The following is a 123,579-nucleotide window of genomic DNA, read 5'->3' on the forward strand; positions in this document are numbered from 1 at the left end:
AAAGATAGCCTGTGCCAAAACTTTAAGTGTGATCTACTGGTTTATTTAATACTCTATATTTCTCCAACTTTTCCCATAGACTCAATTGGAAAGTATATAAAGTTTATGCCTTTTATGACCTCAAAGCCACATCTATGTTCTTTAACTAATGGCTTCAAGGGTAGAAATTCACTTTATTTCATATCTTACCCTTTCATATCTCACTCTTACCTAAAAGAAGCTTTCCTTTCACACATTCACACTCATGCAAACACACATACACACACACACACACACACACAGGAAAATACATGCTCATAATCCTTTATTCAATGAAGAACAGGTTTTCTCACATGTATGTGAGGAAATCAGTTTCTACAAAGTATCAAATATATCCTATAACAGTGGGGTAAACCGAGGTCCAGAAAGGCTAGACTTGTCCTCAATCCAAGACCTTTTAGAGTTAACTATAGGACTTCACCACACCACATCTTTTCATGGATACTGAGATATGTGTAGGCAGAGGGCTGACCTGTACATAACTATTTTGTTGCTTAAGACCCCTCTCCCAAAGCAACCTATGGAACAATAACTAAAACCAACATTTACAATTCATTTTTATTACTCAAGGCCCATATTTTAGTTGTCTTATAGATCTTTGTAGAGGAATGGTTTAAAGAGCATGTAGTTTTCATTGCTCATTCTAAAACATATGAGGAAGAAATAAGAGCAGAAGCAAAAACGGAATATTTTGTACACACACAAAAAAAAACCCAAACTCTTCCTACCTCAAAAATTCTATTGCCCTCAGTGTAAAGTGCTCAGGTATAAATCATAGACATATCAAATGCCATCTTCTTGATTTTTTTCCCAATGGGTAATAAGTTATTGGATATGTGATAGGGCTGAGGAACTGATTTCTTCATGCATGCTAATTTCAGTCTGCTGGTGATGATTGCTTAGAGTATTATGTTAAGAAGAACTCAGAAGGCCCACAAGTAAAGAGTGCTGTCCTCAATTAGAAAAGTCTCCATGAGCAGGAAAGGGAGTGGAGATACATCTGCTATAAATTTGAAAACCTTGAAATAGATTCTGTATGAGGCTCTTTCCAGAGTTAACGTTCTATGGTTCCTACAAAATCAGAACAAAATTATCTGGCATTCAATCACTTCATCCAAGGTGGAATGTACAGTACAGTAATCCAACAGACACTCATGAAAATGACCCAAAATAGCAAGGGAGAATTCCCATGTGGGGAGAGAGAGGGAGAACTCAGTTGGACCACCATCCCAGAAGCTGGCATTACAGCACTTTCTAACTTTCTGGAAGTAAGGAGCCAGCTTCATTCAGATGATCCTCCCTTTCTACTTCCTCATTATTCCACTAGACTTTGCTACCAACACAGAAATAAATTATTCTGGAAAGTAAGAGCACTTGTTTGTCAGACAGTGAAATATTTTAAGTATCTGAAGAAAACCACTTAGTATCTTCCCTGAGAAGTACACTCATAAAAATATTCATATAATTTCTTAATTTTTATCATTGTGGTTGTTCATATAAACTGTACCATGTACTGTTCCTGTCTTTGAGTAAATCTGTGATATTATAAAGTCTTAGGATTTTATAAATAAACCAGAAGTTTTAACTTTTTTGCCAGTCCTTGGGCTTGAATTTAGGGCCTAGGCACTGTCCCTGAGTTTCTTTTGCTCAAGGCTACCCCTCTACCACTTGAACCACACTGCCACTTCTGGCTTTTACTGTTTATGTGGTATGGAGGAACTGAACACAGGACTTATGCATGCTAGGCAAGCACTCTACCACTAAGCCACATTCCCAGCCCCACACCAGAAGTTTAAAAAAGTCTCTTAGAGTTTTATTTGAACTTGAAAGATATTGTCATGGTTGTTATTATTTTATTAAAACAGCAAAAACAAAGCAGTTAATGTTTTGAAGAAGTTAAAGTTATTAGTAGTCCAAGTGCTAAGAATTGAGTTATTTCTTTTAATTCCAATGATAAATTATAAGGGGAATTTCATGTTTAAAAGTTAGGCTTGTCACTTGCCTTGATATGACAAAATTCCTAAGAAAATAGAATATTAATTAAATCATATATCTTTAAAGAAATATTTATTTGGTTACACTTTTACAGATTATAGTGCGTGGTCATCTGGCTCCATCAGTTATGGCCCAATGGTGAGTCAGAATATCATAGCCAACTGGGCATGGTAGAGCAGAGCAGCTCACTTCAAGACCACAAAACAGAGAGGGGGGTGGGGCAGATAGACCAACAGACAGGCCTCAACACACAGAGACAGACAGAAGAAGATATATTCCCCATGAGCATGTCACCAGGATGGGCAGGATTCTATCTCCTTAATTTTCACCACCTTCCAATAGCTCATCAAATTATGAATCAAATAATAGAGATTAATTCATTTATGAATGAAGCCAAAGCCCAACTGCTTCCCAAGTGCTACCTTTGAATATTCCTTAACATGGTCTTTAAAAAGCATTTGCTATCCAAGCCATAACAGGAAGTAATATGTTGTATGAAAAGAATAAAACATTCAAATTGCTTAGAACCATATTTGAGACAGAATTAATTCTGTGTTCATTGTTATTTTTACTGATCTAATTATTACTATTGTTTTTATAAAAGAGTCATAGGAATCCTAGGTACTTTCCCACGAGTCAAGCCATGCGATTTAATCATTTGTACAGTTCATTAGGCAACCACTTTTCTTTCACAATTATCTGAAGAAATACATACTTAATAAATGAGTACTGTGAAAGTTTCACTGAAGCCTCTAATATGATTCCTACATCTGGCACCGAATCACTCCATTCAAGGCTAAATGAACAGCCAGTAATCTCACAAAATCTCATGGAAATGACCCAAGACAGCAAGTGGGAATTTCTAGATGGAAAGAGGGAGAGAAGAGGGAACTATCATGTACCACCACTCCACACATCATTCTAGATTTGCAGTTCAGATACCTACTATCTTCTGACAGCCAGAGATGGGTAACTGCTCTATACATAGAACTGTTTAATGCCACATTCTGCAGGATGCATTGCTCAGTACTGCAAATTCTCACCACATTGGCCATGTGAATAGATAGTATCAGATACCTATTTTGAAGGATTTCATACATATCTTTATATCTGTGGTCTTTTGAAGAAAGATATTAGGGCTATTTTAGATTCTAAAATGTTCATACCATGCCCATAGAACTTGTCAGAAGCCATCAGAAGCTAGCAGGTGTGTTATGCATGACAGCACCAAGAGGCTATCCAACAGTTTTCATGCTTTGCATTGCACTGTAAACTTTTGTTTTCCACCCTAATAAAGAAACAAGCTCAAAACATTTAACAGAAGGCTTGAAACTTATGGATTATGAACAAGCTTAATTAACAAGTTACAAATGTGGCCTTTAAAATCACTAACATGGAATTATCCTAAAGGACAATGTGGCCAAATTTCACTCCAACATTTTTTTTTTTTTGGCCAGTCCTGGGCCTTGGACTCAGGGCCTGAGCACTGTCCCTGGCTTCTTCCCGCTCAAGGCTAGCACTCTGCCTCTTGAGACACAGCGCCGCTTCTGGCCGTTTTCTGTATATGTGGTGCTGGGGAATCGAACCTAGGGCTTCATGTATCCGAGGCAGGCACTCTTGCCACTAGGCTATATCCCCAGCCCCCACTCCAACATTTTTAAAAGGCTTATTATCATCAAAATCAATATCACTTGGGTAGTGACAGAAATGCTAAATGTGTGTTGCAAGTGTTTTAACACAAAAACCAAAACAATTAAAGGCATAACAGGTCTTGGTTACAAATAGGAAACAGAAATGTTTAACAATGATTTGTCAATATAGAAAATTGAATTCTGGAGCTGGGCACCATGCCTGTAATCCCAGCTATTCAGGAGGCTGAGATCTGAGAATTGTTTGAAGACAGCCCAGGCAGGAAAGTCTGTGGGACTCTTACTTCCAAACCAGAAAACTGGAAGTGTTTCTGTGGCTCCAAGTGGTAGAGTGCTAGGACTTGAGTGCAGAGACAGAGGCTAGGCTGTGAGTTCAGCACCCCCACTCCCAAAAAAGAAAGAAAATTTGATTCTGTAAATTATTTTAGCAATCTTAAAATTGAGCTGATATTAAGAGAATATTATTTCAAAAGTCAAGATTCTGATCAATGTTGTCCTTCACCCCTTAATCACTATGCTATCAAATAGAGAAAGGTTTATAGGGCAGTAATGCAGGGGATTGGAGATGGAAGAGTCGAAGTTAGAATTATCTGAAAATGTAAAGGGATGTGCATAAAATAAGGACATGGTATACTCAAACATCCCAAGGGTTTCACCCCTGCTCTTAGTGTCACTGTTTCATCATTGTAACATATTTCTGTGTACAGAAGTTATAGCTGCTGAATGTTAATAATATGCAAAACATAATAAGCACAGAGAAGACAGAATCCTTCATACTCTCAAACTTCACCTGCTATACATCCATTTCCTTCCTTCTTCCTCACCTGGATTCCACATTACTACATTCTTCATCTGATTCTAGACCACCTCCCCTTACCCAGGACATGGCCTCAGGTGAACCCACTACATGTAAGCTCCAATTCTGGACCACCAATCCAAGCGCTGTGTACTTTATTTGATGAGCTAGAATATTGATAGTACTGTGAATGTAGAAAAGTGTCTTCAATTATGGGTAAGCCTCATATGTTTGACTGTTACAGAAAACTAATAACAATTGCACTCCCTTTTTAGATAGCTGACCTGTGTCAACCAACTCAAGCATCATCACTCTGTATCAACTTTTCATTTTCTTCACAAGACCTATATTTAAATAGAAAAATAATCACCTGGTGGATTTCCAGTGACTTTAGTTTTTGTGTTCTCTTGGATTCAGTATAGCCAGAGAACAGGCCATTTTGACTCTAATTAGCATTTACTTTGGTGGCTTACATATTTTACCAACATCTTTTTTTTCCTTGCTCTTCTATGAAAAACAGAAGGTATTTTGTATGTCAGCAACTTGCTGTTTATGGAACAGAACCTGACAGCTATGATTAACGAGGTAAGGATCCCGAATTTTCAGTAACAGTTTGCATTTTCCAGCTGTGAACAGTTTCTGCTGCAGGTAGTGAAGGAAGTATGTTTCATGAATGTCTTGTCTCTCTTTGATCTTTGCCTAATTCTCTTCCAAAGATCAATGGAACAGGAGTATTCCACTTAACTTTCAAAAATGGATGGTTTTCTTGGAAGCCACACTGGGTCAACCATATTTTCCACAAGAATCTACAACAGATTAAATCATGAGGAACAGAAAACCTAATGGGATTGCTTTGCTCTGAATTGTAGTTTTGTGTAGCTAGCTATCAAGTGTCACACTTTTACTGTGTCCTAGTTCCCTTCTCCCCTTTGCCTCTGAGAAGTGCCCATGCCCTCCTCATTCTCTTCTCTCTTTACAGTCTACATTCGCCCCAAGGGGTGTGAAAAGTAGAGAGCTCAATTCACCTTGTGCTTCTCCATCATATTTAGTGAGAAGTCCAAGAAAATTGTACAGTCTTGATTTTATGAACCTTGATTTCCTCCACCACAGAGTGCATATGTATGCACCAAAAATGTTTGGTAGAGTTCATGTGAAGATTAAATAAACCAGATTATGGAAAGATTTTACAATAATGCTGGGGAAAAATATGACCACTATCATACAATATGAAATGTGTCACTCATCAAGAAACTCATCTTCATAAAGGGGATGTAGGTTTTGTATTAAGAACATAATGTTGGATGGAAATTTAAGATATATTTAAATAAATAAAATACACTTAAATGCAGAAATAAAGTTGAGTTGGCCAAGTTGAAAAAAAAAGAAACTCATCTTCTTGTCAGAAGAAGGGGATACTTCATGAGTTCTTCAACTGCAAAGAAAAAGTGTTTACAACAAACTGTAGACAATCTATATATTTTCTATGAAAAGTCTTACACTTGTGTTTATACTGTAAATATTCTTTCCTCTTGGGGCCAGGAGACTGAATGCTGCAGCAGGAAATAAGAGTGAAGAAATTTTGCTTGTACTCACTCCATTTCAAAATGTTAACAGTGCCTTTGCAGTATGCCTTGAGCACATGAAAGAAACTTAATTATTTCAGCATATATACAATCTTACAGGGAGAGAACACCTCCAACTTGATAATAAAGCTATCAAAAAACAGAGAATAAGAATATCTATACACTTCTAATATTTATCATACATTGGCTACATACTAGGTAGGTCTTGTTCATCATGGAGATGTCCAGTTTTAGGCCCATAAAACTAAAGACCCAACCTCATTTCTGGTGACAGTTATTAAGTGGGGAAAGCTATAAGGTAAGCTCAGCCTGTCACTGTGCCTGATTCTGTATTCTTCAGGTATGAGTTTGCCAGGGTTGATTGAACCCAAACAGTCTGTGCTTCATTCGGATGTAAATAGTTTTCACTGAAGTATCTGAGTCTATTTGCATGTAACTTTGAAGACTTCTTGCAATCAGGAAGCAGCTTGATAATTCTCCAACTTGTCTGCTTATTATCCTATACCCTTCTCTGGATATCAAAGGCAGAAGGCATGTCTCAGTTGAATGAAGACTGAGTTTAGAGTATATTGCCTCTCTGACATAGATAGCTACGCCCAGGAAACATTTGAATCTGCACCTCCTTAGTGCAAAAGCAGATATTCTGGCCCTAAAGTGTGCATACAACTATTATTGTTATTATTAACCAAGAGTCATGTCTCTTCTCGCTTTGGTTATTTGAAAAACTTCTAAAATATAACAATTTTTAACTATTGGCTCAAACAAAATCCCATTCAGGTTTAGAAATTGGCAAGGGCCATATTAATGATAAATGCTTATCCCACCATCATATTTTCCACAAACCATCTAATTTCCAAGGGTTTCACCACAAAGAATAATTGCAGTGAAAACTCTGAACAGACAGTCCACACTAATGACATAATGTGATCTGGATGTCAGGGTCTGTAAGCCTTTGCCACTTCCTCTGAAAAACCTGGCATTAACAAAATAGGCAGCCACCATTGTAGATTTTACTTCATTGCTAAAAGACCATTTTTTTTCATAGTAGATACTAACTGATTTCTTTTGAGTTAACATTCACTGAGTTCCTAACATGTTCAGTTTCTATACTAGACTGGAAGGATAATATTTTCAGAACAATAAAAGGTAACATTGTATGCTATATATGTTGAAGGAGCACCATAAGTATTTCACTCATATAAAACACAGGTATTCTGTGAGACATTTTTTCAAAAGTTTCTCACAATGTACTCACCTACCTACCTACATTGTCACCAGGTATCTAAGCAAATCCCCTTCGTTGTCCCTGATCTGCAACTGGGCCACATTCACACCTCTAGCTGACAGCCTCTGCTGATCTGGTCTACCCTGCTTAGTACAAACATAAAGCTGGAAGGACCCAAGCATCTGCCAATCATAACTTCAGGAGCATGGAAAGTTTTTTCTTCAGTGTTCCCAAAGGCTAATTAAAACAAACTTTGAATTAAACTGAAGAAGAGATAAGAGTAAATTCCCAAGTAGCTCTAATTTCCTGAATTGAGCAAACCAACCTGATATTGAAAGTTAAAATTTCAACATTATGTTAACCTCTGACATACTGAGACAGTAATAAAACCATCCTTGAGATTGTTTTCCTTGAGATTGTACTGACTTTGGCTGTGATAACTACTTACCCTATGAACATGAGAGCTGGAAACAACCTCAACAAACATAGATGCTGAGACCTAAATAAGTGAAGAAATTTACTCTAGCTCAAGTAAATTTCTAATGTTATGGAATCAAGAGCCAGAGAATGGATAAAGCTCATTCTCCCTCTGACGTGAGAGCCCATCAAGAAACTACGAGCTCATGATCAAACTGATCAAACGGTGAGACAGTTTCTCTTAGGCAAGTACATCCAGCAAGGAATTTAAACAATAAGAAGTTATTTTACATTTTATTATAAATTTAATTAACACGAAAGTTGCATGTATTCATGGGATACTGCATGATATTTGATACATGGACATGTACTCATTGCATAATGCTCAAATCAGGTTACATACACTTATATATCTACAAGTAGTTACCGTTTTATGGCAAAAAGCAATTTCACATTTCTTAAAGTTTCCTACAGCCAGAACTTCTAACTCCTGTGTACCTCTGACATAGCCCCCATGGCCCAACCTTTTCCTTTCTTTTCTCTCTTCTACTCTCTCAGTCAGGTAAGCCCCAATCTAGTCTCCACTTTCATATCAGTCATTTAGATTCTACCTATAAGCAAGATCACATGGGACATCTTTCTGTCCCTATTTTTACTTTAAAGATCACCAATTCACTCTTTTTTTCCTGAAGCTGGTGAAATTTATTGGGGGGTTGAGAAAGAAAAATTTGGATTAAAGAAAATTTGTAAAAAGACACTTTAGGCACAGGGCATAGCTGACTTTGGTGCATGGAAAAGAAAGGAGACTTCAATTCAGATAGTTGTGTAACCGTTAAAACAATTATCTCCTTTCTGTATGAAGTAAGTTAAGATGAATTGGAAAGCATATTTAGCAATACATCATATCTATTCCTCACTTCTGCTCCTACTTATTATAAACCCAGGGCTGGGAATATGGCCCAGTGGCAAGAGAGCTCGTCTCGTATACAGGAAGCCCTAGGTTCTATTCCCCAGTACCACATATATAGAAAATGGCCAGAGGTGGCGCCATGTCTCAAGTGGTAGAGTGCTAGCCTTGAGCAAAAAGAAGCCAGGGACAGTGCTCAGGCCCTGAGTCCAAGGCCCAGAACTGGCAAAAAAATAAAAATAAAATAAATCCCTGATACATTTTGATATCACTTGATATATAGAACTTTATATCAAGATTAGTCCTCAAATATAGTAATGCTGATTCTTTACTTATTTTTTCTCCTACATTTTCTGTGATCAGTCATTTTTCATCTAATTAATTCATTTATATAATTTTTGGCCTTGTTCCTATATATTTCATTAAAGAATTGTTAACTAAATGACTCCCTAACTCTCATCTGCTTTCATCAATTCACTCTTGGTTGTGGGAGATGATAGGATCTCATTATCTTCTATGGCTGAATAGTATTCTATGGTATATGTGTATCACATGTTCTTCAGTCATTCATTCATTGATGGATACTAGGATTTCTTTTCAACTTCTTGGCTATTGTGAATACTGGCATATTGGCAGTCCAATGTCTATCTGACATATTTATTTCTTTTCCTTTGGATATATACCCAGTAATGAGACTGTTGGATCATAGTGCATTATGCTTCAGTTTTTATGAGAAGCCTCCATACTGTTTTACACAATGCCTGAAACAATTTTCAATCACACCAACAATGTGCAAAAGTTCTATTTTCTCTACATACTAACCTTGTTTCTTTATTTTTTTAATATTTTTTCAAATTAATCAATGTACTGTCAAAGTGATGTACAGAGGGGTTACAGTTTCATGTGTTACCTCCTCTTTTCTCCCATCTTCCCCCCTCCCTCTCCTCCACCGAGTTGTACAGTTGGTTTACAGTACATAATTTTGTAAGTATTGTTGTTGCATTGGTTCACCTTTTACCCATTGTCTCTCCATTTTGATGTTCCTTTTCCCTTCCCTAGTTCTGATAAACATATACACAATACCCAGGGTGCCAAAATCAGTTACAATGACATCAGGGGTACAACCATGTGGAAGAAAGAGAAAAGAAAAAGACATAATTTCATATCGTACATTGAAAATAACAACAATGATGATAAACCACTTGTTTCCATTACTTGGAGTTCATTTTGCTTAGCATCATCTTATATGTTGAGATATACATAGCTATTTAGCTATTGTGATCACCTGCTAGAACTACCCTAGACATGTACTAATTATTACCAATGATGGGAACCATTCAGTTTATGCTTCTTTGGGTCAGCTTCACTTCACTTAGTATGATTTTTTTTTCCAAGTCTTTCCATTTCCTTAAAAGTGGGGCATTGTCATTCTTTCTGACAAAAGCATAGAATTCCATTGTGTATATGGACCACATTTTCTTAATCCATTCATCTAGTGAGGGGTACATGGGTTGGTTCCATATTTTAGAGACAGTAAATTGTGCTGCGATGAACATAGTGGTGAAGGTAACTTTAGTGTGTTCTTGCTTACAAGCAATTTACCTTTGGATAAATGCCCAAAAGTGTGGTTGCTGGGTCATAGAGGGGGCTCTATGATTAGCCTTGTGAGGAACTTCAACACTGCTTTCCAGAGTGGTTGAATAAGTTTACACTCCCATCAACAGTGTAGTAGAGTTCCCTTTTGGCCACATCCCCACCAGCATCTGTGGTTATTAGTTTTCTTGACAATGGGGTGAGGTGGAATCTCAATGTTGTTTTGATTAGCATTTCTTTTATGGAAAGTGATGTTGAGCACTTCTTCATGTGCCTCTTGGCTGTTCTCATTTCCTCTTCAGAGAAGTCTCTCTTTATAACTTTAGTCTTTTTTATAATAATCATTCTTGTGACTATATTATCACTGGAGTAAGGTGATATTAATATCTGATTGAGGTTTTGATGAGCTTTTCCTTGATATTGTTGGTACTGAGTATTGTTTTCATATATTGGTCTTTCATTTGTAGGTCTTGTCTTGAGAAATGTTTTTAAATTGATGGCCCATTATTTTATCAGGCTGTTTGGATTTCTATTATTCCGTTTTTAAATTCTTATATTTTCAATGTTAATTCCTTTTCAAATGAATAGTTTGCAAATATTTTCTCACATTCTATGTGTTGCCTCTTAACATTTTTGGTGCCTGTCCTGAGCAAAAGCTTTTCAGTTTAATATATCACTTGTTGATTTTTGCTCATTTCCTGTGCATTGCATGGGGGGGGGGGGGCGGTGAATTTACTCATTCTAATTTCCTATAACTATTTTCCTAGGTTCTCATATCTTCACAGTTTCAGGTCTTAACATTTAAATTTTAACCCTTTCTAAGCTGATTTCTTGTAACTGATGGGAGACAAAAGACTACTATCATTCTTCTGCAAAAAGCATCCAGTTCTCCGACCATGTGTGGAAAAGACTATCCTTTCTTCCAATTCATATTGAATGTCCTTTTCACCTTTGTAAAAAGAAAATTGGCCATAAATGTGCAGGTTCACATCTAGACTGTATCCTGTTCCATGGTTCTATGCATCTATCCTTATACCAGTATTGTACTATTTTGTTTATGGCAACTTTGTAGTATATTTCAAAGTCAAGCAGCTCAATGCTTCCAGCTTTAGTCTTTTTTTCCCTCAAGATTGCTTTGGCTATTTGGGGTAGGAGGATTCTAAATTTTAGGGTATTTTCTTTACTTCTAAGAATGCCGTAAGTATAGTTCACAGGCAATGAATATGATTGCTTTGACATTGTAAATATGGGTCTTTACATTGCACAATCTTAAGATGTCTTTCCAATTTTCTCTGCTTGTGACATTTTTTTTCTCTGTTTTGTTCCTTTAATTGTGAACTAAAATCCATTTTCATGTAACCTTTACCACTCAAAAGCCTACAGCCCTTACTTTTCCCTTTCCCATATCAACCTCATCAAATGTCTGATTTCTCTCTTGGCCATGCTCCATACCTTTCATTCTTCCAAGCTTTGCACACATACAGAAACAATAACCCACCAGAAGTGGTGCTGTGGCTCAAGTGAAAGAGTGCTAGCCTTGAGCAAAAAGAAGCCAGGGACAGTGCTCAGGCCCTGAGTTCAAGCCCCAGGACTGGCAAAAACAAAAACAAAGCAAAACAGAAACAATAACCCACATCTCCTAGCTCTGGTGAATTGCCAGAAAGAGAATATGTGTTGTCTTTAAAAGCACGAGCTTTGCAGATAGGCAAACCCCTGGGATAAAGGGCAAAAATAATTCACTTAATATGAGCATGTGTTTGGATTCTCCCTGTGAAGTTCTTGTGATGGATGAATAAATGAACGCCGTGCTTGTGTGGTTTGTCTAAATTCCACACCAAGTTTCCTAAAGTGAAGAGCAAGCCCAATCAAGATCATGTGGGGAAGAGAGAGAAAGATACAAACAAGAACCCAGAGCTGTCATGCTGAAGAGTTTTCGTGTAGGATATCCTTAGCCTGGGTCCCAGACTTATTGGTCACCTAGTAAGTATGTGCCTCAGCTCACTCCACCTAGGTATGTATAGAAGAGGGCAAAGATGAAAGAATCTCTCTCTCTCTCTCTCTCTCTCTCTCTCTCACACACACACACACATATACACATCCTTTTCAACTTACTCTGGACATTCTCATAAAGGACTGACTCCATGCAAACTTGAAAGTGCAAACTCATAAGTTATTTTTGGGAATGGGAGAAAATGTATTTTATATCTCTTTTTTCCCTTTTTCTCTGCAAAAACAGATGAACAGACTTTCCTAACACATTCCCAAACATTTCATGTTTGAGCTGAGCTCAGCCCTGGAAGTTCTCGCTCTCCAGAGGGTGGCCTGAGAAAGTCATTAAAGCCAAATGAAAACCCAGGAATGGAAGTACAGAACAGAGATGGAAAATCAATTAGCTTTTCCTCCTAGGTAATCCATCTTTCAATAACAGGAAGATGAAACCAAGAAAGTCATCTCAAGGATAACACCTTTTAAATCGTTTCAAACTTATACTTAGTTTAAAATAAAGGCTTTGGTTACTGTCTTGCCTTTAATCAGGGCTTCTCTATTATCTTGACTGTACCAAATAACTGCATTGTTCTTGGCTTCAGTTCCCTCATCTGTAAAATATACCTAATGGTCCTAATTTTATAGAATTTTAAAGAGAACAAAAATGAGAAAAAATCCAGCTTGTTATAGTCCTGACAAATATATTAAAAATTAAGCCTTTGGTTGTGAATCTATGTATAACATTGGGTATTTGCCCTGTGAACATATTGTAATTAAATGATGAAACATCTGGAATCTTGACTCTTCTCTCTTCCTTCCTGGTTTAGCTTCTATTCCTCTTCCCCTCGCTCTCCTCTTCTCCTGATAGAAAGGGAGAAAAATGACACTAACAAATTATCTATCCATTACTTTTCAGCAAAACTTTATCAAAGAGTATAAGCCATACATACTAGTAATTGAGCATGATATAAAAAGGGGTAGTAATTGGGGTTCCTACTGTGCATCCTTTAGTAATTATAAGCCAACTGCCGACCATAGAGAATTACCTAGCCCCATAGTGCTCAGGCTGAGAAACTACTAAAATACACACCATGTTAGAAAGTAACATCACCAGGTGGAAAAAGATGGTGGAGGAGCAGCAGAGCCCTATCTAAGCTCTCTTCAAGAACCCAGTTTTTCTCCTACAGGGAAACTTCTAACTCTAGAGACATAGCCCAAGCAAGGTATAACAGTACAGTGCTTCAAGTTAGGAAGTTACAAAACGAGAGAGCAGATCTAAGAATCCAGATTTCAGCCACAGGTGGCAGCACTGCCTACCCACCACTTACCTGGTGGAACCAAATCCACACCCACCTCCAGCATGCACCAGCAGCTAGGAGAGAAATCCGCCAGAAGGCAGCAGACAGACACAGTCTGCAAGCAGAGCGGGAAAGCTCCGGAGAACCAGAGGAAGTATGAGTACTCCACAAAAGACAGTCTCACTCATGTCTGCACCCACAGAATACCATCCGGAAAGTAGCCCTTCCCCCCACCCACCATAGTGAATCTCCATCTTTGTCCCTGGCAATGACGACCAGAGCAGACAGGAAATAAAGCACACCAGGGAAAAGTAAGGTCAAACGGGCCATCTTTGAAAAGGACAAAGGTGTCACCTGAGTAGCAAGCCCCAGCTCCGCCCAGGGGAAAGAGTCCCCACCCAGATGGGAGGAACCTCCCAGAGGCGAGCGGCCCTCTGAGCAGCCCTGCAATACCAGTAAACACAATTAGAGGCCCACCTTCAGGCCGCCATCACTGCTGCTACCACTGAGACAGCAACAGACTGGTTTCCCAGGCCAAACATTGTCCACCAGTGTATGGGGGCACCCAACCTCTTCCCACAAACCACGGCAAATGACACAGCCAGCCCCACCCAGGAGGGAGGAACTTCCCTTCAGGCAGATCCATCATTCCAGCCAGAGCCTGCTGCGTGGACATCAGCAGGCCCTAGGTCCCACCAAGGACCAGCCACAGGCAGTTTGGGACTCACAGCACAGCTTGGCTAGCAATTCGGAAGTCACAGCCTGGGTGCCACAGGAAGTTCAGGAGTCACAGCCTGGGTGCCACTGGCAGTTCGGGAATTGCAGCCCGGCCATGGCAGGAAATTCAGTAGTGACAGCCTGGATGCCACAGGCAATTTGGGAGTTGCAGCCCAGGCACTGCAGGCAATTCAGGAGTCAAACTAAGGGCCCTGCAGGCCATCTGCGGGCCTGAACCAGGGCTCGAGAGGCAATTCATGAATCTGAGCCAGGGCTCCGCATATTCGGGGGTCCTACCCAGAGCTGCACAGGCAGTTTGGGGGTCCCAGTCAGGGTTCCATGGGCAGGTCAAGAGTCCCACCCAGGGCTCTGTTCCCAGTTTGGGGGTCCCACCCCGGGCTCTGCCCACAGTTCAGGGGTCCCACCCAGGGCGCTGCAGGCAACTCAGTGGTCTTAGCTGGAGTCCACCACCCATGGTCACCAGCCCAGAGATCCCAGCCAGGACCCACTGCAGGCAGCTCAGGAGGCCCAGCCAGAACCCACCGCCTGCCCTCCGCAGCCCAGACTTCCCAACCAAGCACCACAGGCCCCACTGCCTCCGAGGTAGAATACTGCTGCTGGCAATGCCATGAGAGCAACAGACTGGTTCCCCAGGCCGCCCACAGTCCCCCAATTACTGAGGGCACCCAACTTCTACCCACAATCCTCAGAGAGCCACAGACCCAGGCCCAGAACCTCCAGATTCCATTGAGCCCAGGTTAATGGTAGGCAAGATAATAGGCATCTGGGGTCAATCTGAGTGAATCAAAGGGGTTCCTAGAGCAATTGTATCAACCCAAAAAGAAATATCAACAAGATTGTAATGGTATACAACATAGCTACTGTATACGGGGCTCAGGGTTCGTTTTTACTCTAATAGTGTAATTTGTGGGGACACCAAATCTGCTGCCATACCCAAAAAAAGAGAGGGAACTTACCTGTCTAGATGTGTGTACCTATAAGAATAGCACAACAGGACCTGATAAGTTCTGGTTCAGGTCCTAAACAGTGCCAAAGGGGGCTAGCAGACTAGCATTCCAAATCCAAATGGGCAGAAGAAACATAAAAAGTATGGCAAGACAGGGAAACTCATCACCCACTCAAAACAAACAGGAAACAGAGCATTCCATTGAAATCCCAGAGGAGAGCCCTCAAAATGCTCTACCAACTATGCTGATAAAAATGATAAATGAAAAATTTGAGTTTCTCCAGACAAGTATCCTAAAGCATGAGGAGGCAAACCAAAAAATAATTTGTGAATGTGATGAATCCAATCGTAAGTTAATAGAGGACTTCATGGCCTCCTCAAACAGAATGGTACACGAACTCCAACAGAAAGAAAAAGAGTCCTATGAAAAGATAACTACTCAACTGAAAGGAATTAGAGACAGCTCCCAGAACCAAATTAATGAAGTAAGGTAGTCCATACAGGACCTAAGAGAGAGTTACAGCAGAGATATGGAAGCCATCATGAAAGATCAATCAGAAGGTACAGAGATAAGAAACCAAGTTGTAAGTTTAGGGAGCAGACTGGACGATGCAGAAGATCAAATCTCAGGAATTGAGGACAGCTTAGACATTATGGAGAAAGAACAAGAAGCAATACAAAATCAATCCAAAAAGCAAGAGAGATCACTTCAAGAGCTTCAAGACACAAAATCAAGAAACCCAATATACGGATAATAGGTACTGAAGAAAACCTAGAGAAAGAAGTCAATGGAATAGGAAGTTATTTAACAGAATATTAGCTGAGAACTTCCCAAATATCCAGAAGGACAGGCCCATCCAGATACAAGAAGCATTTAAGACCCCAAACAGACCAGACCAGAACAGGACTTCCCACTGACACATTGTAATCAAAGCAGGATCAACAGAGGCCAAAGAAAGAATCCTTAAAGCCACTAGGGAAAAAGAACAATCACATATAAAGGAAAACCAATCAGAATTACTCCAGATTTCTCAGCGGAAACCATGAAAGCAAGGAAGGCCTGGAATGACATTTGCTACATTCTAAAGAAAAATAACTTCCAACTAAGGATTCTGTATCCACCTAAACTCTTACTCATAGCCAAAGGTCAAATAAAAGTCTTCCATAGCAAGGAAAACTTTAACCAATATATCTCTACCAAACCAACATTACAGAATATCCTCAAAGATTTCCTCCACATCGAAAACCACCAAGACCACAATCCAGATAGGGAAAGCTTCCTTAAATAAAATTACAGATTAGTAAAGCAAAAAGGGAACACACAGCCCCTACAAAGATAGATATGATGAAAGGAACAAGTAATCACCTCTCAATCTAAACTTTCAATATTAATGGACTTATCTCCAATTGACTCACATAGATTGACAAGTTGGATCAAAAAACAAGATCTGTCTTTCTGTTGCCTCCAAGAGACTCACCTTGCCAACAAAAGCAAACATATTCTAAAAATGAAAGGCTGGGCTAAAATCTATCAAAATCAATGGCTCCCATAAGCAAGCTGGCGTTGCAATCTTAGTATCAGATAAAATTGACTTCAACCTAAAAGCAGTAAAAAGATACAAAGAAGGTTATGACATACTAATAAAGGGATCTCTCCTATAGGAGGACATAACCATCCTAAACATCTACACACCCAAAAGAGAAGCTCCCAACTTCATCAAACAAACACTACTGACTCTAAAAACTCTCATAGACCCAAACACATTAATTGTTGGAGACTTTAACACACCACTCTTCCCTCTGGACAGATCAACATGCCAAAAACTGGGTAAAGAAACCTCAGAACTAAACAACTACATAGACCATCTAGACTTAGCCAACATCTATATTCCATCCAACAACACCAGAATATACATTCTTCTCAGCAGCACATGGAACATTCTTCAAAATACATCACATGTTAGGGCACAAAGCAAACCCGTACAAACTCAGAAACAATGAAATCATCCCTTGCATTCTCTCAGACCAGAACAGAATAAAACTAAAGCTCAATGGCAAAGGCCACCAAAGAAAACTCCACAACTCATGGAAACTCAACAGTACATTGCTGAACCACCAATGGATCATCAAGGAAGTCAGAACAAAATTTCAAATGTTTATGGAACTAAACCAAGATGAACACACAAATTACCAGCTCCTCTGGGACACAGCAAAGGCAGTACTCAGGAAAAGTTATATCCTTGAGTGCCCACATCAACAAATTGGAGAAATCTCAATTCAACAACTTAAAGCAACTCAAACTCCTTGAAAGAGAGCAACAAGCCAAACCCCAAGCCAATAGATGGAAGCAAATAGTTAAAATCAGAGCAGAATTAAATGACTTGGAATCCAGAAAAACCATAGAAAGAATCAACAAAACAAAGAGTGGGCTCTTTGAAAAAAATTAACAAGATAGACAGACCCCTAGCAAACCTGACCAAAAAACATAGACAGCACACCCAAATAAACAAGATCAGAGAAGAAACAGGTAACATCACCACAGAAACAACCAAAATTCAGAACACAATAAGGGACTACTTTGCAATCCTTTATGACAACAAATTTGAGAACCTGGAAGAAATGGATGATTTCCTAGCAAAAATTGATATCCCCAAACTCAACCATGAAGATTTAAACCTTCTAAACAGACCCATATCCAACATTGAATTTAAAACAGCAATAAGAAATTTCCAATCCAAGAAAAGCCTAGGTCCAGATGGATTCACAGCGGAATTCTACAAGGCTTTCAAAACAGATCTTACACCAACACTCTCAAACTCTTCAATGAAATAGAGTAAAAGCTCACTACCAAACACATTCTATGATGCTAGCATAACACTAATCCCAAAACCAGATAGGGACACATTAAGGAAAGAGAACTAGAGATGCATCTCCTTGATGAACATTGATGCAATCCTCCTCAAGAAAATTCTGGCCAACCAACTTAAACAAGTCATCAAAAAAAATCATACACCTCCGTGGGGGGAGGGAAGGGAAAGGGGGAGGAGGGAGGGGGGTATGAGGGACAAGGTAACAAACTGTACAAGAAATGTATCCAGTGCCTAACGTATGAAACAGTAACTTTTCTTTACATCAGTTTGATAATAAAAATTTGAAAAAAAAATCATACACCATGATCAAACTGGATTCATCCCAGGTATGCAAAGTTGGTTCAATATACACAAGTCAATTAATGTAATCCACCTCATCAACCGGAGCAGGGTAAAGAATCACATGGTTATATCCCCAGATGCAGAAAAGAAGTTTGATAAAATCCAGTACCCATTTATGATAAAAGCCCTGGAAAAACTGGGATTCCAGGGCACATTCCTGAATATATTAAAGGCAGTCTATGACAAACCAACAAGCATAATTCTAAATGGTGATAAGCTAAAGTCATCCCCTTTAAAATCAGGAGCAAAACAGGGATGTCCGCTCTCTCCTCTCCTCTTCAACATAGTACTAGAATCACTAGCCAAAGCAATTAAGCAAGAAGAAAACATAAAGGGGATCCAAATAGGAAAAGATGAAGTTAAACTTTCTCTCTTCGCAAATGACATGATCCTATACCTAAAGAACCCCATAGACTCTACTCCCAAGCTACTAGAGCTGATCCAAAACTTTGGCAAAGTAGCAGGATATAAAATAAATCCTCAGGGGCTGGGGATATAGCCTAGTGGCAAGAGTGCCTGCCTCGGATACACGAGGCCCTAGGTTCGATTCCCCAGCACCACATATACAGAAAACAGCCAGAAGTGGCGCTGTGGCTCAAGTGGCAGAGTGCTAGCCTTGAGCGGGAAGAAGCCAGGGACAGTGCTCAGGCCCTGAGTCCAAGGCCCAGGACTGGCCAAAAAAAAAATTTTTTTTTAAATAAATCCTCAAAACTCAATGGCTTTTATATACGTTAACAACCTGAAGAGTAAGGCTGAAATCAGAAAAGTAACACCTTTTGCAATAGCCTCAAATAACATAAAATACCTAGGAATAAACTTAACCAAAGAAGTGAAAGAACTCTATGTTGAGAACTTTAAAAACCTAAAAAAGGAAATTAAGGCAGAACTAAGGAAATGGTAAAACCTCCCATGCTCCTGGATTGGGAGGATTAATATAATCAAAATGGCAATATTGCCAAAGGCTATCTACAAATTCAATGCAATACCCATTACTATCCCAACACAATTTTTTAATGAAATAGAGGAAGCAATCCAGAAAGTTATATGGAACAATAAAAGATCCAAGTAGCAAAAACAATCCTAAGTAGAAAGTACAGTGCAGGAGAAATAACAATGCCAAACTTTAAATTGTAATACAAAGCTATATTAATAAAAACAGCTTGGTACTGGCACAAGAACAGGTCTGAGGACCAATGGAACAGAACTGAAGATCCAGAAATTAACCCACAGACCTACGGCTACCTAATCTTTGACAAAGAAGCTAAAAATATACAGCCTCTTCAACAAATGGTGCTGGCAAAACTGGGTCAACATCTGTAACAAACTAAAACTAGACCCCTATCTATCACCCTGCACCAATATCAACTCCAAGTGGATCAAAAGACCTGAAAATAAAATCAGACACCCTGAAAACTCTACAGGAAAAAATAGGAGAAACTCTAGGACTCCTTGGCACTGGAAGAAACTTCTTCAACAAAGGCCCAGAAATCAAAAAAAAAAAAAAAAAAAAAAAAACAAGAAAAGACTGGACAAGTGGGACTGTATCAAACTGCAGAGCTTCTGCAGGCCAAAGAATATAGCTTCCAAGATAAATAGAAATCTCACAGATTGGGAAAAGATCTTCACCAGCCATACAAGGGACAAAGGCCTGATATCTAAAATATACACAAAACTCAAAAAGTTAAATTCCTCCAAAACAAACAATCAAAGAACCAACAGCCCTCTCAACAAATAGGCTAAGGACCTAAAAAGAAACTTCTCTGAAGAGGAAATGAGAATGGCCAAGAGTCACATGAAAAAGTGCTCTACATCACTGGCCATAAAAGAAATGCAAATCAATACAACACTAAGATTCCACCTCACCCCAGTAAGAATGTCTATTATCAGGAAATGTAATAGTAACAAATGCTGGAGTGGATGTGGCCAAAAGGGAAGTCTACTACATTGTTGGTGGGAATGCAAACTTGTTCAATCCCTCTGGAAAGCAGTGTGGAGGTTCCTAAGAAGGCTAAACATAGAGCTCCCCATGACCCGGCAGCCCCACTTTTGGGCATCCACCTAAAAGACTACAAGCAAGACCACACTAAAGCCACCAGCACAACTATGTTCATCGCAGCACAACTTGTCATCGCTAAAACATGGAACCAACCTAGATGCCCCTCAGTAGATGAGTGGATCAGGAAAATGTGGTACATATACACAGTGGAATTCTATGCCTCCATCAGAAGGAATGACACTGCCCCATTCGTAAGGAAATTGAAGTAGTTGGAAAAAATCATATAAGTGACCCAGACCCAAAGAAACATAAACCCTATGGTGTTCCTCATAGGGAATAGTTAGGACAGGAATAGGCTAGTCATGGTAGAAGTCAAAAATACCCCAATAGCTACACCCATATGACCACATAAGAAGATGCCAAGTGAAATGAGCTCCACATTACAGAAACTGTTGTAATTATTCTCAACATGCCATGTGAACGCATACTACTTTTTTCCCTCTTTTTCCTTGTCTGTTTGTTTGACTGAGTGGTTTGTCCAGTTTTGTTTCTTTTGTAGTCCCTTCTTGTGGCTGTACCCTCGCTACCACTGTATTACATCTGAGTACCCTGGGTACTGTTTATACAGGTAGTAGAACTGGGGAAGGGAGCAGAAATACCAAAATCAAGAGACAAAGAACAAAAAGACAAACCATTCAAAAAGCAACACTTAGAAACCATTTGGTGTAAACCAACTGCACAACTCTTGCAGGGAGAGGGGAAGGGGGAGGGAGGAGAGGGGAAATGAGGAAGGAGGTAACAAGTAGAACAAGACATGTACTCACTGCCTTTCATATGAATCTGTAACCCCTCTGTATCACACTTTGACAATAAAGAAAAAAAATTTTAGAAAGTAATATCACAAGAGGTAGATTGTATTTAGACTGGGGATACTTAATATCTGTCAGGCTATGATTTCTTCTTAGAGAAATCCTGTATTATTGGAGTATAGAGATATTTTCATATATGTTCACACATTTTAGATAGTCATATAATGTCTCAATATTTGGTTTAAACAACCAACCTTGAAGTCCCAAGCTTGGCTTCAACAAACAAAAGACTAGATTTCTGATCTTCCCCTGGATTATGGATTCCTCTACAAGCGTGCAAGACAATTCCCAGCTGTATTCCCAGCATTAACTTATTGAACTCTTCAGCATGCTGGAGACAAAGAATCTAGTTGATGGATGTTTTCATTTTTCTCTAAGTGGTTTTAAGATGGAGGAAACATAATCATCTCTGGATGTCATATCTTCAGCTAAAATTTCACTGTTAAAATGTTCAAACTGAAGTTTTAAATGACAAATCAGAGTATATGTTTCATTTCAGTCTCCTTATGAATGTTCAAGTCATAGCTGCCTAATAGTCTGGGAAGTTGTGGGTCATGCCATCCTACCTAGACCAAAGTTGTCTTCTGAGATCATGGATCCTTTTTCTCCATGCACACATTTACATCTGCTCACAAATCTATGTACTCAGATGGACAGCATTATATTTTTATTTCTTAAATTTCATCTGTCCAGAGGGCCAACACTTTAGTCCCCTGTCCTTCCATTCCACATTCTACCCATCTTTCTAAAACCAGCTCATCTGGAGCTCCTGTTCATGGTGATATGGTTCAAGTTTATTATAGTAAAAATTACTTATATTATTAGGATAAGAAGAATCTTGGGGCCTCACCTGATGTCAATAGGCAATAGTTCTGTGATCCATTAACAGTGTCTGGTAATCATTACATGAGGAGCAGGTAATATGTAAACCAGCTGTTTTCTTTCTTTATCCTCTCATGACATACATGTATACAATAAACATTAGCCTGATATCATTTTCTAATATATATTTTTACATCAGTGCTAGACTTGAGCATAACAATATTGAAAAGCATAGGTGTTATTTCTGCTTTCTGCAAACTTAGAGTTTACTGAAAAGCAGATACTTGTCCATCCTGTAATAAGTTAGAGATAGCCACATTTTGTTTGTGGCTCCACCTGTGAAGATAAGACATCTAAATTTCCTCCCTTTGATTCTAAATAGCCTGTGACTTACCTTGACCAAGAGAGTTCTGTGGAGAAGTAACACTAGATCAATTCTCAACCCACACAGTGAAAGTAGAAGGCCTGTGGTTTCCACTGCTATCAACAGGTGCTGGCAGAATCTTCAGGTGTGAGCAGTGCTAAGCAAGACTATTGATGGAAGGGATCACATTCAGAGACCCATGAATGGCAGAAGCCTTCCATGTTGGACATGCTCAGAGTCCTCAAATGCTGGCACATGTGTGACCTAGGTTTTTACCATGTGGAGCAGTAGAATAGCCCAGCAGAGCTAAGCCAACCCAAAGGATTGTGGAAATTTAAATTGCCATAATATGCCACAACATATTGGGAGAGGGGTTCTTTATACAATCATTATATCATTAAAAGATCATTAGATCATCTACCTCATTCTCCTTTCTATCCCATTGCCCTATTTCACATTCTGGATAGCTCAAATTACTATCTGAAAGTTCTCTGTTTACTTAAATTCTGTCTTCCCCAATAGAACAACTGCCAGAGCAGGGACCTTATTGCATCCTTTTTCCTGCCTACAATGTTGCTTGACACAAAAATAAATATTCATAGAATCAATATTCATAGAATAGGGGTCAATAAATATTCATAGAATAGGGGAATACATAAGTAGTACAGAAATAAGCAATGTGGTAAAAGAAAAATAGATGCTTCCACACAGTTTATAATATGACGATTCAATTTGTTGAGGGAGATCAGAGAAGGGAAGAATGTTAGGAAATGCTTTCGTTCTAGGTTCTGATAAATAGACTATTTCTCTCACCATTTATCTGTCTATTTTTCTCTGTGTCTATGTCTGTCTCTGTCTCTCTGTTTCTCTGTCTCTCTCTTTTCTGGCAGCATTGCAGTTTGAACTCAAAGTTCGGCACTTGTCAGGCTGGTGCTCTACCACTTGAGTCATACCTCCAATCCCTTTTTAAGACATTTATTTTCCAGACAAGGTTTTGCCCTTCTTTCTGCTGGGGCCAGCCTTAGGTTACAATCCTCCTAAGCATGTAGCTGGTATTACAGACATGTCCTAACACACCCAGACTGTTGGCTAAGGTGAGATCTTGCTAACTCTCATGCCCAGGCTGGTGAGGAGCCATGTTTGTCCTGATCTCTGCCTTTAGAGTAGCTGAGATTACACCACCACCATACCCAGTATCAATTAATCATTATCTTACAACTGATATCGTCATTTTAAACCTCCTGTGGTGGCAGAGTACAATTCTGTATTTGAAATATTTTTTTTGAAGACTGGAGTGTAACTCAGTGATAGAACACTTACTTCATATGCCTTGGGCTTAATCCCCAGTACCACAGAATATTTGTAGAACAATTTGCTGAGGAACAAGCGACCTTCTTTACCAATTAAATAGAAGCCAAATCCCCAGAATTATAGGAACATTTTGCAAAAAGTCAAGGAAAGAAGATATTGAATACATTTTGTGCCTCTACTAGGAATTTATGTAAAAGGAAAACTTCTTTCCCCACTTCAAGAAGTATATCTTCTTAATGAGAAGTATTTGTTTGGTGTAAGTGAACTGAACAACTCAGGGGGGAAAAGGGTAAGGGGGAGGGGGGAGGAGGGAGGGGGGTATGAGAGACAAGGTAACAAACAGTACAAGAAATGTATCCAATGCCTAACGTATGAAACTGTAACCTCTCTGTACATCAGTTTGATAATAAAAATTTGAAAAAAAAAAGAAAAAGAAAATAGATCTTTACTACAAAAATTTATATTATTGGACTTGTTTGTTATCCTTATCATGGAATTCAAGACCAGGAAATACTCATAGTAAGTTCAAAAGTTTTATTTTAAAATGCAAACTTTGAAAGGACATGATATGAGCAAATAAAGAAAAAGAAGAAAGGCAAGTTAAAAAGAACATGAAAAGTTATAGAGGTACTTAAAAAAAAAAAGAAAGTTAAGGGAAAGAGAAAATGCTTTGAGGTGAAGTTTTTTAAAAAATAGGTTTAGTCTTAACTAGTTGCTCTAAAAATGGAAGAGGAATTAAGACATGCCTAATAAAGAAAAAAATTTAATAGGTATTTCTTATTTGAAAAGCAAAAACATCAGTGGAAACTTTCTTCGTGAAGAAAAAGATTTCTCGGGAGGAGAAAGATGGCGCCGAGACAATAGGGAGGCACCCCGACTCGCACCAACTGAATAGCGAGCTGGGAACTCCAACACCCAACACTCCACCAAGAACCGAGCAAAACCAGCATCCAGAAGCAGTGGAGAAACGCAGGAAAACAAAAAGGAGCAAAAAAGAAGAACCGAAAACCTACACGGAGCCGGAGATTAATCGGGGCACCCTCCCCCCACCAGCCGGCCCTGGCCCAAACAGGGTCAGGCTGGGAAAGGGAAACCCGGCGATCGGCAGACAGGTTGCCAGGAGCGCAGAATCCATATAGCGGGAGACCCCACGGACACAAAGCAGGGTGCGGACCAAGACACACCCAGCAGCGACGAGAAGTTCGGGTCCACACCGGATTCGGACAAGGGAACCCAGCGCGGCAGAAAGAGGGAACGGGGGAGCCACCACGACACTTCGCCAACCCCTGAAGGGCCAACGGCGGTGCGGGACACGCACACAAAGCAGCAAAAGTGAGTCCCCCATAATCCCTTCCCCCAACGGGAGACCCAAGCCCGACAAAGACGATATATCTCCCTCCCTCCCCCTCCCCACTCCCGTGGGAACAAAGATTCCCCAAATCAGGCGGGAAGCTCCCAGCAGGCACTGGGAAGCCAGTCTAGCAGGGGAAGGGCGGAACAGCCCCAAGCCCCCAAAGGTTCCTGAACTGGCAGAACCGGCCCCGTCCCCTTCCCAACAGGGGCCAGGGACGGCCGGCAGGGCAAGCCCCACCCGAGGCGCCTAGACCTTGCGGACTCTTACAACTAAAATCACAGGCGCTGGTGGGCAATACCAGCCCAGCAGGGTCACCTGAGCCTGATCTCGTTCCCCCTCCTCGAAGCGGAGGCGAGGTCTGAGGGTGCCAAGCCACACCCGGACAGTCGATCCCACTGGGCCCCACACATACTGCTTCCCCCCCCCCAACGGACTCGCGGGAGGGCGCAAGCACAACCCAACAACCCAGGGCTCGCTCTGGGAGGCAGACCCCACTTAAGTGCCTGTTGTAGGGGACTCACAGTGCACAGGAGGGCGGGGCCCCGGCGAAAGCGCCCGCTCTGATAGGCGTGCCCTGCACTGGTGGGCGGGGCCACAGCGACAGCACCTGCTGACGCAGACACGCCTACACAGAAGGGAGGGAAGAACTACACAGACTTCCAGATGCGCAAATCACAAAGAAACATAACTCAGTTCATCAAAGGACAAGCCAACTCGCCAGCTCCAAAAAGCAGCACGACTGGAGAGGAGATGGAGAATAAAAAAGCAAATGAGGACATGTTAACAGGAATGATCGAAACCGTCAGAAATGAAATCAGAAAACAATTCCAGGAGTTTAGAGCGGAAATCTGGAAGGACACCCAGGAAGCCAAGAAAGAAATGGAAGCAAAACTGGATACAATGCAAGCCTCGTTTAAAGAAATGGAAGCAAAAATGGATACAATGCAAGCCGCCTTTAAAGAAAATCTCCACACCCTGAGAATTGAAATGCATGAAAAAATAGATTTAAAATACAACTCTTTAAAGGAAGAAATTTCCACGATCAGAGCTGATATGACAACCATGAATAGCTCTCTGACATCCATAAACTCCGCAATTGAAACCATAACACAAAGAGTGGACCATATGGAATCCAGAATCTCTCGCCTGGACGATGAAGCAGCTGACAACAACCAGAAAATGACCACACTCCAAGAAAAGGTGAAGCTTCAGGGAAGATTACTCCAGGAACTAATGGACAAAGACAAGAGATATAATCTGCGTATAATTGGAATAGAAGAAGGAGCCGAATATCAGAGCAGAGGGCTTAATCATGTTCTCAATAAAGTTATTGCAGAAAACTTCCCCAATCTCACAGGGGACCCCATCCAGGTAACCGAAGCCTATAGGACACCTGGCAGGCCAGACCCCAGGAAAACCACCCCAAGGCACATAATATTCAAGACTACAGACCTCAAGATTAAAGAGCAAATTCTGAATTCAGCCAAAGCGAAGAAGGAAACTTTTTTCAATGGGAAGAGGATTCGAATAACATCCGACTTATCCACACAAACTTACCAAGCTCGAAGTGAGTGGAAGAACACCATCCAAGTACTTCAGAATAACAATTTACAACCTCGGATCAAATATCCAGCGAAACTGGAGTTCACATTCGAAGGGAGAACCAGATCTTTCCACACCAAAGAGGAGCTAAAGGAGTATGTGAATAAAAAACCAGCCCTACAGCGAATATTAAGAGGGGAAGCCCACCCAACAGAGATCGTAAAAGACACACAGACAGATTCAGAAAGAAACTTCAATAGCCAAAGTCCAGCAGAAACACAAGCTCACTAAAGACAAGAAGAAAAAAAAAAAAAACAACAGGAAAAAACAGCCCAACAAGAAAATGGAAGGAGAAAAAACACCCTTATCCTTGATCTCTTTAAATATAAATGGCTTAAACTCCCCGATCAAGAGGAGCAGACTGGCAGAATGGATCCGCAAGCAAAAAGTTGACATCTGTTGTCTACAAGAGACCCACCTTACAGCAAGGGACAAAAACAGGCTTCGAATGAAAGGATGGAGCAAGATCTACCAAGCAAATGCACCCACCAAAACGGCAGGTGTAGCCATCCTGATCTCAGACAAACTGGATTTCTCTTTAAAGTCCACTCAAAAAGACAAAGAAGGACACTACATATTGATACAAGGAAAAATCCAGAATCAAGACATCACGGTGATAAATGTATACTCACCGAACAAAAGAGGCCCGACATATGTCAAGCAAATTCTCACAGAATTACAGAGCAAGATAGATGCAAACACAATCATAGTGGGTGACTTTAATACTCCTCTCTCTCCAAGAGACAGATCCAACACCCAGAGGATTAGTAAGGGAGCTGAGGACCTAAATAACACCATTGCCCAAATGGATCTAACAGACCTATATAGAACCTTCCACCCTACAGAGACCCAATACACCTTCTTTTCAGCAGCCCATGGATCATATTCCAAAATAGACCACGTCATAGCCCACACAAAGAACCTCAGCAAATACAAAAGAATTGACATCATCCCATGTATTATATCTGATCACAGTGGATTAAAGGTAACCCTCAACAACAAAGGATACCACAGAGCCTATACACACTCTTGGAGGCTAAACCCCACGCTGCTATCCAACACTTGGGCCACAGATCAAATTAAAGATGAAATCAACGAATTCATAAGCCACAATGACAAAGAAAACACATCACAAAGAAACCTATGGGACACAGCTAAGGCAGTACTGAGGGGCAAGATCATTGCACTCAGTACCCACATTAAAAGAATGGAAGCAGAGCAGGTGAATACCCTCACGATGAAACTAAAACAACTGGAGAAACAAGAAATGACAGAATCTAAAACGACTAGGAGGGGAGAGATTACAAAGATTAAAGAAGAGATAAATCTGATTGAAAATAGAAAGACCATTCAACAAATAAATAAGACTAAAAGCTGGTTCTTTGAGAAAATAAACAAAATTGACAGACCCCTTGCAAGACTCACAAAAAAAAGAAGAGAAGAGACTCATATACGTAAAATCAGGGACTCCACAGGAAAAATTACAACAAATACACACGATATTCAAACAATCATAAGGAGCTATTTCCAAAACCTCTACTCAACAAAAAACAATAATTTTACAGAAATGGATCAATTCTTAGAGAAGTACAAACTGCCCAAACTGAACCAAGAAGAAATAAATCAACTAAATAAACCAATAACTTACGGTGAGATACAGGAGGTAATCAAGAACCTCCCTACTAAGAAAAGCCCAGGCCCAGATGGATTCACCAATGAATTCTACAAAACCTTTAGTGAGGAGCTAATTCCAATACTCCTCAAACTCTTCCGCGAAATAGAAACGGAGGGAAAAATCCCGAACTCATTCTACGAAGCTAATATCATACTCATCCCCAAACCAGGCAAAGATCCAACAAAAAAAGAGAACTACAGACCAATATCACTAATGAACACAGATGCAAAGCTCCTCAATAAAATATTAGCTAACAGGATCCAGAAAGTGATCAAGAATATCATACATCATGACCAAGTAGGCTTCATCCCTCAGTCACAAGGATGGTTCAACATCCGTAAATCAATCAATGTAATTCACCACATAAACAGAACTAAAATCAAGAATCACATTGTTATCTCAGTCGATGCCCAAAAAGCCTTTGACAAAATACAACATCCATACCTATTAAAAGCTTTGGAGAGAACAGGAATAGATGGAACATTCCTCAAAACAATAAAAGCCATATACAACAGACCAACTGCTAATATCATATTAAATGGAGAGAAACTTAAATCATTCCCCCTAAACACAGGAACAAGACAAGGATGCCCACTCTCCCCACTTCTGTTCAACATAGTACTGGAATCCCTAGCCATAGCAATAAGGCAAGAGGAGGACATCAAAGGGATCCACATCGGCAAGGAAGAAATCAAGTTATCCCTATTCGCAGACGACATGATCTTATATCTCAAGGACCCAAAAAACTCAGTACCCAAACTCCTACATCTAATAAACCAATTTGGCAAAGTAGCAGGATACAAAATCAATCCACAAAAGTCAGCAGCTTTTCTGTACACCAGCAATAGACAAACAGAAAAGGAAATTATGGAAACGATTCCATTTACAGTAGCCAAAAAAAGAATAAAGTACCTAGGGATCAACTTAACCAAGGACGTGACGGACCTATTCAATGAAAACTACAAAAATCTAATAAGGGAAATCAAAGAAGACACAAGGAGATGGAAAGACCTCCCATGCTCATGGGTAGGCAGAATCAATATAGTGAAAATGGCCATACTGCCCAAATTGTTATACAAATTCAATGCAATACCTATCAAAATCCCAGCCACATTCTTCACTGAAATAGAGAAACCAATCCATAAGTTCATATGGAACAGCAAAAAACCTAGAATAGCCAAAGCAATTCTAGGCAAAAAACATAGTGCAGGAGGTATCACCATACCAGACTTCAAGCTCTACTACAAGGCCATCATAACAAAAACAGCATGGTATTGGTATAAAAACAGATCGGAAGACCAGTGGATTAGAATTGAAGACCCAGAAATAAAACCGCACTCTTACAGCCAACTGATATTCGACAAAGGAGCTAAAGACATACAATGGAATAAACATAGCCTCTTCAACTACTGGTGCTGGGAGAACTGGGCAGCCATATGCAGAAAACTCAAAGTAGACCCAAGCCTATCACCATGCACCAAGATCAACTCAAAATGGATCAAGGACCTCAACATCAGACCTGAAGCCTTGAAACTACTGAAGGACAGAGTAGGAAAGACACTAGAACTTATAGGCACAGGAAGGAACTTCCTGAATAGAGTCCCAGGCGCACAACAAATAGGGGAAAGACTCAACAAATGGGACTACTACAAATTAAAAAGTTTCTGCACAGCTAAGGTCATAGCCACCAAAATAGAAAGACAGCCAACGATATGGGAAAGGATATTTACCAGCACAGCAACAGACAAAGGCCTGATATCTGTCATCTACAGAGAACTCAAAAAACTAAGCCCCTCCAAGCCCAATAAACCTATTAGGAAATGGGCAAAAGAGCTAAAGAGAGACTTCACAAGAGAAGATATAAAAATGGCAAAGAAACACATGAGGAAATGCTCAACATCCCTGCTAGTAAAGGAAATGCAAATAAAAACAACCCTGAGATACCACCTCACCCCAGTTAGAATGGCCTATACTCTGAACTCAGGAAACAACAAATGCTGGAGGGGCTGTGGGGAAAGAGGAACCCTTCTCCATTGTTGGTGGGAGTGCAAATTAGTACAGCCACTTTGGAGAACAGTATGGAGGTTTCTCAAAAAGCTCAATATAGACCTACCCTATGACCCAGCCATACCACTCCTAGGCATCTATCCTAAACAGCAAAACCCAAGATATCAAAAGGACATTTGTACTTCCATGTTTATCGCAGCACAATTCACAATAGCCAAAATTTGGAAACAACCCAGATGCCCCTCCACAGATGAATGGATCCAAAAAATATGGTACTTATACACAATGGAATACTACATAGCGATTAGGAATGGTGAAATATTGTTATTTGCAGGGAAATGGTCAGAACTCGAACAAATAATGTTGAGTGAGACAAGCCTAGAACACAGAAAACAAAGGGGCATGATCTCCCTGATATATGACTGTTAACAAAGGGAGATGGAGAGACAGTAGAGACCAAGTCTGTGAACACTGTATATGTGCTTGATACATTGTATACTGCATATGGGTCTACCTGACCTAGACAAGGGATGGGAAAACAGGTTGTAAGATATCACAAGAAATGTACACAATGCCCTACTATGTAACTGCACCCTCTTTGCACAGCACCTTGTAAAAAAAAAAAAAATTTATGTTCAATTGATAATAAAAAAAAAAAAAATTCTAAAAAAAAAAAAAAAAAAAAAAAAAAAAAAAAAAAAAAAAAAAAAAAAAAAGAAAAAGATTTCTTAAAAGAGGAGGAAAATGTGAAGAAAAATAGGTAAAAATATTTTTCCTTCTTCTTAAGAAAAAGTAGAAGGGAATGAGCCTCAGTGAATCCACAGCCAGACATAATGCGTGACGTACTGAGCAAGAAACTCGAACACTGGCCCTGAAGCCACAGATGATCAGAATGAGAAAAGAATAAAACAAGAACAGAAGTGATAGCAAGGCGTGTGTCTGTGTGTCTGTGTGTGTGCTGTGTGTGTGTGTGTGTGTGTGAGAGAGAGAGAGAGAGTAGTATCTGTGGGGAGAATGACAGTATTAAATATTTGCATTTTCTTCCTTATATTTGTATGGACTTTTGTAGATATTTATGTCTTCACATGTAAACACACATGCATAAGTATTTATATCTTAAATTTTCTGCTTTCAAATGGTTCCCTAATTACCGTTTTAGTCTTTGGTCTAAGCTAAGTTCCAGCTAGTTTAACAAAAACTTAGATAAATAGTTGGCATGAAAGGAATGTAAAACCATGCTTACAAAACTCTGAGATGAATATTGGTGGAAAAACACTAGTATTTTTTAAAACATTTTGTATAGAAAGAGAGATAGCATGATTCAGACCAGAACATAAACACAGACTCTGGATTCATTTAGACATTTAAATCTTTGATCCAACATTCTAAACACTGGGGACATTATCCAACTACTTACCTTTAAAAAACAAATTCTCTCTGTGAGTCTAATGAATATTGATGAAGTGCCTTCTTTGCTAGACTCTGACATAGCAGCAGAGTAGGACAGAAAACTCTTCCTTTCATAGGGTTTATTTAGGAAAAGAGACAAGAAAGTAAATTAAAAATGAGCTACAGTCAAAAAAAAAAACCTTTGATTTAGGGAAAATCTCTTATAATGTGGTTATATTTTGTCTTTATATTTATCTATCTATCTATCATCTATCTATCTATCTATCTATCTTTCTAGATGTTTATCATTTTGTAAGGCAATGCAAATAAAAACCCTGGTAGCATGCTAGCACAGCATCTATCTAAGGAATTTGAAGCTTGAAGCTCCCCAGCCTTTTGGCCTGCAACAAGCAGAAGGTGGACACTCAGTATGTCCTACATTTCAGGGCTGGGAATATGGCCTAGTGGTAGAGAGCTTGCCTCGTATACATGAAGCCCTGGGTTCGATTCCCCAGAACCACATATATAGAAAATGGCCAGAAGTGGCGCTGTGGCTCAAGTGGCAAAGTGCTAGCCTTGAGCAAAAGGAAGCCAGGGACAGTGCTCAGGCCCTGAGTTCAAGGCCCAGGACTGGCAAAAAAAAAAAAAAAAACTACTTTTCAAAGGTTGGTTAGGAGTGAAGATGGTATCTGCCTATTCTTTGTTATAGAGTTCTAGTGCTCATATTGGGCTAGTGAATGACTGAATTGATCTCAAAATTTAAACATCAATTGTGTAAGCACATATACAAAGTGTGGAGAAATAAGAAACACTAGATTGGTGGGAGAAATAATTCTGTTTCTGAACTAGGTATTCGAATTTTGCATGAATTCTAAGAGCTAGAATCCTTACTTAAATGGGTCCTGAAATTATTTCCCTCATAAAGTATTCAAATGAGTTAATGAAAGTAGAGTTTTTAAGTCTGCCAGACACAACACTAAATATAGAAGACTATTATTATTAAGATACTTTTATGCTTAACCCCCTGACTTCTAGTTTCATCTAAACATCTCTGAGGCTTTGAAGAGTTAGTCACTTCTTAAAGACATTTGAGACAAAGCAGGTAACAAAGTCAACCTGCTACCAGAATGAAATCAGCTAACCAAGAGGCTTTGCTATTCACTTGGTGAATCTAATGAAATGCTTGACCCTCAGCCTAGCAGCACCAAAAACTAGACCATAACTGATTTTCAAAGTAGATTCCATTTTTAATGACTCATTCTCACATGAGTGTATAATACAGAGTATCTGTTTTCTAAAAGAGAATGGATCTGTTCATCTCTTTCTGTTGGACATTCTTTTCCAGTGGAAGAGTTGAGGGCAAGCCAGCATATCAGAAATTCCACTGGTAGGCAAAAAAAAAAAAAAATTTGGATCTCCTATAGATACTCTGATGCTCATTAATGAAACCAGTGTGTCTGCTGACTTGATAAGGATGCATATGCCTGGGGAAAATGGGTGTTTCCATATCTAATCAAGGTGCTCTGTTCTCTGGCTTGTGTCTCTCTGCTTCTCCTGACCTACATCCCTTCTGAATGACACATACATTCTTTAGATAAAGTGACACCTTCCATCAGGTTTCAGTCCTTTCTTATTGGCCTGCACAATGCTCTGTTTTTGACCTATCAGATCTAAAGTGTTCATTCTATAGTTACTGTTTTATGTAGCTATCTCCTTTTTTCCCTCTGTTTTTGGAGAGCACTGAAATGTTGCACCATCTGTCACAAACAATGATGATTTTTCTAATTCACTTCCTAATTTAAGAGCCACTACTTGTCCACGATTCTCTTTGATAACTGTGTAGCATGCCAACATTCATCTTGACAGCAGTGGTCAGTGCTAGGCATCATCTTTTTCTCTAATAATACAATCTCCTTCTGAAAAATTACCTTTATCTTTTCAACAGTTGAACCTAGTAGAAGGGAATTTCCTAGGTTGTTGATACTATTTCCAAACACAGGAGCCTAGGGGACAGCCTCTTTTTCTTCCACAGCAGGCACATGACTAGATAGCAGATCTGTTAGAGACTAATTCCTGCCAGAGATATTTGCTCATAGTTAGAGCTTCCTGGATTTGTTTGGGTGAGAGAGAGAGAGAGAGAGAGAGAGAGAGAGAGAGAGAGAGAGAGAGAGATTCAAATAGCTAGATAATGGATGGATGGATGGTTGGATGGGTGGGCACACAGACACAAAGACAGAGAGAGAGATGATAGATACATATATGAGAGAGGGAACACTGATTGTACAAAGCACTGAAATCCTGCCATTAAAGCAATTTGATTTACATAGAGGAGATTCAGTGCTTGAAACCAAGAAGAACTTTTGTCTCCCCTAAGTAGACAAAAATGGAGAAGCACCAAGAAAAAGGAAGTATTTCATTATTCCTTCACTGCTGGTGCCTGATATAAAAAGGTGTTTCATAAAGATGTATTAATTGAACAATTAGATGTTAAAAATTCAGTCACCCTAACTGAAGTTGAACTTAATTAAAATGAATTGAACAGAACTTTCCCATCATAACCACAAACTACCATCTTACCACCATTCAGAAAATTGTGGTCACAAGATTATATTTTGGACTCTGGACAGATAAGATTTCAGCACTCTTATTTATGCATATCCTTGAAAAATTGTGTTTCACACTGTGTTACTGGAAGTTTTGGCAATTACCTGCAAGAGATTTGTGCCATACCCATTGCCTGTGTTTGTAGGTGGCATATCCTCATGAAGTGGGCTAGAGGGGATTACAGCATTCCTTTGGGTCTCTGAATGAACCACAGACTCTGAATCAACAGCAACACTGGTCTACAGAACCAGATGGAGAGATGCCTACTAAGTAGCAATTGCAGATAATAACAGGGATGGGTTTTTCCCTTCTGGAGCTCAGGGGAAATCTGTTTCCTTGCTGTGTTACTGGGTTTCTATAGTAGCTCTCTTATCCAAAGTCAGATCAGTTCTATTTGGCAGTAGTAAAAGTCTGTTTTTAAAAAATGAGAGATTGTAGTTTTATTTCTGAGAAATTCTTTCTCTTAAGTCACTTTCTGAATAAAATGACTTTTTAAAAGTAGGTAAAAATGACTTTTTAAAAAAATGGTCAGTATTTGTGTAGCTCAAAAGTTTAGCAAAATCAAATTAGATGCTAACTTTGTCTAGTGATATTTTTACTTATTCCTGAAAAATATAGCTATTCCTGAGGAGAAATTAAATTAGAAACCATGAGTTACTGCTAACCACAGCAGATCTGGATTTCATCAATGAGGTCACAGAACTCATTGAAGACTGGTTTATGCTTCTACTGGGAACATATATCCCAGGCAGACAATGACATTTCACCAGCTTCATCAAACTGGCCCTTCCATGACTTTTCAAAGTACTCTCATGTAAATGTGCCTTGCTTAGTGACATCAATGCTATGCTGAGAAATGTGTTGTGAGGCAACTTCATCATTATGCCCAACATCACAGTGCTCACACACAAATGATGAAGTACCCAGTCAACATAATCTGGTAGAACCACTATTGTTTGTGCAGGCCATCATTGTAGCACATGACTGCTTTCTTCAAAGTGACTTTTGAATATCCTTGATAAAAAAAAAAACTTCACTGAGGGAAGTGACATAAGGTACACAGGCATTATCTTTAGTCACTGATTGTGCTCGTGAAGGGATGCCTTGCAGTTAGCATTATGTGGTTCCATTCTAGAGAAGACAGCCTGTCAAACTTTAAGAGAGGTGATGCCAAGCAAATTGAAGCAAATTGTTTTGCTATAAAGAGAAGTTAAGATACAAAGTAAAATTCAACCTGTTAAGGACAATCAATTGATAAGCAAACCAATAACTAAAAATCAAGGCTTAGTAAAAAGACACCCTTACCTGCCTCAGATAGAGTAATCATATCTCCAAAATGGACATTCGGTAATTTATAAACAACAGAAATTTACTTCTTGTTATCCAGAGGCAAGACCAAAGCAGCAGCAGATTCACTCACTGGATGCATGGTAAGGGTCATTTCTCAATACAAATATGGTAGCCTTCTTGCTGTTTCCTCATGTGCAAGGCAGAAGGCAGCTCCTTAAGACCTCTTTCCTAAAAGAACTAATCACTTCCCACAAGTCACCCCTTCTAATAGTATCACATTGGTGATTGGACTCCAACATATGAATTTTAAGAGGCTCTCTCTACTTCCTGCCTATAACTTTCCTTGGCAGATATTCAATGTTCCTGGCATTTCTAACTTCCTAAAATCTGTATTAAAGCTTAGGCTTCATCATCACAGCTTCACACATTGACAACTCAGGAGCCATTTGGAGGAACTGTGACGTTGCTACACATTCTCTGGCCTCCTACATCTTCCTTTAACTCTGGATGGAAATCTCCAAGATCCTGTACTTCAGTGTTCTACAAGCCTATAAAAACAGAATCATGTGGATGAGACGATGGTTGAGCAGTGACTAGACTTCCTTGGTCTTTGGCTGCCATACCCTCTCAATGCCTGAGAAGATGAATGCAGAAAACTACATCTTGAAAACACAACTTCTTGTGTAAAAGGGGCACCTTGAAGCGGCCCCCTCAAAGCTCAAAGCTGGTACAACCTTTACACTCTTGACCCTCCAATGCTCTCACAGCCTCTTTCCTATTGTCCCTATTTCCTATTGTCTGGTCAGAGTACACATTTTTGAAATCTACTTTCTTACTGTTGGTTGATTGGTCAGTTGGCTTTGGGGGTTTTCTTTTGTTTTAATTTTTGTTTTGTTTGTTTGATACTAGATCTGACTGTAGAGCTATCTTGCCTGGAATTCACTTTGTATCCCAGGATGACATCAAACTTGCTATTTTCTTGCCTCAGCCTCGGAAGTGCTGGGATTATGGATGTGCCACCTTCTGCTGTGTGTTTTTCTCCTGATCCTTGCTATAAACATCTAGATAAAAGAATAAGGTAGTAAGTCATCACAGAATGAATGCTAAGCTGTCAATAAATTTCCGCTACCAAACTGATTAGCCTACTATTTAAAAAAGTAATCTCATTCAAAATCTCAGGATGCGGAATGAAATGTATACAAGCCAGAATGTGACATGAATGGACTCTAAGTCAATTCCCAGGAGGGTACTCATTCTCATCTGAAACCACCTGAGCCTAGCCTTCATTGTACACATTCCTGTTTGTATTCTACTCTTCTGGGCACCTACAAGAACCACCTTGCGGCTGGGAATATGGCCTAGTGGCAAGAGTGCTTGCCTGTTATACATGAAGCCCTGGGTTCGATTCCTCGGCACCATGTATATAGAAAATGGCCAGAAGTGGCACTGTGACTCAAGTGGCAGAGTGCTAGCCTTGAGCAAAAAGAAGCCAGGGATAGTGCTCAGGCCCTGAGTTCAAGGCCCAGGACTGGCAAAAAACAAAAACAAACAAACAAAGAACCAACTAGTGAGCACCACTTACAGCCTCCTATGTTTGTATAGCCCGCTTCCTGAAAAGTTTCCAAATTCTTAAGAACCACATGGTCGGTTCTCAGGTATCAATCCTCTGTATTTGTTCCTTTTGCACTGACTAATCTTTTAGTCAATTGTAACCAAAATATCTAGTAGAAACAAGTAGAGAAGAACTTATTTCGTTTCATTATTTTATTTCATTGATAACATTGGGCTCATGGCCTTGCACTCTACCATTTGAGTGTCACCAACCTATTTTTCGCTTGGTTTTGCTTAGGGAGAGCCTGAACTATCATTTTCCTACCTGTCTTCCCTCTATAGCCTAGGGAACAACATGTTATATTCCAACCAAAACAATAGGTAACTGGGACATACCCTATGACTGAGTGGGAAAAAGAAACTTCCAAGAAATAGTTCCATTCTTATATCTGATGTTGCATATGCGTGTGTACACTGAAATTGTTCATTTACCTTATTGTGCCTTGCTTCATCTACAGCAGTTCCGGAAGAAGACCAGCCCTTTGTTCTGCCATTGTTCTTTCCTTCTGCAACCTGACTGGCAGATGCTCTTGTCCATGAGGTCTGTGCATCACATCAGATCTCCTTTTTCTTTGCCAGCTCTGTCTCTAGCCACACCCAGCTGACTGTCACATAAGAACACAGAACAAGTGACAATTACATATTCCTATATCACACAATGTAATAAGCTTAGAGAGGCTAAGTTAATAGCTAAATACCAAGAACCTATCAAAAACTCAATACCAGATTTACACCTATATCTGTGTAATTACGTAGTTCGAGTAAACTGGATTGTAAGAAGAGACCCCAAACATTCAGTGGCTTAAAGCAATAGAAGTTACTTTTCACCTACCTAAAGACAAAAATAACATTGCTTCCATCAGTACGGTCACTCCCCTCACTTTGGTCAGACAAGGATCCAAACTCCTGCCCTAGGATTCATAACTCCCTAGATTCTCATGACTGCAGAGAATAGTTTGTGAAAGCACACTGGGGAAAATTACACAAGCCAGGCTTAAAAGGATTCTCTTACTCTTATTTCATTAGTAAGAACTTGATCACATACATGAGCACACTGACTTAAGAGAGGGCCACAGAAATATGAGAAAAATGCTTTTCAGTGGGTAGCCTAGTGACTTTCTTCACGAAGTTCAAATATCATATTCTAGATAATAGAACACAGTGACTCCTGTAAAGAAAGACAAGTGCCAAAGGGGAATATTAAAGAATGGCAAACCATGATCATGATGCAAAGACTTTGCTAGAGTACAAAGAAATCATAGCCTGATCAATGTTGAGTGGCTGTCTTGATTATGCTGGAACCTGTCACGGCTTCTAAGCAACTGCATTACACAAACAGCTGACTATCATTCAGTTACTAGCAGAGAAGAAAGGCAAAATTGTGTACATGCAGTGTGTGGCCCATAAATATGGCACACAAATATGGAAATAATCATTATATTACAATCTATTTTGGATGTTGTCCAAGATCATCTTCCCTGGGCCTTGTTTCACAAAACAGAACATTTTTACTTCACTTACTCATTGTTTTTATTTTACATATTATAATCCAAAAGGGTAAAGAATGATCAATATAATGACCAGTTTCCTGACATCTAGATCTTTAAAAAAAAAAAAAAGGATATTCAAACAAAAGAGTTTCTGCATAGCATAGCATTTCCTATTCAACCATGTTTATGCTTAATATAAACAATTAACCAAGCAGATATTGTGTTAATACTTTATATAGAGTATATCTTTTATCCACAATGATGTTGTGAAGTGGTTATTAGGATTTATAGTTCTCAGATGAGCAGATTGAATATAAGTCAGGCATAAGATCAAATCTGCAATCTGAGATATTCAGGAGGTAGATATTGGAAGGATCATGGTTCAAGTCCAATACAGTCAAAAAGAGTTAGCAAAACTCTATCTACAAACCAGATATGCTTTTATAATTTTAGCCACATGATAGGTGCAGGTAGGAGGATCACAGTCTGAGGCTATCCTTGGGCAAAAAAATACACAAAATATTCATTGCAAAAATAGCTATAACAAAGAAACACTAAATTTAGAGAATTTAAATTACCTTAAGTCATTAGCTAGATCTGGCACCAGATCTCTCTGATTCTAATGTCCTATTTTTCCCCATTATGATAAACATCCAGAAGTCCAGCTCAGAATGGTGTTCTGATGCTAGTTGCAATGTGTCCAAAAACTCCAATGGGGCTGGGGATATAGCCTAGTGGCAAGAGTGCCTGCCTCAGATACACGAGGCCCTAGGTTCGATTCCCCAGCACCACATATACAGAAAAATGGCCAGAAGCGGCGCTGTGGCTCAAGTGGCAGAGTGCTAGCCTTGAGCGGGAAGAAGCCAGGGACAGTGCTCAGGCCCTGAGTCCAAGGCCCAGGACTGGCCAAAAAAAAAAAAAAAAAAAAAAACTCCAATGATTTCCTTATTTCAGTTAGACTATTTCTACTGGGAAGGCTACAGATGGTACAGCCTGACCTCTCAAGATGATTTTGATTTCAAATTGATTTCTGTCCACTAGGGCACAAGGTGCCAGAGAGCTAAATTTTAATAAAGAAAACATTAAACCATTTCTTCTAGTTTAGACTCTGTACACATGGTGCTTGTCCTGAGGTTCCCATGTGATTTAAGATTATAAGAGCATCTACGTTTAACCAAGATAGAGCTTCTCCAGGAATATAGTGTGTGTTACATCTATAGAAATAATAACTTTCTTAGTATCAGGGTTGCTTTTGACTAGAAACTCCAATTTTCTATACACTGAGTAACAAAAGAACTCATCGGAAACTTTCTTTTCTTTTTTTTTCTTTTTTTGAGACGCCAAATTGGGAGTCTTTATTAGAAGGTCAGTGAATGCAGTAGGACTCTTATAAATACCTGCAGCCTTGTGAATAGACTTAGCAATGTAAGAAAACTGAGCCATGAGAGCAGGAGAGGAAAGAAAGAGCAGAAAAATAATACCAACAAACTAGATCAGCTCCAATGGAGATTTGAAGTGGGATGCCATAGTAACTGGAAAAGAGTTACAAGACAGGACATAGGCCACAAGACACAGGACACAAGGCATGGTGTAATGGCACCTAAGCTGGTCAGGCTTAAATAGGGTCAGGTCAGGGGGCAGGAAGTTTGAGATTTCATGACCCCAGTCTGGCAGATTCAATAATCTTTTCTCTATTTTCTTTAATTTTTCAATGCAATTGATAGATGAAGTGTTACATGCCTCATATTTTAAAAAATACACAAAAAGCGAAAGTGAGCTCAGAGGCTCTTTCTGAGATTTAGTTGGAAATGGAATTAGCTCTTCTAACTGTAAGTCCTGAATTCTCAGATGTAAAAATCCTCACTTCTTGAGCCAAGCCATCTTTTTGTCCTCCATTTAGACACTGGAGTACCTGGTGCTTGGGCTATGGGCCTCCACCAGCTATTCTACTTTTCAACCCCCACCAATATTCCAGTTCTGAGACATTCGACTTTCAAGTGATTTATTCCAGTTGTTAACAGAATATCATACATCTCTGCTTCCAATTATTTTCTTTCTCTCTCTCTCTCTCTCTCTCTCTCTCTCTCTCTCTCTCTCTCTCTCTCTCTCTCTCTCGCCCCCCCATTGCCCACATAGTACTGGAGTAGACAGTGCTGGCTGGCCAGTCAGGCCCTCTACCACTTGAGCCATGCCCCTATCCTCTATGATAAATCTCTTTTATAGTCTCTGTGTACTTCTTTCTTCCACTGGAGAACCCAGACTGTTTCATTGCCTAAATACTTTGAAAAGATAGTATAACTGTTCATATCATCATTATTTTATTCCACCTTTTAAATATAGAAGGGCCTGTTTCTCCTGATTGACTAAAGCTAAATCTAGCAATCTTTCAAAATTTTACCAAATTAACAGATAAAAAATAATTATTTTAATACTATTCATTAAAAATAGTAATAGTATACAGAACTAACTTCTTTATAAAATAGAAAGAAATCCCTCTATACAAAGAAATGGTCAGTACAGAGATGGAAATGTTAATTGGCCCAACTGGATCATTATATATCATATATACATATCAAATTATCATACTCTATCTCTCAAGTATGTATAATTGTTAATTGTTAACTAAAAATGTAAAAATAGCCTATGGAAGAGCTTCCATCATGTGAGTGAAATAATTACATATACAATCGTATGTTACACTCTCAGTTCTAATACACACATACAAACTGACATGTGCTTCATGTATAAATATGTATATGCATAGTTTTTGTAAGTTTGTATGAATATATAAAAGTGCAAAGATATCCCTCAACTGTTACAATGACTTTCTCTGACAAACTAGTTTAGAGGCAGGAATACAAGAAAAAGTTTATGTACTTTATATACATCTATATTGTTAAAAATGTTTGATCCTATAATAATTTATAGTAAAAGAAAGTGAGAAAGATTAAAAGATTGTTTTATTTTCTGGATTAAGCAGCCATATTCCACATATAAATTTCTCCTATTTCCAATTTCACCAATAAAAACAAGTATGTCGGGCTGGGGATATGGCCTAGTGGCAAGAGTGCCTGCCTCATATACATGAGGCCCTGGGTTCGATTCCCCAGCACCACATATACAGAAAATGGCCAGAAGTAGCGCTGTGGCTCAAATGGCAGAGTGCTAGCCTTGAGCAGGAAGAAGCCAGGGACAGTGCTCAGGCCCTGAGTCTAAGACCCAGGACTGGCAAAAAAAAAAAAAACAAAAAAAAAAAAAAAAAAAAAACAAGTATGTCCATATTATATGACAAAATTCCTATATGTCTGGCATTTACCATTAACTTACTATTAACTTGCTATTATTGAATATAGTAAGTTATAAATAAAAAATATCTCAATGTCATTGTAATAAGTCAAACAGTAACAACTGTCATCATATTAACTAAAGAGGGACAAAATAGAGGACTGAATTCATGAAAGTAAACAAGTAACATTAATGCACTACAAATGACTTCCAGATTCTTTGTGTGTTTCAAGAAGCTGTCAGTCTCAAAGCCCTGCACTTATCGATTTTTAAAGTAGGCCATAAGTTGGCCTATAAGTAGGCCAGCCTAAATCCTTTTAACTAATTTATTGAGCGAATAAAACAACTCTTCCATTGAGATGTTTTCTGTGTGTCCAGTTTATCTATCTAAAAGCAACTGAACATAAAAACTCACCCCTTCATCTGCAAATCAAGTACACATGTCTGGGTGGGGTATCTTTTAGTGGCTTTCGATTAACAAAATGACATAATTTTATAAACAAGGAGGAAGTCAGGAGGATTTTGAGGAACTGAAATGTAGCTAGACAAATAAGCTGACACATCATCCTTCTATACAAATCCTTTGCATAAAATGAGCCAGTCTGTCCTCCTGCAGCTCAGAGCATGGGGCAAGTAAAGAGTCGCTCCTTTAAGTTAACAGTGACCTTAGGAGCTAACTGGAAATGGATCACAAGAGAAAAACAGAGAATATTATTTTTAAAAAGAAAGAAAACACTCTGAAGCAAAAAGCAAAGTAAAACATTATAAATGCATGTGGAAAAGGGAAGAAGGTGAGATTTAGGATCTACTTGCAAGTTAATAAGTTAACATCTTTTACCAGTGCATTGAATCATGCCTGGTTTTTAGGAGATCTCACAATTAGTACTTCAAACTCACGTATATATTCTTCCAGTCACAGTCCAAATTCATTTTTCACAATATGTTATCAAATCCTAAATCTAAGAATCTGCTTAAGTCTTTCATTGTGGTATTCAAAAGTATTTCACAAATACCAAAGGGACATCAATAGACAACTGAATTATCTATTGTTTTGGTGTGGAAATATTCCTGCTGGCTTGCAGAAAAGCTTATGCAGAAGATTTAAAAAAAAGAGGAAGAATGGTCTTCTTGGATTCTACAGGATTTCCTAGAATTTTCCCCAAAGAAAATAGGTCTATCTTCTGCATCACTCTGAAACTTCATCTTGACATGAAAAAAAAAACAGTTTTAAGTCAGGCCAATAAGATTTGGATTAATGTGATAGTATGGGTTGGGAAATTGTTGGGTAAGCAGAGTCAACAAATGTACAATTGTTTTGTTCAGTTTCTTGTGTTTAGAGTTAATCTCCTTTAAATAACACCTGGAAGAATTATGTGACCACTGATGGGTTTGGGTAATGAGTGGAACTACTATGTGTCACTTGCAGGCAGGTGTCTGAATTCTAGGCCTCATTAACTATGATTACTACCCTCCTCCCACCACACACATACATATACTCATCTCAGCAACTGGTGATTCCCCAAGTTAATGGAGCAGATGCTCCTCACCACCCATGATAGGCATGTGGTATATGTGAAAGTGTCTTAGGCCACTGAATTCCTGCACTTATAATGTACCATGTTCTAAAACACTATGACTATTATAAGATAATGATGGTGATGATAGTGATGATGATGACGAAGAAGATGTCAGGGCTATCCTCTGATGAGATCGGGTTTTATCTAACATAGAGCTATCTCATGTTCGTCACTATAAAATAAGACCATTGGGTCAGAAAATGGCAAAAAGGATTTCGCCATCACAAATTATACTTCCAACTTCACTGATGATTTTTCTGATCTCTCTCTTTATATTGGTGCACATATCAATGAATCTGCTTTTGTTAAGGAATAGGTCCAATGAGTTTTAAATCCTTTTATATTCTGGTCAGTAAATTCTTTATGGACATTTTTTAGAAAAAGAAGGGTTTTGGACATTCACAAACAAGATCTTTGCTATGTTTCAAAGAGACTCATCATAGACATTTGGATTTATAGCAATAGCATTCAGCTAGAGCAACTTTGCTTAGGAAATGGTACGTAAAATAGAAAGCTATTTGTGACACTATGAAGTTTTTTTAAAAAAAAGTAAACTTTAACTCCTGAAAAAATAATAAAGCTCATTTAGAGAGTGGTAGCAATAGTGACATATGTACATTAATATGGAAGATGTCATGAGAATTAGAACATCTGCTCTTTTAAATTATTGGAAAAAGAATAATGCATGCTAAGTATACAAATCACCAACCAATGGAAGGTATTTTGGAGGTACAATAATATCAAGTAGAAATTGTCATTCATTGTTATACTTTATTGAATTATACAAACAAGACAGAAAATGTAATCCTGCGTCTTTTACACTTCCCTATGTTTTACATGTCTTTTGAGAGAACTCAGAACACTCCTCAACAGATGGAAAACTAAATCTCTAGTTTTAATTCAAAGCCATTTTTTCTCTTCCCTATCCTAGGGTATGAAATATAAAATACAAAAGTCAAAGCATAAGACTTCCTTTGTCTACTCTCAGATACTAAACATACAATCAAACAGAAATTTGACCAAACATTCTAAAATGAGTGACTTCATGTGCATGTGAGTGCTACTCCTTGGAGAACTTTATGCAAAAGAGATGTCTATCACAGAGCTCTCTAAGAAAAACGCCAAGACACATGGTCATTTGTCTTGACCTAACGACAACTACAGAGAATTACAAACATCTAAACTTGAATTTCCTCAAATATGATAACATAAATTTATGAAATGCCTATGAGTCATTCTTTCAGCAACATTTATTGGTTATATAGAAAGTGTCGAGGACTGTGTTAGGTCGTTTCCATGACCCTCTGCGTCAGTCATGATCCTTAGAAAGTACAGATCAATTTATATATGGATGGCTTGCATAAAGCTTCACAATTGGGCTGGGAATGTGGTTTAGTGGTAGAATGTTTGCCTCACATGCATGACTCCCTGGGTTCTATTCCTCAGCACCACATACACAGAAAGGCTGGAAGTGGTGCTATGGCTCAAGTGGTAGAGTGCTACCCTTGAGCAAAAAGAAGCCAGGGACAGTGCCCAGGCCATGAGTCTAAGCCCCAAGACTGGCAAAAAAAAAAAAAGCCACACAACTAATGGGACCTTTGTTGATAGGAGGCTTTTATTAAATATCTACTATATGCTGGTACCCTTCTATGCACTAGGACTTAGCATAACTATTTGATGGACCCAGGACAAGAACACAATTTCAAATCCTTATACTATACACCATAAAAATTAGATGTATTGAAAGACATGTAGAGCTGGGGATATGGCCTACTGGTAAAGTGCTCACCTCATATACATGAAGCCCTGGGTTCGATTCCTCAGCACCACATATATAGAAAAGGCCGGAAGTGGTGCTGTGGCTCAAGTGGTAGAGTGCTATCCTTGAGCAAAAAGAAGCCAGGGACAGTGCTCAGGCCCTGAGTTCAAGCCCCAGGACTGTCAAAAAAAAAAAGAAAGAAAGAAAGAAAGATACGTATAAATATATATATATGTATGTATATGTGTGACATATATATGTGTATATATATATATCAGATATAAGACTTCAGAGATATGAAAAGTCAAGAGCTGAAATCTTAGAATATTACTTAAAACAGAGCAATGGTAGAAAGTCCAGTCACTTTATCCCATAGAGAAACCACCTTATGATAGAGGAGGGCCAGACTAGAGCAATTTAGCACAGGGCCCTAGTAGCATTCCCTATTGATTGATCTAAGAAGAGTACCCAATACAGGACTTCCAAAGTACATAGGGATTCTTTTTCCACTGAGAAATGATATAAAATAAATCATTTTAATAATCAAATTATCTATACTCCACCCCTCTTCTCAGCCCAAGTTAAATAATATACTTAATTACTATTTATTGATAAGTTGCTATTTTACTAAGATCTTAAAGATTCAATTACTAAAAATCAGAATGTTATTATTCAAATAATTACTAATGCTTATTAAAAAAAAACAGTTGCCATTGGCAAGGCTCAGGGCAGCTTCCTGTTCACTGAAAATCTCCCTTGCACCTTCTCAGGTGTGTTCTTTCGTGAATTCTGGACTAACTGTGCCCCTTGTGGAGAGTTCTGTCATCATGGGTAATAAAAGCATCATCACCTTTGAAGTGACAATTATAAATGTATGGGAAAATTGGCCAACAACACTGGCTGTGGAACCAATTTGTCCTGGCACCCTGTATATAATTCATGAGCCACTATGGGCTAGCTTCCTCCATCTGAAACCTACAGTATTAATTTTGCTTGTTGCTTCTGAAACTAGTGTGCACTGAAAGGTATGTGTGGAAGCAAGCTATTATTGAAAGGGCAAACACAGGGAGGGCAGAAGAGCCCTTTGGGAAATGCTGACTTACATTTTACATATAAAGGAGATTTCTTTATTTGCTTACTTAACTGCTTATTTTAATTAGCATATAATCTAAAATAAATATTGGCTATGTTTACAGCATATTACTTTGATTAACACTCCTTGGTCCACTCACCCCACCTCAAATTGCAGTACCTGGCAAACAGCATTCTATTCTCTGCTTCTATGAGTTGATTTTTTTTTCAGATTCCACATATAAGATCATACCTTTCTAAGCACAGATTATTTCATTTAACACAAAGATTTCATGGTTCATGCATGATGCTGCAAATGACTAAAGTTCCTCCTTTTTAAGGCTGAATACTATTCTGTTAAGTGTATATAGGCACATCCCGTTTTATTTATCGATTCATCTATTGATAGACATTTGGCTTAACTCTCTTAGATATTGTGAATGATATTTCAATGACACTGATTTTGACATTTTTATATAACTCCAAAGCCAGGTAATCAAAAGAAGAAAGGATGAATAAGATTGCATCAAACTAAAAAAGTTTCTGCATAGCCAAGGAGGTAATCAACAACAAATGGAATGGGATGAAATACATTCATGCATACGTCTAACAAGGAACTGGTCCTCAAAGTATCTAACTACTTCAATTCTAACATCCAAACCAATAGCCTGATTTTTTAATGGGGAAAAGACTTGAAAAGAAATTTTTCAAAAAAAATTCTCAAAAGAAAGATACATAGTTGGCAACAGGAATATGAAAAATGCCAAAATATCATTATCAGAGAAGCGAACATTTAAACTAAAATAAAGTGTCTCTTTGCACTGCTATCAAGGCAACAAGACAAAAGATAAACACTGGAGAAGATATAGAATGAAGGTATCCCTTGCACCTGGTTAATGGGAATGTAAATTAGTGTAACCATTATGGAAGGCAAGGTAGAGGCTCCTCTAAAACTTAAAATAGCACTACTCCATGATCCCACTGTACCACTGTCAGGTATAGACATGCAAAGAATGTGAAGTTGGCATCTTAAGAAGGAATCTACACTCCCCATTCACTTGCCAGTCTTCTTCCAGTGAAGATCAGAATTTCATTTTCCTGTTTGTTTTTGTTTGTTTGCCTAATTGTTAGTAGGAATTAATGCTTATTTGCAATTTTTTCCCATCTTAAATATTGACAAGTCTATTTGTTGTTTCCCTCATTGAGTCATTCCATTAGAAACAATGCATACAAATATAGTTTTCAAACAAAAGTGAGAACAAAAATGTACAGGACAATAAGTGTTGGTAGAATGTAAGAAGAGAGCTAATAAAACTATCTGTGTGCATTTCTATTATGTCACATGCATTATTAAGAATAATTAACTGGTAACTTTTGGCATACTCGTAACTTCATTGGATGAAAGTATAAAATGCTAGCAACATTTATGAGGGCATCTCACATACACACACTACTCCCACACATGGGAAACTAAACCTGCTGTTATTTTTCTTGGATGCTGAGTGTCAGTAATTTCATCTAGAGACTTGGGGAGAGAAGGAATGTGGAGGAGGTTACCACAGATGCAGGGACCCAGGTAACTTTACCTTGAAATGAAGTGACAGGAGGGGGGGGGGGGGTAATCACAATTCTAGAAAGGGGAGGATAAGAAATCATGAGAGTTGAGAGTGCACTTTCTCCTTGTTGAGTTAGCTCTTTCATTTCTCACTGAATCTCCCAGCGTTGAAGTCCTTTGGGCAAGAAGCAACAAGCTGTGCATGAGGCTTCTCTGTGTATTTTTTGGAGGAGGGCGGTGCCAGTGAGAGGGGGACAGAGGACTGGTGATCAGTGGCCTAGAGTCTTTTAATATAATGGTGACCTCGTTACGAACTGCATCTTGGGATCTGTCCAACAAGCCCTCTGTCTGCACTGGGCACTCCCCTAGTAAATGCTTAGCAGCCAAGCTCTGGACCCCTGGCATGTTGCCCACCCAGGCCTTTCCCTTTTGTCTCCTTAAAGGCTGTGTGTTGTGAGTCCAATCACAGAGCAAACAAGTGTCTTCGAGGGTGCCTTGGCTCTCTAGCAACTGATTTTTAATCCAACCAAAACTGAAAAAAAAAAGAAAAAAGAAGAGGAAAGCATGAGTCTAAGAGAAATATCAACATTTTACAACTAATCAGTTCTCTTCAAAGAGGTTTGTGTGGTCACCATCTATGAACAAGCAGATACCTCATGGCTGCCCAGGTGAGAGCCGGGTGGCTCCTCCTTGCATGCCTCAATGTTTCTTCTCCAAGTAAGTTTTGCAATCAAAGAGCTGTGTCAGTGAACAGTGGGAAAGAAGTAGACGAGCTTGTTCACTGACTTTTGCTTCTGCTGCTGGCCCAAGGGCAAAAGACAGGACAGGTGAGAAATGTTCTTCCTTCTAAACAGACCCCATGGTGTATTTGCACTGAATGGGAAGGGGTTTATGGTTTTACTGGATTGAAAGTACTTTCTCTTGATAAATGCTTCACCTGCAAGTTGTAAAAATCATTTTTACTTTCTTTCTTTTCTTTTTTTTTTAAACCACCAAGCTCCTTTCAGAAATTGCTGCACCTTTAGATTGAGACATCCTTCCTCATTTGCAAAGCTTAGCTGTGTCTGGGGGCAGGGCTAGGACAGAACTGCCAGGAGCACAAAAGCTTCTAAGGAAAAGTCCTAAGAGCAAGCTGGGAGTTAGGGGCAGATCAGTGCTGGAATGTGACAGGCACCAGAGGCTTCTTTCTACCAAAAGACATCTAGGACCAAAGCTGACCTTTCCTATACTCGGTAAGTTTTGTGTGGTTTAGTGGTGGAGGCATAGCTGAGAACAGGTGTGATTGAGTTCACCTTTAGCTTCTCTGTGGATTTAAGTCTGTGAGTTGGGGATGGGGCAGGAGAACATCCTATTGAAACTCCAATCACATGGGGCTCACAGCCTGGGGCTGCTATGGGGAGAGTCCAGCAGGCATCTGGAATAGACTTGATTTCGGAATGTAGTGGATCTGATTGCTTTTTGGCAGCTTCCCTTTTCCAATTATATTTGGCTTAGTCTGGTTGTCAAATTACTTTGCAGTCCCTAATCGGATCCAGAAAATATATTGAAGACACAGAGAGAACACTGTCTAAAATGCAAACTGGGTATGAGAAGAGTGTTCTGGCAAGATTTTTTTTTTCAGTGTTGCCCCAGCTCAAAGAAAGGTGACTGTCTCTTATTCTTTGGCCCATTGGTCAGCCTCAAAAGCCAAGTACAATGTGCATCTTTAAAATTCAGGTCAATTAAAACTATTGTGCACACCTTAATTTTGCTCACCTTACAAAACTCAGGAGAAGCCATGTAGTTTTTCTTTTTATTCGTCTGATTATAAACTTCATTTTGTCATCATGGCTATATGGTCTGGATCAAAAAATTTCGAAAGCTCCCAGTAACTTCATATCAGTTTGAGTTCCGATTTGAAGCTGCTAATTTACCAGAGCAAAACTAACATTTTCTCTTTTGTAATGTATAAGGAAAGTTTGGGCATGAAATCTGATACTTGAAATAAGATATGAGGCAAGATGATGAACATGTCAAGAGATGGAATGGTTTGTAGTGATTGTGTAAGGTGCATTATTTACATGAGAAAAATTAATATGTACCCCAGCCACTTACTAAACCAAGTTAAAACTAAGTATAAAATTAGGAAGCCTTCAAAGTAAGACAGTTCCATGGGTTAGAATATGTATGTATTCCAATGCTATCAAAATTTAGGCACCATAAATAGAATCTGGTAAACTTTTACCTTTCCAAATGAATATTATTTGAGTTTTATGGTTTGAGGATTAGCTCAGTTTAAAAGAATAGTAATTTTTTTGCAAAGGTTTGTTTTATTCTAACAGCTTTAAAGTAGGGAGAAATTGGAAAAGAGAAACATTTCCTGATTCCTATGCAAGAAAGGGGAGTCAAAGATTCTGTATAGCAACATTTTTGAGCCTTTATGGCTTAATGTCTGGAAAACTAGTTCTTCCTGCCTTCTCTCTCTCTGGAGCTGAAATGTCAGGGGGTGAAGTTAACTAATAACTAAAGATCTTGAGTTTCAACTCTGATCTTAATGGCATCATTTTGATATGTTAAAATTATTTCCTGGAAAATTCTTCGATCATAATTTTTTCCATCATGTAGAGTATGTGAAAACTCTTATTTCCTCTGATAAGTCAAGCTCATTTACCTCCCCAAGGTCAAGATCACCTATAAGACAGAGGTAATAGTTCTAACCCTCAGAGAGTTTTCTAGAATATTAAATGAGGCTAATATAGAGAAAACATCAACTGAGTATCTAAGAACATAATAATTGTTGAATAAATCCTTATATACCCATATCTCTATCACACTCGAGTGCACACACACACACAAACACACAATTGCTGCATTGTTCATTTTAATTATTTTCTGATCCTACTGCCTATAGTAGTAGCATTTGGTTGCCAAATATATGACTGGTAGCAAGTCTGACAACTCACTGAGGAAGGAAAGAAGGAAATCGACAAACATTAACATTTGAAGAGTTTATTATATTCTTGTTTTTCATTATGGACAACGTCAAAGAAATGACAGTCTTTTACTCTGGTGAGTTAGTAATCTAGAAAATGAATCTGCCTTCTCCTACATATACTATTATTCCACAATATTACTTTTGTGCAGAGTCACCATGAACTTCCTATACCAATTTCTTATAAATCACTCCCCAAACCTATGATTTAAATTGGCTCCAAATAATATTTGAGAAATTTTCATATACTATTTTATTAGAGCTAAAAAAACTTTCCCTTTATGTCCATGTTCACTGGGCTGGTAAATCTAGGTTTGAGGCAGCCTTGCCCACTAACAATCAAAGTAGGTCTGTACAAATTACACTAAACATTGCTGAGCTGCTTTTCCCCCACTGGGAAAAAGTACTGAAACCAATAACATTCATTGCTACTTTCTGGCTCTAAGAATTCTGTTTCTGAGTTACTTTTACTTCCAAGACCAATACACAAAATAACTTTTAGAGCTACTTTCGAACCCTTCCAAACAGGGCTGGAAATGTTGAATGACAAATTAAGGATAAAAGAAGACAAAACCCAGAACCAATAAACTCTTACATACTTTAATTGTACCAAACAGAAGTCCCAGACAAAACCTATAGCCCTGAAGAGGAAAATTACAGCTTGTGGTGAGAAAGGAAAACATATTCACATCACACACATACACACACACACACACACACACACACACACACACACACACACACACAAACACACATGCGCGCGCGCGCGAGTATGGGATATAAAATTTCGAAGAAAACCATCCAATCAGATGGGAAGCTGCCAAACACTGAGAGCTGTTTTATATGACAGGCAAAACTACTCCTCCTCACCAAAATTACCATTTGATTTCATAAACTAAATAACAATTGCAATAAGAAGCAAAATTAATTATAAAGTACTCTTATATGTGTTCCTTAGCTTGCCAAAGAAATCTCACTGACAAGAAATTGTCATTTATATCCTACTTTTTTCTTTTCCATGGGGGAATTTAAAAAAGCACAGTGGTTTGCCAATATATTATATTACCATGATGTTCCCATTAGACTCAATCCTAAATCAAGTTAAAAAACAATTCACAGCTAATTATAGTTATATGCAAACCTATGAATTTTCAGAAACAATTTGCTGTTAAGTACTGAGAATCCTTAATTTTTTTCTTTTTATATTTTCATCACATCTGCCCCAGTAAAGTTGAAATATGCCAAGAAAAGTTACAGTAAAAAAGGATTTCCCTATTTCTCCACATTTTTGTATGGATTACCATTCATATTTGTCATAAAATTAAAAGAAAGATTCTAAAGACTAGAAATGACCTTCCAAATTACAGCACAGATATCTAAGTAATTCAACATCAGCTATACCCAAGTCTTTCTCTCTTCCCCACACTCCACATGCTTCCAACAGCCTCTGATCTGTGCCTTCTCCAGCTCCCCTCATGATACTTTATCTGGCTGCGGGGGGTGGGGGGGGGGAGTCTTAGGTGTCCTAGTGACTGGAAATGTGCTTTTCCCTCTCAAGTTGAAATGCCTAAGGTACAAGAATTTAAAAAGAGAGATGAAAAAAATCTCTGAGCAGTCTGGAATAGTCTAGAATGTGATTTGTGTATGTTGGTACACATGTCTATGATTCTGAGTAATCAGATCTTTCTATGTTTATCATGGTGGGAAATGCATCCCTCCAATGATGCATCTATTAAGTATGGATGTTTCAAATTTCCCTTGAACCCAAAAAAACCAAACCTAGTAATGAGTATATACTTGAAAAGCAATTGAGTTTAAGCAAATGCCCAGGGATTCTTTTTTTTTTTTAACCATAAAATCCACTGTATGCTTTTGAAATTGTTCTTACATTTTTAACAAGATGGAAACTGTTTTTTCACATTTTTTTAGTAAGAAACAAAATACAGGACGAACCCTTTATATCTTTTCTTCTTTCTATTTTGTAGCACTAGGCATTGAATTTACTAGGCCAGTTGCTCTACCATTAAAGCTACACCCAAGTGAGCCACGCCTTACAACCTGAGCCACCCCTCTATTTCTTTTTTTTTACCACCCCCATTCCTTTTTTTTGTAATTTATTTATTAATTAAACAAAATTTTTTTGACAAGGTGTTGTGCAAAAAGGGTACAGTTACATAGTAGGGCAGTGTGTACATTTCTTGTGATCTCTTACACCCTGTTTTTCTTTCCCGTCCCTAGGTCAGGTAGACATATATACAATACACAATGTACCAAGAACATATACAGTAGCCACGTGGCCTACGCCAAAGAAAATTCGCCTAGGGCTTTAAATGTAATGTCGACATTAGACAATATGTCGACAGTAGTCTTATATGAACGTACATACATAGCTTTTGAGCTATTGTGATCCACTGAGAGGTCAATTTTTGACCTTTATATGTTGAGCAGTTGTTTGGTTTTAGTTACATAATGTTGGGTCGCTGACCCAATCCTGTGGGAAATACCATTTGACAAGCAGTTTTTGGTTTCACAGACCTGGTCTCTACTGTCTCTCCATCACCCCATCTTAACAGGGAGATCATGCCCCTTTGTTTTCTGAGTTCTAGGCTTGTCTTGCTCAACATTATTTGTTCAAGTTCTGACCATTTCCCTGTGAAAACAGTATTTCACCATTCCTAATCGCTATGTAGTATTCCATTGTGTACAGGTACCATTTTTTGGATCCATTCATCTGTGGAGGGGCATCTGGGTTGATTCCATATTTTGGCTATTGTGAATTGTGCAGCGATAAATATGGAAGTGCAAATGTCTTTTTGATATCTTGGGACCTGCTGTTCAGGATAGATGCCTAGGAGTGGTATGGCTGGGTCATAGGGTAGGGTATTGAGCTTTTAGAGAAACCTCCATACTGTTCTCCAAAATGGTTGTACTAATTTGCACTCCCACCAACAATGGAGAAGGGTTCCTCTTTCCCCGCACCCCCTCCAGCATTTGTTGTTGCCTTAGTTCAGAGTATAGGCCATTCTAACTGGAGTGAGGTGATATGTCAGGGTTGTTTTTATTTGCATTTCCTTTACTACCAAGGATGTTGAACATTTCCTAATATGTTTCTTTGACATTTTTATCTCTTCTCTTGTGAAGTCTCTCTTTAGCTCCTTTGCCTATTTCCTAATTGGTTTACTGGGCTTGGTGGGGGGGCTTAGTTTTTTGAGTTCTCTGTAGATGACAGATATTAGGCCTTTGTCTGTTGCTGGGCTGGTAAAGATCCTTTCCCGGATGGTTGGCTGTCTTTCTATTTTGGTGGCTATGTCCTTAGCTGTGCAGAAACTTTTTAATTTGTAGTAGTCCCATTTGTCAAGTCTTTCCCCTATTTGTTGTGCCCCTGGGACTATATTCAGGAAGTTCCTTCCTGTGCCTATAAGTTCTAGCATCTTTCCTACTCTGTCCTTCAGTAGTTTCAAGGATTCAGGTCTGATGTTGAAGTCCTTGATCCATTTTGAGTTGATCTTGGTGCATGGTGATAGGCTTGGGTCTACTTTAAGTTTTCTGCATACGGCTGCCCAGTTCTCCCAGCACCAGTAGTTGAAGAGGCTATGTTTATTGCATTGTATGTCTTTAGCTCCTTTGTCGAATATCAGCTGACTGTAAGAGTGCGGTTTTATTTCTGGATCTTCAATTCTGATCCATTGGTCTTCCAGTTTGATTTTATAACAATACCAGGATGTTTTTGTTATGATGGCCCTATAGTAGAACTTGAAGTCTGGTATTGTGATACCTCCTGCACTGCTTTTTTTGCCTAGAATTGCTTTGGCTATTCTAGGTCTTTTGCTGTTCCATATGAATTCATGGATTGCTTTCTCTATTTCAGTGAAGAATGTAACTGGGATTTTTGATAGGGATTGCATTGAATTTGTATAACAATTTGGGCAATATGGCCATTTTCACTATATTGATTCTGCCTACCCATGAGCATGGGAGGTCTTTCCATCTCCTTGTGTCTTCTTTGATTTCCCTTATTAGATTTTTATAGTTCTCATTAAATAGGTCCATCACGTCCTTGGTTAGGTTGATCCCTAGGAACTTTTTTTTTTTTGCTACTGTAAATGGAATTGTTTCCATAATTTCCTTTTCTGCTTGTACATTGCTGGTGTACAGAAAAGCTGCTGACTTTTGTGGATTGATTTTGTATCCTGCTACTTTGCCAAAATGGTTTATTAGGTGTAGGAGTTTGGGGACTGAGTTTTTTGGGTCCTTCAGATATAAGATCATGTCGTCTGCGAATAGGGATAGCTTGATTTCTTCCTTGCCAATGTGGATCCTTTGATGTCCTCCTCTTGCCTTATTACTATGGCTAGGGATTCCAGCACTATGTTGAAAAGAAGTGGGGAGAGTGGGCATCCTTGTCTTGTTCCTGAGTTTAGGGGGAATGATTTAAGTTTCTCTCCATTTAATATGATGTTAGCAGTAGGTCTGTTGTATATGTCTTTTATTATTTTGAGGAATGTTCCATCTATTCCTGTTCTCTCCAGAGCTTTTAATAAGTATGGATGTTGTATTTTGTCAAAGGCTTTATGGGCATCGACTGAGATAGCAATGCGATTCTTGATTTTAGTTCTGTTTATGTGGTGAATTACATTGATTGATTTACGGATGTTGAACCATCCTTGTGACTATGGGATGAAGCCTACTTGGTCATGATGTATAATTTTCTTGATCAGTTTCTGGATCCTGTTAGCTAATATTTTATTGAGGAGCTTTGCGTCTGTGTTCATTAGTGATATTGGTCTGTAGTTCTCTTTTTTTGTTGGGTCTTTGCCTGGTTTAGGAATGAGTATGAGATTAGCTTCAAAGAACGAGTTTGGGATTTCTCCCTCTGTTTCTATTTTGTGGAAGAGTTTGAGGAGTATTGGTATTAGCTCCTCACTAAAGGTTTTATAGAATTCATTGGTGAATCCATCTGGGCCTGGGCTTTTCTTTGTTGGAAGGTTCTTGATTACCCCCTTTATCTTGCTGTAAGTTATTGGTTTATTTAGTTGATTTATTTCTTCTTGGTTCAGTTTAGGCAGTTTATAGTTCTCTAAGAATTGATCCATTTCTGTAAAATTATTGTTTTTTCGTGAGTAGAGGTTCTGGAAATAGTTCCTTATGATTGTTTGAATATCATGTGTACTTGTTATTTTTCCAGTGGAGTCCCTGATTTTACATATATGAGTCTCTTCTCTTCTTTTTTTTTTTTTTTTTGTAAGTCTTGCAAGGGGTCTGTCAATTTTATTTATTTTCTCAAAGAACCAGCGTTTAGTCTTATTTATTTGTTGAATGGCCTTTCTATTTTCAATCAGATTTACCTCTTCTTTAATCTTTGTGATCTCTCTCCTCCTAGTCATTTTAGATTTGATCATTTCTTGTTTCTCCAGTTGTTTTAGTTTCATTGTGAGGTTATTCACCTGCTCTGTTTCCATTCTTTTAATGTGAGTGCTGAGGGTGATGTTCTTGCCCCTCAGTACTGCCTTAGCTGTGTCCCATAGGTTTCTTTGTGATGTATTTTCATTGTCATTGTGGCTTATGAATTCGTTAATTTCATCTTTAATTTGGTCTGTGGCCCAATGTTGGATAACAGTGTGGGGTTTAGCCTCCAAGAATGTGTATAGCCTCTGTGGTAACCATTGTTATTGAGGGTTATCTTTAATCCACTGTGGTCAAATATAATACATGGGATGACGTCAATACTTTTGTATTTGCTGAGGTTCTTTGTGTGGGCTATGACATGGTCTATTTTGGAGTATGATCCATGGGCTGCTGAGAAGAAGGTATTGGGTCTCTGTAGGGTGGAAGATTCTGTATAGATCTGTCAGATCCATTTGGGATATGGTGTTACTTAGGTCCTCAGCTCCCTTGCTAATCCTCTGGGTGTTGGATCTGTCTCTTGGAAAGAGTGGGGTATTAAAGACACCTACTATGATTGTGTTTGGGTCTGTCTTGTTCTGTAGTTCTGTGAGAATATGCTTGACATGTGTAGGGCCTCTTTTGTTCGGTGAGTATAAATTTATCACCGTGATGTCTTGATTCTGGATTTTTCCTTGTATTAAAATGTAATTACCTTCTTTGTCTTTTTGAGTTGATTTTAATGAGAAGTCCAGCTTGTCTGAGATCAGGATGGCTACTCCTGCTGTTTTGGCAGGTGAGTTTGCTTGAAAGATCTTGCTCCATCCTTTCATTCAGAGACTGTTTTTATCCCTTGCTGTAAGGTGGTTCTCTTGTAGACAACAGATGGCAACTTTTTGTTTGCGGATCCATTCTGCCAGTCTGCTCCTCTTTTTTTTTTTTTTTGGCCAGTCCTGGGCCTTGGACTCAGGGCCTGAGCACTGTCCCTGGCTTCTTCCCGCTCAAGGCTAGCACTCCGCCACTTGAGCCACAGCGCCGCTTCTGGCCGTTTTCTGTATATGTGGTGCTGGGGAATCGAACCTAGGGCCTCGTGTATCCGAGGCAGGCACTCTTGCCACTAGGCTATATCCCCAGCCCAGTCTGCTCCTCTTTATCGGAGAGTTTATACCATTTATATTCAAAGAGATCAAGGATAAGAGAGTTTTTTCTCCTTCCATTTTCTTATTGGGCTGTTTTTCCTCTTTTTCTTGTCTTTAGTGAGCTGCTCTTTCTGTTGGGCTCTGGCTATTGTAGTTTCTTTCTGTTTCTGTCTGTGTGTCCTGAATGATTTCTGTTGGGTGGGATTCCTCTCTTAGAATTCGCTGTAGGGGTGGTTTTTTATTCACATACTCCTTTAGCTCCTCTTTGCTATGGAAAGATCTGGTTTTCCCCTTGAATATGAACTCCAGCTTCGCTGGATATTTTATTCTAGGTTGGGAGTGGTTGGCCTGTAGGACTTGGATGATGTTCTTCCATTCTCTTCGTGTGGTAGTAGGTTTGTGTGGAGAGGTCTGCTGTTATTTGGATCCTCTTCCCATTGTAATAAATTTCTTTCTTCGCTTTGGCTGCATTCAAAATTTGCTCTTTATTCTTGAGATCTGAAGTCTTGAATATTATGTGCCTTGGCGTGGCTTTTCTAGGATCTGGTCTGCCAGGTGTCCTATAGGCTTCGGTTACCTGGATGGGGTCCCTTGTGAGACAGGGGGAGTTTTCTTCAATAACCTTATTGAAAATATGTTGAAGCCCTCTGCTCTGGTATTTGGCTCCTTCTATTCCAATTATGCACAGATTATATCTCTTGTCTTTGTCCACTAGCTCCTGGGTTAGTCTGCCCTGGAGCTTTACTGTTTCTTGGAGTGTGGTAATTTTCTGGACTTTATCGGCTGCATCATCATCCAAGAGAGAGATTCTGGCTATAATATGGTCAATTCTTTGTGCTGTGGATTCAATTGCGGAGTTTATGGATGTCAGAGAGCTATTTATGGTTGCCAGATCAGCTCTGATCGTGGAAATTTCTTCCATTAAAGAGTTGTATTTTAAATCTATTTTTTCATGCATTTCACTTCTCAGGATGTTAAGGTCTTCTTTAACAGAGGTTTGCACTATATCCATTTTTGCTTCCATTTCTTTCTTGACTTCCTGGATGTTCTTTGAGACTTCCACTCTAAACTCCTGGAATTGTTTTCTGATTTCGTTTCTGAGGCTTTCCATCATTTCTGCTAACATAGCCTCAGTTGTTTTTTTATTCTCCATCTCCTCTTCAGTCTTGCTGCTTTTTGGAGCTGGCAAGTTGGCTTGCCCTTTGATGAAATTTGTTACATTTCTTTGTGATTTGCACATCTGGAGATCTGTGGGTAGCTTCCCTGGGTTGGCTTTGTATTGGTTCCTGCTGGTCCATCAGTGGGAGACTTGTGTCCTGGCTCTGGGTTTGAGTTTGGCTGTTGAACCTTACTACAAAATGGGTGAGCATGACCTTCTCAATTGTTGCTGAGGTGGTCACCCTCATTTGTGCCCGCTTTTGCGCTCCCGCGAGGGTTTGGGCAAGAGGTCCTCCTGCTGGGGGGCTAGCACGCTGGCCCACGCTGGCCCTCCAGGGGGCATGTGCGTGTGCACTCTAGTGCTTCCTTTGGGGATGAGTTGCCCAAGTTGTTGGAGGGTGCTTGTGTCCCCTCACAAATTTGTTGTGGGGGGCAGTATGCATGGGCCCCTGCAGGATCAAGTGTCCGGGCACGGGTTGGTGCCCGCAGACTCTCTGTGCCTCTGCTGTGAGGAGGGCATGTGTTTGGGCCCAGGTGACCCTGCTGTGCTGGTGTTGCTCACCAGCAAGCCTGGGGCTTCCAAAGCCTACCAGTCCCCGGGCCCCTGCTGGGGAGGGGGCAGGGCTGGTGCGGCTAGGTGCAGGCGGCTCTGCTGGGGCTTGGGGGGGGGATGCCTTGGTGCTGCTCCACCTCTGTTAGTTCCTGCGTCCTCCCAGAGGTCTTAGCGCTGCCAGCTATGGAGCTGCTTTATTCCCTCGGGGAGGGGGAGGAAGGGAGCTCTAGCTTATTTGTAGGGTTTGGGTCTCTGCTAGAGCTGGTCTCTCATTTGGGGGGGCGTTAATGGGGAACTTACTGGTCCTGGGTTGAGTGTGTGTCCCGCGCTGCTGTGGATTTTTCGGGGCTGTGGTGCTGGGGTGTAGCGATCGGTCGTTTGGTGGTGGTGGCCCCGGCTCTCCCTGTCTGCACCTTGGGTTCCCCTGCTGCTTACGTCTGATCCCAGCCGTTCGGTCCCCGCACCTCTAGTCCTTCACTGCTGCCATCTGTCTCGGTGGTCTGCACTCTGTCTGGGGTCCGTGGAGCTCTTGCTGTTCGGACACTGAGCTCCTGGCATGACTTTTTGGCAGTCAGTTTGTTGGCGCCGGTCCCCTTTCGTAGCCTGGCCCTGTTTGGGCCAGGGTTGGCCGGGGGGCGGGGGGGGGGGGGTGTTGTACCCCGGAGATTTTCCGGCTCTGTGCAGGTTATAGGCTCTTCTTTTTTTTGTTCTTTTTCATTTCCTGCCTTTCTCTGTTGCTTCTGGCTGCTGGGTTTGCTGGGTTCTTGATGGGGTGTTGGGTGCTGGAGTTCCCAGCTCGCTATTCAGTTGGAGTGAGTTGGGGTACCTCCCTACTGTGGCTGCGCCATCTTCCCTCTCCCCAGGGATTCTTGGATACAAAAGGTGAATGGCGGGCTGTGGATATGGCCTAGTGGCAAGAGAGCTTGCCTCTTATACATGAGGCCCTGGGTTCGATTCCCCAGCACCACATATACAGAAAACGGCCAGAAGTGGCGCTATGGCTCAAGTGGCAGAGTGCTAGCATTGAGCAAAAGGAAGCCAGGGACAGTGCTAGGCCCTGAGTCCAAGGCCCAGGACTGGAAAAAAAAAAAAAAAAAAAGGTGAATGGCATAAAGAAAGCATTCTGTAAACACAAATTATTAAATCTATGTTTATCATTTTACCATTAGTTTGTCTTTAATTATTAATTTAGTTATTTTACTATGAATTCTATAAGTATCTCTATTAATAATTACTAGCATTATTAATTATATTACTACTTATAACAGTAGAATTCTATTACTTTTAGTAGAATATACATATTATAAATAATAGTAGAATTGATACTAGTAATTACTAATAACTATAATTACAATTACTTATAAATAGTATTTATTTTTTATTTTATTGTCAAGTTGAAGTACAGAGGGGTTAAAGTTACATATATTAGGTAGTGAGCACATTTCTTGTCCAACTTGTTATCCCCTCCCTCTTTTTTATCCCACCTTTCCTCCTCCCTAAGCCCCCCGAGTTGTACAGTTAGCTTATAACATATTGTCTTATAAGTATTGCTTTTGCAATGGTTCACTTTTTACCCTTTGTCTCACCATTTTGATGTTTCCCTTCCCTAATGCTGACAAATATATATAAAATACCCCAGGTACTAGAATCAAGTATCTTACATTGTGCATTTTGGTTTTCTTTTATTTTTTTCTTTTCTTTTTTTTTTTTTTTTTTTTTTTTTTTTTTTTGTCCGTCATGGGTCTTAAATTCATGGCCCTGGGTGCTGTCCCTAAGCCTTTTCACTCAAGGCAGCACTCTACCACTTTGAGCCACAGCACCATTTCTGGTTTTCTGGTAGTTAATTGAAAATAAGATCTCATGGACTTACCTGTCCTGGCTGAGTTTGAACCCTGATGCTCAGATCTCAGCCTGCTGAAAAACTAGGATTATAGGTGTGAACCACCAGCACCCAGCATCTCACATTTTCTTTATTTATCCATGCATCTGTGGACACTTAGGTTGATTATCTTGCTTATTGTGAATGAAGTTGCAGTAAGTGTGGAAGTGCAAATATCTCATCAACACAATGGCTTCATTTCCTTTGGATGCCAATCAATAAGCTCTGTTCTTAAATTTTAGAGGAAGCTTCATGTAGTTTTCTATAAGGGTGGTATCAATTACCATTCTCCTCCTAAAATGTACAAGAGTTTCCTATTTTCCATCTACAACAACACTTAGTGTTCTTTTAAACCCCCATAAATGTGTCAGATGATGTCTCATGATGGTTTGGGTTTGTGTTTCTCTGATAATAACACAGCATTTCTTACAGACCTGTTGAAAATATGTATGTCATTCTTTGAAAAAATATCTACTTATGTCCTGCTCCAATTTCCTTTCCTATTGAATTGTTTAAATTTCATATATGTGTATAGATACATATGTATGTGTGCATATATACACATATGTATATATGACACATGTGTATATCTACATGTGTATATATATGAGATATGTGTGTATATGAGATTGAAATATATATATATGTATATGCATATATCATGGATCACTGACCCTGTCATTTCTTCTAATAGTTTCACAATTTCATGCTTTACTTGTATATCTTTACTCTATTTTGAGCTGCTTTGTACTTGGGCTGTGGAAGAAAACTATAGTGTTATTTTTATGCAAATAGATATCCAGTTTTCCCCATACTATTTATTGAAGGAACTGTCCTTTCATCATTTCCTTTCTTGGAAATTTTGTCAAAAGACCAAGTGACACTGAGTGCATGAATTTACTCCTGATTTCATTCTTCTGTACCATTAGTTTATATGTCTGCCTTAGGTCAGCACCATGCTTCACTTATTACCACTGCTACTTTATATTGCTACTAAATTTGTAGTGTGTTTTGAGATTAGATAGTGTGAAGCTTTTGTTTTTCTTTCTGTGGTTGCTCTGGCTCTCCATGGATTGTTGTGACTCCATTGAATGCATGACTGTTCTAGTTCTCTTTATTTCATTGTAATTTTGATATAAATTTGTAAGCCACATTGATGTAAGGGATATTTTAACTTTTATTTCTCCTAATCTGTAAGTTTAATGTACCATTCTATTAACTTATCTCTTCCATCAGTTCATTTTATTATTTACTCATTATTTACTCATGAACTAAGAGAGACAATTTGACTTTTGACTTTTTCTTTAAGATTTCAATGACTTTTATTTCTTTTTCTTCCTTATTTGCTCAGATTGGGATTCCCAATACTGTGCATCAAGGCAGGAAAATCTCAAAGGACAAACAAAAAAATTCCTTGCATAACCTACAGACTTTTATATTTTATTGAGAAAATAAGTTTAAAAAAATATAGGCTAGAACAAAAATAACTCTGGGTTCTGAGTTAGAGTACACTTTCAAATAAAATAAGATGCATTAGCATTCCTTCATCAGAACGAACTTACTACTTTAGTATCATATAAGCATTTTGTTTCAAAAGCCATAAATAATTGGCATCAATTAAAATTTTAGTTGGTGGAGCTTGTTTTTCTCCCTTAAACATTCCAGAGCTTTTATGCAAGCATATTTATGAAAGTGTACATGTTATTGGATCTGGCCTTATCTAAAATTTCTGGGAGGATAAACAAAGAATTCTTTTCATCTGGATCCTGATTCAGCATTTTTAGCTTATTTACTTTTAGCCACAGTGTTTCTGTTTACAGCCTGTGAAAGTCTCTACCCTGAGCAAAGGTCCCGAGATTGATAAGTCAAACCACAGCCACAGCTGCTGAGTCAAAAGCAGAGGCCAGAGTCCACTTCAACTGTTCACTCTTTAGAGGTCAAGTTCAGATTCAATCTGCCTGTCTATTGCTTTTAACACTGATTTGTTGTAGTAAGTAGCTGACAAGATCTATCCCCAGAGACCAGAAACATGCACTGCTTCATCCAAAAGGCGGAAGCACTGGACGGGGCTCATTTGCTGCAGATCTTCTGGCATGATGGGGCAGAGTCCCTCTACCCAGCTGTGTGGCTGAGAGACAACTGCCAGTGCTCTGATTGTTATCTGGATTCTGCTAAGGCTCGGAAATTGCTTCTGGAAGCTCTTGATGTGAACATTAGTATTAAAGGCTTGGTGTTTGACAGAAAAAAGGTAATCACCTTTAAGTTGTCTCTTCCATGTCTTTCACATTAGCTAAAAGGACTCTTCAATCATTAAAAAAAAATTTGTTCTTGCATTTGGTTGGATGTATAACCATTTGTATGTCCATGTCTATAGAGTACATTGAACAAAGTAAGCAGGCTCAGCAATTAAGAGCATCTGCTACAATTATTACTACTACAGGTTGCTCATTATTCTTCCAGGGAGTGACAGTTTGCTTCTGAGACTCAATTTACTCACCTATGAAATCAGTGAAGGTACTAACAAAGTCTATTTGTGATAGTTGTTCAGGATTCAATGAGATTAAAATGTTTAACACACTGTTTGGCACATAGGGAACACTCAAAGTATAGTACTAATTATTGTTTTAGTCAGTTATCCACTGATACATGTGTGTGTGGCTTACCCTGAATGTATTGCTCTCGAAAATCAACCAGATATAGCCACTATTTTCTTTCTTCCAGATTTCCTACAGTTCTTATCACATGAGCAAACATAATCATGAAAATTCTTGTTGCCCTTCTAACCTGAGGACTTTATTCCCTGTTTTCACTGTTAATATTAACACTTTATCACAAGAATTTTGGGTACACAGTTTTAGGGGATATGGAATAAGAACTTGTGAATTCCACTTCTTACATGTATTTTATTGGCCTGCACCTCAGATATAGCCCCTTGACTTGCTCACCGCAAGAGGGCAAATTGCAGTCCTGAATTAAATAATACTTAGAAACCGAACAATAGTAGAGAACCAAAACAAACACTAGCACATAGTAAAAGTAGGTGACATTTCCTTTCTGTTTTATAAGGTTTACATCACTTGGCCCAATGAGCATCTTAGTGAATTTGAAGCTGATTGGTTGAAGAAAAGATGCTTTTCCCATGAGGCTAGAATGAAACTCCAAGAAGAATTGTTTTGGCCAGGTAACCCTGCTGTGGTCTTCAATGTCTTTTAAACTCTAATACAAATCTTAAAAGAAAAAAAAAACTATTTGCTATTAGTTTAATGACACATATTTTGGGGTATGATGTAAAAATTTTGGTACATGTATGAACTGTGTATCAAATTTGGTTAATTAGCATGTCCATCTCTTTCTTATTTTGTAAGGTTTTTACAGTAGGAATTAAGCCTAGCAACAAAATCAAGCTTTCATGTTTTGGCAGTTAAAAGAATAATTTTAAATATCACCAACACAGATCATTTGGGTAAACAATGCAAAGGACAGAGCAGTTCTAGAAGTTGTAAAGAAGTAGGTATAAAGTAGCACCCAGGCTCAGTGTTCAAACCCTGGGACAGCAATAAAAATTTAAAAACTAAAATAAAAATACAAATGTAACAGACTTATATTTCTTTCACCTAGGGTTAAATCTTATACTCAACATATATTCCACAAATACTTCCCTACAGTGAAACAGAATGAACCAGGGGCAGATTTTCCCTTCTTAACAAGGTGTCTAAGGCCAGAACAGCACTAAGTTCAATCCCTCACCTGGTATCTAGAGATGGAATTCTGGGATCACTGTGCCCATGAGAAGGCAAACACAGCATTACATATGCAAGTATGTGTATTCTTGCACTGGCACAGGTGCATTTTCATGTGAAAAGTTTATACAAGTCTTCAGTACATCTATAGCCAATAATAATGTTCAAGGAAACACTACAAATAATGGTTTGGAGGTGGTGGAAGAGGCAAGGAAAACGGATTTAGTTTTGAGCTAAGAGAAAAAAATACTTAGACATTTTAAATATAATTTTTAGAATATAAAATAATAGAGCCCAAGTTGTATCAATGGTGATCATGAGAGGAGTTTTTTGTTTACTCTTCCTCTGTCTCTCTCTGTCTCTGTCTCTCTCTGTCTTTGTCTCTGTCTCTGTCTTAGTCTCTGTATATATGACCTGGTGAATTGTAACTGAATAGTCTGTGGGGTAAAGGAAAACTTTAACAAACACAATATATGTTTTTAAATTATTCTTGTAAAGGTGATTTACAGAAGAGTTACAGTTGCATAAGTCAGGTAATAAGTACATTTATTTTTGAACAGTGTCATCTCTTCCCTTGTTTTTCTCACAGTTTTCCTCCCAAACGCAATGATCTTTTAAGAATTTGTTAGAAGCTTGGCTTCTACAAACACACTAGCAAGTTTCCTAAATTGTTTCATTATGGGGTTTGTTTTGTTTTGTTTTACTACTGTTAATTAAAATCATTGAATTGCATCAACAAGTGACCATTGTGGTGAATACTGTAACACTGGGCAAGAGGTCTTGCTTGTTTAATAACTTGAATCAGATAATCTCACCTTTTCCTATAATGATCAATCATAGAGTATGGTAGTATATCCCCTTTTGTCTTTAAGCATAGACCAATTTCGTCAAGCACTAAATTCTTCTATTTGCTACATCTCAATGTTCTGAGAGATGACATGGTTTTGTTCTAGGATTTTGTGTGTAAACCATCATTTCCCCCGCTAGGTGATTGCATAGCTGTGAGTATTTAGAGAAAACAGAGGTTTTTCTCTGCTTTCCTCCAAAGAATGTACTTCCAGATTCTTCAAGTAGTCTCCTATTACATAACTTCATAACACTTGTCTGGGTCAAATTGCATTGTCTTGACTGTATCATTTTTTAAATATATTTTAGATCTATTTTGGCATCCCAAATATTTTTCCCTTCACTCTGTCTTGATTTTATAATCTTGTTAGGTTTTACTTTTATTTCCTTCAGATTCTTTTTTAGATGACTTTAGGATGTAAAAGGCAGCATTTCATTATTACCGATTACAACTGTAAGCAGTTTAATAAAATGATATAGCCACATTCCTCCACTAATATCACATGGAAAGTAAAATTTTAGGGCTTGTTTTGCTATCAAAATGGAAATGATAGTAAACTCAGTTAAGTAATGGAAAAAAATACAATTGCAATGACAGGCCCTAATCATGAATAATAGGAGAGCTTGCTACTGTGTGGACACTGGAAAATATTTCAATGGTTTCAAACAAGATCAGATTTTTAAAATATATTTTCAAGCTGTACAGTTAATGGACAAAAGAAAACATTAGTGGGCCATTTTTGGAATCTTGGTTCTTTGGTTTTTTGCCTGCAGAATTTGATACCTATTTCACTGTTCTTGGATTCTTTTTGAACAATAATATAACCTGGTAGAACTTACATGGGTTGCATTTGTGAAAGGGTTTTGAATTTTAATCCTGGCAGTGAAGCTCCTTGCCTAATCTTTCCTTAATGAGAAGGATGCAGTGCTTTTAAAATTAGGAACTGAGATACAGCCCACTTTCCTTCATCTTCCAGCCTAGGTATTGAGAGCAAATAAGAAGAAACAATGATCATCATTCATGGTACTGATCATGAGACAGTCACCAGACATAGTACTTAATAATCATTCCTCATAATTACTTATTCAGCTGTAAGTATACTGGGTACATTTTTGTGCTAAGGACTCATAAGAAAATTATAAGGAAGGTTAAAAATGGCATGAACTCTGTCTTGGAACATATCAGTCTAGTAAAGAATAGGCATAAAACAAGGGTAATATATTAACCACAATAAGACTGCATTGAAAGTTAATGGTACCATAGAATAAGCGACTTGGAGAAATAAGGAAATGATGCTAGAGATGGGTTTGAAGAACTAAACAATTGTCCAGGAAAAGATTCAAAGGAAAGAAATTCTGCACACATAGAAAAATTATTAAAATATAAAATAAGTTTTGGAAACTGAAATTAGTTTACCATTGGTATAGTTAAAATTATTAGGCAACAGAGAAGGAAAAAGGACAAACTCAGACATAATTCAAGTGTCATTCTTGGTCCTTAAACTTTAGGTAAGAAAGTCCTCTCAGCAAAGAGCACAAGTAAAACCACTTCATCTGTCTCCCAGATAAGCTTTCTACAAGTCAGAGAAATGAGGAAACAATTACCACAATTTTTATTCAATGTTTTAAATTGTGTGGCATTGCAGCAGATTTTATTCAAATGAATATAATTTTTTAAATTTATTTATTGCCCAAGTGATGTACAAAGGGGTTGCAGTTTCATATGTAAGGCAGTGAGTACATTTCATATCCAACTAGTTAACTCCTCCCTCATTTTTCTCCCCCTTCCCCACTCCCATGAGTTGTACAATTGGTTTACATCATATAGTTTTGTAAGTGTTGCTGGTGCATTGGTTCGTTTTTTACCCTTTGCGTCTCCATTTTGATGTTCCCTTTCCCTTCCCTAGTTCCAATACACATATGTACAATAGCCAGGGTGCCAAGATCAGTAACAGTGACATCAGGGGAAAAACTCTGGGGAAGAAAGACAAAATAAAAGGGTATCATTTCACATGGCACACTGAAAATAGCGACAATGATTAACCACTTAATTCTATAACTTGGAGTTCATTTCACCTAGCATTATCTTATGTGTTCATATATACTAGCTATTGAGCTATTGTGATCTTCTGCAAGTCTACAAGTCTACATGTATAATCTCAACACCTTTTTTCCTCTTTCTGTAGTTTCTCTTCTCTGTGAGCCCCTTTGCCTTGGGTTTCCCATTTATCTGACAAAGAGAACAAAAGAGTCAACTTTCTATATTGCATAATGGCCTTGGCCTGGGAAAGGTCCAATAATAGACAATAAAAACTTAAGAAGAAGGAAAGAGATAAGGGGTAGAATTCATAACACCAGAGTATGCTTCCCTGTAGAATAAGAGGTCACTGTCCTGTTCTTTTATAATAAACAGTTTAAAAGCTAACTATTGAAATTTAGAATATAAGCATTTCCAAACACAGAAAATTGAAAACTTTGATGCAACATGAGACACATGAAAGGTTTTTAAAAAAATTGTATTATATCTTCCCTGTAAAATTTAGACATTTATACTCATTGTTGTGACTAAGATGTAAAACTCCCAATATCTAAGTGACAGAACTAAAATGAGAAAATTATTATGTAGGAGGTTTGTACAAAAGTGTATGATTAAGAACCAACCCAGATGCCCCTCAGTAGACGAATGGATCAGGAAAATGTGGTACATATACACAATGGAATTTTATGCCTCTATCAGAAAGAATGACATTGTCCCATTTGTAAGGAAATGGAAGGACTTGGAAAAAATTATACTAAGTGAAGTGAGCCAGACCCAAAGAAACATGGACTCTATGGTCTCCCTTATTGGGAATAATTAGTACAGGTTTAGGCAAGTCATAGCAGAGCATCACAAGGCCCAATAGCTATACCCTTATGAACACATAAGATGATGCTAAGTGAAATGAACTCCATGTTATGGAAACAATGGTTATATCACAGTTGTAACTACTTTCAATGTCCTATGTGTATCTGTAGCTTCTATTATTGATGATGTTCTTGTATCACCTTCCTGTGGTTGTACCTACACTATCTCTGTAATCTTATCTGAGTATATTCAAAACTGTGTATACTGGTATTGGAAGTAGGAAATTGAAAGGGAATACCAAATTTGAGAGACACAGGGTAAAAAAAAAGACAAACAACTACAAAAGCAATACTTGCAAAACTGTTTGGTGTAAGTGAACTGAACACCTCCGGGGGGTGGGGGGAAGGGAGAGGGGGAGGTGGGAGGGGGGCATGAGGGACAAGGTAACAAACAGTACAAGAAATGTATCCAATGCCCAATGTATGAAACTGTAACCACTCTGTACATCAGTTTGATAATAAAAATTTGAAAAAAAAGTGTATGATTAACAAATAAATATATCTATAATTAGCATATATCTCTAATTGTTTAGTATATGTTTAAATTTTTGTTCTTTTTATTAATACTCAGTTTCAAAGCAAGTGAATACCTGCTTTCCTTGCCTTTTTGTAGTTTGTAATTGATTATAAACTATTTTCTATTAGCTCTGACTTTAATATTGTTGTAGAGAACTGAAATAGAAAAAGTTGCCATTTGAAGAAACTCTTCTTTTCCTTGAGTCATTCTTCTTCCTATTCTCAGCAATCCAGAACTGATTACATTATATGACCAAGAAAAAAACATTCCTTTTTCAATCCTATAATAAACCTCCTTCCAGCAAAGCCATTCTTTACCATTCACTTGAGCAGATTACAACCCTTCACTACATGGCCCTACTCTTTACCCATTTCTAAGGAACATGCTATAAGAAGTGAAAACACTCAAGTAACTGTTATGGCCCTCCAAAATATATTTGCATTGCAAACAGAAAAAAAGAGTCATACAAAGTTCTCCTTTCTTGTTGTGAAATATGTTTACTTGTAGATGGAGATTTTCTTATAGAGCAAAGAACAGTTAGTTTGGTTTTAGGTACCATTTTCACAGACCTTTGTCAACAAGCAAAAATCACATGTATGTGTGGTTTTCTTTTTAATTCACGCATACATAATAAATACACCAAATCTCTATGATATTTTACCCTCATTTCTCTGCCCCCACTATTCTTGAACACCTTCTTTCTGAGATTCAAGACATACATAATTCATTGGAAAAGAAGAAAAAGAGTAAAAGAACAACATCCCCAGAGGGAAGAAAAGAGACTTGAAATCTTTTTTTTTGTTTGTATGTTTCTTGCCTCTCAGTTTCCTTTCCCTTATTAGGGACCAGATTTGGGGGTTAATGAGGTCCAAAGGATGTATTTGTAGGTAGAACCAGGGTATGATTTGCTGATGCCCTCAAGATTAGATAAACCATTTCAAAGGAAAAAAGCTCAATTCAATACAGGTGGATAAAATATCCTAAACTCTTGAAATAATATCTTGAAAATCAGCACACTCCACTCATGAATCCTTAAAGAACCCTTTTGTGTCTTTTTGCTTCTGAACTCAGGACTCTGGAATGTGTTTAACCCTCAGAAGGATATCTTGTACAAATGGTTCCTTGAAAGCCAGCATGAAGCCTGTGAATAAGTTTTATGATGTGTGAAGCTCATGTTCAAGGAAGTATTTATTAGAAAGACCATAAGTTAAATTAGGAAGGCTGGTTCATACCTTAAACATTTCATCATTTTCCATTCTGTTTATGTATCCAGACCCAAATGTGTAAATTTGTTTTTAAGGTAGGCTCCTGACAAATGATTTAGTATACTCAGATGTATTTTCTTTTAATGTTCCCAAAAGTAATGTAACTGGGGGGCAGGGGAATGGTTCTAAATTGTTCTCTTGATGTTAAAATTTAATATTCTCTAAAATATCACATTGATGATTTCCCAGGTGGATTTAAGGAAATATGGTGCTATGTCTCCTGAAAAAATTAGAGTATTTTACATTCAAGACAATATGATGATCTTGGAAACTAACTAGTCATAGCACTGTCCTTGAAAGTCACACTTAAAGGAGTATATAAAGACCTATGTCTAGTCACAGGTTCTGTGATGAGCTGAGGTTATTGGTTCCTAATGTCAACAAAACTTCATCCAAGGTACTCCAAAATGAAAATTATGATAAAGAAAACAATTGTAAACTCTGAAATGTTTTAAACCATTGCAACCACGCTAAGGGTGTAGTGCACTATCTTAGCATGAAAGATACTCTGGGTTCAAACCTCAGCATTACAAAAAAGATAGATAGATAGATAGATAGATAGATAGATAGATAGATAGATAGATAGATAGATAGATAGATATGGATAGGTATAATCATAGTCTGAGAGTAAACACTTCAAAATTAGAAAGTATTTGTAGATTTGAAGCTGGACTATTCTGTGTTGATGGCCTTGCTTTTTTTTAGAATCTCTGAAAATGGTTGATTTTCCCTGTGTATATATACAGAAAAGGCTAGAGATGAATTTTTGTTTCAAGAATCTACAGATTTTTATATCATTAACATCATTAGCATCATTAACTTCATTAACAAGATAGGAAGTAAAAGTTCATTAAAATGTGCTATGAACATGTTTCCTAAATAGATCTTTTTTGAATACACAAAGTAATCATAATATGAACTCAGACTCAAACATAATATAACCCAAACATAAACTCCACAAACTCAAAGTTTTAAAACTAATAACATCTTGTAAGAATGTTTTAGTCTCTGTTTATTTTATTTCCCAAGCACCTAGTCATTCAGAGTGCCTGAAAAGTGATACTGGCCTCAAGTTTAGAAGGTCTGGACCACTGAATACATTGGCATAAATTAAAGAAGAAAGGGTCCTTGAGCTCAGAGATCAGTTCATTTCACAGATGATCACTAGTTACAGTGTTCTGTAATTAGCCCTACTCCTTATATTTCCTCTACATTAAAAAGCCTGCCAAGTAGGCAAGGCTTATCTTTAAATGCTTACACTTGAGCAAGTTCTGACAAAGTATTCCTCATTCTAACTCATACTTGCTTTCCTCTATAAAGGGCACATTAAACTGTGGAAGTTCTAGCTCAGGATATTAAAATATGTATGAGGACAGTTTTTTAAATAATCAAATGTTTGTTTACTGGTATGTACACAAACTAATTTGAACCAGTATACATTTGTATACGGGGGACCACTCTCCTAGATTTGGCTAATTATTAAGTAATAATTTTGAAATTATTAAGCATATAACTAAAATCTCTGTTCCATTCTTTATAAAATTTCAATGCTAAAATTATCTATTCCATGTTCTTGCCATGGAGATTAGAAGAAGCATCAGTCCTTGTACCTGAGTACTAGAAAGTTTTCAACAAATATTAGCTATTATTATTAAAGTTACTGTGGGTCTACTGTGTGCCAGGCACTGTACTAAGCCTTTGTATAATCACATTGGACGATCATAAATGATTTCAAAATAAATTTAATTGTCTTTGTTTTTTGTTTTGTTTAATTAAGAGACAAACTAAGAGAAGAGACCAAGAAATTAGCTGGTAAGAATAGGGCAGTGGATCAAACCCAGGTTTCTTCTCGATACATGTTTTGTCTACTACATACCAAACAGCTTAATTACATTTTAATAATGACCTTAATCTCTGTTAACCAGCTAAAAGCCAAGTCTCAATAGCTATAATGTTCCTAATAGTTATTATTCTGGACCACAAAAAAATTCCATCACCACAGTTACATTGAACAGCACTGAAGTCTATACCATACTTTCTCTGTAATGTTTTATTCTCAATAGGAAACAGTAATTTTTTACAAAAGATACAGTACATGTCTATTGATAAATTACTAGACCTCTATGATAAAGAAAAAAACTTTGGTACAAAAAATAGATTAATAATAATAGCTAATTTCTTTTCCTCAAGATTAGTACTCTACCACTTGAGCCACACCTCCATTTCTGGCTATTTTGGTTATTAATTGAAGATGACAGTCTCATGTACTTTCCTGCCCAGGCTGATTTTGAATGATGATCTTCAGATCTCAGCCTCCTGTATAGCTAGAAACAGGCAAGACCAGCACGCAGCTGCAATCATCCTCTTTTGGATTATTCCAATCAACTATTACAAGCTAGGAATTCTAAAATATCATGAGCAAATGGGAATGTCAAAGAAAACAGCCAGAGAATTCAATATTCAAATCAAGGCCAAGTAGTCCACTTCTTTGAAATGTCTTTCATATAAAGCTAACTCTTGTTCTAGGAGAAATACATGAAGCTGGAGGAATTAGACTTAGAGAATATTGTGCATGTGAAAGAGTAGTTAGTTGTACATCATGGAAAAAGCATCAGATTGAGATTAAAAGGTCAAATGTCTTGAACATATTTCAATTGTATGATCTGTCATTATTGTATTTTACTCAACAGCTTTCCTGTTTAAATTCCCTATAGAAGTCCTTGAAATCTACTGTCCAGCCATAATGTCTTGTGGACATATTCTAATTCTGGATTTATTGCAAAGATAAATCAGCAAGTAATTTCTGAGTAGCTAATACATTCTAATACCATGAACCTACATATAATAGTGCTCTTTCTCTTCCCCCAAAACAATTATGGTGGTTTTAGTGTCCTGAAACCTTCACACCTCATTATCTACTATTGTTTCAAGTCATTTTCTCTGGTCTAACACAGCATGCCCCATGTTTTGCCATGCTTCCCTTTGCCAAGATAACCTAGTTACCATTGTCACTAGTCCCACCAGGGGCAAAAGGAATTGAAAGTCAAAATTAGCAAACAGTGTCTGGATATCAGTTTGACTTCGTGAGGTAATATAGTAAATAACTAAGAATGTAGAATGTGTTTAATACTAAAAAAAAAAGTTAGCATCATTTAATCCTATCAGTGCAACTATAAGGAAGACCTAAATTATGGTTTGCAATTTAATTTGGAAATTCTGGTTCTGTGGAGGCTGTTATTTTTAATCAGCCAGAAATGTTGGTCATCCGGACATCAATAGCCTAATCATGTCTTCCCAAATGCACATACCTACTCACTACTGAAAATTTCCTCATGCAACCACCTGATGGGAGAGTAAGAAACAGCTCTCTGCATTTAGTTTCATCTTATCATGACTGATGCCAATATTTCACACCTTAAAAAAATTTTTATCCTGTCCTGACAACAGAGGAAATGATTGCCAGTCCACAAATACTGCAAGAAGCACTGACCCCATAATTTACTCTTACCCTGGGGGCTCTGGTATTTAGGGGTTGGGATATTCCTCAGTTAAAAAAGTAAAGCCTTCCTCAAGATGGTATTAAGACTATATATTCTCATTCTGTCACTTGCTGGCTTAAACACAATTTCCTTCCCAAGACATGAATGAATTAAATAAATCAGTTAGTGTACTCTGTCTCCTCAACAGGGTTGTTAATATATGAGTTGTTTCCTTTAGAAAATTGCTATTTTCTCAGTGTTATGCTCACTTTGTGAGGTCCTACTTTGCAATCCAATCCTGTATTGCACTTGTTTTCTGTGTTTGCATGTAAACAGCTATAGGTAAGAGAATAGATATGAAGCTCCAAGGTTCCAGGCATGCCTGAAATGACTAGCATTTAGTTAACGCAATGGCAGATCAACAATAAGGTCCAGTGAACTAAACCCTCTGCGAAGACTATTGCTAAATTTTATGCAAAAACAACCTAACCCCATCTGGTTTCTTTCTTTTCTTCATTCACAGAATGCCAGTATTGGGGCTCCGAGCTCCAATTACCTACTTTGAACTTTGAAGATGTCTTGAGAAATGATGAACAAGCATACCAGTGGCTCTCCAGCCTCAAGAAAGTAGGCATTGTGCGACTCACTGGAGCAGCTGACAAACGAGGAGAAATTACAAAACTGGGGAAAAGAATTGGTTTCCTCTATCTCACATTTTATGGGTGAGTCACCTGATGGCTTATAGTCACCTCACACTCATAGTTTCACATATTTCCCAGGGAAGGGCCTCCTTTCACTGAAAATACAGAAATATCCGCAATGTCTCCAGCAAAAGACACATGGAAAGGGAGTCTAAAAACAGTATTTGAGAATATCTAGGCTTTTTTATTATCTTTAAGTAGTTGTATAAAGGAGTTGCCATTCAAGCAGTTTATGAATATAAACATCTTGATCAATGTCTCCCCTTTCATCATTCTCCCCATCCCTCCCAATCTCACCCTTTCCTTCAGTTTCCTTAATTTTGTAGAATATGCATTGAATTGTAGGACTATTTTTCTCCTCTACTTCCTCTCTGCTGAGAATTTTAAGATCTAGCTAGTTACAAGTGGCACACTGAACTGCTCAGGCTGTCAAAATAAAATGATACAGAAAGTTTTATTTTCTCATAGATCTGTAAGCTGGGGGTCCAAGATCAGGGTGACACCTGTTTTTTAGCTTAAAGGAACTGCCTTCAAATGTACCTACCCAGTCATCTCTCTGAGTGCATCCAACTGCTGTCTCTTCCTCCTGTTTTTGTTGAATTAGGACCCTACCTTTCCAATTTTATTTAATCATTAACTACTGCCTTAAAGGACCTGTTGCCAAACACACTGAGGGTTAAATTTGTTCATAGCAGATAAGATAGAAGATTCTGTTTCTTTAAGAATCTTTAAAAGCTTGTGTTGAGGTTTTATAAGTTTTATCTCTTAAGAGTTGACACAAAATAAAGTCAGATTCTGGCAAATTAAAACTAGCCAGAAGATGTGTTCAGAAAGATAAAACTAATAGGCAGAATTTAAGCCAGTGAGCTTTATGAACAGGAAATATAATTAATTTTTTACTATGGAAAAATATTTTTATAAAATTTCCTAGGAAATAGCATTAGAAATCCAAATATTAACAACAGAACATGAGGGGTACAACTGAATTTCTAATCATTACTGCAAGTGCCTCAGGAAAGGTGGATCCAATTACTAGCAAGTACAGGAAGTGAAAGGGACTGTCAAAATCTAAAGGTTGCAAACTGGTGGCACATAGGCTATTTTGAGATGTGTTTGGTTTGGCTCACATGATGTTGAAAGAAAATGGAATTCATTGTCAGCACTTAAAGACCATGAGAGTTTAAACTTATTCAGATTTTTTTTTGAAAACTGAAGTCTAACAAATGGCCTAAAGCCTCACAAGTCAAATATGTGTTGGATATAAGTATAGGAATGTCTTAAAGTGTTTTTCTAAGTTCTCTTCTCACTCCCAGAATTGCAAGGGTCTTGTGAACATTTAAGTGTGCTGTCCCTAATCTAGAATAGGACTTTGTCCTATCAAGAATATTCACTTACTTGCCCTCAATAGTTCGAGCATTTTTTTTTTATTTTGCTTGATTCTTTCTTTTTTTGTGCCAGAAGAATGAAACCTAGACAACTCCATCCTCACCCCCAGCCTAAGAATTTACTTATACCATTAACATATTGCCTTCCAGAGCATGTGTCCCCTCAATCTGCAAGAACTTGTGGTGCTTTAGAATTTATAACACTAAATAAATAGAAGGGAAATAATTGAAATCATTAATAGTCACCAGTGTAGTGTGTATTAATTCTTCTAAGAACTCTGAAAAGGATTCTAGCCTCTAGTTCATTAATAAAGAATCACAACCCCAATGAATTTATTTGCAACTCAAGTATTAATAAAAGATCAAAATACATAAATCCAGGCTTACCTGTCATTACTTAATATTTTACTATCAAAAGTGAGAATAATATGAAAAGATGCTTTTATATACTGGCATTAAAAATAAAATTTCTCGGGCTGGGGATATAGCCTAGTGGCAAGAGTGCCTGCCTCGGATACACGAGGCCCTAGGTTCGATTCCCCAGCACCACATATGCAGAAAACGGCCAGAAGCGGCGCTGTGGCTCAAGTGGCAGAGTGCTAGCCTTGAGCGGGAAGAAGCCAGGGACGGTACTCAGGCCCTGAGTCCAAGGCCCAGGACTGGCAAATAATAATAATAATAATAAAAATAAAAAAATAAAATTTCTCTAAAATGTTTTACAGCTTCCACAAAACAACATCAACCTTGTAGTATCTGTTCTAGATACTTCACAATTTCATAACAGTGATCGTATTGAAGGCTCTTTTCGGAAGTTCCCTAACTCTACCCACCCATCCATCTTACTTTCAGAATCATAGTCCTAACTTATGATTTATCTTTTGTTTGTTTTGTTACTGCAAGTCCCATAAAAGGGTTTACTAACTTGGGCACCGATCTAGTATTGTGACATTTATTGCAATTAATAGCAAAGTTCTGTTGTCAAAACAAATCAAAACCAACTGATATGTGTCCATTTCTTTTATCCAAGACTTTCACTTCTAACCTGAGAAGTTGTGGCTACCCTATCTTTTTTTTTTTTTTTTTTGGGGGGGGGGCCAGTCCTGGGCCTTGGACTCAGGGCCTGAGCACCATCCCTGGCCTCTTCCCGCTCAAGGCTAGCACTCTGCCACCTGAGCCACAGCACCCCTTCTGGCCGTTTTCCGTATATGTGGTGCTGGGGAATCGAACCCAGAGCTTTATGTGTAGGAGGCAAGCACTCTTGCCACTAAGCCATATTCCCAGCCCACACATTTATTTCCAGAGTCTTTCAAATTATATGTGTCAATAAATAGATTTTTTTGACACCTGATCTCTATTTCCACCAATGTCTCTGTATGTTTGTCCATATTTAATCCTCTACAATGAAGTCTTGCAGAGAAGAATTTTACAGTAACTGATATTGTTCTGAGCTAAACAAATATTTTCTCTGATGTTCTCTCTTTCCTACTTTTCCTCTGACAAATGTGAGAGTGTGATATTAATAGTTGGATAACATGAGAATTAAAGGAATACTCAGGAGTATCCCTTCATATTCAAAAGAACACTCACAAAAACACATCACAGATTGAGCTGCATGCTAGAATAGGACACTTTTAAAGTACAAATATTTGGGTATTATCTCCAGAGATTTTTCTTTAATAGGATTTGCAAATGATTGGATCATCAGGACTTCAAAAACTTGGCAAGTGATTCTCACAAGCAGCCAAAGTTGACAACCACTGGTTGAGAGGAAGGGCTATTTCAACACAAGCTTATCTCAATTTCAGAAGAACTTGGGTGATTTAAAGCTTCTGAACTCTCAAAAAGGCATACATTTTTAAAACTGTGCTCCTCTCTCTATGTTGTTTGTGTCTGGATCTGACTTATCTTCAAAAGAGAGACAGTAGCTGCCTTAAACCAAGTCCCCATTTTTCTGATTTCTATTTTTCCATTAACAATATGTCTTTCTCTTGTGTGAAAAAATAATAGATGGATGAATAAAAATGAATAAAGAAAGACAATAAACGATGGATATGTGGGATTTCCAAAAATGTAAGAGGTATAGGGAGAGAAAACTGGGAGCGAGTTAAACTTTATACTTATTGAGATTTTTTAAGGAATTTTTTGAAAGATCTTGCTTTGATGCCAAAATCAAGAATAGTTTTTTGGTGGTGCCACTTCAGACATGTCTGTCTCTGGAAATAAATGCCCACCAAATTAGCACTTTTCTACTCACATAACACTACTAATTTGGAGAATTGTAAAACGTATGTATATAAAATGAGAAATAAGAATATCTATGTTCAGTTATTAGTTGTCACATCAATGGCTAAGTGGTTGGTTGGAAAAATTAACAATAAATTCCAACAATCCATGCAGTCTTCATATACAGTAGAAAAGGCATAAGTGTTTGCTGAGTAAATGCATGCTTAGATTTTCTTAAAGACTAAAACACAGCAGATGAATTAAGTTATTATGACATTTCATAATTATAAACTTATGTTTAACTAAATCAAAATAGTAATCAACTAGGAGACAAACATGAACACTATTTTCCACATCTGCATTTTTTCAGATACTTGTCATTATTTTGTCAGCACATCATCTACATTGTTTGTTGTTGTTGTTGCTGTTGTTGTGGTGGTTGAGTGTGTGCAAAATGAGAAATGCTCAGTAGCCTTAATGCATTGATGATGAAAGCTAAGGATGGAAAAAATAAAATACCACCCCCTTACAATTTTACCACATATATATGTATATGTATATGTACACACACACGTGTGTGTGTGTGTGTGTGTGTGTGTGTGTGTGTGTGGAGAGAGAGCAAGATATAACCAGTTAACCTTTTTAAGATGGTATAAACCTTTCTTTGAATGATGCCAAACCAGCTTCAGTATTCTCTCACCAAGTAATAATTGCAGCAGCAACAGCAGCAGTAGTAATAGTAGCAGCAGCACTAGTAATGGTAGTTAGTAGTGAAATAACTTGCTGGAACCCTTTAAGGAGAGGTGATAATGTTGACTAAAATATCAGAATTTTAGAACCTGGTTTCATTCAATGAGAAATAGTCATTGTAAGCTACAGCTGCATATTGCTGTTTCCAATGACGATCCCCAGTTGGAATGTTTTCAAGTGTTTATCACACAGATTAAATCCTAAAGAAATAGCAATTGCTGCCAATAAAAGAACATGTCTTACTTGAATATCGATATGTACAAGGCCCTTTGCCTAGCATTTTGTTCTACACTGACTTGAGTTTCTGTTTTATAGGGAATTATCTTTGATGACTGGTATATGTGGATGAATATGAATACTTAAAAGACAGTTTCCTCTCAATAAGCTAGACCAATAAAAAATTCCATTAAAACCCAGGAGCCGAGTGAACACAACCATAGACATTTGGCATTACAGGTGGAGTAACAGAGCAATCCATACCTGCCAACTACAGTTCAAAGGGCCTGAGTACTCTCCCACATGGTATAAAGTATAGTCAACTGGGATCAGGTGTAACTAACAATTTACCTTTAGCACAACCAGTTCCAGCCCCTCTAAATTTATATATGCTACATACACAAAAAGTTATGACATTTGTACACTTCAGTTAAGACTGCAATGTCCTATATCCTCACTTTGCTGTCTCAAGCTAAATCTAATACACAAGTCATTTTCACCACATACCATTCTTCTCCATTCATAGCCTGAGTTAATGAAACACAAATGTCCCATTGTAGTTGTGCTAAGGAGCTACTTTCTGACAGAAATGGTGCCCTACACAGTATTATATCTTCAGAACTAGCTCACACAAAGAGAGCCTGCATGAGATAATTCTACACAGCCCCTTTCAAAGTTGTTTGCTGAGGACTACCTCCTTCTCTTCCTGCATCCCCTTTTGTCTGCATGCATCTCCCACTGCTGTTTCATCTCCTAACTTTTTAATCTGTTAACAGGCAATACTTACTAACTCTTCCTCTATTTGTGGTGTTCTTTTTGGCCTTTCTTGCCCTTCTCAATTGATTTACTAACCTTGTTACTTCTGCTTCCACCCCTGCTTCATCCTCCCTTGTTCTGACAGCCTCTGCAGCTCCAGAGAAGAAGTTGCCTCTGTCCCAGCCCTTGTTCTGGGAGATCACTAGTAGTGCTTCATCCTATAACATAAACTCAGGCAATTGCTTTGTCATTGTTGAAAGTTCTCATTGAAGTGGTATTTGATGTGGAGGAAAAAGACCATTGTAAGTTGTAAATACTGTTCAGTTACTGGGTTAAAGTCTTTTAAGACTATTAATTTCATAAGACAATATTAAGTTCAAGTGATCTTCTTATGAAAGGCAAAATCCATTCCCTGAAATTTTCTTCTCTTATTCATTGGGGGAAGAAATAAACTGCCTCGGTCGAAGTTCTATTATGTTCATATACTCAATTACCAAAGTGACAGAAAGATAGAGAAAGGAATAGTAGGAGGAGAGGGGTTTAGTGTTATTTTTTTAAACTTATTTACCACCTGTGTTGTAAACTGTTTGTTATATTTGTAACTCAACTAGTCATGCTAAGTTTTGAGGCACATGCATCTCATTGCCATTGATGCATTGAGCTCCTTGCTGGGCAAAATGGTGGCCTAATCAGGACTAGGTCAGTGCTGGACTCACTACAATCTGTAAGGAAATTTTAGTGAAATGAAATGTATGCTAAGATATTAAATAACTCCATTAGGTCAAGACATCAAAAAGATTTTTTAGCATTGTTGATATGTATCAGTTCTCAGTTCAAATTTTAACTATAAAAGCAACCTGAAATGACTCTTCATCAGAAAGTAAAAGAGAACAAAACTTTCAACCTTCACTAGCAAAACTATTTTGTTCCCAGAATTGAGTCCAGATACTTCAGGTTTGTTTGCTTGTTTTTGCTAAGAATGCTTTTGTTGCTTGGGTAAGCCAATTGCATTTAAAGGTAGCAAGAGTTAGAGTGATAAGAATAATGAAGTGAATATGAAAACCTTGTTTCTAAGATACTAACTTAAGGAATAAAGTAAATAAAATGAGAGACTATGGGTAAAACTAATAGAAAATAAACAGAAGTCTTGAAAGTTATCTAATTGTATTTTATGGAATATTTTTGGAAGATACGTAATTGCTAAATAACACTTGGAAGCCATAAGTTGTATTAGAAAAATAAAAATAAATGCTTGATGATACTTCTTTCCCAAAAGTCTTAGGAAATATTAGAGGCCTGAACACCCATAGTATCTGTATTTCATTATTGTTCAGTTGGCGATTGAACCAACAAGAACACAGAGTTTAACCATGGCTTTACTCTGGGCTCTTTGTCTGAAGCTTTGTCATACTCTTTCTTCAGGAGTGCTCTAATACCTACTATGCCTACTGAGGTCCTGGGGCAAAAGTTTGATGGGAAAACATAAAATGTTGCTACCTGCTGCCTAATTTGCACCTGGATGAATACTTTGCCTCCAGGCTTCATCAGATGAACAAAATAGTTTCTTGTGAGCTATTTGTCAAGTTCATGAGCCAGAACAGTCAACAATGATATTGAAATGACCTCTAGGGAGTTCAACTCTATAGTCTTCCCAGCATCCATTGGATTTCTGCAAGCATTTCTCAAAGACGTCTATAAATCAGTTCACAACATTTCACACATTCATTCCTATTAGGGTCTGAGTCTGGGTGGGTGAAAAACATTCTTAGTCCTTTGCAACTGGCGTCTTAGAAATTGCTCCTACCATTAGCACTGCCTCCAAATCTAACTTTGAAACAACTACTTCTTTGATTTATGTGTTACCAGAAAATGTTTCTGAACTATGGGGATGGAACAGGGAAAGAGCAAACAAGTTTATTCACTTCGTTGAACTTCCTAGCCAAGAAATTGCTTAAGCAAACCACACAGCCCTCCTTGAGTAAAAATGGCTTGTGGGTTATGGAAAAAAATGTAGAAGCAATTCAGAGTTGGGAAGAAAACAAAGAAATCCTGTCTGAGTTATGAATTTTGTTGTAATCCTATCCTACTTTGTAAAAAAATCCATGCTGGGACTTTTTAATGACTTGTTTTAAATATAGTACTTGACTAGAGCATTTAGGAAGAGGAAGAAAGCCTTTAGGAAATGTGTACAAATAATGTTTTAGGGTTTTCTAAGTAGAGTAACAAGCTATGTTCCTAGAACCATTTGAATCCATTTAGGTTACCAGTCAGAAATCAGTCCTAAGGTTGCCTTTGTGGTATTGAGTTTCATAGTAATTAGTGCAACTGCCAGCAAAACCACTTGAGTATGAGATCATCTCATGAATGGAAGGAAAAGTAAATTCTAGGTCTCAGACTTCTCTATAAACCACTTGAGGAAATTTTGTGAGGTAACTATCCAAACAGTTGCTTGTCCATATATCCATCCATTGCCTTTTTGGTTACATGTTGTAGTCAAAATGAACCATTATCATTGGAACAGAAGAAATAATGGTACAGTAAGTATTCAGTAAGAGTTCAGTTCTTTACAGGTATGATCTTGAAATATCTGATAAGAGTTATGATCCCTATCTGACAGCTAAGGAATTAAGGTGGGAAAATTAAGCTGAAACACAGTTATTTGACTCAAGAGCCTGTAATCTTCCTTTTATACTATAGTCATTTTGACAATGAATTTCACTCTTAGTGTTTCCATAATGAATAGTGCCTTTTGGACTTCTTTTAAAGAAAATTTCTCTAATTCTTGTCTGTGTGTTTTTAGGAGGGATGGTTGGTATCTTTCTAATTCTTGGTTTCATTAAGAATTGTCTTCATTAAGAATTAAAAATAAAAAAACCTTTTTTTAAATTGCACTTTTTTCCAGATATATGAAAAAATTGACAAAAATTTTATTTAGATACAGTATGTAATCTGATGCTTTTATGAGTATTTATACTGTGAGATGATAACATTAAAAATGAATTACCATACCATCAACTCAGGGTTACCATAACTGTTGGTGTATGTATGTGCACACACTGTGAACACTCAATACCCACTCTCTTAACCAAGATCAAGTGTGCAGTCCATAATTATAAATTAATTATTGCAATCCTGCACTATACAAGGTCATTAGCTTTCATATCATGAATATATTAACTATATGAATACATGAAAGTTGTATATCTTTTGACCCATATCTCCCTTTTTCTTCCACCCAATAGTTAGTGGATACCAACCATTCTATGCTCTGTTCTTGTGTTTTCATGGTAAAATTTAATACAGACACAGAAAAAGCATAAAAGAAATACATCACTTGATAAATTATTATAAAACGGATACTTTTAACCACTCAATTCAAGAAATGCAGTATTGTCAGCCACCTTAACATCCTTCTATGTGCCCCAACCAAAATGAAGCCTCAATTTTGGGCTGGGGATATGGCCTAGTGTCAAGAGTGCCTGCCTCGTATACATGAGGCCCTGGGTTCGATTCCCTAGCACCACATATACAGAAAACGGCCAGAAGTGGCGCTGTGGCTCAAGTGGCAGAGTGCTAGCCTTGAGCAGGAAGAAGCCAGGGACAGTGCTCAGGCCCTGAGTCCAAGGCCCAGGACTGGCCAAAAAAAAAAAAAAAAAAAAAAAATGAAGCCTCATTTTTCCACATATATAGTGTCTTTCCTGAATTTTATGGTATTTGTTTCCTTGCTGTACTGATTTAAGGTATCAGCACCTGGGTATGCATCTTATGCCACTTCCTTCCATTTCTTGCTTTTTTACCTTTTCTTCTCTTCTGGACAATTAGTTTAAGCAAATGTAAATTTACTCCTCTACACAAATCCTGTGTTAATGGATCTCCATTCATTTTGGCTGTCTGACACCCATTCTCTTGTAAATTTCTCAGAAAGGACTCATGGGGACAATATTCCTTGAATTCTGAAAAGTTGACAGCACTTTGAGTCCTTTCTTTAAACTTGAAAATTGGCTTCCGGGCTGGGGATATGGCCTAGTGGCAAGAGTGCTTGCCTCGTATACATGAGGCCCTGGGTTCAATTCCCCAGCACCACATATACAGAAAATGGCCAGAAGTGGCGCTGTGGCTCAAGTGGCAGAGTGCTAGCCTTGAGCAAAAAGAAGCCAGGGACAGTGCTCAGGCCCTGAGTTCAAGCCCCATGACTGGCCAAAAAAAAAAAAAAGAAAAGAAAGAAAATTGGCTTCCTTTAACAGAGCATTCTTAGCTCTCACCATATTTACTATGCCTGCAAGACTTTGATGCCAATGTGATTTTCTTTTCTTTACAAGTAATTTGGTACTTTTACCCATATGCAATTTTATTTTCTTTGATTATTTCACAGTGTTTACTGTTTGTTCTGAGGAAGTGTGTTTGTTTTTTCAGGGAAGATATAGTTTGGATGTAGACACTTTCAATGTGTCACTTTTTTAATATCAAATAATCTTTCTTCCCAAATACCAGTGTCTCACACTTATAACCCTAGCTACTCAGCATGCTGAGATCTGGAAGATTATGGTTTGAAGCCAGTTTAGTCAGAAAATTCTACATCTCCAGAATAACTAACCAAAAGCTGGAATGGAGGCATAGCTCAAATGGTAGAGCACCAATTGAACAAATAGCAAACCATCCAAGCAAACAAACATGAGTCCCTGGGTTCAGACCTCGGAACCACCAAAAAAAATAATTTTAATTACAGAGGTTTAAAATGTTATTTTTTTATTTTTGAATAGTATTTTTATTATCTTTGTGTAGTTATACAAATAGCTTGGCATTCAAAAGGTCAGCTTTCTAGTACAATGAATCTTGTAGGTTTTTTTTTAAGTACTTATTCCATTCATTTGTTTTGAACTCCTTCTCTTAAATCTTCTATTATGCATATACTAAATCTTCTTTGCCTGTCCTCTTGTATTTTTCTCACAAATTCTCTTTACATGTATTTACATTTTTATACTTTCTGTCTCCATGTATTTTTTAATTTTTTGTTTCTTCTAATTTAATTTTTATTTATCTAATTAGTATAAATTATTCCTCATATATTGTGCCATTTCTTTGTATTTGTTAAAAGTACTTACAAATTGAAAATAGAAATTGAAAAGGAACAAATATAGTATTTTTCATCTCTGCTGAGGCTGGTATTATCTATAGGTATGATATTTTGCTAGTTATGCTATTTTTTCTTTAAAATAATCTAAAATTTAGGGGTGGGAATATGGCCTAGTGGCAAGAATGCTTGCCTCCTACACATGAAGCTCTCGGTTCGATTCCCCAGCACCACATATATGGAAAACAGCCAGAAGGGGCGCTGTGGCTAAGGTGGCAGAGTGAGCGGGAAGAGGCCAGGAATGGTGCTCAGGCCCTGAGTCCAAGGCCCAGGACTGGCCAAAAAAAAAATAATAATAATTTAAATTTAAATAGTAGTTTTGTCGCTAATTCATTGTACTGTCATCATTCTTGCTATTAAGAGGAGATAGGTTCCATAAACCTTTTCAAGTTTAGGCTTTTTAGTTTTCATCCTGGTGCTTCTCCTTCATTGTCATCTTTCTGCATCTTTCTGCTTTGTTTTCATTGATAGTGTTTATTCAATATAGAGTTTTCTTAGTCAAGAAGCAGCATTATCATGACAGGGAACTTTGTTTTACTTAGTTTCTAGAAATCATTAAGGGCAAGAATTCATGAGATCCAGAATATTCTTTTCAGGGAGGATATAGTTTTTCACTAAATACTATCAATATTACTAATGTGTGAGACTAGTCTTACAAGTCTTGATAAATATAGTTTTAATTAACATACAAAACAATCCCACACAATATTCTCAAAATTATTGCTTTGAAGTATACTAGATTTTAACAAAACTTTTGAATAAACAAATATAAGGGAATGTCCATGTCATGAATAGCTGAGTGAGGATACTTATATTTGTTTAAAAAGGTATCTTTGGTGAAAACAAAATATTTGTAATTACAATTACCTGCATTACTGCAAGTAAGTCTATACCATGTATTAATGACAGGTTGAGCATAGATGTTCAGTATTAGAAGCATTAGTACCATACTTCCACATCATCATGGTAGTTCTTGGCAATCTTCTTGGATTATTGCCTTGCTTAGGACATCAGAATCTATCTCTAATGAGAGGTACACATATATACACCTTCATTAAGACCTCAAAACAGTAATTTTAAAAATAATTTCTACATAAGCAAATGTACTATGCTTAAATTTATTTCTACCATGTTTCCATGGAGGATTGTATTTGGAGTGGACAAGCTAATAGAATCATAAAGAATCAAGAGCAGCCTTTTTAGCATAATTAATATTTACAAGGAAGGGTAAGGAGTTTTAGAAGTTTTTAAGGATTTTTCTAAACTGGTAATATAAACATAAGGTCAAGATTTCATGATTGGAGTTGCTGAGTTCCTTTCTTATGATGCATTATACTGTGTAATCATAGACATTTAGGTTATATGTCCTATACTATGCTGAAGACACAAGCTGTAGGAAAATAACATCTCCTGCCAGTTATTACTGATGATACCAAGCCACAAGCCTCATGTGTGTAAAAGCCATTCAATGTGAAAAAAAAAAAAGATTTGTTCTCTGACTAATGTGTGCAACTTGAATCTCAGTGAGCAAAACTTGAATGATTTACCCTGCATCATATGAAAAACCAAGGGGGTAGGTGAGGGGAATGTAGATAGACAAATGCAAAACCATCATTACCTTTTTAGTGTGTGTCAGTTGTGGAGCTTGAACTCATGGTCTAGGCACTGTCCTTGAGCTCTTTTGCTAAAGGCTAGCATTCTACCAGTTTGAGCTACAGCTCCACTACTGGTTTTTGAGTGGCTAATTGGAGATAAAAGTCTCCTGGGGACTTTTCTTTCTAGGCTGATTTTGAACCATGATCCTCAAATCGCAGCCTCCTGAGTAGTTAGGATTACAAGTGTGAGCCACTGGCACCCTGCTTACCATCATTATTTTTAAAGCGAACTCTAAAAGTCACTTCATACTGACAGTGTCTACAGTCTTGTCTTCTTGGCTGTAAAAATTATTATATGTGCTATATATTGGTAGAATTTCTTTCATGATTTCCTTAGATCTGTCCTTACATGCTGCTTACTCTTGAAATGCCAAAGTCAGCCAGAATCTGGATGTGTATTTTATACGGGCTGTGCAGCTACATAAACTTCAAAGAGAACATGAACTTCTTGGCCACATTCACTTCCATATAATTTGGGTATGAGCAGTCTCTCTCTGTCTCTGTCTCTGTCTCTGTCTCTCTCTTTCTCTCTCTCGGTCTCTTTATCTCAGTGTGCGTGTGTGTGTGTGTGTGTGTGTGTGTGTATTTCTCTTTCCTTTTCACTCAGTCTCTTTCCAGTTCATAGCCACATATGGGTGGCTATTTGACCTGTCATGAAATATACTCTTTTCATTCTAATTTTAAATGTGAAAAGCAGAACAAAATAGCTAGCTTTAGACCTAGTCTCAGATAACAGGCAAACCAAAACAAACAAACAAACAAAAAACCTACTTTTACTCATTAGGAAAAGAATTCCTAAATCTGGGGAGAGGCTTTAGGTTATACTCCTGGAAGAATGTGTTCACTTAAGTATTTCCTTCCTTCCCACCCTACTGGAGCCACCATGGTCCACTCTACCCGGTCCCCTATGAAGTCAGAAGCCCATAAAAGCCACCTTTCTTTGGCTTTTCATGAAATATTTACTTTTTTCTCAAAGAACCAGCTTTTAGTTTTATTTATTTGTTGAATGGTCTTTCTATTTTCAATCAGATTTATCTCTTCTTTAATCTTTGTGATCTCTCTATTCCTAGTCATTTTAGATTCAATTATTTCTTATTTCTCCAAATGTTTTAGTTTCATTGTGAGGTTATTCACCTGCTCTGATTCCATTCTTTTAATGTGAGTGCTGAGGGCAATGATCTTGCCCCTCAGCACTGCCTTGAGCTGTATCCCATATGTTTCTTTGTGATGTATTTTCATTGTTGTTGTGGCTTATGAATTTGTTAATTTCATCCTGAATTTGCTCTGTGACCCAAGTGTTAGATAACAGTGCGGGGTTTAGTCTCCAAATATTTATATAGCCTCTGTGATATCCTTTGTTATTGAGGGTTAGCTTGATTCCACTGTGATCAGATATAATACATGGGATGACATCAGTACTCTTGTATTTGCTGAGGTTCTTTGTGTGGACTATGACATGATCTATTTTGGAGTATGTTTCATGGGCTGCTGAGAAGAATGTGTATTGGGTCTCTGTAGGGTGAAAGACTTTGTACAGATCTGTCAGATCCATTTGGGATATGGTGTTACTTAGGTCTTCAGCTCCCTTGCTAATCCTCTGGGTGTTGGATCTTTCTCTTGGAAAGAGTGGAGTGTTAAAGTCTCCCACTGTGATTGTATTTGGGTCTATCTTGTTCTGTAGTTCTGTGAGAATTTGTTCGACATAGTTAGGGCCTCTTTCGTTCGGTGAGTATAAATTTATCACCGTGATGTCTTCATTCTGGATTTTTCCTTGTATTAAAATGTAGTGCTCTTCTTTATCTTTTTTAGCTGATTTTAATGAGACATCCAGCTTGTCTGAAATCAGGATGGCTACTCCTGCCACTTTGGTAGGTGCATTTGCTTAGAAGATCTTGCTCCATCCATTCATTCGGAGCCTGTTTTTGTCCCTTGCCGTAAGATGGGTCTCTTGAAAACAACAGATAGCAACTTTTTGTTTACGGATCCACTCTGTCAGTCTACTCCTCTTTATAAGGGAGTTTATACCATTTATATTCAAAGAGATCATGGATAAGTGTGTTTTTTTCCCTTCAATTTTCCTGTTAGGCTGTTTTACCTCTCCCTTCTTTCTTGTCTTTATTGAGCTGCTCTTCCTGTTGGGCTCTAGCTCTTGTAGTTTCTTTCTGTTTCTATCGGGGGGTCCTGTACGTTTTCTGTTGGGTGGGGTTCCCCTCTTAGAATTCACTGTAAGGTTGGTTTTATATTCACATACTCCTTTAGATCCTCTTTGCTATGGAAAGATCTGTTTTTTCCCTCGAAGGTGAATTCTAATTTTGCTGGGTATTTAATTCTGGGTTGGCATTTGTTGGCCTGGAGGACTTGGATTGTGTTCTTCCAGGCTCTTTGTGCATTGTAAGTTTGTGTGGAAAGGTCTGCCTTGATTCTGATCTTTTTTCCATTGTAATATAGCTCTTTCTTGATTTTGGCTGCATTCAAAATTTGTTCTTTATTCTTGAGATCTGAGCTCTTGATAATCATGTGCCTAGGCCAGGATTTTCTAGGGTCTGGTCTGCCAGGTGTCCTATAAGCTTCCATTACTTGGGTGAGGTTATCCCTTGTGAGATTGAGGAAGTTTTCTGCAATAACTCTATTAAATATGTGTTGTAAACCTCTGCTCTGGTACTTCTCTCCTTCATCTATCCCGATTATTCACAGGTTATATCTCTTCTCCCTGTCCACTATCTCCTGGATTATTCTGCCCTGGAGTTTGACAGTTTATTGGAGTGTGGTAATCTTCTGGTCCTTATCAGCTGCATCGTTGTCCAAAAGAGAGATTCAATATGATCAATTCTTTGTGATGTGGCTTCGAATGTAGTTTTCAATGAGGAGAGTGAGATGTATATGGTTGCCAGATCAGCTCTCATTGTGGTAATTTCTTCTTTTAATGAGTTGTGTTTTGAATCTACTTTTTCATGCATTTCATTTCTCAGGATGTTATGGTCTTCTTTAATGGAGGAATAGACTGTATTCATTTTTGCTTCCATCTCTTTCTTGACTTCCTGAAGATCCTTTGAGACTTCCATTCTAAACTCCTGGAACTGTTTTCTGAATTCAGTCCTGAGGCTTTCGATCATTTCTTCTATCCTAGTCTCAGTTGGTTTTTTACCCTCCATCTCCTCCTCAGTCGTACTACTTTTTGGAGCTGGCAAGTTGGCTTGACCTTTCATGAAATTGGTAATATTTCTTTGTGATTTACACATCTGGAGATCTGCACCTGTAGGTGGTGACCTTGGCTTGGTTTTGTGCTGCTTCCCTCTGGTCCATCAGTGGGGACTTGTTTGTGTCCTGGCTCTGGGTTTGAGTTTGGCTGTGGAACCTTACTGCCCTATAGGTGAGCGTGACCATCTCAGTTAGGGGTGGGTAGGTTCTGTGTCTTTCTCTGCAGGACTGTACTCTGCCGCTGTGTTGTGCTAACCCTTGTGGGCCCCTATTGGGGGTTTGTGGGTCGCTGATTCAGCGTGGCATGGAGACTTTTGTCTTCTTTGATTCTTTCCCCGCTAGTTGCTGTGGGTCAAGAGGCCTCAGCTCTCAGATTGAGAATTGCCGCTGCGGGGTGGCTCGCCCACCTGTGCGGAGTGTTGCAGTCAGAGCAGGTGTTGCTGTTGAGGGGTGGCCCACCCACCTGTGCAGAGTGCACCTGTCAGAGCAGGCGTTGCCTCTGGGGGGCTCTGCCCACCTGTGCGGAGTGCACCTATCAGAGCGGGCATTGCTGCTGAGGGCGCAGCTTGCCCACTTGTGGGCTCCCTTGGGGGGTTGGATGCGAGATCCTCCTGCTGGAGGGCTAGCACGCTGATCCATGCTGGCCCTTTGCGGGGCGTGTGTGTGTGTGTGCTCTTGTGCTTCTTTTGGGGGTGCGCTGCCCTGGATTGTTGGAGGGTGCTTGTGCCCTCTCACGAATCTACTGTGGGGGCAGTATGCGTGGTCCCCATCAGGTTCCAGTGTCTGGGCGTGGGTTGGTGCCCACAGGCTCTCTGCGCCTCCACTGTGAGAGGGGGTTGTGCTCGGGCCCAGGTGTCCCTGTTGGGCTGGTATTGCACACCAGCAAGCCTGTGACTATTGTTCAAAAAGTTACATGAAATATTTACTAGTTTAGCCTTGGCATTTGGATTGGATCATAGGAATAGAACAAAACTGTTCTGAATTGTAAGAGGTTTCAGTCCACAAGAGGAAGCAGGGTTATGTGTTTATATATGTAAATGAGATCAGTAGAAATTGAGCTCTTTAAAAATTGTATCTGTCCATTATATATTGCATATATGTCAACCTGACCTAGACAAGGGATAGAAAAACAGGTTGTAAGATATCATAAGAAATGTACACACTGCCCTACTATGTAACTGCACCCTCTTTGCACAACACCTTGTAAAAAAATTTATGTCCAATTAATAAAAAAATAAAAAAATAAATAAAAAAAAAGAAAATGGAGAAGTCCTGGTTCATGCAGCAACATGGATGGACAGCAGTGTCCTCCATGAAGAAGCTGGACCTGAAAGGCCATCTAAGGTGATTCTACTGCCAGTGGCTAGAGGAAAAGGAGAACGAGGACACTCTTGGAAAAGGCAAAACTGACCAATTTCCTAAACTCACTAACTACAGAAACTAAGACCATACTGACATCAAGACAGACATATAGAAGAGTGGAAGGGAAGCAGTGATTCCTGCTGGTTATAAGACTTTGGGGAGGTCATAAGAATGTTCTGGAATTACACTGTGTGTGGAGTGGCATAACTTTTTTTCTGGTCCTGGGGTTTGGACTCTGAATCTGGGCTCTGTCCCTGATCTTTTGTGCTGAAGGCTAATGTTCTACCACTTGAGCCATAGCTCCACTTCTTGCTGTTTCCTTCCTTCCTTCCTTCCTTCTTTCCTTCCTTCCTTTTTTTAAAAAAAAAAATTGTATCTGTCATCAAAAAGCACAATTTAAGTTCCAATGAATGAGACAAATGAAAATGTTCTTGGGAGTGTGACTAGAGGAATTAGATAGCAAGAATACTAAAAGAGAAAAGGTGAGCTGGGCATCGATGGCTCATGCCTGTAATTCTAGTTACTCGGGAGGCAGACATCTGAGGACTGCAGTTCAAATCTAGCCTGAGTAGGAAAGTCCATGAGACTCTAATCCCCAATTAGGCACCAAAACAGAAATGACACTGTGACCCAATGTAGTAAAGCACTAACCTTGAGGATAAAAGCTCAGGGACAGTGCCCTTGAGTTCAAGTGCCAGGACTGGTCCAAAAAAAGAAGGAAAGAAAGAAAGAAAGAAAGAAAGAAAGAAAGAAAGAAAGAAAGAAAGAAAGAAAGAAAGAAAGAAAGAAAGAAAGAAAGAGGGAGGGAGGGAGGGAGGGAAGGAGGGAGGAAAGAAGGAAGGAAGGAAGGAAGGAAGGAAGGAAGGAAGGAAGGAAGGAAGGAAGGGGCCCAAAGAACATTTTCTGTTTGTGAATATGAAACATAGACTTTGAATTTTTTGTTATAGTAACTCTAAATTATACCTTATTTTCCATTTTACAAGTACATAAGTTGAGACTCAAAAAGAATAAATCATCCATATTTATGTAGCTATCAGTCACATGTCCAGAATTGGAAGCCAGCCTAGCTTAAATCTAAAAACAGACTCTAGAGTCCAAATTGTACAAGAGTTGGAAGTCGAGCTGGGCTTAGACTAGTGGGTGTAGGCATCCTACATCCAACTTTTCAGAGAACCCTATGAGCTCTATCATTCACCATCAAAGCTGACTATTCTCTGAGATGGCTGTCAGTCCAGTCTTACTTACCCTCAGTGCTCTTTCTTCCCACTATTTCCCAGTACCTTCTACCCACTCTTCAGGAATGAAAGCAATTTCCTAAAGCTGTAACTGCAGCAGAGCGTCAGTTGTTCACACATGTCATCCTAGCTACTCAAGAGGTTGCAATCTCAAGATTGTGTTTCTTTTTTGTTTTGTTTTCTGCCAGTCCTGGGGCTTGGACTCAGGGCCTGAGCACTGTTCCTGGATTCTTTTTACTCAAGGCTAGCACTCCACCACTTGAGCCACAGCGCCACTTCTGGCTTTTTCTACACATGTGGTGCTGAGGAATCGAACCCAGGGCTTCATGTATACAAGAAGAACACTTTACCACTCTGCTGAGCCAGCTGGCAGTGAAGAGGAAATCCTGATTGAGGGGGTGAGGATTAAAGAAAAAGAAAAATGCAAGACAAGAGAAAAAGGACAAGAGGCAAAAGATGGGGTTCAGGAGGTCTGCATCTCCAGATTGTAACTCAAGACTGCAGCCATGTTTTATTCTTAACTTCCAGCTTATGTGCAGTTTGACAACCAGGAAATAGCATAGGATTAACTAAGTGTTAAGAAAACAGGAAGGCCCTGAAATTGGTAAATAACAACAGGCAGTAAAACAAGATACAGTTGAATGGTTTACATAAAACAGACTCTTGTGGACATAATAAAACATCTCGGGATTAGTACTGTCCTTCAAGTAAACCATGTCCTTGCATGTCCTTGAAATAACAACATAGCCAGAGGTTAGGATGAACTTCGTTCTTGGCTTCCTAAGCCATGACCTTGCACGCTCTTGAGAGTATAGCCAGAAGTCAGGGTGAATTTCACTGTTGGGTCTCTACATCTCCCCTGTCTTTGTTTAAAGAAGCGAACCCACCTGTCTTAGGTTGGGGAGGGGGGTCGCCCAGCATGCCTTACCCGTCATCGGGAAATTCTTCAGAGCAAGCTGAAGGCCCTACCCTCAAACCCGTCTCTGGCTGCAGTTCCTCTCGGGGGAAAATTCATTCACTTGGAGCTTGATCTTATGCAGCTGACTGGCTAAACTCATGAAAGAGTTTTGCAATATGCGTACAATGCAAGGAAGGCATAGGAAAACCATCAGCAAAAGTATCCCTGGGCCGAGCAATGTCATTAGCAGCCCCTTAACATTAGTCAAGGAAGGGATATACTGTTGAAGTTGTTCAAACAGTTCTTTTGCTGTTTTTGCCACTTCAGAGTCCAGAGGCGGAGCTTGTTCTAGTCCAGCTATTTGCTCATGGAGTTGGAAGAGATCTAAGGACAAATTATTATGGTGCCAAATACCATTAAGATGTGCTACAACTTGTTCCCATGGATAGCTCGACCCATTATATTTATGGAGGGTCACACAAAGTCAAACCCAGCATGAGAGCGCACCCGTTGCAAAGTTTGTAAAGCACGAATTTGTTCTCCCAGAGACAACACAGATTCATACAATGCTTCTAATTTTTGTTCTACCTTATCATCAATCCTGCCTTGAAAGTTCAGGGCTTGCATAATATTATAAGCAAGCTGATTAACATAGTGAGCTGTTTGTACACTTTGTGTCAAAGTCACAGTAGCTGCTGCAGCAGAAGCAGCTAAGGAAATAAAGGCAACAATGCCTGCTATCAATAGCCCTATAAATCGTCTAGGGCGCATGAGCTTTTTTAAATGTTTTAACACTTGAATACCTGTTTCTTCATACCAAGCTTCAGATATGTTCACAGGAAGCATGACAAAGGGAGGCTGCTTAATAACAATTACAGAATCAGTAAGACCACTATACAAACAATTTGTAAAAGAACATTTAGCACAAGTAACATTGAAATACATGGCTCCTATAGAAATATTAAAAAGTTCCATACATAATGGCATAGGAGGTGTTACACAACTCACAATATTTTTTAAAGAAGAAGAAGTGAGCCAGGAGATATTATTTAGGGTAGCCACTAACATCCAGACAATACGTTGAGGGTGTCCATTCATCCACCACAGACCTGGGTTATACTTGTTGGTGAGATTGGCTCCAGACCAGTCCATCAATTGAGAATTAGTTCCTGAAATATTGGTTGTAAAAGGATGATCATGTCTACATTTTATGGGGTGCAGTTCTCCCATGGATTCTACAATTTGAGAAGAGTTGATGCAGTGAGGTATCATGAAGGACGTTGTAGAATTACCATGTACAGGGAACCCTGTACATGGCAATGAAGTCATTCGTATATTATATACTTGACTGTTATCAGGAATCCAAATTCTGTGATTCATGGATTGCATTACAGTGCAGCCTGGAATATAACTGTTGGAGTCAGTTGTGAAACATAAAGGGGTTCCAATGCTAGAAGCTGCAAAGTCTCCCATTTTAATGCGTTGGACAAAAGGATCTGGAGCTGTACCATATGCTGATCAGTTGACATGGATGAACACCTCAGCTCCTTCCCAAGTCGCAGGGTGCACAATCGGTGGATCTGGCATGTAAGCCCAGTGGGTCAGCGCTTGTACCATTCTGATGAGTTTCCACAATCCGAACACAAAGCTCAGGTAGCCAGCGGGCATCATTTTCATGCTGTGAAAAAAACACAAACATGTCCTCGAACCCATGTCAATACTGAATCAGGCCCATGCCAAGCACCTGTTAAAGGATCTTTCCACTTGACTTGGGCAAAAGCTTTTTGCTCTCTCTTTTCCCAGAACTGCTGTGCTTCGGAAAGGCCATTACAGTCCAAATTTTAAAAATTTAGTACGAATAAAGCATGAGAAAGAATATTAACAGGAGAGAGGGGGTATAATTCCCCCCCCTTTTAATTTAGAAATTTGGTGTTTTAACAAACCGTTGGCCCGTTCAATTCCTTGACCTTGAGGATTATAGGGAATTCCTGTAGAGTGAACAATTTGGAAAGATTTGCAAAAAGTTTGAAAAGCTAATCTGATATATCCCGGACCATTATCAGTTTTAATATGTTTAGGAAATCCCATAGTGGCAAAGCAGGGTAGGGCATGGGAGATACAATGTTTGCTAGCTTCCCAGATAAGAGGAGTAGCCATAATAAAATTAGAGTAAGTGTCTATGGTAATATGGACAAAGTAGAGCTGTCCAAAAGAGGGAATGTGGGTAACATCCATTTGCCAAACATGGTTGGCCACTAAACCGCGAGGGTTAATGCCATTGGAGGGCACAGGTAGGAAGGTAGTACAGTTGGTACAAGTTTTTACAATTTGACCAGCTGCCTCACGTGTGATATGAAAATGCTGACATAAGGCATGACTGTTTTGATGGTGGGCAGCATGTGATTGCTTTGCTAAGTCAATTTGAGTGAGAAAAATTTGAGTAGCCTCATCTGTAATAGCATTGCCCTCACTTAATGGTCCAGAAAGCTTAGTATGGGCACGTATAAATCCAAAAAAGCACGGACAGCTGTGAGAGTGAAGAAGTTGTATCTGGCGAAAAAGAGTTTGGATAGTAGAATTAGCTGTTCCAAGAAAAGGGACAGTTTCAATGACCTGAAGGGCTCGAATAACATGACTATCTGAATATAAATTAAAAGCTTTAGTAGGTAAAAGCATAAGGGCCTGTAAAACTGCTTGAAGTTCAACTTCCTGGGCTGAAGAAAAACCAGTGTCCCAAGATTTAGTTTTACCATCAATAGTAAAAGTGGCTATTCCGTTAGAAGATCCATCTGTAAACACCGAGGCAGCCATAGAAAGAGGTGATAGAGATACAACTTGAGGAAATACCCTACAAGTACATAATTTACACAATTGTAATGCTCCAATGGATTATCACCACATTTAGAGTAAAATCTCAAGTCCTCACCCTAGTCAAAGCACTTTAAGATCTGGCTTCCATCTGGGAATTGCTGAATCTCACTCCTTTTTCTCCTCCTTTTCAAACATTTTAACACTGATTCTAATTAGCCTTTTGATTTTTCTTTCTTGCTCTAACTGAATCAAATCTTGGAATAGACTTAGTGTTAAGTGTATTTTTATTAAAAAATGATTGACAGCTTGGTTCATGCCTATTATTACAGCTTCTTGAGAGGTAGACATAGGTAGGCATAGAGGGATTACAATTTGAGGCCAAGGAAGAAAAACTATACGACAAGACCCTACTAGAGACTATAAGTAAATAAAAAAGGACTGGCTGTGTGGCTTAAGTGGTGAAGAACCCATCCTAGAAAGCATGAGGCTGTAAATTCAAGCAATAGAATCATTGAACATCTAGGTAAAGATCCACATAGCAACATAGCATGACCAACTGATGTTCAACAAAAACGCCACGACTGGGCTGGGGATATAGCCTAGTGGCAAGAGCGCTTGCCTCGTATACATGAAGCCCTGGGTTCGATTCCCCAGCACCACATATACAGAAAATGGCCAGAAGTGGCGCTGTGACTCAAGTGGCAGAGTGCTAGCCTTGAGCAAAAAAAAAGAAGCCAGGGACAGTGCTCAGGCCCTGAGTCCAAGGCCCAGGACTGGCAAAACAAAACAAAACAAAACAAAAAAACGCCACGACTATGCAATATAGAAAGAAGAGTTTTTCAACAAAGGAAGATGAGCTAATTGAGTATTATCAAAAGAATGGAACTAGAACCCCCTATCTTATAAGATATAAATTTAAATTAAAATAAAATAGTTCACTATATGGCATGTGAATTCTGCTTCAACAAATCATGTCAAGGCATTAAGATTTAATAAGAAAGATAATCTACTGTGCCACATATACTTCTTTAATAACTGTAGGATAGGGCAGTATGTGAATGCACTGTTTCATGTACCAAGAGGGGAAATAAAACGATGTTATTTCTGAAATAGTCACTTTAGATTTTTAAAAAAGTTGGATTCTTCCTGGCTTCTCATCATTATGTTAATTATTTCATAGAATTAAAAATTTCCATCTTCTGCCACATATGAAACTCCTTCTAGGTCATTGCCTCTGACTTCGTGACACCCTGTTTATACATGTGCTTCTTGTATTTTGCAGACACACTTGGCAAGTTCAAGACAAGATTGATGCAAACAATGTGGCTTACACAACTGGGAAGCTCAGCTTTCACACTGATTATCCAGCCCTCCATCATCCACCTGGGGTAAGGTGAGCTTCCGTGTACTTCCCACCAGGCAGGCAAAGCACCCATATCCTCCTTGTTGGGAACCTAGAAGATGAAATCTCTTGCTAATCGATTTGTTTTATGTAAAGCTTCTTTCTCCAAACACAATCACCCCCCCACCCCCCAAAAAATCCAATTCTTTAATTTTGTATATTTTTATACTTCTAATAAGAAATTTTCATACATCTTTTAAAAATTGTTCCTTTATGGGTGCTGGGGATATGGCCTAGTGGCAACAGTGCTTGCCTCTTATACATGAAGCTCTGGGTTCGATTCCCCAGCACCACATATACAGAAAACGGCCAGAAGTGGTGCTGTGGCTCAAGTGGCAGAGTGGTAGCCTTGAGCAAAGAGAAGCCAGGGACAGTGCTCAGGCCCTGAGTTCAAGGCCCAGGACTGGCAACAAAAAAAAAGTTTCTTTATGAAAATAAGTCTTGGAATCTTTTGCTGCATCATGACAGATTTTAAAACAGAATTGCAGCTTGAAGTCTTTCTGTTAAAAGTTTACTCCAAGAGGCTGGGAATATGGCTTAGCCTCGCCTTGCATGCATAAAGCCCGGGGTTCAATTCCTCAGCACCACATGTATAGAAAAAGCCGGAAGTGGTGCTGTGGCTCAAGTGGTAGAGTGCTAACCTTGAGCAAAAGGAAGCCAGGGACACTGCTCAGGCCCTGAGTCCAAGCCCCAGGACTTGCAAAAAAAAAAAAAATTACTCCAAGAAAGTTAAAAGAGAAAATGAAATCTGGAAACATAACATGAAGTTTCACAGCAAAGTCACATGGCCATCATTTGTGTTCATTTCTGCTGCGTTAAAAAAAAAATGCTGGGCTGGGGATATAGCCTAGTGGCAAGAGTGCCTGCCTCGGATACGCGAGGCCCTAGGTTCGATTCCCCAGCACCACATATACAGAAAACGGCCAGAAGCGGCGCTGTGGCTCAAGTGGCAGAGTGCTAGCCTTGAGCGGGAAGAAGCCAGGGACAGTGCTCAGGCCCTGAGTCCAAGGCCCAGGACTGGCAAAAAAAAAAAAAAAAAAAAAAAAAATGCTACATTCAATAACTGGGGAAGAGGACATCTCACAGGCAGATCTGCAAGAATGTATTACAAAGGCTACAAACATTGGGAAGAGAATGACCATACTATTTTTGGAAAACGTCTCATCCTAGGAAATGAGGCTCTATGTAAAGCAAAAAATTCCTTAGAGCCCAGCGCTTGTGGATCAAGCCTATAACCCTAGCTATTCAGGAGGCCAAGACGAGAGGATGGTGGTTCAAAGCCAGTCTGGATAAAAAGTACATGAGACTATTATCTTCAATAAACTTCTCAGAAAGTACTCAGTGAGACTGTGGCTCAAGTGGTGGAGTGCTAGCCTTGAGCATAAAGAGGCTCAGGGACAGTGACCAGGCCTTGAATTCAAGCCCCAGGAGCAGAAAAAAAAACAAAAACAAAAACTCAGTACAATTTCTGATGGGACATTCTCCATCTCTAAAAATTTCTTTTTAACTAAAGTAAACAACTACATATAAATTTGCATCTTCAAAATTAAACAAAAAATATAGGTAATTTTGTTTTAAAGAAGGAGAAAGGGGCCAAAATAAAAATGAAACTTTTTTTCATCATCTTGACTGAACATGTTTTCTCTGTGCTACGTGGTTAATTGTTCTTGCCAGTATTAGCTAAGTCTAATATTTGACTTCACATGTTTTAAATTATTTTGTTGATTGTAAAATGCCACATGATTTCTTTGAACTAATTGTTGACAGAAAAATGACCCCTATGGTCACCTTTTTGGATGGGAGTCAAGGGAGAATGCATATAATGTGATTCATTTTAAATGTGACTCAGTCTTTTCTAAAACTCTAATATTAAAAGCCAAACTGACCAATTCATTTCATCTGCCAAAAAAAAAATGCATGCAGAGTTTTGGTAGAATAAAACAAAGGAGGAGACCAGAAAACTAAATGTTCCTATTTGTATTTTTTAATTATCTTCTTTGTATGAGTTTACATTTGGTTATGAGGTTGAAATTGAAAGCTGAGATAAAGATGAAAAAAATGACTTCTTAAATATTCCTCACATCTAATATAATGGTTGAAATTTTCATAGTATTTCATGCCTTTTCAAAATATTTTTGCTTATATTACTTTACATGGTTTCCTTTAATATTTCTTAAAGGTAGATAGGGTTGATCATGTCTGTTATGAAAACTTTAATTGAAAATGTTTGCAGGATAAGACCTGATTGATGGAAAACTTACACTTCACCCTAAGCTTCCAACTAGTTTTTCCATATATCCTAATAGTACTGAATTGGGATTGCTGTTTTTCCATAGTTAACAAGATGTGATAGATTATTCATAAACATTGTCATACTTTATAAATGCTTCAAAGTCAGGAACAGAATCATATGTCTCGATATCTCAAAGCCTAATACAATACCTTGTACATTAAAGAGACATATCTTATGCTATAAAGAAGTAAAGAAGGGGCTGGGGATATAGCCTAGTGGCAAGAGTGCCTGCCTCGGATACACGAGGCCCTAGGTTCGATTCCCCAGCACCACATATACAGAAAACGGCCAGAAGCGGCGCTGTGGCTCAAGTGGCAGAGTGCTAGCCTTGAGCGGGAAGAAGCCAGGGACAGTGCTCAGGCCCTGAGTCCAAGGTCCAGGACTGGCCAAAAAAAAAAAAAAAGAAGTAAAGAAATACAATACAATTTTACCTGTCTCCATCAGCAAAGGAAATATCCAAAGCTAAATGCCTTGATAGAGTTTTTTAAATAACAGATTCCTAAAATGCTTCAATTCCATTAGAAGAATAAAATAAAGGCATGTTTGTAGTATTGTTCAAACTTTCATTTGAACTATTTTGAACTATTCAGATTATGTCAGGCTTTTGTGACAAAGAGAAGAGTCAATGTTATTTACAGTATAGATGAACTTATCTGGATAATGAGTTAACCTCTAATTTGATGAATTTGGATCCTGTAGGGCAGGGAAGGGAGAAGGATACACATGATTTACAGTACCCAGTTGCTTTGCTCCCCATCTTTTTCTAAGCCAAGTCATGTTTCCATAAGAAATACTTATTCATATGGTGCCACAAGAAATATATAGAAAGTGGGTGGGGGGAGCATTTTGTTCTGAGTGACTTACACGAAATACTATTCCTTTGCATACCCAACAAGCAAATATTTACCTTTTGATGGAGGAAGTGTCTTCAAACTCCACCTTGCCTTTGTTCTCATAAAATGTCCTTAAAGTACTACTACACAAAGGAAGATGCTACTTACCCCTGCCATACGTAAAGTGTATCAGCTGCCCTTTTTAAGCTAACAGTTAAAATATTTTGTGAGTTCTATGCAAAAGAATATAAAGCATTGTCCGGACAAAGTGATACAGTTGTTTTGCCTTTTGGACTTTAATGGGCTGGAGGTTGACTTTTCTGTTTTTATTTTACCTTGTTATATCCCCAATCACCTGGCGATATGGTTTTCTAAAATTACTTAGAAAATAGCATCAGATTAAGGATTGAACCATAATTGATTTAAACCAGCATATTTATACGCTACAAAACACTGAACTTTCTGAGTATTACACAGGGATTTCTCCCTAGGTCAGAAACAGACTTTATTGTGCAGGATCTTGGCCCCATTTTGAGTATCAGCTTCCCAGTATCATCTAAATTAACAAGCCAGTTTTAATGCTTCTGTATCTCAGTATCTCCATTAGCAAAGTGAAGATTAAAAAGTATCAAATTCTAGAAAGTGGAGCTGTGGCTAAAAGTGGTGGAGTACTAGCCTTAAGCAACAGAGCTCAGGGATAGAGAGTCCAAGCCCTGAGTTCAAGCCTCATGATCAACAATTAAAAAAAAAAGAGTATCGGATTCTAAGAACCACTATGAGGAGCAAGGCATATGACACAAATATAATTTGAAAATAAGATAGGCATAAAAATATGGAGTTGGGGGAACTTGTATGATTTTTTGGAGGAAGCAGAATTTATATGTATACTAGCAACATCCTATAGGATATCCACTTGCAGCAAAGACTTTACATTTTAGTTTAAGATTAAATTAAATTTAAAATCAAATTTCTCAGTCATACTAACTATATATCAAGTATATCAACTACATATTAAGTATACCATAGCCATGGGAAGCTAGTGATTACTGTATTAGTCATCACTACAGGAAATTCTGATGGCCAGCACTGTGGTAGCCACCTAGGGAGCAGACCACACAGAGTATTTGTTCCATGAATACTGAAATTGGGCACTAAAAGATATTTGCTGCTTATGTTCTATAAGCACTCAGTCAGACAATGGCTTTTAGCTTATGTCACTCCATAAAAATGAAGTTTGTACAACTGAATGGTATGAGTTTGCTTCTACAATGGGATATTCTTGTTTTATCCACACATGCTAATTTACCAAATCCCATTAAAAACTCCCACTCTAAGCAAGTTTTAATTGTACAATTGACTCACTGATGGTTTCCCATTTCCAGTATTTCTTTGGCTGATTCACCCCTCTAAGCCCCACCCTACCTCATTTCCTTCTTATCCTTACATCTGAACAACCACATTAAACTTCAAGTTTGGCCTGTTTCCCTTCAAATACAGTGAAGCCACTAAACTCAATACTAAACTAAATACTAAAATACAGTCCTGTGAGAGCACTGAAGTCTTCTTAAAATTTAATCTGTTCTTAATATTTTTAAAAAAGAAACTTCAAAAAAAAAAAAAAGAAACTTCAACTCGGCCTGACAAAGTTACTTTCTCTTTTGTTTGTTTTTTTTTAATTCAATTTTATTGTCAAGATGATGTGCAGAGGGGTTTCAGTTACATGTGTAAGGTAGAGAACAAAATGAACTCCAAGATATGGACATAAGTGTTTTTCATTGTTGTTGTTATTTTTAATGTACTATGTGAAATATTTTTTCTTGTGTTGTTCTTCCCTATGGTTTAGCCCCTGTTGTCACTATGTTTGATTTTGGTACCCTGGGTATTGTATATATGTTTATCTGAATTAGGGAAGGGAAGGGAACATCAAAATGGTGAGACAAAGGGTAAAAGGTGAACCAGTGCAACAGCAATACATACAAGGTTACTTTCATAGTGATTCTCCTCCATGTAGAATAGAAAGTTCAAGAATCCTTCATCTGATATTTAATTCTCTTCATGAAGAAGTCCCAATCACCCTTTCAAACTAATCTACTCCTATTTATGAATCACTGCTCCAGCCAAACTTATTGGTATTCTGTAAATTGGATCTGTTTTCAGCATTGTCACCTATTCACAACCTCAGTCTGTTCCATCTGTTCCAAATACCTTCCATCAACCTTTGTCTAGCTTAAACACCACCTCCCCTGGTACCTTCCCTGGTTACTTTCTCATTAAGCACTCATTCTTTGCACTCCTTCTGACCTGTGCCTTTTTGTTTAGTAGCAAATATGATAATTCTGTGCCTTCAACAGTAACAGGTTTGAACTATGCAGAATGAATTGTTTAAGTCCATTCATAGTGTTAGAATCAATAACACAGTTCCAAAACAAAGATCAGCAAGTGCAAGTGTTTGTTTTTGTTTTTGTTTTTGTTGTTGTTGTTTTGCTTTTGCCACTTCTAGGACTTGGAGTTGGGGCCTAAGCATTGTCCCTGGATTCCTTTTGCTCAAGGCTAGCACTCTACCACTTGAGCCAGAATGCCACTTCTGCATTTCTCTGTTTATGTGGTTCTGAGGAATTGAACCCAGGGCTTCCTGTATGTTAGGCAAGCACTCTACCACTAAGCCACATTTCCAACCCAATGCTAGTACTTTTAAATCACTTTTTCTCCACTTTCTCCACGTCTTCCAGGTTCAGCTTCTGCACTGCATAAAACAAACAGTCACAGGAGGTGATTCTGAGATTGTGGATGGCTTTAACGTGTGTCAAAAGCTCAAAGAAAAAAATCCTAGGGCATTCCAAATTCTGTCTTCCACCTTTGTAGATTTTACAGACATCGGAGTGGATTACTGTGATTTTTCTGTACAATCTAAACACAAAATCATAGAGTAAGTACTCTTTAGATATTTTCCATAGCAGTAAAACAATTAACAGCAAAACTTTAATACCCTGAATTTTAACCAACAGAAACATTTGATGAACTCCATAGCTTTACTTTTTAACTTACTTAATCTACCTTTAGAGGAAAAAATATATTCATCCTAAACAAAACTCTTAACCAAATTACCCAAAATCTATTCTTAATATTTAAAGAAAAAAGTAACTTCATATCAACTTTGTTTTTAAAATCCTATTGGTTATAAATTCAATCGATGAATTCAAATCCTTTCTAACCAGCTGTTTGTTCCTTTATTCAATGCCTTGCCCTTGATGATCCACAGTTTGTTTTTCAGGGTAACTTTTAGTAATTCCTTTTTACAATTTAAGGGGTGATATAAAGTTAATATATGAAGGCCTGTACCACAGTGCTACACTTAGAAGATTCCTTTCTATAATTTCCATAAACTTCAACTGCTTACTGGTGATAGATTGCTATTTCAGCTCTAAATTTCTAGAAGCCAACACGAAAGGAAAACAGAATGCATTCCAAGGTCTAAGATGCTTCTAAAATCTGAAATGAATTTTTCTTTGGATCCTCATCAAACAAGATGCAGTAGACAATACCAGCATTCCCACAACAAACTCAATTCCCATAAAGCATTGCACCACACAATAAGACATGCTATTGTAACTAGTAAGAAATATTTTCAACAACTCTGTAGGAAAATGATATCTCTATTTTATTTATAAATATTTGTGTTTTGTGCACAGATACATGTATAGACAGTTATTTACATCTCTTATAGTGTTTCCCTTGTTTTCAATATGAATACTTGCATTAGACTTTTCATTTTGTTCTCTTATTATGTATAGGAATCCCCAGCTCACTAAAATTCAATTTGGGACTTAAGATAAAGCTCAGTACTAGAGTGCTTACCTATGGTGTGATAAGGCTCTGGGTTTAATTCTTAGCAGTACTAAAGTAAAAGGAAGGAAGGAAGGGAGGGAGGGAGGGAGGGAGGGAGGGAGGGAGGGAGGGAGGGAGGGAGGAAGGAAGGAAGGAAGGAAGGAAGGAAGGAAGGAAGGAAGGAAGGAAGGAAGGAAGGAAATGAATTTGTCTTTTGTCTTCTAAAAGTAAAGACAAGATAAGAAGCAAAATGTATTACACTGTTACATAAAAAGCACCCACTGTTTTTTTAAAAGCATTCTTTCACTTTCGCCCACTGATAAAAAAGAATCCATAAAATCCTGCTTATGAAATGCCTAAAGCAATTGACCTATGAACTTGTAACATAAAAAGTTTTTTAATATATAAAACCAAGTTTTAAAAAACAAAAAAAGGATTTTACTAACATAAAAACTTTTTTAACTTTCTATGACATTTATTTTTAAATCAAGTTGAATCCCCCTGGCACTTACATAGGGAGTTTTAAAAAAAACTTTGATGGGTAGAAAGGGAAAAATCAAGAAGGAACATATTTACCACAGGTTAACAATATGGTCTGCTGTACATGTGTTCAGATTCTTGAATTCTAGGAATAAGATGTATCTTCCAAGGAGCTTTAACACTTATAAATGCAGGTGAATATGTTGGGAAGTGCATATAAACTATTTCTCTTTTAAAAAAAAAACAGGTTAGATGACAAAGGCCAAGTGATTCGCATCAACTTCAATAATGCAACTAGAGACACAGTATTTGATGTGCCTATTGAAAGAGTTCAGCCCTTTTATGCTGCTCTAAAGGAGTTTGTTGACCTCATGAACAGCAAAGAATACAAGTTTACCTTCAAGATGAATCCAGGTGAGGGATACAAGTAGAAATGATAGTTGTTTGTTTGTTTTTCAATCTTACCTTTCTGGAATCTCGGTGAATTGGTGACTTGCTTAAATAACAGATTCCTGACTCTCATCTTTGCTCAGTTGACTTCCCACACTTGAAATTATTCTTTTTTTTTTTTTTGGTAAGATCCCAAAGAAGTTCACTAGCATTCCAAAATTTAAGATCTTCCAACCAAAATAACAAATAATTTAATAAATCCAAGCTGCAGTTCAAATGAAATCTACTGTCTGATAAGACTGAGATTTTGTGTATTCTGTCATGATAGCCTTATCAACAAAAGCTGAGAGTTGTAGTTGATTCTCTTACTCAACTGAACAAAGATTTTCAGAGTCGCCCACTGAAATACATGTATAAGATTTATCCATCAAATTTGCTGGCAAAGATAGCAATATTTAAAATAAGTAGAATTTGGCATTTTGAATTTATTTTTTTATAATAGACAAATAAAATGGTGGATATTTGAGTCTGGGAATGTGGCTTAGTGGTAGAGTGCTTGCCTAGCATGCATGAAGCCCTGGGTTTGATTCCTCAGTATCAATAAACAGAAAAAGCCAGATGTGGCTCTGTGGTTCAGGTGGTAGAGTGCTAACTTTAAGCAAAAGAAGCTTAGGAACAGTGCCCATGCCCTGAGTTCAAGCCCAAGAACTAGCTAAACAAAAAATTTATAATTGGGGCTGGGGATGTGTCCTAGTGGCAAGAAGGCTTGACTCGTAGTCATGAAGCCCTGGGTTCAATTCCCCAGCACCACATATATAGAAAACAGCCAGAAGGGGCGCTGTGGCTCAAGTGGCAGAGTGCTAGCCTTGAGCAAAAAGAAGTCAGGGACAGTGCTCAGGCCCTGAGTCCAAGTCCCAGGACTGGCAACAAAAAACAAAAACAAACAAACAAAAAGTATAATTAACATATACACTCTTTTTTGACATGTGTATATATTATGGAATAGCTAGATGGAGCTTATTAATATGAGCATTATTTCAAATAATTACCAATTTTATGTAGGGAATACATATAATCTACCTTCTTATCAACTCTCCAGAATGTAGTACATTGTTATAAATATACTCACCATGTTGTAAAATTGACCTCTTGAATATATAAGGACTTGGGCTGGGAAGGTGGCTTAGTGATAGAATTCTTGCCTTACATGCATGAAGCCCTGCATTGAATTCCTCTGTACCATATACATAGAAAAAAACAGAAATTGCACTGTGGCTCAAGTGGTAGAGTGCTTGAGCAAAAGAAGCTCAGGGACAGTTCCCAGGCCTTGAGGTCAAGCCCCAGGACTGGACTGGCACCAAATATATATATATGCACTTTGTTTCCTATAGAAAAATGCATAATTTCTGTCTGCGATTGATTGGTTCACTGAAAGATTCTTTTTCCTTGCAATTTCTTTTGCTCTTTTTCTTATTTTGGTTCTTTCTTTTCTTTTCTTGAGGGGAAAAGGTCTTATAATGCTTCCCAGGCTGGTCTCAAGCAATCCTGCACTTAAACCATCCTTTCACCTTAAACCGGGACTGCAGACACACACACCACACTCAACTGAAATTACTTTTAGAATTAATTAGCATAATAAAATAACACTAAAACTGTCATAAATGTACTGATGATAAGAACAGCAAATTGATTTTTAAAGAGTGGCAGCAAGCAACATTAAAACACCCTAGGGGAAAGAAATGCAAAAATACAAGACACAATCCAAGCTCCACCATTCAGTGACAGCATAGCTTTGGACAAATTTCCTAACTTGAGAAAGCTCAGTTTCTCATGTTTGTTTGTTTGTTGTTGTTGCAGTGTTTCTTAAAAATAAAAGTATTAGGAATGTAAATAAATATAAATGAAAGTACTAGGAATGTAGTAAATAAAACAAAAGTAAATAAAGATACAAAAATATAGAATACCAACCAAGTTGTCACTACCCTTATAATTATGGAAAGCTGTAAACATTTCTTATTAAGCAGTAAATACCCTTCAGTAGGATAATATGGAAGTTTTTCACAGAGAAAATATTTTATGTAGGAATTGTTAAAATTTCCCAGCAAGGAGCCCATGAAGCTAGGTAGTTTAAAATATCATAATGCCTACAGCATTTTATATCTAGGAGCTCATTTTTGTTAAAAATGAAATGCACAATTTTTTTTTTAGACAGAGGAATACATGTGTGCTGTCTCTCGATGTGAACAGAGTAGCACATTTTGAATGTAACATGTTCTGGCTTTGTAAATCATTTAAACAAAATTACTTGTATTGAAAACAATTCTTTCCTCTAGGTGATGTGATTACTTTTGACAACTGGCGCTTACTTCACGGCCGGCGTAGCTATGAGGCAGGAACTGAGATATCCCGCCATCTTGAAGGAGCTTATGCTGACTGGGATGTGGTCATGTCCAGGCTTCGCATACTAAGGCAGAAGGTCAAGAATGGGAACTGAATTGTCTGTCTTCTCATTTTAGCAAGAGACTATTAGGGTCTATGGCATAGTTCTGCACTATGGTGACTTGCCTCATTTGAATATTAATTTCTTCACCATTAAGCTTGTAACTTCTGTTTCTGCTCTTTTCCTGTAGTCATTCTTCAGTATAAGCTATTTAGCTGTTTAAACAGTGTGCTTCTTCCCCAAATAAAACAATCCTTCTGTTCTTACATATGTGTTCTAATTTGCTTTGCCAACACAGAAAAGCCTGCACAGTCCCTAAGTGTAGTTTTGTATCAGACTTTTAAAATTCTTAAAACAAAGATTTTTGTATATAAGTTTATCTGATTTGGGGATGGGAAGGGGAATCACAGAAATGGTGAGGCAAAGGACAAAGGGTGAACCAATGAAAGAGAGATAGTCACAAAACACTATGTTGTAAATGAACTTTACAACTGGTGGGTGGGGAGCAGGAGAAAATGAGGGAGGAAGTACAATGTTCAATAAGAATTTTACTAATTTCCTTACTTATGTAACTGTAATTGCTCTGTACATCACCTTTGCAATAAAAAGTAGAATAAAGCCTTTGTTTTAAATAAAGCTTGTCATTCAAATAAAACTTTCCTCATAAAATAGTTCTGCTCTGTGACCTTACAGAGATACATAGCTGTTTTTAATAGGCTTGTGAAAAGACATCATATTTTCAAAGGTCTATTTCATTTACTCTTGTTATAGAATTCTAATATACAAACTTCCAGACTTTACTAACTTGACTACCTCAACATTTTTGTACTATCTAAAAACCCAACTCAAGAAAATTAAATTAAAAGAAAATCTAGTCCTCCTAAAATTCTTTTGCACCCCCCCAAAAAAATATTCCCATGGAATGCTACCCTCTTGCTTATACCTGTTGGTGGTTCTTTTTTTCCTCTTGTTTCTTGCCTCGAGCTCACATCTATCTGAAAGAGAAAACCCAAGATGCCTAAGTCATGAATGAACAGATGTTTGCTAACCTCTGGACAGCTTCACTTGCTGCTCTCAGATCTCTCAAAGATACTTCCTCAGCTCTTGGCAGAACAGGTGTCACAAACAGCCACAGAAGTACCCGTGGCAAGAGGACAGGTTTAGAATTACCATTTGCTTGAAGCCTAGTAATACATTGATACATTTGACTGTAAAATTTTGGACTTAACACCCTGTTTCTGAAAGTCATAATCACTGACACCACTGCATATCTCTACCTTTCCTCTTAAGATCACATTGAAATGTTATTTCCATTCAAATTTCACATTTTAATTTTCTATAACTGGGAACCTGGATGAATATCATCATAAAGAAGACCTTCTGACATGCTGACCTCTGGCATTAAGTCCACATCTCCAGTCCAAACTTCCCTTACAGTCTTGTCACTCTCTTGGGCTTTCATTTGTCCTTTCCTACCATCTGGTCTTGAATGGACCTAGTGTAGTAGATCATGTTTGATTCCTTTGAACTTGAGAAGGAATAAACAGGGCCCTTATTCTCTTTAACATGTTCCTAGAATAAAAACAAGTAAGTTCAGTAGGGACATGGCACATTTCAAACTGACAGCATTCAACATTAAAAAAAAAAATTATTGGCATATCCAAGTGCTGGTGACTCACACCTGTAATCTTACCTACTCAGGAGGCTGAGGTCTGAAGATCACAGTTTCAAAGCCAGCATGGCAGGAAAGTCTATGAGACTCTTAATTCCAACTAAACAGCAGAAAACCAGAAGTGGAGCTGTGGCTCAAAATGGTAGAGCACTAGCCTTGAACAAATGAGCTCAGGGACAGCACCCAAGTTCTGAGTTCAAGCCCCATGACCCCCCAAAAAAAATTACTGGAATAGTAATTTCCATGCTAAAGTCACATCATATTTTTATTTGACAGATATTTATCACACATCTTTTATGTGTCAAGCACTCTGGTAGACTAAGGATTTGGAAGGATTTGAAAAAGAATCCAGGATGCCTCCTTACATATAGTCCCTTAGGGGAACAAAGAGGATGGAGATAACGATGTACCATGTTTACAGAGTGGTTCATAGGAAGGCACCCAAACCAAACCAATGATGCTAAGAAAAAGCTTCTGTCTGAGTTGCATTATGAGGACTAGAAATAGTTTTCCAAGCAAAGTTGAGGAAAAAATCCCTTTGCAAGTTAAAGAAAAGAAGTGCAAAGAAGTAAGAATGAAGGGGACATAGGGCATATGTTGAGTTACAAGTTGGAAAAGTGGACCCTGGCAGTGGTACAAATTCTAGAGTCAGATGCCAAGGTTCAAATCATACATAATGACAGTTAACTCTGCATCTCTGGATAAATAACTTTTCCTGGGAAGGTTTGGTTTCTTTTCTATCTATAAATAAGATTAAAAACAGCTTTGATTTCACTAAATTTTTATTAGGACTAAATGAAAGTTTATGTAGTGTTTTCACAAATTTCTCAGATGATGAATTACACTAGTGGTGCTTTAAAAAAATGCAGCCTCCTAGACCATTCCCTAAAGATTATGATTCAATAGGTCTGGGATACAGACCAGCAATTGTATTTTTAGCAAGGATCCCAGATGATATGCATCATTAGTAATGTTTGGAAGATACTGAGATACAGCCATTAGCATACTTCCAGGCTCAGGGAAAGTACTCAAGAGTTGTTAACTATTATTACTTACAATAACAAAGGCTGAAGAGGAAAAGTATGAGTTAGGGTGAGAAGAGATAAATGAGACAGGACAGGGACACAGAGCCAATTCATGAAACAATTAAATGCATGCTGTATTACATAGTTGGTATTTTATCTCAAAAGCATGGGGATGCCTTTTAAAGGTTTTTTTTAAGCAGCAAATTGCCTTCATCAGATATTTATTTTTAAAGATCCATGTAGCTTTATTGAAGAAGGGATTCTAAGTGAGCAGGGCTAAAAGCTACAAATCTATTTAGGAGGTTATTGCAGGAAGCCAGATGGAAAGTTAAGAAGGATTGAATTAGACACTGGAGAGGGCCTGGAGAAATACTTAAAAGGCTAAATCTAGAGAGCTTGATCTATTTTAGATAAAGAATGAGGGATGTGTCTAGGATTTCTCTCAGGTCTTGTTAGGGAAATGGGTTATATAGAAGGAAAGAAGACATGAAAGAAGAATCATGGCGGCTATCCAAATAGAAAATGATTTGGTTTTGAACAAACCGAGCTTGAGTCATCATTGCACAAGTCCATTTGGCAGTCAGACATATCTGTACATAGAGCTCAAGACAGAGATCTGGCTTAGAGATCTACATTTGGAATGCATACAAAAGGTAGATTGAATCATCACTTATTTGCTTTGTGACATTTAGTGATGTGCCCAAAGTCACAACCCTAATGATTTGATGATAAACTAATGATACTGGCCTGTGATTTGATGAAAAACTAATGAAATTGGCCTAGCTCATGGAATCAGCTTAACTGTAGAACATGGAGAATCAGTGGGAACTTGTACCTAAAAATGCAGATAAACTTCTTAAATATTATATGGTGTCTAAGAGATAATATTCCAAAACACATCTCCATACCTTTGCTGTTCCCTTCACTGCTGCCAATATTTCTGCCCTGGAATGGATGCAGGAGGATTGGATGCCATTGCAAAAATTTCTGAAGTTTTATATATGACATGACATATTACAGGCTAGAGCGGCTGGTGCTAACTAAACATGATTGAGTTTCCTGGATATAATAGCTCAAAGAATTGACTTCTCCTTCCCCTACCCCAAAAGTCATAATAGATCTGATGTAATTTGGATTCGAATTTACCCCTCTTGGCAGTACAGATGCATACTGCCTTCCATTTCTCTAATTTGACTTGGATAATGTGAACTCCTTAGCTAGTTCATTAGACACCAAAAGGACACATCACATGGTATCTACATTGATTTCTATTTCTACTTCCAGTCAGTCACTAAAAAGTAGGCAAAAGAATATTTATAGATGACATACAAGCAAAAGAAATACCATAAAGAAAACAAAGGATACTGAGGGTGACTGTTCTTTGAGAGTTTAAACTATGCAACAAAAGATACTTTACAAACACATTCTTTGTGCTAAATATCATTTGGAAGATAGATGTGAAGCAAAGTAACTGTAATGAAAAGGTGAAATGTTTACACTTTTTAAGCTTGGTAAAAAAAAAAAAAAACTCTAAGATTCTAAGCAGTTTTCCGTCTGTCTCTACCACCTTTTATGCCTGAAAACTCCCCCTTTCTCCTTCAAGATTGGCCAACAAAATTGTGCATAGAAAGTCCTCCACTCATCTTCCCCAATATCAACAATAAAATTTGACAGCCATTCATATGCTTATGTGGAAACAATTCCATCACGCCATGGGCTTAAGTATAGCCCTCCTTGGCTTTGACCTACCAAAAGTACCAACTGCCTTAGGGTCAAGTATAAATCCGTCCTTTCCCCTCTATCCATACCACAGATAACAGGTCTGTCAAACTTGGTCCCACTTAAGTACTCTGAAATAGGTGGTGACTTAACAAGTCCAGATGCTTCCAGCCATTGTTTATGTGGATATTTCTGCTTTCACAGGGACCTAATAGAGGGCACACTCGTCAATGACCCTTGCTAAAGACAGACTCCCCTACCTTGTTCCTGCTGTAGATCCTGAAAAGGTCCTATAGCTCAGATCCAGCCACCATTTAGACCAGGAAAAGTCCTGCCTGGGTAGCAACCCACCAACTACTTGCTCCTAAAGTAGACCTGCTAATCTCAGTCAGACAGCAATATCCTGAGGCTGCTCTAAAACAGAACTATCAGGATCAAAACATGAGGAACATGGAACATCTAGGCACCACCACCTCAGATGTAGACTCTGAAGTAGCCCTGTACCTCTGTTCCATCCTGCCTAGAAACCAACCCGCCCCTACCCAGCAGCTGTGAGGACCACAATTCTCTGTGAATCCAGGAACCTACTGTCTATGAATCCAGTTGCAGACTATGGAGTAAACCCTTTTCCACATCTAACCTTGCTGGTACCTATCTCTGCCTGGAGGCAGTCTAGTCTACCCAGGCAGAAGCCAGACAAGATCTCTGTCTACTGAGCCTCTGGTGGCACACCAGCCAACTACAGAACCCATTGTGGACCCAGAAGCTACAAGCTACAAGCCCAACCATGATCCCAAAGGATAACATGGAAAGACACACAATCTGTAACATCAGAGCATTTACTCCTACAAATGCACAGATGTCAACACCAGCCAACAGATGGAGAAGAAATGTTAAAATAATTTCTTAGAATTGAAATGAAAAGACAAAGTAAACTCATGTAGGAAACATACTATTTGTGTATGTAGTATATAGGAAAAACATTTTTTGTGATTCCAAGAATTGTAAAACATACTTTAAAACTAGGTTTGGTTTGGGGGAAGGTTTTTTGGCACACAGCAATAAATGAAAAATAGGACAAAAACTTGGCATTTCTGCCTTCATTTTCTATTTTTCTGTGCTACAGTAAGCCATTCTCTCTACAATTACTTTGTAATCCCCATGGAAGGAAGGACATGACATCACATAAGTGACCATGATTAAGGAACAATAGTGTCTTCTCAGGAGAGAACACCCCCAAACAAAGATATCCTGACCATGAAAATGGTAACAAGTTTTCCAAAACCATCCCCAAAGCAGGAGAAAATAGTGATCAATCAGGCTATACTTTGACCAGGACTGTTCAATAATCATATATACTTCTCTCCTCTTGCCCTTAATTCTTTGTCTATGAAAACGAAAGCTCATATCTGCACAAGATAGCTGAAGATGGCTAAAGCACGGTCAATCCCTGGCATGCTCAAGCCATGTGGTAAGTTTCCTTTTTCTGCCCTTAGCCATTTCTCTTTATTTGACAGATAGCAGGGACTGGCCAGACCATACATGGAAATCCAATCTAGAGTTAAAAGGTCAAGTTTCAGAATCATAATCCCATTAGATTTTCAAAGAGAGCCAGACCCAAAGAAACATGGACTATATGGTCTCCCTTATAGGGAATAATTAGCACAGGTTTAGGCTAGTCACAACAGAGGATCACAGGAGCCCAATAGCTATACCCTTATGATCACATAAGATGATGCTAAGTGAAATGAACTCCATGTTATGGAAACGATTGTTATATCACAGTTGTAACTACTTTCATCGTCCCATGTGTATCTGTACCTTCTATTATTGATGATGTTCTTGTATCACCTTCCTGTGGTTGAACCTACACTATCTCTGTATCTTATCAGAGTATATTGGAAACCAGGTATACTGGTATTAGAACCAGGAAATTGGAAGGGAATACCAAAATCGAGAAACACAGGGTAAAAAAAGACAAACAACTACAAAAGCAATACTTACAAACTGTTTGGTGAAAATGAACTGAACAACTGAACAACTAATGGGGGGGGAGGGAAAGGGGAGGGGGAGGGGGAATGAGGGAGGAGGTAACAAACAGTACAAGAAATGTATCCAATGCCTAATGGATGAAACTGTAACCTCTCTGTAATTCAGTTCGATAATAAATAAATATATATACATACATACATATATATATATATATATATATATATATATATAAAAGTCCAGAAGTGGCGCTGTGGCTCAAGTGGTAGAGTACTAGCCTTGAGCAAAAAGAAGCCAGGGACAGTGTTCAGGCCCTGAGTTCAAGCCTCAGGACTGGCCAAAAAAGAATAAGAAAGTATAGTTAGTTGCAGCATGAGCTGACAGGGAATTAAATTTCTGCAAAAACTATGTTTTTCTAGTTTGAAGAAAAGGGACTAGGTAAAACTGTCCTCTCTTCTGAAATGATTAAAATGTTCCAGGCTGCTGGGTGTCAGTGGCTCTGTGGTTCATTCCTATAATCTTAGCTACTCAGGAGGCTGAGATCTGAGGATCACAGTTTGAAACCAGCCTAGGGAAAAAAGTCTATGAGACTCTTATCTCCAATAAATCACTGGGAAAAAGCCAGAAGTGGAGCTTTGGCTCAACAAGGAGAGTGTTAGCCTAGAGCACAAAGAGGCTCAAGGACAGTGTCCAGATCTTGAGTTCAAGTCCCAGGACTGGCCTAAAAAAATAAATAATAAGTTCTAAACTCTTCTTGAACAGATAGAGATAGGAAAATGAAAAGCTTATCTTGGGAAAAGCAGCCCTAAAACTCACCTGTATTTCTGGTGTTTTAGGTAGAGCCAGATACACTTCTGTGTTTTAGAACTAAAAACAACACCTACCTTGGTCATCCAGGATCATTGTAGGATTAGGGATTTCTAGATGAATGAGCCCATGTGTTCTCCAAGCTCAGAAAACATAAAAGCTACAGATAGGAGCCACCATTTCTTGTGTGGGAAGTAGGAAACATTTCTCTCTATTGCTATTTCTCTCTACTTTATCCTGTAGTACTAAATTAAATCCTTTCTAAAACAAAAAACAAATGACAAAGGAAACAGATGACCTTAGCAGATGTTGTTAAGGGAGTTTTTACTTCAGACTCTATACTTGATAAAGAACATTTAATTAAATAGTTAAGAAGCATTAAAAGTTACTTCTTTTGGTTTTTTCACAAGTTTTATTATGGAATTTTTGCCTAATATTCACCAAAGTTTGATCTTTCAGAAACTATTTAATGAGTTTAGCTTCCCTTTTCCTTCCCAGAAATAATGAAATGATCTTTTTGTTACTCCGATAAACACTTAGAACTTTAAGTTAAAAGTTGTCTTATATGTCAGTGAACTTACTATCTTACAAAATATAGTAAAAATATCATTACCACCAGATGAGATTATTTTAGAGCTTCAGAGATAACCTTTGTAAAAAGAAATTAATTGTTATGTTTTATATGTGTGATTTATTATAATAAATGATGTTGATTTCTTATGGAAATCATGTAAGATGGCTTTTCAATTTCAATTTAACTATTGACAGGAAAATATTACTAATAGTACAGGTGGCACTCTTGTTTTTTATTGGCATGAACTAATTGTACAAGGGGGTTTTATATTTCCATATATGAATATATTGTTCTTTGATCAGATTTACTAACTTTATTACTCTTTTTTCATTCTACTCTCCAAGTATAACTATTTTGAAAAGAATATTCCATTGTCTGAAATTTGGAAAATGTTGATCATTTTATGAACAAGCACAGAGAGTCACAAAGATGAAATTACTTTCCATGGCCACATGTAGTAACTGACATAGCCAGAATTCAAACATAAATTTTGATGTCCAATTCGTGAGGATTTCAATTTCATATGGAATTAGGTTAGTTCCTTTGCTGCTTCCAGATGTCTGACCAACAGCCTACTTTAAATTACCTGGAAAGCAGTTTCGGAGTTGATTCAACAATAAATGTGTAAGACATGTGTTTTGGTGACCTAAAAATCAGGAACTTTTTAAGTAGGAAAAAAAGAAGTTCTCAAGTTAGAGAGCTGTCACTCAGATTCAGCTGGCCTCTGTTTAGAAATAAGCATATTTAACAGCAATCCCAGAAATTTGGCATAGGTGGTTCATGAACACCACTTTAAGAAACAGTACTTTGATCACTTGGCCTTTTCATGAAGCCCTGTGAAAGCTAGCACTTAACAATCCCTGCAAAGTCCTGGGTAGGTTCTGGGATGTAACTGAAAATACTAATGGTGATGAATAATGTATCTTTTCTCCCAGAAATCAAAGGAAGACCTGATCTGTAGCTTAAAGCAGCCCACACCTGTGGCCATCACTAAGTAGTTTCCCACAGGAATTATCTGCCAAATAACCAAATCAAGATCTAACTCTAAAATCTTTATCAAAATTCCAATCATAAACTGGTATGTCGAGTTGAAACTCCTTTATACAACTACTTAAAAATAATACAGAAATAAATATTTTAAATCAAAGCGTACATTTTACAGGAATAGGAAAATAGTATTAAGATGTAGGGCAAAAGCACAAGAAATCAAGACAAAAATAAATGAGTATGACTAAAAAAGCTGAAACTTTTGCACAGCTAAAAACAAACACACCAAAAAAAAATACAAGGAACTAAAAATGAGAACTTTGTAATAGGAGAAAATATTTGCAAACATTGCTGTGATAGCTATGTCTGAAATATATAAGTAAGGCATAGAGCTCAAAACAATCCAATCTGAAAGTCTGCAAAGGACCTAAATAAATATTTTAATATACAAGTGTCCAACAAGTACTTGACAGGTGCTAGATAACAACTATCATCAGGAAAACATAAATCAAGTGATAACGATATGCCACTTCACATCTGGCATCAGGCGCTTCTCAAAAAAGTGAACAAGAGGTACTGACAAAGATGTGGATAAAAGAGAGCCCTTGTATTGGCACATCCATTATGAAAGGCAATATGAGTTTCTCACAGCATTAAAAATAGAACTACTATACAATCCAGCAAGCCAACTTCTGAGTATATATCCAGAAAAAATAATCAATGCCTCAAAGAGATATCTGCACCTGCCAAGTTCATGGCAGAATGGTTCACAATAGCCAAGATACACAAAAAGCCTATAATGGACCTTAATGATTTGATCTAATCTCAATCTATTTCCAAAGGCCCCACCCCTAAATACCAGTCAGATAAAGCTTCTAACCTTTTGATACCATTAGTACATGACTTTAACAATTAAACTCTTCTGTGCATTTAGGGTAGCAAACATATTCAAGCCATAGCCTTCCACTCTGCTCCCCTAAAAAGTATGTCCTTTTCAACATACAACCACTCCATTCAAATAGTGCCATAGTCTTGAATTGTTCCAACAGTCATTCAAAAGTCCAAAGTCTGACCTGAGACTCAAGCCAAAGTCCTTCTGTAGTAAGTCCCTAAAGTCAGAAAGCAACGTTTTTCTTCAATACTAAGTAACAGTTATAGGATAAAAATTCCTATTCCATAAAGAAAATATGTAAGTACAAAGGAGCAATCAGCTCACAAGAAGAACAAACCCCAGCAGGACACATTCTAAACACAGAAGATCCAAACCCAGCATCCTGGGTACAGTGAACACAGGTGAGTCTCTCAGGGCTTAAGTAGCCCTACCTTTACATCTGTGATGTCTATGTTCACATAGTCACCCTTGGAGACCACACATTGATGATGGCAGCTTTCCTAGGTGGACATTAAATGTTGCTGGTATCTTTATGTTTCTGGTGCCTAAACGCAGGAAAAAGGCAGGCACCCCCCCCCCCTTTACCAAGAATAGTAGCTGTTGACATCTCACAGTCAAATATCATTATCCACTGAAAAAAAATCTAGAGATTCTGGGGAAAGTAGATGAGTGACTCAGGACCATTAAAGATTTCAGAACCAGAGAGAATGCACAACATAAGCAGTAAGGGGGAGAAGGAAAGGAGAAAAAGATGGAAGGAGTAAGAAAAGGAGGGAGGGAGGGAAGGAGGGATTAATTACTCAGATCATGTCAAAGCGACACAAGAATTAGCTTGAAGCGGACTCTACTGACCAAATACAGAATAAAATGAGCATCAATTAAATTACTGTAGTGAGGCACTGGTGGCATGCCTGTATTCTAGCTACACAGGAGGCTGTGGTCTGAGAATCATGCCTATACAAAAGCCAGCCTATACAAGAAAGTCTGTGAGACTCTTATCTCTGATTAACCATCATAAAACTGAAATTGGCACTGTGGCTCAAAGTGGTAGAGTGCTAGCCTTGAGCAAAAAAGCTCAGGGACACTATGTTAAAAATTAACTTTACCACCTGGGAGGAAAGGGGGTGGGGAGAGAGTGGGAGAAAATGAAGGAGGGGTAACACTGTTCAAAAAGAAATGTACTCATTGCCTTATTATGTAACTATAACCTCTCTGTACATCATCCTTACAATTAAAACAAGAAAAAAAGAAAAAGCTTGGAGACAGTGTCCAAGCCCAGTTGAAGCCACACAACCAAATAAAAAAATAGAAAATAAATAAATAAATAAATTACTGTACCAATTGATAACATAAGTAGTGATACAAGTACCTATAATACAAATAGTTTACCATTCAGTTGGAATGCTAATGAATTATGTAGATGAAATAATTGAATTAAAAATTACCAAGTAATAACTGATTCAAATAAAAACAACAAATACTGAACCTAAGAGATGAAAATGGTTGAAGAACCCAATTTTCACATAATGTCAAAGTAACTACTTCTATAACATTTTCAAAGTACTTATTAAAATGCTAAAAGTGGAGTTTAATATGAAATATCTTACAGACATCATATTAACCAAGTAATAAAATCAGCACCTAAAATGATAGTTGAAATATGTACCACACAAGTGCTTTACAAATAGTTTTCCTGTGTTTTCCAAAATTGGTTAAGGTCATGAATGACAAGTGAAATAAATGTGAACTTTCTCCAGATGTAAGGAGAATAAAAAGGCATGGCAAGAGATCATAGCCTAGACCCTAGAGACAAATTAAAAGATAATGTTTACTAAGGACATTTCTGGAGCAGTTGTCAATGTTTAAATCTAGTATGGGCTTGAATGGTAAACATTACATTCATGTGACTTCATTATGATGGTTTTGTAGATGGTCTTGAAGCAGGAGTCATAAAGAATTATACTTTCAACTCATTCTCTAATGTTTCAGAGATGGTAATATTGTGATAAATAATATAAAGTAAATTAAAAATACACATGGAAGAAAAAATTAATGGGCAACATAGTAAAATTGTTTACTTTGGTGGAATCTGACTTCAGTTTATACAACATTCCTTTTACTACTAGTATAACTTTTTAGTCAGTTTGAAAACTCAATAAGGAAAAAGATATTTAAATAGAGACAATAGCATCCATATTTATAAATTTAAATACATGGGAAATGCTTAGTGTTGTGGCTGCAACCGTAAGATAAATATAATACAAATTAAAAGTCTTACTACATACCCATGCATTGATTCAAATGGAATTTTGAAAAGATTTTCTGAGAAGTTTTCACTTCTCTTTAACTTATAGGACTATTATAATATGCAGGAATATTTTCTGTATTAAGTCTGTAAAAAATACTTACTTGCTAAACTTTTATCCAAGAGTTTTGTGAAAAATAATAACCCTATTGATAGCTTCTTACGTTCATATAAAGGATATTTTCTAAATACTACCTCATTGAATACTCACAAAAATGACTTTGTGCATGTTAAAATTTCTACTCCTGTTTTATAGATGTGAAATTGAAGTATTTCACTGCTAATAACTGGTGGGTATCAATCCCACATTTTGCTAATCTAAATCTAGTACTTCTTCTACTCACACTTAATATCACCATATTATTTGACAGTTATAGAAATGTACATAATTTCAACAAATTGAGGTGGTAAGGAAGAACCAGTTAAGAGAACAATATAAAAGAAAACTTGTAATCTGTAGAAATAAAGCTTGCCAACAGTATGACAGTTTTAAACAAAAAAAAAAAAAGAGTGGATACAGAAGGAAAAGGAAGGGAAGGGAAGGAATGGACAAAAAGAAAATATAACTTCACTAAAGCACTATAAAGAAAAACCTAAGTAAATACCAAGAAAAATCCAAAGATATACTATGGTCTTGAACAAAAAAGTTCAGTGTTATAAAAATGTCTATTCTCTTCCAATTCATTTATATTACAATGAAATTAAAACCATTCTTCCAGTTGGAAATTAGAACCATAATTTTAATCATGACAAACTGATGGTAAATCTCATATAAAAAGTAAAATGCACACGAATAGCCAAGAAAATTAAAAACAAAGGGAAACAAGAACAAGAGGCGGCTACACTACCAGATGTCCACGCCAACCATGTCATACTAACGAGAGCCGTGGTATTGGCACGGGAATTGATGACTCCTCCATGACACAGGATAGAGTCCAGAAACAAGTCTGTAATTTGATTTATGATGAAAGTGAAATTTCATATCAATGGGGAAAAGATTTTCTTTTCCAGTGAATAACTGGCCATCCATTTTGAAATCATTAATGCTAGATCTCTATCTCATGCCATAACTAAAAATAAACTTCATGATGGATTATAAACTTTAGGTAAGAACTTGAAATATAAATATATAACAAAATCTTGTAGTCATGAAGTAGAGACAACTTCTCTAGACTAGACATACAATGTAGAAAATAAAGACTAAGCATCACCAAACTGTAAGATTTCTTTTTGATATTATTATCTTTAAGTAGTTTTAAAAAGAAAATAACTCCACACATCAATTTATGAGTACAGTGAATTTTGATCATTTTCATCCCTGCCACTGTAAGGCTCCTATTTAACAAAAAAAATTGATGATAGATTAAAAGAAAAATATTTAACAAATGATATATTGCAAGGAAAATATAAAGAGCTATAAATTAATTTTTCAGTGATGAGAAAAAATGGTTAAAAGATACTACTAGTCACAGAGAAGTGTGGCCAGTTAATATATATTTGAGAAGATACTCAGTAGTAGTGTTAATCAAGAAATTATAAACTCAAGTAATATTAAGATTTTAAAAAAAAAAAAAAAACAAAACTTTTTTAAAAGACCAATACCAAATAATGAGACAGGAGTGAGGATGGGGGCTAGGGGGAAAAAATGCTGGAATCCAGAGGAGGAAAGGAGAAAAGAAAAGGTAGATGCTATAAGTTGAGAAGAGGAACAGAAAATCAGTTGCTTCCCTTTTCCTGAAGCAAGGTCAAAATAACTACAATAAGGCAGAACCCTCATATATAAGTCAAACCTAGACTCCTTATGAATTGAAACCAAACATGGTAATTACAGGACTGAAATGGTGTTGTATGACTTGAAGGAACTGGAAAAACTGAATGTGACTTCATCGTGTGCAGGGGAAAACCAGCTCCTCAGAGAGACTCAGAGGCACTGCAAGAGACAAAAAAGTACTTATCTTGTACTTGCAGGAAAGTATTTGAAGATAAAGAAAGGAAAACTCTAAAGAAAATTACTTGACACTATGCTCAGAGCAATCAATCCTCACAACAACTCTGACTATTGCCCCCCCCAATAAAAAAGGGGGAACTTGAGATCTTAGGTGATATAAATACCTTCCTCTGGTTACATGCTTGATGAGTGTGGCAGGACTCAGACTCCACATGTAATACTATTTCCTGTACATTATAGTCATCTACCTGAATGAAGGCACCATGAATTTCAGACACTAAAAGCCAGATGACCCTACTACCCTCCTCTCTTCCTTCTAATAGCATTCCGCAACACCTTCTGTTGATAGATGGTGAAAAGAAAGAGAAGTTAGCCTAGGATAGACTTCTAAGAATACCACCCTTGAGTCTATACATGCACATAGGAGTCTATACATGAGCAGTGACAATCCACCATGTCCTGGGCTGGATGAGGTCCAGGAGTAAACAGGAACTAGAGGGCACAGACAGGAGCTAGAGGATAAAATCTCCAGAAGCTTGCATATAAGTAAAATGCAGGATTGTATTTCCTCATCACAGTGCCTAAAATCATTCCTGGGGAGAATGAAATCAAAGCTACATAAAGAAGCGAACACATTGTTTCAATGAGCTTAAAACTGGAGTCTTCGATCCACAACCCAGCTTGCCTTTTTCAGGTTTCAGAGCCATATTCATTCTTTTATAATGACAACCATGGGTATTTACAATGCCGATATATCTCAGCGGGACCCATACAGCCTAATATATTTAATGATATCAGATCTTCATAAGAAGAGTTTGCCAACCCTGGGTAGAAGCATTGCTACTGAAGAGAAAGTACATAACCTTGGGTGTTTGTACCCCGGCATGTTTCAGGACACAAATAGATCAGCTTGAGGCTGGGAAGAATGGAAGGGTACTATGGGTGAGGTGTAGTGATTCAAGGGAAAAGCTCTGTGCAACTGAAAAAGGATCTAAGAGAACACATATCACAGGTTAATATATTCTAGATAAAATTCCATTCAAGTAATGAAGAATTAAGGCTTCTCAGAGGTGGTAAGGAATGGAAGTCAAACCTGCCTCAAGAAGAAGGAATAATAACTACAGAACTCCTTCAGCACAACATGGTCTTCTATTTAATCTTTTCCTATGTCTGTTTTTCTATCTCCTCCTTTCTCCTGTTTTTCCCCAGCCTCCTCCTTTTCTATATTCATCTTCATTCTGTTTGATTCTACCATAGTTCTAGTTTTAGATGAATTAGCAGCTTCAAAGCCTCAATGCAATTAACCCATATTTCTGTAGCAAACCCCAATTCATTGAAGAATCAAGTTCTCCTGTATGCAGATGTTGGCACATTTGCTCTTCCTGTGTCTGTTTGCCCTTCTTTTGTTGTGCTCTATCATTTAGGGCACAGTGACTGTAGGAAGTGTTTCTCCCTCCTATCTGGCATCTGGTGAACTCAACAAATGGGGCATTATTGGGAGACTGCAAAGACATTAAAATGGAAAGCCCTGTTTTTCTTGCACTGCCTCCTGTAGCATGTCAGGTTGACAGAGAATAGGTCTTCTCATGGTCTAGTTCCTACAGCCAGCTTTCTGTAGTTCAAGTCTCTCTGCCTGCTAGTCCTTAGGCTCAAAAAACAACATCTATTCTCTTGATTACTTTCCAGTCTCATAATAACAAAGACTTTCAGCTATTCAAAAGGTTGGGTTTGCCCAGCTGCTTTCTTAGCCTTTAGAGCTCTTCCATTCCATAGGTACTAATCACCCCCATGGCAGTGCCCATAGTGTAAACATATCATTTTATTTATCC

At 38.1% G+C, this 123,579-nt stretch overlaps 1 protein-coding gene across 2 annotated transcripts; it reads left to right on the forward strand.

The window, feature by feature from the left end:
- The first annotated feature begins 49,071 nt into the window (after positions 1-49,071).
- On the forward strand, positions 49,072-108,115 carry Bbox1 (gamma-butyrobetaine hydroxylase 1). 2 transcript variants are annotated; one of them, XM_048360140.1, is made up of 8 exons: positions 49,072-49,251; positions 63,096-63,345; positions 64,164-64,278; positions 74,372-74,570; positions 97,452-97,557; positions 103,427-103,623; positions 105,250-105,416; positions 107,726-108,115. In XM_048360140.1, the coding sequence occupies exons 2-8, from the start codon at positions 63,127-63,129 to the stop codon at positions 107,884-107,886; spliced, it is 1,164 nt and encodes a 387-aa protein (XP_048216097.1). In that variant the 5' UTR covers positions 49,072-49,251; positions 63,096-63,126; the 3' UTR covers positions 107,887-108,115. The 2 variants fall into 2 exon arrangements, with proteins under 2 accessions (XP_048216097.1, XP_048216096.1); XM_048360139.1 differs by having other exon boundaries at positions 49,072-49,247; positions 63,093-63,345.
- The last annotated feature ends 15,464 nt before the right edge of the window (positions 108,116-123,579 follow it).

The sequence above is a fragment of the Perognathus longimembris genome, chromosome 13 (genome assembly GCF_023159225.1).
Source record: "Perognathus longimembris pacificus isolate PPM17 chromosome 13, ASM2315922v1, whole genome shotgun sequence".
NCBI classification, from domain to species: domain Eukaryota; kingdom Metazoa; phylum Chordata; class Mammalia; order Rodentia; family Heteromyidae; genus Perognathus; species Perognathus longimembris.

What these genes read in the sequence shown, in the direction of transcription:
- Bbox1 (XM_048360140.1), top strand. Translation starts at nt 63,127, where the DNA reads ATGCACTGCTTCATCCAAAAGGCGGAAGCACTGGACGGGGCTCATTTG. An exon ending in CTCTATCTCACATTTTATGG is followed by an intron (nt 74,571 to 97,451) that starts GTGAGTCACCTG and finishes TGTATTTTGCAG; the next exon opens with ACACACTTGGCAAGTTCAAG. An exon ending in TACCTTCAAGATGAATCCAG is followed by an intron (nt 105,417 to 107,725) that starts GTGAGGGATACA and finishes TCTTTCCTCTAG; the next exon opens with GTGATGTGATTACTTTTGAC.